The sequence below is a fragment of the Mus caroli genome, unplaced genomic scaffold (genome assembly GCF_978045245.1).
Source record: "Mus caroli unplaced genomic scaffold, Mus_caroli_1 scaffold_17, whole genome shotgun sequence".
NCBI classification, from domain to species: domain Eukaryota; kingdom Metazoa; phylum Chordata; class Mammalia; order Rodentia; family Muridae; genus Mus; species Mus caroli.
The window spans coordinates 42,586,496-42,730,674 of NW_028227272.1; the positions used below are offsets into that span (position 1 = coordinate 42,586,496).

Genomic DNA, 144,179 nt, shown 5'->3' on the forward strand with positions numbered 1-144,179 from the left:
TGTTCTACCCAGAGCCGAATGACTTCAGAAAGCAACAGGGCTTCGTCCTAAACCCTTCAATTATTTCACAGATATTTGTTGAAAGCTTAGGATGAACCGGGTGTTATTCCTGTCATCAAGATGTGTGGTGACCACAAAACTTATCTTCTAGAACAAAACAGTGTATATGTGCATAATATTGTTTCTCCAAACATCTCAGTATGCTTCATGTTAACCATAACATATTGCACCCAGAATTCATACCTTGGAAGTTCTTCTCTGTGACCCAGTGGTCAAAATCAAAACTAAGGTACTTACATGTTAGTGTTTCCCTAAAGAGAAGGGAACAAACCAAGCCCGTACCCAGATTCGAACAGACCCACCCTTCCAGCCCCACCCAAGGGCAATTTCATGGGAGATAGGTTTACTTTGATTCATGGTCTCATTCCATCATGAAACAAAAAGCACAGTGGACTTACAGCAGCGAGAACACAGCAGTAAAGTCCACATTATGGAAAGCAGAGACTGAAGCTTGGACCAACCTGACTGGGCCATAACCTTCGACTGATTTCCTCTGGCAGTCTCCTTATGCCAGCGAGCCCCACCCACTAAAGGTTATACAGCCTCCCAGGACAGTACCACTAACTGTGAAACAAATGTTTAACGCATAAGGCTATGGGGGACATTGCAGATTGAGAGTGTAACACTCTGTGCCTAAAAAGCACTGCAGAGAAAGAGGCTAGGAATAGGCTCCTCCCAGAAATGAGAGGAGGGCACAGTCAACCCCAGCTCAACCTGGTCCAACCTGGCTTCATCTTCCTCACACATGCGCACAATCGCTTCTATCCCCCAACTAACTGCACTGTCTTAATGAGGTAAGACCCAAGAGGCAGACGAGAAAACAACCCAGTTGCAAAAATAATTTATTGTAAATGTTTGTAGACCGTTATATATTAAAATTCCTTGTTACTTAAAAAAAAAATAGTAAAGGCGCACGAGAGTTCGCAGTTAACATGTAAAAATAAAATTAAATAAGGAAGAAGAAAAATCTACCTGTTTCTGGAATTTAAGGAACTAACCTGAAAGTGAAATCAATAAGTTACAATGCAGCAATTATCATTGTGCTATATTACTATAGTATATAGTAGTTAAATAAGAAAGCAAGTTCACATTGTTCAGAACCCTATTATTGACACATATTCATACACAGCTGCCTGCCATAATGACCTGTATCCATGCCTCACCTATCTGAGGTATCAGACTAGGGAATTTCTCATTATACAACCATGAGACTAACTCTCCCAGAAAATTTCCAGGAAGGCAATTTCCCCAACAAAACAAATATTCTGTTGTCTTATGACAGGCAATCTATATCCATAGGTGACTGATACAGTCACTAGCTTCCTTCTATCCCTCCAAGGGACTTGCATACTGTTTTGGACAGTTTCAAAAGGACAGAAATTCTCTGCTTAGCGATCATCTGCAGGAAGACACGCAAACATCTCAAGAAATTGAGTCCTACAGGAATCCTGGTGATACCAGGTAACACAAAGCTGGTGTGTGGTATCAGTAGCAGAAATTTAAGTAGTCTTAATGATCCTTTGATGACTTCAATAATAATAATTAATAATAATAATAACCCACATGAGTGGCAATCTTAAAAGATGGCACCCTGGCAAAACTCAGAAACATGTGTTTGTTTGTTTGTTTGTTTGTTTGTTTAAAAAAAGATAGTCATCTCAGCAACAATGCAAAGATGAGAAACAATTAAGACACATCAATCATCTTTCTATATATAATACTCCACGATATGCCTGACTGAGCTCAACTGTCAGGTATAGGTGGTAGAGTTAGGCGAAGACCTACACTCCTTAGGTCTTGGAGTCGACTTCCTTTTCCTCTTGCCCTGGCTCAGGGGTCCATCAGATGTAATTGTGACTGGGGAGAGGGCTTCAGTAAACAACTGGTCCATCTCCCTCCTCCCCTTGGCTACCCTGATGCAGCTTGGACTCACCCCATCAGCTGGAGTTAACAGAACCTGCCTAAAACAAAGCCAGATGCTTATCTCTGCAACACAGGAAAGGCACGCATGTGCTAGTAGAAGCAGCCAGTGCGTCAAAGGCAATGGGAATCTCCTGTGGGATCTTAGATTCACCCCAGACCTCTAGCTCCTGAACCCAGCGGGGACAGCTCTCAATCTGCTGTTCTGTGATGGACCCAGCCTTCACATCTGGGTAGAATCAGTGGAAGAACTGTCTCCTCCTTCCGGTCACTGCTAGATTCCCTTCTGAATTGTTTTCCGTCTGAGACTCAGCAGAGCACTGCTTTCAGACGCAGACCATCCCCCATCACTTCATTCTAAAAAGAAAACAAAGGCAAATCAAAGTCACTGTGTGCTTAGTTTGATCCAAACTAGAGTCACCTGGGCAAAGAATCTCGATGAGGGATTGCCTAGGTCAGATTGGCCTGTAGATGTGACAGTGGGGGGCTGCTGATTGCCTTAGTTGATATGAGAAGACTCAGTCTGAAAGTGGGCAGGAACATTCCCGAGCCTGGAGCTCTGGACTGTGTCAGAGTAGAAAGAATGGCTGAGCATGAAGCCCGGAAGCATTTCTTTCCCTTTGGCTCTTGACTGTGGTTATGACGTGACTAGAAACTTCAAGTTCCTGTATCCCTGGGTTCCCTGCAGGAACAAAATGGAACCTGAAATTGTGTTTTTATCACAGCAGCAGAAATGAAACTAGGCTGGTCACTAATTTTCAAAAGCCAAAGAAATTACTCTGGACATTTGTATTTACATACGGTGTCATAGAGTCTGAGTAAATAATCTTAGACCAAATTGGAAACGTCATCAATTCTGAATAGAAAATTTTCACTCTCTGTATGCATGCACAAATACACACACACACACATATTTGTGTGTGTGTGTGTGTGTGTATGCTGAATACTCTTCAAAAGTCAAATAATGTTTATTGGATGCTCACTTATTGTGGTGTGATTCATGATAAACATGTTGATGTAGCCTCTTGGATGATGAGGGCATTTTAACATTTGGCCCCTCTTTATAATCTACCTGTGACAATAACTGTCAAGTGTTAGCCCCTCAAACCACCATCAGTGCGCCAGGAGAAACTGGTGAGGGATATGGTGGGAGGTGGTTGGCTTGGGTGGAGGTGTTCATATAGATCCTGGCAGACATTCTGCTGTTCTGCAGTGAGGTTCTTTGGGACGGTGGTCTTTTTTATTTTTCCATAGTGTTTTCTCACTGCTCCGTCTGCATACAGGATGTGAACTCCAGAGCAAGAGATCGGTTTGTGCAAGAGTGAAGAGTTACTTGACTTGACACAATACAAGACACCAACACTGCCATACCAAGTTGTCCATCATTACAGGACCCGCTTCTTGGCTTTCCCTACTTACCATAGAGCAAGAGAGATTCTGGGTCAAGCCCGAGACTCTCACAGGTAGATATGTTCTTATCGTGGAAGCTCTGTCGCATGATGCCAAGCACCAACTCTTCACTCATCATATATTTCATAAAGTCATCATCTTCAGATGGAACTCCAAACTGCAAGTGATAGGTTACCGTGGCATTTTCAACACTGAAAACCAAACCATTAAGACATCAGACAGACATTATAACGAAGAAGCAGAAACATATCGAGACTCAGACACCAATCTCAGCATTAATATTTCTTTGGCTCCACATCTTCCTGGAACCAGCTTCAGAGGACACACTAGCCCGGGAGAATGCACTGCCCTCGAGCCCTCCTCCTGTGGCCATCACACAACCACTGCCATCTGCTCACACTTTAGGGGACTGCAGAGAGTGGCTTTGGAAGGGAGGGACACAATTCAACTATTATAAAGAAAGACTGAGCGTTGGCATAGCACCCATCTGATATTAGCTTTCCTGCTGTGTGGCGAGCCCAGAAGCCCCTCCTCCATCCCTGTCTTCACGCTTTCAATGCTGCCACTACATGTACACATTGGGGATACTTAATGAGTTCTTTTAAAAATGTTTATTTATTTATTATTTCATAGGTTCTCACACACACACTTTGATCCTAGCCTCCCCCAAGTTTAACCACTTAACCTATAAAATTATGATGGTCTGGCAACCTTATCAACTCCCTACCTCTTGATCTCCCAGAGAATGGCCTGTGCATTGCAATGAATCATACCGCCTGTGTTTGGGGAGATACTCCTTCATGTACACTTCCAGAGCTCCCGACGGCACAATAATCATTTTTAAAAAATCTCTTAGTAATGAGATCTCAGGAATTTTCATCCCTGAGGAGGCTCTAACCCTTTCATCTTTCAGTACACACTTTTCTAAATTTTTTACAGTGAAGATAATTATAGGTCTGTCCTAAATTAGTAGCTTAAGTGGCTTCCTCAACATTTAATCTTTCACAAGTAACATTTAATTCTTCTATTGCTTTGGTCAAGATGGCCCAGATTAGGCTCAGCAATAATAAAGAACAAATTAACAGGAGGGCACATCAGAGAGATTCTTTTAGAGAGAGATTTATAGATGCTTTGGTCTCTCCAGAGTTAATCAGGCCACTGCGATGCCAAGGATAGGCAAAGAGCTCCCTCTGGAGGTCAGATGTCACATAGGTCAATGACTGTACATTTTATAGTACAGGTTTGCAAACTCTCCCATATAGCAAAGAATTGTGCCAAGCCCTATGAACCAAATAAATTACAGTGTAAATTGAGACTCTGCCCAGACCCAGTTACCATGGTGCCATTAAAGGCAGTGTTAAAAGCCCATTTTCAAACTTCAATCCAGCTAGCCTAGTTTGCAGGTATCATTAATTAACCCTTAGCACAGTGATTTGTCACTCAGGAGGATGGACAGGCACAAGCGGGCAGGCAGCAATTCTGCATACCACTGCTAAGGATCTGGACTAACTGATGAAACAGGTCTTGAGTGGATGTTCAGAAGATCAAGCTGAAAGCTAAGTGAGAATATCAAGGTGTCTGACCCAGTCTGAGTGCACTGTCCCTGTCTCTCTTGCCTCTACCACCCCTGTCTCCCCTGGTAGATTTATAAAGGTAGCCATTTGAAGGAGGTATTTTTTCTGTGGACTTTCCCACAGCAGCGCACCCCTGGAGTAGATCTAGCCACTGACACAGCAAGAGGTACTTTCTGGTGCTAGTGAGCCCGTTATGGACCTCTCTGTAGACACAAATGCATGCGCTGAGCATAAGAATATTTTTTTTTACATGTGCAAGGACATCATTTTAGATGTGATGGTTTTGAAAATTCTAAATAAACATTAAAAACGTGGGGGCTTGGCAGTAGAGGCTCAGTTGGTAGATTATTTGCCTAGCAGGCTTGAAACCCTGGATTCAAGAAAACCTTACACAATGGCACAAGCCTTTAAGCCCAGCATGTGCAGGCAGGAGGACCAGAATTCAAGGTCAACCGTGATTACATGAGTTCGAGCTATATGAGACTGACTGCCCCCTACACACACACACACACACACACACACACACACACACACACACACACTGACAGTTCTTTATCTGAAGTACTAAAGTTCTTGGTTTTTTTTTTATTATTTAGAAAATATATTTTAAAAATCTCTCTCTATCTCATGTGTGTGAATGAGAGAGAGAGAGAGAGAGAGAGAGAGAGAGAGAGAGAGAGAGTTGGGTTGCTAGATTCCCTGGGCTGGAGTCAAATAAGAGTTTGTGAGCTGCTAAACATGGGTCCTGGGAACGGAACACAGGTCGCCTGGAAGAACAGGAAGTGTTCTCAATAGCAGAGCAGTCTTATCAGCCTCCCACCCCACAAATAACTTTTTAAAAAATTCTCTAATACTAATCCTTGGCCTAATTTCTAGACCTGTTTTACTTAGTCTTTTTGTGGGTTTTCCCTGTGTCTACTCCCACCTATTGAATGCTAAGTTCAGATCCTTTATATCCATAGCAAGGGCAGATTCTTGGAAAGACCCAGGATGCTCATAGTGGCTCCACTACAGCTCTACTATAGTCTTCAAGCAGAAAAACGTGTCACAGGGATAGACCAAAGTATGTGAGATCCAACTATCCAATGTTCCCGTTCCTACACCCATATTTGTGCCAGTGACTTATGATTAAAGACAGTAGGGTCCCCATTGGGCAGCAAGAGACATCTGAAGAAGGAAGACAACATCAAACTTCATGTCCTTTCTAGTCCTATCTCATCAAGTTACCACTGATGCTACCTGCTCCTCTCTCGGATCTACTGGTATTATGATTTAAGTGGGAGAATCCCAACATATGATGTTAACTTTGATCACTACCTCCCAGTGACACCCTTGGAACAACTGACAATAATGCTTTCTCATATAAATCTTATTTCCAGTAATCTCAGTAATAAAAAGAATCATTTATTAAATTATTCCTTATACTCCTTTACACAGACACACGCACAAATGTGTGTATCTTTTGACTGGTTCAAACTATTAAATTTCTTGAAATTAAAAAAAAAACTGTAATGTATACATGCATGGGCACTGAATATAGTAAACATATGCACAGGCAAAAAATTAAGGCAAGCAGAGTTGTTAATTTTGTAGGAGTGAGTGTCATTCATCATTGGTGGTAGCACTATAGAAAGGAGACAGAAGAGACAGGTGCGTTTTTATCTTCTTAATGTTGTATGAGGCCAGTATACCCCTGAGTCATCGCTGCAACACATAACTCATGTCCCTGCTAGTACACTACTCTCTGAGATTTGTGTTTATTTTTGCCCTGAATTGATTTCTGTGTCTATTGTTAAACAGAAATGTTTCTCTTAGATGGACATGCTTTTCCTCTCTGTGGGTGACCATAATTGAATCACATAATTAGTCCCCGATTTCCTTCTTTCTGCTTTTCCGAGCTAAGATGTTGCCCTCCACCATTGCAGTATGACACTGTGGTTTTTACTCCCAAGTCTTCTCCTGCTGCAAAGCTCAGGGAGATCATTGGGGGGTGAATGGAGAGAAGTTGGGTAGGTGAAAGATCCGAGCCCTTACCTGAAATCCAAGATATCAGCAGAAGTGAAAAAACGACTCAGAGCTGGGGACTGTTTATACATGTCCGTGAGCTAAACACACAACAAGAAAAGAACACACATGTCACTGAGGATCATCTTACATAGCACCAACAGAAACAAATGGATTCAGGACAAAGGAGAATTCACTCTGGCTAGGAATTCACTGGTTTGGGGTTCTGGACTAAGAGGGGAAAAGTGTAAGCTGACCACAAATCAAAGCTCAACTCAACACTCAAGTGAGATCTAAATGGTCTAACTAGCTGAGTCTCCCTGACAGCCAGGCAGCCACGCACGTGTCTGTAATCCCAGCATTCCCAAAGCTGAAGAAATGGGTAAGTTCAAGGTAAGACTGGCTTGGTTTTTTGTTTGTTTGTTCGTTTGTTTTTGTTTGTTTAGTTGGTTTGTTTTTTATAATGAGTTCTAGGCCAACCAATGCAACATAGTTAGACTCTGTCCAAAAAAAAAAAAAAAAAAGTTAAAATGAACTCATTGATAAGGCCCAAGTGACTTACTGGGAATTCTCAACTTGACTTATAAGTTGAGCATACACTTGGTATCCTTAGTGGTGCTATGGTCAGCGATGCTCAGCAGGAACTCATAGAAGCACCATTAACTGCTAGGGCAGGGGATGAAATGGGGAGGGATCCCTTCAGCATAAGCCACTCAGTACCAGGACATCACTGGCCCTGGGCTTCTTTCTCTCTTCTTCAGAATGTCCTTGTTAGGGGAATATCTATCCTGACTGTCAGGTCTATCACTCCCCGGGACAAAGGAACAAATGATGAAGTTGCCAAGATATGGAGATTTTTCAGCAAAATTGCATTCTAAAAACATGATGATGCCCATGGTTCTCCCACCTAGGCTTTACGCCTTCACATTTTGCTGTGCAGTAACTTCACAGTCTGCAATGCAGTTCCTAGTAAACCGATTCATAGATTGAAATGATCAAAAATATACAAATGATGAAGTAAGGGTAGGTAGAGGATACACAACCAAAGAGGCCTATGAGATTGGGCAAATGAATCTTTAAGAGGGAGGGGATGGAGAGGCTAATAGATCACTGGTCATGTGAAAATGGAGGGGGGCATTCTGGGGGCAGAAGAGTACATCAAGGATTGTGGCTAGGAGACAGGAGAGGAGCTGGCAGTGTGAATTGACAAAACTGTGTATGTGAGAATACTAAGGAAACCTGTTAACATTGTATGCTAATTTAAAACGGTAGAAATTCATTTACTACATCTAATATATTAAACATTGTCACTTGGCTCAAAACACTTTCTTTCATTAGCCTACAGTTAGGCAGATCCACCTAGCATAAAGCCCGTTTTATAACAAGGTGATAAACTCATGAAATTTGTGTATATATTGTCCTCAAAGCCAAAACATGAAAACACCACCAAAAGTGGTCTATAAGTTAAAAATTGAGAACATTATTCCTCCATTCCTCGGTACTAGCCATCACCTGACATTGCTACATATCCTTTCTTCACTTATATTTAAAAATTATTCTTTTCTTATAGAATCATAAAGACATGGTGTTTATGTTTTTATGCAAATAAAATGTGTTATATTCTATACAACCTTTTAAGAGCTGTTTTTTTTTTTTTCCTCATCAGAAATGGTCTCACTATCTTGCTCAGGTTGGTTTCAAACTCCAGTATCTTCCTGCTCCTGAGTAGCTAATATCACAGATATGTGCCATTGTCCCCAAATTGAGGAGAGATTAAAGGAAAGGCCATTGAGTGACCTGTCCAACCTGGAATGCATCCCATGGGCAGGCACCAAACCCTGACACTAAGCATGGCTGTCCTCTGAGAGGCTCTACCAGCAGCTGACTGAGATAGAAGGCAGATACTTACAGCCAACCATTGGACTGAGTTCAGGGACACCTATGGAAGAGCTAGGGTAGGGATTGAAGGATGGCAACCCCATAGAAAGAGCAATGGTGTCAAATAACCTGGAGCTCCTAGAGACTAAGCCACCAACCAAAGAGCATACATGGGCTGGTCTGTGGCTCCAGGTACATATGTAGTATAGGGCTGCCCTATCTGGTCTCAGTGGGAGAGGATATGCCTAATTCTGAAGAGACTTGATGCTCCAGGAAAGGGGGATGCCAAGGGCAGGGTTGTAGGGAAGGGGTGGATGGTGAGTGGAGGGGCACCCTCTCAAAGACAACGGAGATGGGATAAAGAACTCTGGGAGGGGGTACTGGGCGGAGGACAACATTTGGAATGTAAATGAATAAAGAAATGCTTTTAAAAGACTTGCTTTTATACTGAAAATTACTTTCAAGATTTATGCATAAGATACATCTCAGGGTCCTAAAGTCCAGGTCCTACACAGAATGCAATAAATCATTATACTAGCTCATCCATTTCCTCACTGATGGGGACTTCCTTCCATGCTGTCTTTATCATAAACTATGCTAATACAATAGCTATCCTCAACCACCTCTGTGCACCTTTTTGGTTGTTTGAAAATCTCTCTGAGATACATATTGAGAAATGGAATTGCTTGTCCAAAGGCAGGTGCATCTTTGTCTCAACTCGTTCTTGCTGAACGTTCTTCATTTTCCTCTCCTCTCTGCAATCAGACCTGTTCCATTTGCCCTAGTCCTACTAGACTTAAAAACTTTTCTCCATCTCACTGATATAATATCACATCTCATACTGCATGTATTGCCCTTTTTATTATAGGTGGAGCACCTTTCCATGTGTTAAAGATATGTGTGTGGGGCTGGTGAGATGGCTCAGTGGGTAAGAGCACCCGACTGCTCTTCCGAAGGTCCAGAGTTCAAATCCCAGCAACCACATGGTGGCTCACAACCATCCGTAATGAGATCTGACTCCCTCTTCTGGTGTGTCTGAAGACAGCTACAGTGTACTTACATATAATAAATAAATAAATCTTTAAAAAAAAAAAGATATGTGTGTGTAGTACCCATGTCCTTGGTGCCTATGGAGACAGAAGACATAGAATTCCCTGGAACTGGAATGTCAGGCATTGAGGGCTGACATGTGAACCCTGGGAGCCATAACTATAACAACAAAGCCATCTCTCAGCTTCCTTTTCCAGGATTTAATTAGTCCTCCCATCAAGTTTCAGAGATACAAATCATAACTATTTTGTACTAGGAAACATATGGCTGAACAAATTTACACTGCATTCCTTCTGTGCTTTCAATGGAAAGCTAAAAACCTTGTTCTCTAACATAATAGTTCTAGGACATATCAGGACTAGGCTGGGATCTGGTACCACTCTCAGTGTGGGCACAGCTCTGGGATTAGAATAAAGTCACAGCTATACCGAAAGCAAAATCAGACCCACTCTTGCCCAACCTGCAAATTCAACCCTGACACTGTTCTGGACCTTTCACTGTACCAGTAGTGACCTTGTAATGAGTTAGCCACTTCCAAGTATATCAAGAAAGTTTGGTGAGTCATGCTTTATTCAGTAGCAAGCACTGAAACATATAAAATCCAGCAGGGCCCTATCAGGGTGCACACCTTGTCACCTACCTAATCTCAAAGAGGCTGCACAACCAAACACACTCCTGCCTAACTCAGCAGAAAGTCAACGGCACTCAGTGTTTGTAATAACTCTGATCTTAAGAACAGAACCTTTGTAAGACACAACAGGCATTTTGTCACTCCTTTTCTACAGATGAAGGATGAGTATTTCAAGAAGTTAAAAACTTGCTGGTTTCTTGATATATAGCTGGTAAATTCTAAAGGCCAAATTCAGTTTTAGGTGCGATAGACATCAAGCCCGGATCCTTTCCATTTTACCTCACTACTCAGAGAAGTTAAAGCAATGGCAGAGCACATCTAAATTATCATGAATGAAAAAGGCACAATGTGATAGGAACTTTGGAAGAAAAGGGAGTCATCCTAGTTCTTTGAGCTCTGGTATGAAGAAAGTGGATGATGGATAGAAGTGGAGAAATTCAGGTTCTAAAATGGTACTTTTACTGCTCAGCATGAAGCGAAGGTGAGGGAGGATGCAGGATGCTACAAAGGATGTTTGTTCAAGCACTAAAATTATTGCTAATAAATAAAAAACATATGCCTCTGGTAAATCATGCCTATTGTTTTTTGTAAAAATTTATGTGTTTATTTACTTTTGTGCATGTGCATGTGTGTGCATGTACATGTATGTGCATGTACATATGTGTGTGCACCTATATGTGCATGTATGTAGAGGCCAGAAGTTGTCTTTCTCTGTTGCTGTCCACCTTACTTTTTGAGCTAGTCTTTCTTCTTGAATCCAGAGATCATGAAATAGCTAGACTAGGTGGCTAGCAAGCTCTAGGGATCTGCCAGTCCCTCTCCGCTCCCCACAACTCTCTCACCACCAATAGAATTATAGATTCAGCATGGGTGCCTTACATGGGTTCTAGGAATCCAAACCCAGTTCCTCATGTTTCCATAGCCATCTCCCCAACACCTATCACAATTTCAAACCTAGTATTTGTCCCTGTTCCTCCCTACATTCACCCTAGGGCCGACCACTCTGTTTGCACATAGCAGACTAGGGAAAATGTCAAAGTTAAAATTGGAAAAAGAAGATAGAAGGTATGACTGTGCACATTCTAAAGGTCTTCTCGGAGTTGTATTTATAGTGACATTCCCTAAAAGATCTCTGAATAACTTCAGAGTTAGGGCAGTTGTTGAAGAATAACTTCAACAACTGCCCTAGTGCAAACTTTCAAAATAGCACTAGTGATCTCTTCTATAGAGATTGCATTCTCCACTTGAATTTCAACTCATTCCTCAGATGCTAAATTGACCGAAATACTGCCTACTAAATAATCAAGGGAGAATCACTGCTCTGGCTGACACTTCTCAGTGCACACATAGATATATTGATATTACAAAGACTCAGTTCAATGAACAAAAAGACTTCTTGGGTGAGACAAGAAGACTCCTCTATCTCAGTTCTTTGATCTACTTGATTTTGCATTGGGTTCATAGGAATCCTGGTTACAGAGCATTTTCCAAGCTCGAGACACTGTCCACTTGACGGTTGTAATAGTGATCTTTGTTGTGAACAGTATCCTCTCAAAAGCATTGTTGTTGTGGCATTTTTGTGTCTTTGTTTGAGGTCTGGTTTGGTTTGGGGATGGGATGGTTTGATTTTGAAGACAGAGTTTCACTCTGTAGACTAGGCTGGCCTGCAAATTCACTCTGTAACCCAACTTGCAATCTTCATGTCTCGGCTTCATAAGTGCTGGAATTCCATACATTAGCTATTACCCCTACCTCCTCAAAAGCTAAATGCTTAACAATCTGGTGAACATCAAGTGTTCCATCCTTGGCTAGAATGACTATGTGCTTATGAGGGCACCAGGAGCAAGGAATAATGGGTTGAGAGCAGAATCACAGGGTGGCCATAATTGAGGGTAGTAGCCCTGCTGCACTGTGTTTTGGTCACACATTTACCTGTGTGGAAGTCCAAAGACAAGATGAAAGTTGCTAAATAAAAATGATTGGGGAATATCTTGAGATGTGGCTTAGTGGTTAGGAGCATGCACTGGTCCTATAGAGAAGCCAGGTTCCCAGAGCCCATACTAGGTGACTCACAACCCACCTCTCTCCAGTTCCTGTGGACCTGACACATTATGGCCTCCATGGACACTTGCATACATATGATGCATATAAATTCACACAGTCCTACATACATACTCATAAATAAAATATTTTAATCATTTAAATATTTACAGGATTTCACTGATGTTGCTACACTCCTGTACTCCAAGTTAAACATCAAAACAAGGTCAAAATAGCTCAAGCTTTCATATGTCACTGGGCTGAAATTAGGATGCGTATCCAACTGTCTGGTAAGTCACATTTGAAGTGACAGTCAGATTTCCCAATAGGCCAGTTTCAATTTGCTTGATAATGAAGTTTGCCCAAATCTTTATCTTCACTTATAAAAACCAATAACTGGAAATAATCTATGCTTAACAAATCAGCTACTTTCTGTCACCCAGTCTCCCTGTCCCGACATTACAAGGAAAGACATTTTGAAAGTCCTACCCATTCTCTTTTGAGTACTCCTTTCTTCAAACCCTTCTAGTTCTATAAAGTCAATTTACTTACTCAGACTACCAGAGATTTATTCTTTATATGGAATCCTGTACACATTTCTAGAACTGGAAATAAAGTCATCACTGCATGGTGCGTGACTGGAACCAGCACCGATGAGGTTAAAACTGGAGGATGGGGGCTTTGATGACAGCATGGGCTACATAGTGAGACCCTGTCTCAGAATATTCCTAGGTGTGACAAGAACTCTTTGATAAGCTGGTCAAGATTGACTCACAAAACCTTCAGTCTGTCTGCAGAGCTTCTACCTTGCAGAAGACTCTTCTCCATTTCTCATCCCACAAACCATGCACCGACTCTTCCAACCAGGAGGTTGGAGTTACACACTTCTTCACCACGTTCCAATCACCAAGTTCCTCCAAGTAAAGTTGCCTCTGAAGTCTCAACTCTTCCTTATGACCCCCGTGGCTGCCCCAATTTAAACTGCCTTTACTTCTCAGATGCACTGCTGCCTCGAAACTATTCTCTTCAAGTACTGTGCAGTACCACACAGAGAGAAGAAACTGAAAATCTAACCATGTAAGTCTACAAGTGAAAACCTTTACATAGTCTACTAAAAAGTGGGGGAAATTTCCATGACTTTCCTATTCTCCTAATCAATTTAACCCTAGAGAGTCCTCAACACAGCACACTCAGATTGAGTATGCCATTGCACAGACCACTGAAATATAAATATCTCCTATTGTCCCATCTCTCTGTCCCACTTTACAAGGACAGTATGTATATCCTCTGACATTACCAGCCCTTATTTTATAGCTATCCTGAGGACCAGCTCCTTCATCTACTACCACCCCCAATTCACATAATTTAGATGTACCTCCTTTGTAACTGCATGAGCTGGGAAGGCAGGGACAGCAGGATCCCGGGGACACACTGGTCAGCCAACCTAACCAAACAGGTTGTTTCCTGGGACCCAGTGAAAAATTCTGTTTCAAAAAAAATAACATGGAGAGCAATTGAAGAAAACACTTGAAATCAACCTCTGGCCTCGAGATGTGCACACATGTGCATGTGCACATACAAATGACATGTACACATATGTACACATAGAAACAATCCCAACAACCCTGTATGGAACTCAGTAATGGGGCATACTACACTGTTTATAACTATTTGGTTGCTTCCCCTGCTTGATTATGAGCCCATAAGCAAGGACTATGTGGCCCTGGCACTTGGAATCATTAAATCTTCAAGGAATACAGATTGGGTAAAATATAGGAGCAGCATATGTGAAGGAACCCTGGCTTCTGAGATACCCATAGCTGGAGGTTACAACCCACTTGCTGGCTTTGCACCACAGAAGACCCACTTCTAAGCACCTTCTGCAGCTAACATTCAGACAAACAAAGCAGCTTACTCTAGAGCTCTTTGCCAACTCTTCTAACAAAACTCATAATCCAGTGTTAAGACCTCAGCAAACAATCCGTAAGACATAATCACCCTTTCAGTGAGCAAGCGATGCAGGTCCTCTTCATTAGCACACTCCTCTGGAATCTTGAGCATGATGAAGAATGTTTTGTTTGATGATAATTCGAGTATTTCATTTTCATCTTCGTCGATATACGTCACTGAACAGATTGAGGGTGTAAAAATAATGGTGAGTGCATGCATTGAATAATGAATTTAATAAAGCCAGATGTGGCAGTACACACCTGTGATCCCAAAGCACAGAGGCAAGGGAACCACTTCAGATTCCAGGCCAGCTTGCTCTACATAGCAAGCTTCCAAACATCCATGACTTCATAGTGAGACCGGTTCTCAAAATATACAAAGCAAACAAAGGTATTCATGCCGTTGGCTTCTATAACTAAACATAACTATCAGTGCTCGTGGACGCTAAAAGCTTGGCACAGTCATTAACTACAAGCAGAAATACTTTCTTTGCTTAACCAAACAGAATGAAAGAGAGTCACTTGTTTTTACTGCGATAAAAGTTTTGTTGGTTTTAGGTTAGAAGAGTCTCAGACACCACTGGATATAGACGAGGGGATGAACCACGAGGAAAGAATGGAAAGAACATGAACTGTTCTTGCTACACTGAATCTGAAAGTTTAACTAGGTTCCCTGGTATTGGAAGAGTTGCTTGAAACCAGCATGGACTCATATGAGGAGTGATTTGTCAGCAGCTTCACTGCAGTTCAGCACTGTCAGAGACCATGAAGGGAAAGTGGTACCATGGACAAGAATGGAGGCGAGACTAGAAACTCAAGATATGAGTCCATGTCTCCAAGTGGTTCAAGAGACAGGGCATGGGCATGAAGTCATCACTCCAGCCTGTGTTCCACAGGGGAGGGATGTTGACATACTCTGAAGGGAAACCTAACCTTCACTTGGAGCCCCAGGGCCCCAAGCCTGCAGAGCAACTCATAGGACAAGGAGCTCTGTGTTGCTTGTGTTCTAATGACAGAGCTAATTGATTTTTTTTAAAGAGTTAGAGCTGGAGGAAAGAAGGAAAACCACATGAAGCCTGGAGCCAGGACGGAGAAACTGGCACTGACATGCTTCTACCAGGTCTCCTGGCTCCACTCCAACCTCACAGGCACACGGGGGGTCACCTCATCTGCCCTGTGAAAAGCGTGGGCTGGGAAACAAGGTGTTCTCAGGCTTCCCCCTCAAATTCTGTGTCTCATACGTCACCAGCTCTGCCTCTTACTGGACTTTGAAAGGTCATCTTGGTGTGAAGTCAGTGTTTGTGATAGAAATGCAGATAAAAGGCAGGGCTTCTCTGTCTCAAAAAAAATCTAGGTGGAGAACAATGGATGTCAGCCTGTGGCCTCCACATGTGCATGCACACACACATAGATACACACACACACACACACACACACACTCCACTGAACATGTTCAACAGTCTTACCCAGATGTTAACCCTGTGGACTACAATAATAATCAGTATAGTAAAATATGCCCATGGATACAATAGATGCAGGAATGCCACGGGTGTAACCAACTGCCCTCTGATTAGATTTAAGGCCCACTGAGTTTCTTCCCTGGAAAAAACTCATACCTACTGTTGTAAATTCTGGCCTAGAGTCCGTGATGGAGGGACTTATAGGCCACAGGAGTAAATACCCTACTATTATTCGATGAAATAGACATCAGAGCAAACTGCTTCTAAATCCTTATCTTTACATTTGTAGATTAGTAGTGTTCTCAAACGTCATCACCAGAGAGGTTCCCTTATGCAATGGATGGTGGTGAAGATAGACATTCAAAGGTAGCCAAAATGCAAAGAATATGTCTCAGTGGTTGCTCAGCCATGACTGGGCATCTACACATACCCCATCACCAAAGCTCAGAGACAACTGTGGAAGAAGGATTGAAAAGTTCTTAAGGCAGAGCAGTGGTGGTGCACGCCTTTAATCCCAGCACTTGGGAGGCAGAGGCAGGCAGATTTCTGAATTCGAAGCCAGCCTGGTCTCTCTCTCTCTCACTCTCTCTCTCCTTTCTCAACAGGAAAACGGATTCGTGTGGGAGAGGGCCTGGCTCGAGCAGAACTATTTTTATTCCTGACCACCATTTTACAGAACTTTAACTTGAAATCTCCAGTTGATCTGAAAGACCTTGATACTACTCCAGTTGCCGATGTATTTGCTTCTGTGCCACCCAAGTTCCAGATATGCTTCATTCCCCTCTAAATGGATTTCCCCCTAAAGCCCTTTCCTTGAGGGTATAGTTTACCTCTTCTGCCAGGCATGTCTCTTTGACCCTATCCCAGAGTTCTGGAATCCCATATATATTCCTACACAAACTGATCTATGTCCTTCTTTATTCATAAGACAAAATAGTAATAAACTAAAATAATGTCCCAAGATGTTTCTTCAACATAATACATACAAAGAAAGCATGACATCTCTGGCAGTCTATCTCTTAAAGATACAGGAAATGCCTATCTTCTATTTGAGGCAATTTTTAGGGTTACTGCAAAGCAAGTCTGCAATTCCCTATGCTGTGCAATGGTTTATGGACTTCAGCACTGTTAGTTCTTATCTGATGATGAATTACTAACATATTATTATTTTAAAACTGAGAAATGTGACAGTTTTAAAGCACTGTGTGTTTTAAATAAAAGTATTATAATTCTGAAAAAAAAAAAAAAACAGGTCAGCCAGGGCTACACAGAGAAACCCTATCTCAAAAACAAAACAAAACAAAAAACAAAAAAAAAAAAGAAAGAATGAAAGAAAGAAAGAAAGAGAAAGAAAAGAAAAAGGAAAAGGAAAAGAAAAAGAAAAAGAAAAAGAAGAAGAAAAAGAAGAAGAAAAAGAAAAAGAAAGAGAATAGTTTGTAAGATCTCGAAATCAGGAAGACAAGAATGAAGCCTGCTCAACTGGATAGGTCAGCCGCCCTCATGAACTCACAGCAGCTGTGGTTGTCTGCACAAGACCTGCACAAGGTCAAGCTGATCAACATTCTAACCTAGAGGAAGGAGGGGCTCCTGAGCCTCCACCCTCCAGGAGCTACAGGAAGTTAATGGCTTCTAGGGAAGGAAGAGACAGTTTGTAAGGTTTAGTCCTGGTAGGTCAACTATGCTTTAGATGGTCTCACACCTAGGAGTTTATGGTCAGCACAAATTAGACCTCATAGATTATTCAAACAAACAGAAAATGAAAACACAAGGACTTGACATTGGGAAGGAGTGGGGGATGGGAATGGATGGGACAGGAGTAAGGGGAAAAATGGGGGCTAATATGATCAAAATATATTGTGTGAAATTGATAGAAATATTAAAGTTAAAATTTAAAAAAAAAAATCACTAACTTCTGACAGACACTTCTGCTTACTAACCCACCCAAAAAAGAAATGTCTTTTTCTGGCTTCAGTAATCATAGTAATTAGTTGTGCTTACTTTGAACTTTAAATAATGGAACCATACTGGAAATAAACAAAACCAAAACAATACAAAAAAAAAAAAAAGCCCAGCATGATAGTATGTACTGCTAATTTCAGTTCTGGAAGGGGACAGGCATTTGTAGCTCTGTGGTGGAAGACTTACCTAGCATATATGACTCCACATTCTCTAGTGCACTTGAGTGTATACGCATGTATGTATATTAGTTATAGAGTTCTGTAGACTCAGAGTGTACAAGGTAACACACAGAGATGACAGCTATAAATAGGACCAAAGGAGGGTAAAGGTTAGACTTCACAATCAGATAACTGCTATTCACCGTGGTACAACAAAACTGGAGTCAATAGACACAGAGATTTAGAAATATTCAGAGTAAGATCCCAACGCAAAGCTACCTCTACACTCTCCAGTAAACAAGAGAAAGAAAACAATACCTCCGTGACATGGCAAATCCCATGGAGGGTTGTTTTGAAGGAGAGATGCAGGAACTACACTTAGAACTTTTGGATGCTTAGGATATTTTGTAGGAAACACAAGTAAGACTTGAGTCTTGGGAAGGTCGAAAAACTCCAAAGATCTAATAAAAAGACTGTCGGGCAAAAATATGATGTAACTTTCAGAAAGTGGGTCAAGGGACTAGCAATTAAGCTCCTACCCTGAAGGATCTTTTTCAGTTTCAGCTGTTCATGCTATCTACCAAGGACTTCCCGATGAGTCACCCTAACCAGGAAGTATCTCCCTGTGAAAGGAGTCTGCCAGGTTCATGTGACGTCAAAAGACAGAGGTTTCACCCTCTACTGAAAACGTGAGTAGTCCACTCAATATTGTATCACGTAGAAAGTCTCTGCTCAGTCATGTCACAGCATTTCTTCCTGCAGAAGACTGTAAACTAAGAAGTAGGCAGGTCTGCTGCAGTGCTGGGGAAGGCCATATGGGGGCTCCCGAGTGCTCTAACTTTACACCTGTTTTTCAAGAGGCATTTCCAGGATTCCAGAGCAAAAAGAAACAGGTGAAAGTGCTTAAAGGTCTCTCCAAATTATCTACAAAGAAAGTGACTCTGCAGGAAGGAGGAAAGCACTCTCATCCTCCCCTGTGGTGTGATGGTTTTAATGAAAATGGCCCCCCATAGGCTCATATATTTGCATGTTTAGTGCCTAGCCAATGAACTATTTGGAAAGAATAGGGGGCATAGCTTTTTGGAGTGGGAATAGCCTAGTTGGAGGGGGTATGTCAATTGGGGGTGAGATTTGAAGTTTCAAAATCATTGCCAGGCCCTCTTTGTCTGTTTCTCTCTGTATCTGTCTCTGTCTCTGTCTCTCTCCCTCTCTCTCTATGGTATGTGTGTGTATGGTATATATACCCTTATATACCATACCACACACATTCATATACATATATGATCCTCACATCAAAAATTTTACAGTTCTTCCAGGAGAAGGAAACTAAATTGTCCATTAATACAATTCTCCACAGAGCTGGAACAAATCCAGTTCTCCAAAGGAAACAAGCTTCACTGGACTCTGCCCATAAATTGACAATTAAAGAAAATATCAATGTTAGCTGAGTCTGGTGAACTGGTGACCTCTTATTCCTATTGTGTACACAGTCCATGTACCATATGTGAGGCTGAGTAGTGACTCTGAATCAGTCATCACTTCAGTGCACACCAGAGCAGAGGAGGAGATAAGTCCACCCCAAATGTTAGACAATAACAAGTGTTCAGTTGTTAGAGGACAGAGAACAACAATAAGATCAGCCACCTTGCATTAAATCACCAAATACAGGAGTGTCTTTTTTTTTCTTTTTCTTTTTTTAATTTTTAATATTTTTATTACATATTTTCCTCAATTACATTTCCAATGCTATCCCAAAAGTCCCCCATAGCGCCCCCCACTTCCCTACCCACCCTTTCCCATTCTTTTGGCCCTGGCATTCCCCTATATTGGGGCATATAAAGTTTGCAAGTCCAATGGGCCTCTCTTTCCAGTGATGGCCGACTAGGCCATCTTTCCATACATATGCAGCTAGAGACAAGAGCTCCGGGGTACTGGTTAGTTCATCATGTTGTTCCAACTATAGGGTTGCAGATCCCTTTAGCTCCTTGGGTACTTTCTCTAGCTTCTCCATTGGGAGCCCTGTGATACATCCAATAGCTGACTGTGAGCATCCACTCCTGTGTTTGCTAGGCCCCTGCATAGTCTCACAAGAAACAGCTATATTTGGGTCCTTTCAGCAAAATCTTGCTAGTGTATGCAACGATGTCAGCGTTTAGAAGCTAATTATGGGATGGATCCCTGGATACGGCAGTCTCTAGATGGTCCATCCTTTCATCACAGCTCCAAACTTTGTCTCTGTAACTCCTTCCATGGGTGTTTTGTTCCCAATTCTAAGAAGGGGCACAGTGTCCACATTTTGGTCTTCATTCTTCTTGAGTTTCATGCATTTAGCAAATTGTATCTTATATCTTGGGTATCCTAAGTTTTGGGCTAATATCCACTTATCAGTGAATACATATTGTGTGAGTTCCTTTGTAATTGTGTTACCTCACTCAAGATGATGCCTTCCAGGTCCATCCATTTGGCTAGGAATTTCATAAATTCATTCTTTTTAATAGCTGAGTAGTACTCCATTGTGTAAATGTACCATAATTTCTGTATCCATTCCTCTGTTGAGGGACATCTGGGTTCTTTCCAGCTTCTGGCTATTATAAATAGGGCTGCTATGAACATAGTGGAGCATGTGTCCTTCATACCGGTTGGGACATCTTCTGGATATATGCCCAGGAGAGGTATTGCTGGATCCTCCAGTAGTACTATGTCCAATTTTCTGAGGAACCACCAAACTGATTTCCAGAGTGGTTGTACAAGCTTGCAATCCCACCAACAATGGAGGGGTGTTCCTCTTTCTCCACATCCTCGCCAGCGTCTGCTGTCACCTGAATTTTTGATCTTAGCCATTCTGACTGGTGTGAGGTAGAATCTCAGGGTTGTTTTGATTTGCATTTCCCTGATGATTAAGGATGTTGAACATTTTTTCAGGTGCTTCTCTGCCATTCGGTATTCTTCAGGTGAGAATTCTTTGTTCAGTTCTGAGCCCCATTTTTTAATGGGGTTATTTGACTTTCTGGAGTCCACCTTCTTGATTTCTTTATATATATTGGATATTAGTCCCTTATCTGATTTAGGATAGGTAAAGATACTTTCCCAATCTGTTGGTGGTTTTTTTGTCTTATTGATGGTGTCTTTTGCCTTGCAGAAGCTTTGCAGTTTCATGAGGTCCCACTTGTCAATTCTTGATCTTACAGCACAAGCCATTGCTGTTCTATTCAAGAATTTTTCCCCTGTGCCCATATCTTCAAGGCTTTTCCCCACTTTCTCCTCTATAAGTTTCAGTGTCTCTGGTTTTATGTGAAGTTCCTTGATCCACTTAGACTTGACCTTAGTACAAGGAGATAGGAACGGACCGATTCGCATTCTTCTACATGTTAACAACCAGTTGTGCCAGCACCATTTGTTGAAAATGCTGTCTTTCTTCCACTGGATGTTTTTAGCTCCCTTGTCGAAGATCAAGTGACCGTAGGTGTGTGGGTTCATTTCTGGGTCTTCAATTCTATTCCATTGGTCTATTTGTCTGTCACTATACCAGTACCACGCAGTTTTTATCACAATTGCACTGTAGTAAAGATTTAGGTCCGGCATGGTGATTCCACCAGAGGTTCTTTTATCCTTGAGAAGAGTTTTTGCTATCCTAGGTTTTTTGTTATTCCAGATGAATTTGCAGATTGCACTTTCTAATTCGTTGAAGAATTGATTTGGAATTTTGATGGGGATTGCATTGAATCTGTAGATTGCTTTTGGCAAGATAGTCATTTTTACAATGTTGATCCTGCCAATCCATGAGCATGGGAGATCTTTCCATCTTCTGAGATCTTCTATAATTTCTTTGTTCAGAGACTTGAAGTTTTTATTATACAGATCTTTCACTTCCTTAGTTAGAGTCACACCAGGATATTTTATATTATTTGTGACTATTGAGAAGGGTGTTGTTTCCCTAATTTCTTTCTCAGCCTGTTTATTCTTTGTGTAGAGAAAGGCCATTGATTTGTTTGAGTTAATTTTATATCCAGCTACTTCACCGAAGCTGTTTATCAGGTTTAGGAGTTCTCTGGTGGAATTTTTAGGGTGACTTATATATACTATCATATCATCTGCAAAAAGTGATATTTTGACTTCATCTTTTCCAATTTGTATCCCTTTGATCTCCTTTTGTTGTCGAATTGCTCTGGCTAGAACTTCAAGTACAATGTTGAATAGGTATGGAGAAAGTGGTCAGCCTTGTCTAGTCCCTGATTTTAGAGGGATTGCTTCAAGCTTCTCACCATTTACTTTGATGTTGGCTACTGGTTTGCTGTAGATTGCTTTTATCATGTTTAGGTATGGGCCTTGAATTCCTGATCTTTCCAAGACTTTTATCATGAATGGGTGTTGGATCTTGTCAAATGCTTTTTCCGCATCTAATGAGATGACCATGTGGTTTTTGTCTTTGAGTTTGTTTATATACTGGATTACGTTGATGGATTTCCGTATATTGAACCACCCTGCATCCCTGGGATGAAACCTACTTGGTCAGGATGCATGATTGTTTTGATGTGTTCTTGGATTCGGTTAGCAAGAACTTTATTGAGGATTTTTGCATCAATATTCATAAGGGATATTCGTCTGAAGTTTTCTATCTTTGTTGGGTCTTTTTATGGTTTAGGTATCAGAGTAATTGTGGCTTCATAGAATGAGTTGGGTAGAGTACCTTCTGTTTCTATTTTGTGGAATAGTTTGTGAAGAATTGGGATTAGATCTTCTTTGAAGGTCTGATAGAACTCTGCACTAAACCCATCTGGTCCTGGGCTTTTTTTGGTTGGGAGACTATTAATGACTGCTTCGATTTCTTTGGGGGATATAGGGCTGTTTAGATCATTAACCTGATCTTGATTCAACTTTGGTACCTGGTATCTGTCTAGGAACTTCTCCATTTCATCCAGGTTCTCCAGTTTTGTTGAGTATAGCCTTTGGTAGAAGGATCTGATGGTGTTTTGGATGTCTTCAGGATCTGTTGTTATGTCTCCTTTTTCATTTCTGATTTTGTTAATTAGGATGCTTTCCCTGTGCCCTCTAGTGAGTCTGGCTAAGGGTTTATCTATCTTGTTGATTTTCTCAAAGAACCAGCTCCTTGATTGGTTGATTCTTTGAATAGTTCTTCTTGTTTCCACTTGGTTGATTTCGCCCCTGAGTTTGATTATTTCCTGCCGTCTACTCCTCTTGGGTGAATTTGCTTCCTTTTGTTCTAGTGCTTTTAGGTGTGTTGTCAAGCTGCTAATGTGTGCTCTCTCTAGTTTCTTTTTGGAGGTACTCAGAGCTATGAGTTTTCCTCTTAGAAATGCTTTCATTGTGTCCCATAAGTTTGGGTATGTTGTGGCTTCATTTTCATTGAACTCTAAAAAGTCCTTAATTTCTTTCTTTATTCCTTCCTTGACCAAGGTATCATTGAGAAGAGTGTTGTTCAGTTTCCACGTGAATGTTGGCTTTCTATTATTTATTTTGTTATTGAAGATCAGCCTTAGTCCATGGTGATCTGATAGGATGCAGGGGACAATTTCAATATTTTTGTATCTGTTGAGGCCTGTTTTGTGACCAATTATGTGGTCAATTTTGGAGAAGGTACCATGAGGTGCTGAGAAGAAGGTATATCCTTTTGTTTTAGGATAGAATGTTCTGTAGATATCTGCCAGATCCATTTGATTCATAACTTCTGTTAGTTTCACTGTGCCCCTGTTTAGTTTCTGTTTCCATGATCTGTCCATTGGTGAAAGTGGTGTGTTGAAGTCTCCCACTATTATTGTATGAGGTGCAATGTGTGCTTTGAGATTTACTAAAGTTTCTTTAATGAATGTGGCTGCCTTTGTATTTGGAGCATAGATATTCAGGATTGATAGTTCCTCTTGGAGGATTTTACCTTTGATGAGTATGAAGTGCCCCTCCCTGTCTTTTTTGATGACTTTGGGTTGGAAGTCAATCTTATCAGATATTAGAATGGCTACTCCAGCTTGTTTCTTCCTACCATTTGCTTGGAAAATTGTTTTCCAGCCTTTCATTCTGAGGTAGTGTCTATCTTTTTCTCTGAGATGAGTTTCCTGTAAGCAGCAAAATGTTGGGTCTTGTTTGTGTAGCCAGTTTGTTAGTCTATGTCTTTTTATCGGGGAGTTGAGTCCATTGATATTAAGAGATATTAAGGAAAAGTAATTGTTGTTTCCTGTTATTTTTGTTGTTAAAGTTGGCATTCTGTTCTTGTGGTTGTCTTCTTTTAGGTTTGTTGAGGGATTACCTTCTTGTTGTTTCTAGGGCGTGGTTCCTGTCCTTGTATTGGTTTTTTTCCTGTTATTATCCTTTGAAGGTCTGGATTCGTGGAGAGATAATGTGTGAATTTGGTTTCGTCGTGGAATACTTTGGTTTCTCCATCTATGGTAATTGAGAGTTTGGCTGGGTATAGTAGCCTGGGCTGGAATTTGTGTTCTTTTAGTGTCTGTATCACATCCGTCCAGGATCTTCTGGCTTTCATAGTCTCTGGTGAAAAATCTGGTGTAATTCTGATAGGCTTGCCTTTATATGTTACTTGGCCTTTTTCTCTTACTGCTTTTAGTATTCTATCTTTATTTAGTGCATTTGTTGTTCTGATTATTATGTGTCGGGAGGTATTTCTTTTCTGGTCCAGTCTATTTGGAGTTCTGTAGGCTTCTTGTATGTTCATGGGCATCTTTTTCTTTAGATTTGGGAAGTTTTCTTCTATAATTTTGTTGAAGATGTTTGCTGGTCCTTTGAGTTGAAAATCTTCATTCTCATCCACTCCTATTATCCGTAGGTTTGGTCTTCTCATTGTGTCCTGGATTTCCTGGATGTTTTTAGTTAGGATCTTTTTGCATTTTTCATTTTCCTTGATTGTTGTGCCGATGTTCTCTATGGAATCTTCTGCACCTGAGATTCTCTCTTCCATCTCTTGTATTCTGTTGCTGATGCTGGTATCTATGGTTCCAGATTTCTTTCCTAGGGTTTCTATCTCCAGTGTTGCCTCTTTTTGGGTTTTCTTTATTGTGTCTACTTCCCTTTTTAGGTCTAGTATGGTTTTGTTCATTTCCATCATCTGTTTGGATGTGTTTTCCTGTTTTTCTTTAAGGACTTCTACCTGTTTGATTGTGTTATCCTGTTTTTCTTTAAGGACTTCTACCTGTTTGATTGTGTTATCCTGTTTTTCTTTAAGGACTTGTAACTCTTTAGCCATGTTCTCCTGTAATTCTTTAAGTGAGTTATTAAAGTCCTTCTTGATGTCCTCTACCATCATCATGAGATATGCTTTTAGATCCGTGTCTAGCTTTTCCGGTGTGTTGGGGTGCCCTGGACTGGGCGAAGTGGGAGTGCTGGGTTCTGATGATGGTGAGTGGTCTTCGTTTCTGTTAGTAAGATTATTACGTTTACCTTTCGCCATCTGGTAATCTCTGGGGTTAGTTGTTATGGTTGTCACTATTTAAAGATTGGAGCAGACTCTGTGTTCCACTCACCCGAAGTCTCAAAATCCTGTGGTGGGTGTCGTGGGTAGCTGGTGGGTGTCAGCCGACCCTGCGCTCTAGCTACCCTGGTGCTGGTCAGGCCGGAAGAGGCCTTTGGCCCTCCTCAGGCCGGTTTTCTGCTTCCCTAACTAATGCAGTCTCAGGTCCCGTGCAATTGGATTGGAGCAGAAGCTGTGTTCCACTCACCAGAAGTCTTAAGATCCTGTGGTGGGTGTTGTGGGTAGCTGGCGAGTGTCAGCCGACCCTGTGCCCTAGCTACCCCGGTGCTGTTCTCCAGGAGTGTCTTAACACTGGCTGTGAGACATCTTCACTGGATGCCCTGCCGTGAGTCCCATATTGCCCAGATAGTTAGACCTTTTGTCCACTGTCCTGTTCTGCATCTATTTCAACTGCAAAGTCAGTTCCACCTCTGGGTCCAGCCTCTCTGGGAACTAAAGAATCTTGAGATTGGAGTTTCAGGGATTTGAGAGAGGACAGGAGAAGACTGGGCCATGTGGATCCTGAGGAATCCCCATCTCACTAAGTCTTAACCCTTGGCTCTCCCAACGCCACCCTTTCTCCTATTTCCCACACACTTCATTCAGTTCTGCAAATATGTGATTCATATTAATAAACTTGGTGACTGGGCAGTGGCTGGAGATTGCCAGCTGTCATCCCAGATCTACTAGCAGAGTAGCTCTGGGTGTGGCTAGCATGCTCACACTCAAGTCAGCCTGCTGTCTCACTCCTTCTTAATCTACTGTGGTCTATACTGTCCCACTCAGATTCCTCCCTGAATTTTTAAAGATCTAGCTAAATGATGTCGAAGTTATTTGTAAACCTTAAAGAAAGGTGACGATCTTAAAATTTGTTCTCAAATTATTTCAAAATGCCAAGCAGAGATAAGAAGAAATTACAGCAAACTATGAATGATATATGTTAAATGTCTTAGTTGGGGTTTCTATTGCTATGATGAAACACCGTCAACAAAAAGGAAGAAAGAGGATTTTTTGGCTTATGTGTTCATATGACTGCTCGTTGTCAAAGGGAGCCAAGACAGGAATTCAGGCAGGGCAGCAACCTGGAGGTAGACCTCCTACCTACAGGGGTGCTGCTTACTGCCTTGTTCCCCATGATTTGCTCAGTCTGCTTTCTTCTACAACTCAGGACTACCTGCCCAGGGGGAGCCCACAATGGACTGGGCCCTCTCCCATCAATTTCTAACTAAGAAAATGCCTTACAAGCTTGCCTACAGCCTGATCTTTGGAAGGCACTTTCTTAGTTGTGGCTCCCTCCTCCCTAGTGACATAAAACTAGCCAGAGCATTAACTGAACAGGTATTATTTTCAAATTTAAAGTCCTTTAAATAGTTGACATTTCTTTAATCTACTGTAATTCTCCCTGAAAGCCTTGGTGCCTGACAGGCAAGATGCCACATAAAATAAGTGCTTCCCTGGGGGGGGGGGGGATAAAGAATATTTTTGTAATTTCTTGTATAAGATTAACATATGTTAAGATGCAAATCTGCAATCAAATTAAAATTAAGTTTGTATTATAATATTAAAAAGCTATTCTGAAATTTTGGAGTTCAGTCTCACATCTCAAAAATATTAAAGAAAAATAAAAAGTTTTAAAGGAAAGTGAATCTCTCTTTGCAAATTGCTTTCTGTGGTTGAAGTCAGGTGAGTTCCAGAGAATAGATAAACATCCAGTCTTATGTTTACAAGTCCAGAATGTTAAACCATTTGCTTTAGGGTTGGCTCCTTTGGGTGCTACCGGGCATGTTAGTCAACTTTCAGGATTGCATCAGGCACCTGAGACAGGAGAAGGCTGTGACTCAGCTTTGGTTTCAGCATCTACCTGTGGCAGCTGCCCTACACCCAGTGTGGATGACTATAACAATGCCATTGTCCTCAGCAGGGTAGAGGAGGAACAGCACACCTCAGAGATGCTCCCTACTTAAAACAAATCCACAGTTTCAAGCCATCACCTGCCCCGCCTAAACAATGTTTAAGTAGACTAGGTGCTTGTCTGAGAAACTCAAAGGCTGAAAGCCGCCTGGGCTGATGCTGTGAAAATCTTCCAGACACCATCAAGCTTGGAGAAAGGAATAGGAACATTTGCTTTCTGGGAAAAAAAAAAAAAAAAAAAAAAGAATCCCCTGGAGAGACTCAGAGCTCCTCAGAGCTCCTTGTCATGATAACATTCTGTGACCTGTGAACATGAGTCAGACCTCATGGAGGTCACACCACCTTAGGGAACCCCAGCTCCAGATGAACCACCTCTGTCTGCATGAGCCAGTAAGACAATTCTTTCCCTCTACTTACTTGGATGGAAAAATTACTTGCCTACTGGGGTATACTAGCTTTGTGTATCTTGATATCTTTGAATAATACATGAAATAATTCTTAAAATGGTAATAACCTCCAAGACTTTAAAATTCTGTAGAAGACAATTGTTAGTGACCTGGTAAAATTATTATAATACAATATCAAAATCATGAAGATAGGTGAGACTATTAAAAAACTAATATCAAGTTAAAAATAAAAATAAGGAAAAGAGAAGAACATGTGATGAACTATTAATAACAAGGAAGAGGATGACTAAAACTGTATTGTGTTGCATTCAAAACACACAGTCATAGAATGAGATGAAACACACACACACAGTATATTGCTAGTGTCATATACCTGTTTCACAAGATGTATTCAACACAAATATAATAGTTATTTCTAAAATAACTTAAAATAGAAAAACAAGTATTAAAATGCAATTAAATGTGGATTGGTGTTCAAGTTCAAATATTAAGCAGCAGAAAGATGGCTCAGGGTTAAGAGTGCTTGGGGCTCTTAGGGCTATTCCCGAGGACTCATGTTCAGTTCCTAGCACCCACACAATGTCCTCTTCAGAATTTCTGCAGAACCTGCACTCATGTGCACATACTGACAACACACACACACACACACACTCCTTCACAGACAAAAGGACTTGTGTACCTCTCTGTCTTTCTGTCTCCCTGTCTCTTATACACACACCACACACACACTCCTTCACAGACAAAAAGACTTGTGTATCTCTATCTCTGTCTTTGTCTCTCTCTGTCTCTGTCTTTGTCTCTCTCTCTGTCTCTGTCTCTCTCTCTCTGTCTGTCTCTCTCTCTCTGTCTCTCTCTCTCTATCTCTGTCTCTGTCTCTCTGTCTCTCTCTCTCTCTCTCTCTCTCTCTCTCTCTCTCTCTCTCTCTCTCACACACACACACATATACACACTATCCCAAGCCAGTTTTATTTTACTTTAGTTTCTATTTTTTTTTTTTTTTTTAGAGACAAGGTCTCAGTATGTAGACCCAGGTTGGCCTCTAGCTCACAATATAGCCTAGGCAGGTCTTTAACTAGAGACACCTTGCCACCATAGCCTCCCAAGAACTGGGATTACAGGTGTAAATCATCATGCCTAGCTGCCCAAGCCTTTGTTCAATTCCTGTTATTAAAATAGCAGCAAATACATTCTTGGTCTCAGTCTAAGTCGTAAGTATTCAACAAGGTCTCTCGATGTGCTGATGCAATCCTCTTACCTCCTACAAGGCATAGGCTTATAACGATCACTATAGTGAAACACAAGAATATGGTGACAATGACCATCCACAGTTTACATTTTCCAACCACGATCTTGTTGCAGGGACTCCAGGGGCTTTCCTTGCTCACCTAAAAAGCAAAGAGAGACTGTGAGGTAGTCACTGGGTTTCAGCAAATAGTCTCAGATTCCTTCTAGAGAGTGGTGATGTAGAATTAAGGTCATCAGGTTCTTAACCTCATGAGGCTATATGACACTGAATCAAATCTAAAACAGGGAAGAATGGAACCTTAAAGGTCCCCTGGGGACTCTGAAGTGGAGATAGGAGGCTGGACTTTATTCCTAGAGGGTTTTATTTTTTATGTACTTGTTTCTTACTCACATGAAAATTGTACATATTTGTCAATTGTACTTCTAATGCTTATAATTTCTTTTGTATTAGGAACATACATATTCCTCTCTACTTGCTATTTTGAAATATACAATCCACTGTCAACCACAGTTTCTCTACTGTGAACATTGCGAGGCACTTTTTTTTTTCTGTCAGTCTGTACCTCTGTAGCTATTAACCACCAGTTCCCCACCTCTCTTTCCTTATTCCCTTCCCTGGCTCTGGTAGCAATACTTCTGCTCTCTGCTTTTATAAGATCAACATTTTAAACTTCAGCATACAAGTGAGAACATATAATATTTGTCACTGTGTGTGGAAGGAAGGGTTTTTGAAGGTATTAAAAGCATAAGAACCAACATCTGGTGATCATGAGAGAATTGGCCAAGAGACCAACCTAAGGGCTGGGCTGGGATGGGATAAAGAATTGTGAAGTTGAGATTGGAGAGTGAAGGGCTGAAGCACTTTGTGTTGGTTTTCCCTCACTATAACAAAATACCTGAAAATAATCAACTCAAACGATTTAACTGGGCTATGGTTTTATTTTTGGTTTTAGAACATGGTCAGCCAATTCTGTGGTAGACACAGCACAGCACAACACTGGGAATAGGAGGCCATTCCCCTCATAGCAATCAGAAAGCCAAGAGAGAAAGTTGGGAAGAAAACACTCCCTTCCAGGACAAAAACCAAGTGGACCCTACCTCTGAAATCATCCAGCATTTTCCAACTACGCCACCAAATTATGATTCTAGCAACAGAGAGGTCAAAGCCCCCAGGATCTGATTGCCTTCCAAAAGCCCCATCGCCGTGCTTTGAAGCATTTGGAAAGGAAGCCTTCACCACATGAGCCCCAGATGATTGCTTGGCTCCCACTGCTGTGGCTATGATCACTGTGAAGGCTGGTCGGATGGAATTTAGTGGGTACCAGTGATCTGTTGAGAGGCCTCAGGCAGGTTCTTCCATAAGGCACCTGCCATAGGTGCTTGCACAGGCCACGTTACATTCTGTGACGGCATTGGGTGGCCCTGGAATTTTCAGGATTTTTCTCTGAACACTACACGCAATCCACCAGCTCCCCAGGTAAGTGACTAAATATGTGACATTAATACAGGATGTGTATACAATGGCAGGAATACCTATTTCTGGCCCAAAAAGCCTGTCTTCTTCTTGGCTCAATTAGGAGAGCTTATAGTAGTAGTAATAATAATAATAATAATAATAATAATAAATCATCTAGGAGTAAGCAGGAAGTCTGTGCACAAGAAAACCTGCACCTTCATATCCTCACATTTGATCTACACATTTCATCTAAGCCCAGAAAAGCCAGTTGATTCTTGTACTACATCGAATAATGCATAAAAAGAGGGTCAATTCGGTAGCTCAGATAAACCTTGGTTCCCAATGAGCAGTCAATTTACTGATTTATTATTAACCAATACAATGATGATGCCATCACATAAGATATCTCTGGGATGCTGAGTAGGGGCCCTGTAATGAGCCTTTAAAGAAATTCAGTCTCACCCTATTACCTACAATTTCTTTTGCAATGTTTTGCCCAAGGGTATTAAGCTGTAGTAACAATAGACAAGGTGGTGTTCAATGGCTTACATTCCTTTCCCTCTACATTCCAATCCAGATTAGGAAAGAGAGACAAATTCTTCATATACTCTCCTTGCCCAACTTTTCCAAGCAGGAAGCTGCCTAAGTTGATGGGATGCTTATGATCTCAGTACCGTTCCCTCCCATTGTCTGTTCACTCATCCATCTGCAACTTACCCCCATACATCATTTAAATTACCTAATGGGATATATTTACTTGTAATACATAATTTGTAATTGAGGCGACTATAAATGAAATTATATAAATCGCATCAAATATATTCACCTATACAGGAGAAAATTCATCAGGTGGGGCCAGCAAGATAGCTTAGCAGATAAAGGCCTCACAGCCAAACCTGACACCCTGAGTTTGATCCCTGGGATACACACAGTAGAAAAATAAACCTAACTCCAGCAGGTCATCTCCTGATACCTCAGGATGTACATCATGGCCCATGCACACACCACACACACACACACACACACACACACACACACACACACACTGAGTGAGTGAGAGAGAGAGAGAGAGAGAGAGAGAGAGAGAGAGAGGAAATCAAAGTAATGTTTTCTTAAAACTGATGAACAATGTAACAATGTAGACCTGAGACATTGAAAGTCATTGAGTCTGAACTTTAGGAGGCCCCACTGAGTGACCCGGAGCTGCTGGGTTGTATCTCTGGAGCTTCAGCTTCTTCACTCAGCTATTTCATCTGTCAAACCAGAAAACTAGCACCCTCCTCTTCCACTTTCATCTGTGTCCCTATGACCTAACACTCTGAACAAAACTAACTTGGAGGGGTGGGGAAGGAAGGAAGGGCTTGCTTATTCTGCTTACACTTCTAGGCCACAGGCCTTCCTTGAGGGAAGTCAGGGCAGGACCTCAAGGAGGAATCTGAAGCAGAATTTATGACAGAATGCTGTTAGCTAGCTTTCACACTAGCTCATGCTGAACCAGTTTTCTTATAGCCCAGGACTACCCGTCCAGGAATGATATCCCCAATAGTAGCCTGGATCCTCCCTTATCAATAGATAATCAAGACAATCCCTTACAAACATACCCACAGATCAACCTGATACAGTTACTCAACTGAGACTCTTGTCAGGTGATTTTTTTGCTGTCTCAAGTTGACAGTTCATGCTAACTAGGGCAGCTCCTTCTACCCTTAATAATTAACTGCATTGATGTGTTACACTGTTGCACATAGCAGCAATAGGTACAAAACATATGCTTTGGAAAGTGTATGGCTTTAAATAAGAACAAAAGTCAGAACTATTATCACATGACTTAAGATGGGGACACAAAATTTTTAAGTATATAGACCATGTGCTTGTGCTAGCCAGTCCTTACTGAATGAACGTCACTAACTGACCATTCATGTTGAAACACATTTCAACCTATTCTCTAGAGTCAGAGACTGATGAACATGCTGGGGAAGGGTTTGAGGTTTTGTCCTCTCCTCAGTAAAGTGCTACCATTCCAGTATTTCTAGAAAGCTCTTCAGGTTCTCTACCCTCACCCCATTCTATCAGTTATTGAAATTTTCCTATTTAGACACCTACAACGCCAAATTACAAGGAAGTGTGGCACATCTACATACATCTGACTAACAAGGAAGTCACTAGGACACTGAAGCCTATTCTTAACAAAGCAGGTGCTAAGCAAATGTAAGATTCTGATACCTGGTATGGATTTGGCGTGTTCTCAGCTGTTGTCTAGGGCTCTCAGGGCCTAAATGGAGCATATGATATTAACATTACATAAATAGAGCATATGATATTAAGATTATTTCACAGCCTTCTCTGGGCTCAAACACTTATTTTCCCCTGGAGAATGTCTCAATCTTTGGGGATGTACTGGGCCTGACTAACTTGAGGTAAGTATTTCTAATTCCCCTGCCCAGGCTCTGCCCTGGAGAATCATACAGAAAATTCCTGATTATGGCTTCTTGCACTGGCCTGCAGGCATTACCTTCTGAATTTCACTCATCTGTGGTCTTATTTCATACAAAGAGAAGGTGCCAACTTAGACTCCAGGGTACTCATAAAATAAGACATTGCCACACAGTGTTTTCAGGAATCACTGTGGACCAAGAGTAATGTTTTCGAGCTTTGAATTCTACTAAAGTCAGAACTTGAGCCCAAGAGGAATGGGGGTGAAGTGGAGTGAGGAAAACCAGGCTAAAACAATGCGTCCAGAAAATTGAGTGTGCCCAGTAAAACTCAAGTAAACCTTTGGAGTTGATCAGAAGACAGGTGGCTCAGCATTCAAACTCTCTGATGTTTTACAAGTATTTGATCTGTGAGTAATGCTATGATATCAGAAAAGGGTTCAACCTACACACCCTTAAGGACTTCCTCAGAGATGAAAAGACAGTGAGGCTAGTTCTTAGGTAGAACTTAGATATTATTTCCCTTGTACTAAGCTGGCAAGTTCACAACAGTTCACAACCCTCAGTCTGGACGCAGCAGCTCTTTCCTCCTCGTGTTCTTTGCCTGCTTTTCTTCTGGAGGAAGCAATGGCCAAAGTGGGAGATAACAAAATGTGTTTGAAGGTGGGGGCAGGGCGCGGAGGACATAGGGCTGGTTAGAGGTAGGAGACAGTGGATTGTATGCCCCTAGAGGTGACGGTGGTGGGGTGCTGGAAGGGAGAAAAGGGAGAGAGAGAAAGCGGGGAAGCGAACGGGGAGAAAGACAATATGATTCAATCCATCACTCTATTTTTATTTGGGAAAAAAAAAAAAAACAAGTTAAAAGTTACATAATTTTCAAACAGCACCTCTACCTCTAAGGCTTTGCTCGCCATTGAAAGGAGCAGCCACGCCCCTCTACAGGATTCCTGAAGTCTCTAGGCGAGGTCCGAGTCTGATAATTGGAGGGGTCTGATCTAAGAAATTCCAAAAGTTCTTGTTTTCTTTAACCTCCCCTTCTTTGCGTGTCCCGGACGCTGGAAGGACGCTTTGGCGTCTTTAAGTGGTGCCAAGTCCCTTTCCTGCTGTCACGCCAGAACCCTAAGTCCTTACCTGGGCTGGGCTAGGGTCCTCGGCGGAGGTAGGCTGGATCCGAAGGTCGTTGAGAGGTGTCAGCTCTTCCTGAGGCCCGTCCAACATCGAGAGCTCCAGCTCTTCCCGGGGCGATTGGGGTTTGGATCCTTCCATGGCAGCGCGGAAGACGGAGGCTCCGCTGAGAGGCAAGACTCTAGCACCTAAGGGTGCAGAGTCCAGCATAGGAAGACTACTCCGCTCACACTCCACCCACCAGGCGCGGCAGGTAGACCTCGGGCGGCGCCAGATAGGCCTGGGGTGGCGGACCTGGAGGGGAGGGGCGAAGCCAGAGAGAGTGGAAGCACTCCGGCTTTGGTTAGCTGACCTTGCTCAGGAAAGGTAGATGCAAGTGGGACCGGCTGTTTTTCTGGTTTGTTCAGGGTTCTAGCTGCAATGCCTTTCCGTGTGGATGCAGACCGCAGAAGCTCACAGGGCCTGATTGCAAGCTGGACTGTGGCAAGGAAGGGATAGGCAGGGTTGGGTGGGGAGGGTGTTGGGGGATAGGGGAGGGTGCGGTTCCGGGAACTTTCCAGCCTTCTACCTGGACCAGTGTGATGCTGAAACTTATTCCAGTTCTCACTGTCTAGCGAGGGCTCATCTACCAAATCAACAAACAGCTATGAATCATCTTCCGTGTGCCACGCAGCATGCTTGATTACCAACACACGAAGATGAATAATACACAGCCCCGAAGTAATTTTCATACACCACCTCTACCTCTAAGGCTTTGCTCTCCATCGAAAGGAGCAGCCACGCCCCTCCGGATCCAGGCACAGGGGCAGTATCAGTATCCCTGAGACTAGTAAGGGCAATTGGCATTGTGTGAGTTCTTCACACACTTGTGTTTCTCAGCACAGAAGACAGTGACTGGCAGAAGCAAAAATTCAGAAACATTACTGATTTACTGATTATTGTTTATCTTTGAGAGGAGGGGTCATGAACACCCCACCTGAGGAAAAGGCCCATATGTCAGGAAGCATACAATGCCCTCCACACCCCATGCACAGCTCAGAACTGGCTTAGTGAGCTCGGAATTACGTTTACAAAGCAAAGTGTGTATTGGGTATTGGTCCAAAGATCCTGCCTCTAGCTAAACCTTCTTTTCAGAACCACTATCCTTCCCCCATTTCCTTCCTCTCACATAGCTAGTTATTAAGACCAGTTTGAGGATTCCAGAAATATTGGGGATATATTTAGAAATATCTCTTTTCTTTGCAGTGCTAGGGGCTCAGCCCAGGTATATGGCCCTACCCCTGGGTTTTATCACCAGTCACCAGAGAGATGCTGTTATTGTGATGTTTATCCTTATTCCCAAAGAAAGTGTTTTTAGAAAATTGAGGGGGCTGGTGAGATGGCTCAGTGGGTAAGAGCACCCGACTGCTCTTCCAAAGGTCCAGAGTTCAAATCCCAGCAACCACATGGTAGTTCACAACCATCCATAATGAGATCTGACTCCCTCTTCTGGAGTGTCTGAAGATAGCTACAGTGTACTTACATATAATAAATAAATCTTTAAAAAAAAAAAAGAAAAGAAAATTGAACTAAGTACTATGAACTGGAAATATTCATTATCACAGGGTAGTCATTATTTGCCAATCATTTTTACTAATTTGGAAAATAACATTTCCTGTTCTCTCTCTTTTCAATTCTACTCTCTCTACAGTTCTGTGCAGTTCTCTGAGTCCTGTTTAATAATAGTGTTACTATTTCTCCTTTGAAATTATTTTTTATTCCATTTTACTTGTTTGGTGCTATGGTTAACTCTGCCTTCTGACAAGAAAAATACGATTCTAATATGGAGTGAGACACTCTCTAAATTAAGATAAATCAAGAACTGGGATGTGCTGAGCAAGTACTATAGACTTACAGCTATTCAAAGCATGCATTACGAGGCTTTGAGAACAAATTGAAATCTTGACCCTTTAAAGTTTACAAAAACAACCAGAAGCCAGGAGATAGCATACCTGAAATGTTTGACTTTCAGAACACTCACCCAAAATGCATGTGGCCTTTCACTGTTGGCCACCTGTTTGACCAAGAGCTCAGAGGTACGCCTCAGTCCACCTCTTACCATTCTGCTTTCTATCGCTTAGTGAAGATTGGAAACCCTGAGTTTTGTATGGAGTGGGTCAGTTTCTCTGTAGGCAGCGTGATGCTGTGCATCCATGGTCCATCTTGATGCAGACAGATCAAATTGCATTGGAAACCAACACAGTTGCTACCTCCTCTGCCAATTACTGAGTTTTGCTATATTTCCATTTATGAGGTACCTTTGTTTTGTGCATTGAGTTTTGTGATAATGCTGACAGTCAGGTATGGCTTCCCAGAGATATCTTACTATGTGCCATGTTTGTCTCAATCCTTGTAAATGTCTCTTCTTGCATTGGAACACGGGAAGAACACCTATCTCTCTCAGTTCTCACTTTATTTTAGAGACTTGGTTTGTGCAATTACTTTAGTTTTCTTCCATCCATGAGTCAGTAACATTTTGATATTTTTGAATTAATATCATTATATTCTTGGGGACTTTTTATGGAATATATATTAATTTGTCTGCCTTGCAATGAATATTAGTTATGTGCTCAATCTGACACTTTCAGTTGAAAAATGATTAATTTTATTGATAATACTTACATTCTTTTCCAAGGATCTATCCTCATATAAGTCACAGTTAACAATCCATCTGTTAGAGTTACAAAAGAGAAGGGACATACTTATGAATCCAGGGGACAAAGTTTGACACCCTTGTGTAAACTCCAGGAAAATTGGGTCTTCCACATCCATGTCCCCAGCTAACAATGCCGGTCAGAATCCATTTTCCATCACTCTTTCTTCGACAAGACAAAGGTCCTCCTGAGTCTCCCTATGCAAGAAGAGGATGTAAGCATGAAGACATCTGTCTCATGAGCACCCAGGCCATCATTTATGTTTCTAGTGGATTGTGTTCAAATGTCTCCTTCTGACATGGTTTTGCTCGTATAATCACTATGTAGGAGAAAGCGATTTTCACAAATCCCCCAAGAATTTACTACTGGTTTTCATTGCATCTGTGAAAGGAGTAGTCGTAGTAGGACTGATGTCTAATGAGTGTTAACTATGTGCCCTGCACTGCCCCAGGGTCATTTTATCATCAAAACAACATCACAGTTATCTTGGGAGATTAATTTCCATCTGTGGACCATGCCTCTTTAGCAGTTGGCTCATTGGCCCAAGGACAAAGAAGAAAAGAGTCAGCCAGGTCCATGGAAGCACTCCTATGAGCCACTGGCTACCAACAGTTATCATGTGAGAATTTCCTCAGACATCTCAGCTCCAGAGAACAAAAACTGAAATAATTTAGTTGTAAACAATCCCTACAGCATGCATCTTAAAATACAATAGCTGGGGTTTGTGATCATATCTTGGAAGGTGGGTAAAGTTATAGGTCAGAGGTGAAGGTAAGAAAGTGCTACAGACAAGCCCCTGTGTCTCAGTTCAGTAATCCCACACAGCTTGTTAGATATATTCTGACAAACTAGGCCTTCTTTATCATTTCCAGACTGGCTCTACAAGTCTAATTTAATGCCCAAACCTTGGTGCTTATGTAGAACACAGCTAGGTAGGTAGGTAGTTGGCCACCTGTAGGTAGTTGGCCACCTGTAGTAAGTACCTAAACTATGCTAGCATTAGTATAAGAAAGGAAAGGGCTCCCATTTCTCCCATCATACCTAGTGACTATGTAACTTGGGAGGAGGCTCTACTATCCTCTCCTATAGAATGAGAATAAATGATGATGTGAATGAATTTATTCATTCCGTTTTGCCAGGTACTTGTTACCAATAAGGTCTCAAAAGATAGAAGAAATCATTATAATAAGATAAGGTGCCTGCATTGCAGCTAAGATTGGCAAGATGTTGGAAGAGTCCCAACTGCTCCTTATTTTCTGAATCACCTATTTGTTCTTTGTATTATATTGTGGAGGGATCTGCATGGATTGGTATGGAGGGACCAGAATAATGTCCCAAAGAACTAAGAATGCCTACTGCTCCCAGGGCAACTGTGAGGCCTACATGAGTGTGCTCTGTGTCTGCCTCCTTCCTCTTCCCCTTTTCCAACTGTGCATCCAAGTAACAAGTAAATGAACCCGGTGGTTTTGGTGCTAAGGGAACAAGGAACAACACAGAAGGACTCTGTATGTGTCTACCTATAGATGGTTGTTATTTTAAACCTGTCCATTCTCAACACTTCCCTAGTCTTAGGCAACTGAATGATAATTAGTATCTGGGCAACTCAGATAAAGGAAGGGCAAGGCCTGCCCTAGATAGCTCCAGTATTGTGTAGATGAAACGTGAGAGCATCGCAATCATGGAGCACAACATGTTAGGTGAGGGGAAGAGGAAGACTTACTTTGCAGGCGTCGCTCTTGCCAGACATAACCCCTGCACAGAGCATCCGCGAGGTGATGATCCCATAGGTGGAAACACAGACGGTTTGATCTATGAGCTCTACCTCCGCTTGCTGCAAAACCGGGGAACCCTTACTATCTGCAAGACACATTAGGGATGAATATCATGGTGATGGTAAGGACCACATTTCTTCCAAGTTTCACTTGAGCAATCACCTTGGATTGAATCACCTTTCAGCCTCAGAGCGATTCTCTGAGATAAATTCTATTAACCCCATTTTGCTTCCAAAGAAATGAAGCCTTACTTACAAGCTAGATCAAAGCCTTACCCAATGGCACACACACAGCAAGTAACAGCAGAATACAGTCAAAGGTCAGACTTTATTATCTTATTTTCTGGGTCACCCTGCCACTGTACTTTCATGCCTGTGTCCCTGGGTCCTATGAGCCTGTGAGTCAGAAACTGTTAGTGTCACTGTTTACAGATTGGGAGGGCTCCTTAAAAGGAGACACACAGTAATTTATGGAAATCTACAAGGAGCCATAAAAGCTAACCTGTTTTTCTACAGCTTCTTCACTTCCTTTCTCTCTTGCCTGGCTATAGTGAGCCAAAACCCATATATATATATATATATATATATATATATATATATATATATATATATATACAATCATGCTTATCAAGAAAGCATCTCTTCAATGAGTTGGGTAGTCTTTTTCTCTAGTGATAGATGGTGATTGTGCTGGTTAGCTGTTATCAACTTGACCAAAGCTAGAGTCATCTGAGAAGAGGAACCATGAGTTGAGAAAATGTCCCCATCAGATTGAGTTGGAGGCAAGCCTGTGGGGCAATTTCTTAATTGATGATTGATGCTTGTGGGGGTGGAGCTCAGACACTGTGGGCAGTATCATCCCTGGGCAGGTGGTCCTGGGAGGTATAATAAAGGTAGCTGAACATAAGCCTAAGCAGCCAGCCAATATGCAGCAGCCAGCCCTCCATTGTCTCTGCTTTCAGTTTCTGCCTCCAGGTTTCTGTCTTGAGCTCTTGGTCTGATTTCTCTTCGTGATGGAGTGTAAGCTGTCAGGTGAAGTAAACCCTTCACTCCTCAGTGGCTTTTGGTCATAGCATCTCTCACAGCAATAGGAAAGCAAACTAAGACAAGGTAGTGAAGTCACCAGTTGCAATAATACACAAGTGGAGGGAGTTACAGATGTGCAAACAGCTGCCATCCCTCCTCGAGACTCTTAGAACTCAGCAAACTCCATTTGGTGGTGAATGCCATTACTTCCATGTGTCCATAATGGCAGTAAGAATCCGAGAAAACACCACAGTGATCCTCAGAGAATCAAACCAAAGCTGCGGGGTAAACTGGAAAATTACACGTACTATAGCTGCTCTTTCCACCTTGGAAAGGATATCAAAGGAATCTCAGATCCCAGGGGTGATAGATGGGCACTAAATCTTGTGGGAATATTTAAGCAGCTTGGGATTCTTCGCCTCACTGTCAGCTATAAATCATGGGACAGGGAAAAAATTGGCAAGCTTGATAGAGAGGCTTCCCAAGCATACAGTGCTATCTTTCTGTACTAAAAAAAAGGTCCCTTTTCTGGGTATGTAGATAATTGCAAAAAGTAATCCCGATCTTCCCCCGGGTGAACTGATTTTAGGATGCAGTGATGCCTGGATCAGAATTTGCAGTCTGAGGAGAAGGGTCCTGGCTGGATTTCTCTGTCATTCCCATCCCTTGGCCAATAGTCCTGGTGTGAGACACACTTACATAACCTCCCAGACAGTTGTCTGAGTTGGCACAGTAGGCTGTGCATATGTGTGCTCTCTCTTTTACAAAAACGGATCGCCTCTGTAGAGGACAAGGGATTCTAAAAATAAAAATGAGTTGCCATCCTAGAATGGAATGCTCAGCACCCTCCAGAGTTTAAAAAAGCCCATATTGATCAGTCCTGCCTTGCTCATACGATTCCCCTCTCCCTGTATCCCTGGGGCTTCCCCTTCACTGAGATGTTATATGTAAATCTTCTCTGGGAATGCCAAAGCACTCTCTCAGCTCAGATGTCTTTCTTTTGTAGGGCAGAGACATGAGCATATACACCATACACACCATACATACCATATATACCATATACACCATACATACCATATACACCATATACACCATACACACCATACACACCATATACACTATACACACTGTGATGGTTTGTATATTCTTGAACCAGGGAGTGGCACCATTTGGAGGTGTGACCTGGTTGGAATAGGTGTGTCACTGTGGGTGTGGGCTTAAGACCCTCACCCTAGTTGCCTGGAAGTCAGTCTTCCACTAGCAGCTTTTGGATGAAGATGTAGAACACTCATCTCCTCCTGCACCATACCTGCCTGGATGCTGCCATGCTCCCACCTTGATGGTAACGGACTAAACCTCTGAATCTGTAAGCCAGCCCCAATTAAATGTTGTTTATTATAAGACTTGCCTTGGTCATGGTGTCTGTTCCCAGTAAAACCCTAACTAATGCACACACCATATACACCATACACACCATATATAACATACACACCATATACACCATACACACCTGTTTCATGCCTCCTCCCCCAGCCAGTCACCCAGCACTTCTCCCCACTGCGCACTTTCTGGCCTGCTGGAGGAATGCATATTGGTTGAATGAGCTGTTTCAGGGTTTCAGGCCAGGCTATGCTGAGCTGCAGCAAGGCAATGTCATAGTCAAAAGTCTGGCTGTTGTAGTATTCATGGACCACAATCCTTCTCACTGGAGAGACAAACTTGGCATTCCCTTGCACATACATCCCAAGGTGAGCAGTCCATGGCGTGGGGTCAGACAGCCTGGTAGAAAAGGAATCAAGCATGGAGTTATATATTGTTTGGAAGCAAGTACTCTACAAAGCCATGGGGATGGGGAAAGGAAGACCTTAGCCCATGGCTTGTCCAGGGACATGGCAAGGATCACACACTTCCCTTGTCTCTTTGCTAGACACAGCAATGAAGTAAGCTATTGTAGTAGTAACGCGTTATAGCTACACTCCAGAAAAATTATCTCTATACTATTTTGTAGAGATAACTCAAATGTTCCTTGCCTTCTGACATCTCATGAACTATACACAGGTCAAAAACATAGGAGACTACAATTAATTTATTATCCTCTTTTTATTTATGCTAGCACTATAATGTAGATACACCAAGTTATTATATGGAGGTGTTAGATTAAATGCAAATGATATGACTATCAGCAGGTTAGACATTAAAGTGCTTTAAGTTGGGCATTAATGAAATACTTTCTTGCAAACTATCAGAACTTTTACAGATCAGTGTAGTGTCTCTCGTGCCTCACCCAATTCATCAGAGAGGGGCTTGGCACCTTTAGAAGGTTTAATCTCCCACAGAATCAATATAGCAACCAGGGAGAATAGGGGTACAGAGAACATGGAAGCTTTAGAAGAAAACTAAACACATGGTCCCCAGAACACATTCATTAACCTGCTGAGCAGACATCACGTGAATGTACCAGAAACTCAAAGAATCTAAGGCTAACATAATGTTTGGAGCAATTATTTTACTTATCGATGACCTACTTTAGTAATTAACACAAATCCTGTAAGTTCCAAGAAAACCATCTCAAATTGTGTAACGTCACTGCAACACTCCATTTAAAATTTTAGAATAATTGATGTTTTGTTTCATCTGAGATCTAGTAGATCTCAGATTTAAAGTTTAAGTGAGGTTATTTTTTTTCTTTTAAGTTTTTCCTTTACCCTCAATTAAAAGAGAATCTGTCCCACAATAACCCCATTTTTTTTCTGGGATTCCCTGCTCTCCAGCCGTCTCCATATACTGATTTACATTTGCTCTGGTAATTTGAAAGTCAGTCTCCATTTCCTCAGCCTAATAAACACATACCCAGCCTCTGTGCTTCCTTTGTGCTCTTTTTCTTTATGCCAATGCTACCTCAAAAAAAAAATGGCATACAACTGGTTACCCCCATCCAAGATGAGCCCAACTAAATTGATCATTTCTTTCCACAACTGGAAGTCAGATGGTCTCAACGGTAAGGATTGGGATGGTCTACCTGTTTCCATGGAAACAATGGGCTGCAGAGAGAAGCCACTCCCTGGAGATGACTGAGGCACCACAGTAGGCTGATCCAACAAAGTGGAGGCTGACCTGCCATGGCCAGGTCCCCTCCTGGGAGTCAGAACCCCCAACGATTCGGTGAAGGAAGGAAGAACTCCTGCTACAGCCTTTAGGAGAGGAAGTGTCATATGACTTAAAGGCAGACAGAATAGAAACACACGCTCGGGGGGGAGGGGGGGGAAGAAGCAGAAACATAATCACATTTATGGCTGGGTTGGGATCTGACTCATCAAGCCAACAGTTGAAAACCTCCTGGTTATCTGGCAGAGAGGAAATCTATAGGTATGGAACCAGTGCCAACACAGAACCACTCCTTTGTTGCTGAGAGCATGCCCTAACTTGGAGTCTACACACCTATGCATACTGGGAAGGAAGGCCCCATACTAACAACTGGACTCACATAATCAGCAGCCATGAAGTTAGTTTGCTATGTGGAAAGGAAGCAGTAGGTTTCACCTATAAAAGAGCTGAGAATGTTTTTGTGCTGGTTTAATGGAAGGCATTTTGGAGAGACTTTGTAAGTCCAAGACATGTGGACATGTACTAGAAACCTAATCATCATAGCTGTTCCTTTTCAGTGTAAATAACATCAATAAGGTTGATTATTGCTCTTAGTGAGAGGCCACCTGACTAAGGAGAGCATATGGCATAAGTCATCTCGATGTTGCTTTTATCGAGAGTCATAACTAAAAGAAAAGCCACTGGGCTCCATTGCTTTATTCACAGGTGACTTCTTCCTTGACTGGGATTACTAGAAAACACCCTGTTACCTCCTATTATCAAGAAGGAAGTCGGAACAAACCTTTGGGGCTTTTGTCTCTTTGGAGCAACGTCAGAGCTAGTTCACTAGTACATATTATATTTTCCTAGATCCTGAGCAGCCTTTGTCTGAGGAATGATACTCAGATGCAATGAAAGTTGACAGTGGATAAAAAAAGAGGGAATACAGGAGTCAAAAGCAGCCATTTCTACGCACCGCAGCCTTCCTCGTCACTTCCATCCGGACAGTCCACTATACCATCACATTGCGCATTTTGCTTCCTGAAGCAAATGTCATTGCCACATTTAAAGGTCCTGCTGGTGCATGGGATGCCTAAACATGAGCAAATGAAGGAACAGTTTTGTTTTGTTGCCGTTGTTGTTTCTAAACAGAAACAGATTTGAAGGAATGACTTGGAACTGTGCAAAAGGTGTCCTAGTCACAGGGTCACTCTTTTCTGCTCTGGGAAAAGCTGGGAGGGGGAAGAGGAAACACCCTGCAGGGACATTTTCCTTTACTTAAGCAGATGCATTGGAAGTCAGGCAAAGTAGCAGGCATCACTCCAACTGCTTCTTCACATCCATGGTGAACACAACACAAAAGAACGCATGGTCTCTTGGCTATTGCCTTGTTGTACTGGCTATTTTTGTGTCAACTTGACACAGCTGGAGTTATCACAGAGAAAGGAGCTTCAGTTGAGGAAATGCCTCCATGAGATCCAACTGTAAGGCATTTTCTCAATTAGTGATCAAGGGGGAAAGGCCCCTTGTGGGTGGGACCATCCCTGGACTGGTAGTCTTGGGTTCTATAAGAGAGTAGGCTGAGCAAGCCAGGGGAGGCAAGCCAGTAAAGAACATCCCTCCATGGCCTCTGCATCAGCTCCTGCTTTCTGACCTGCTTGAGTTCCAGTCCTGACTTCCTTTGGTGATGAATAGCAGCATGGAAGTGTAAGCTGAATAAACCCTTCCCTCCCCAACTTGCTTCTTGGTCATGATGTTTGTGCAGGAATAGAAACCCTGACTAAGACACTTGTCTTACTCTCTAAGGAGAAAAGAGGTTAACAAAACCCATAATACATGCGATCCTTTTAGGCAGTTAGGAGGAAAATAATGAATAGATGCTCTGATTTGCAATGCATTTGCTCACCACCTACAGGGTTCACTTTCTGTTGTGGTGTCAGCAGGTATCCCCACAGTGCCTCCTAGGTTCCTCTGTGACAGACCTTCATTGTCCAACCTACAGCTAGCATGAAAACCTAGTAAAGCCACAAACATGTGCCAGTATTTGCACAGGAGCACATTCAATTCCACCCCGCCTACTGTATCTCATTGTAAACAAGTATCTCATTGTTCTCTAGAATGGGTAGGATTCTCAGATCAAGAGATATCAGGGCTAAAACTGGGAGAGATGTGTGGTAACTGGGGCAAGCTATCACTCTGAATGCAGCAGAGATGTTTGGATCGTTGGGGTTCTAACAAAACAACAGAGCTCTGTGCACCCCCCACCCCTCCTCACTTCTAGTGCAGTTTTGCTCGTCCTGGCCATCCTCGCAGTCCCGGAAGCCATCACAGACCAGAGGGCCATGCTGCCGGAAGATGCTGCTGTTGCAGGCAGGTTTTACAGTCACTGTGGTGAAAGGCAGGAAGGTCATGAACAACAGGGCATCAGCTGGGTTCTCTGATGGCCAACAATGCCCCTCTAAAGGTATGAACATTATCATGGAAAATACAGAAGAGTGATAGAATGTGTCTACCTTAAAGTAACAAATCCCTGGAAGAAAGGGGATGGCTAGTATAATTCCTTACTCTGATGAAATTCCTATCAGATCTTGGTTTTGCTATGGTGTCAATGTGTTTAAATATGGTGGCTTATGTAACTTCAACTCATTGCATCATAAATAATCATGTTTTCTTTTATTTTTTGAGACAAGCTCTTACTGTGTAATCCTAGCTGACCTCAAAGAGATCCACCTGCTTCTGCCTTCTGTGTGCTTGGATTAAAGATCTGTTCCACCATGCCTGGTGTGATGGTTTGTATATGCTTGGCCCAGGGAGTGGCACTATTAGGAGGTTGGGCCTTGTTAGAGTAGGTGTATCACTGTGGGCATGGGTTTAAGACCCTCACACTAGTTGCCTTGAAGCCAGTCTTCCACTAGAAGTCTTCAGATGAAGATGTAGACCTCTCAGCTCTGCCTGCAACATGCATGCCTGTTCCCACCTTGGTGTTAATGAACTAAACCTCTGTACCTGTAAGCCAGCCCTAATTAAATGTTGTCCTTATAAGAGTTGCCTTGGTCACGGTGTCTGTTCACAGCAGTAAAACTCTAACTAAGACACCTGGCATCACTAATTTTTTTTTAAAGAAAAATAATTCTCATCACCTGTTATCTGAGGTGAACTTGGCTTCCTTCCCAAGAAAGGTGTAGTGGACTGAAATGGGGGATTTTGTCTCACTCATCTCTCTACCTCAGGTCGCTGACCAAAAAATATTAGGTGCTCACAAAAACCTTGGTGGATTAATTAATGAAGGTGAGACCTTAAAGGATATCAGACTCGTAGCCCACATGTGAAACCACTTTAAACTTGTTTTACTCTGACGAATATATACCCTAAACGCGACTGTTTCTTTGACACACTTCTTGAATCACCTTTACATCTATGGCTTACATGGTGTACCAGCAAAGCATCGTCTGAAAGGAAGGTTTCTCTGTGATCTCTAGATTGTGAAATTTTTCAGTTTTACTGTCTCTGCTTGGTTTACCAGTGTATTTCTTGTGTTACTCAGTCCCCGTCCCCACCCCTCAAAGGGTGAGTGGAGTACACTACTGCCTTAAAGCACTTGGTTGTTGCCAAAAGGTACCTATTTGACATCCACAGAATGGCTCAGGAAAAGATGCAATGGAATACAATGATACCAGTCACTAGTCCTTATTATTAAAGAATGCCAATAGCTTTCTTCTGGGGCATCAGAGCAAAGAACAGTAATGGAAAAAAAAAAAAAACCTTCAATCACTAAAATTGTCAGCATCTATTTTCTTAAGAAATCAAAGATTTTATAGATTTAGATTGCTAATGAGTCATAAATTAAGATGATTTGATTTTTTTTTGTCAAATTGAAAGTGTACAAAGGGATTAGGGATGTAGTTCAGGGCTAGGGCATTTGCCTAGCACATGCAAGACACTAGGCTTGATCCCAGAATCACACCCACATATACACAGTTGTAGATGCAGAGGTCATTTTATGAATATAATTTTATATAGCTGTATTATATTAAATGAAATGTTTCTCCAAAGATATGGAAAGATTAAATACCATTTCTGTTACAAGAGTATTTAAAAACTATTGCCAGCCGGGCGTGGTGGCGCACGCCTTTAATCCCAGCACTCGGGAGGCAGAGGCAGGCGGATTTCTGAGTTCGAGGCCAGCCTGGTCTACAAAGTGAGTTCCAGGACAGCCAGAGCTATACAGAGAAACCCTGTCTCAAAAAACCACAAAAAAAAAAAACAAAAAAACTATTGCCAATAACTTTATATTGCCCTTAAACTATCTTCCTGTTGTCCTATAAACTAGAAATCGATACAGGAGTAGGTTGCAAATAACAATGAAAAATTATGATCTATATTATCTGTCTAGATTAGGAGTATCCTGTTTCCATCCCTTAGTTGTTACCAGCAGTCAATGTGTATGAAGAAGATGAGTCAGAAAGCCTCTAAGATCCAGAGGACTCTAAAGAAACGGTGTCTTCTAGACAGGACAGGACTGATGCACATATAAACCCACAGAGACTGTGGCAGCACGTACAGGCTCTCCATAGTGTCAAAGCAGACCAGAACCCAGCACATAGAAAGGGAAGTGGACATGAACTAAACAGGAAGCTATCTACAACTGACATCTGCTTGCAAAGGAAACATTAGACCACACTTAAGGGCAGGCCCCATGCCAAGCAGTAGTAGATAGACAACACAGAACAAGCTCAATGGTATTTTTATAAACTTTAGTCCCCTATTGCTTTGATTGGCATTTTTCTTTCCTTTTTTTACTCTGTCTCTCTCTCTCTGTCTCTCTGTCTCTCTCTCTCTGTCTCTCTCTCTCTGTCTCTCTCTCTCTGTCTCTCTCTCTCTGTCTCTCTCTCTCTCTCTCTTTGTAATCTTACTTGTCTTTTGATTGTGTATTAAGGTCTCCAGTTTTGTGTTTTTACAGATTTGGGGCTCTCTCTCTCTCTCTCTCTCTCTCTCTCTCTCTCTGTGTGTGTGTGTGTGTGTGTGTGTTTCTTGTGTTTCTTTTCATTTGTTTATTATGTTTTGCTTGATTGGTTACTTATTTTCTCAAGAGAGAAAAAGAAAAATGGTGGAGTTGGATGGGTTGAGAAAAATAATGAAGCTCTCAGAGGAGTGTGGGAAGGAGAAACCTGAACCAGAATATATTGTATGAAAAAGAAAACTTTTTCAATAAAAAGGAAGTAACTATAACAGAAAAAATAAATCAACTAAACAGTTGCCCAGTTTGTTCACGACACCTGTGTTGTATCAGCAACCACACTGAAATGAACTTCCTTCAGATTCTGAGCTCCTTAAGGTATAGGATCTGTGTGTTTACACCCAGTTGTGGTAGGTTAGGTCATGAGCCATGGTAGGTTAGCCACAAGACATTACTCCCTATGGTGAGAGTATGCCATGCCTCAAGGTATACAAAATAATTTTACCTCTCTCTTGACCATGGGCTTAGCCATTCGACTTCTTCGGAGCAACATAATATGATATAAGTTTTGCAAGGCCAGCCATTATTGGAAGCCAGGTGTTAATGTTTACTTTTCCTTGCTTTTGTTTCTATTAGCTCCTTGGCTCCATGAAAGACTGGGCCATAAAGAGTAGCCATGACGCCAACCTGGAAGGAGCTTAGCACAGGATGACCCATTGCTTGAGCCTGAGCCACTCAGCTAAGGGGAGCCTATGCAACCATGAATACATGGTCAAGAATAAATGATGGGGTTAATTAAGCCATTGAGTTTCAGGATAGCTAGGGACAGACATGCAGCATCTACAAAGACTGAGGTCAGCCAGCAGCAGCAATGATTCCAAGAAGTTATGTATTCATAATGAAATCGTATTACACCTACCACAGAAAAGTTCATCACTTTCGTCGAAACAGTCATTCACTCCATCACAGCGCTGGGCCTGAGGGACACACAAACCGGAGGAGCATCTAAAAGATCCAGCAGGACAAGCTACAGGCAAAAGAAAAACACAGAAAATCTTCACTGGTTACCTAAAAACCAAAGACTACCTTAGCAAAGAATCAAAAGTGTTAACTGGTTAGAGATTTGATAGAAAATTGGAGGCCATGAAACAAGTTCTCCATGCAGTCAAGACCATGAGTAATTTTTAATGAATAATTTCAATAAGCAAGGAATAAAAGCACCTTAGTGCTACAAATGTTAAACATAGTAAGACCAATTTCTAGTCTTGGAGCCCAGGGCTCTTGCCTCCATTTTCACTGTCCATCATTCCTTCTAACTTAACCAGATTATTGATCAAACATCAAACCATTGAGCCTGAGCTTACCAATGAATATTACAGAAACAATACTTTCCCTTCTGTGAAAAAAAGAAGATCAAAGGAGAGCACATATCAGACCAGCTACTGAATCTGTGGCAGTGAACAGAGTAGATGGCCCACTAGAACATCCTCATGATGTGGGAAACAATTAACAATTAAGATGTGTTGTTTCTCCTGTGTCCTCACTGGAAATACTCTAAATATCAGAAAGTAGCACTGTCCAGGCAGAAGCACGTGTGCTGGGGGTTGGCAGAGTAGGACAAAGTTGAGAGAAGGATTTCTCAAGTCATACTCTAGTGTATCACTTTGCTTGTCTCTGTTCAAAGGGGACAAATGTATCTCCGAGTCATTATCTACAACTTCCCTCAAACATTGTCTTTCCTAGGTCCATTTCCTGGCTATGTTTTGTGGTTTCCTGTATGAATTTCAACTTTCTGAAAGCTGACATCTGAATCCTCTTGACCAACCTGCTCTCCCTAGTCACTGGCATAGAAAGAGAACTTCAAAATGACACTCATAGACCCACTGTATTTTTGTATAAGCACCATAATCACAAGGAATTATGATTAGCCTAAAAACCAGAATGAGTGTGGCTCCGTGCATCTAGTATCCTGATACTGTGGAAGTGGAGGCAAGAAGATTGCCACAAGTTCAATCCCAGCCTCATCTACATAGACTAGCCAAGGCTACGCAGTTAGAATTTGTCCCAGAGGAAAAAAAATGGAAGAGAGAGAGAGGGGGGAGAAGAAGAAAAATGAAGAAGGAGGAGGGGGAGGAAGAAGAAGAAGAAGAAGAAGAAGAAGAAGAAGAAGAAGAAGAAGAAGAAGAAGAAGAAGAAGAAGAAGCAGCAGCAGCAACAGGAGGAGTGGGGGGAGGGAGGGAAGGATATAAAACATGAAAGGAAGACCAAAATAAGGGCTTTTCCTATCTGTTAGAAGTTACATGAAAAACTGTATTTCAATTATAAGTCAGTAATATCAAAGTTATTTTCTATAATTTAAAATATATCATTAATATATAATTTGATATATCTTATTATTCCATAGTATATATTATTTACCTATTTATAAAGATAAATATATAATGGTAAATAACAAAAATGAAGCAGTATTAATTCACTAAATTCTCAAGACCTGAAGTAGAGAAAAACTGGCCTTGCTTGATCAGTAAGGGCTCATTAGTTTTCTACGGAACTGATCCCAAACTTACGTTGACTGATGTTGTAACCACCATATTCTACCAAGAGTGGCTTGTCTGAAAGCCTGGAACTGCATTGGAGCTGGATGTGGACCAGGGGGCTGGGCACCCGGAAAATGGTCTCATGATCCATGTAGGAGCCGCAGTACCTGAGGAGACAAGAGCCGAGGAAGACATGTGGCTCGAGGTCCCATAGACTGTCCCCCTGCCAGTGGACATGACTGATGCTTGGGTCCTTCAGGTCCTGTAAGCAGAGATGCTTCTGGTAGAGCTATGAATAACAGCTACTTCGTGTTGTGGGACTTTTGTCGCAATTCTGCCTGAGTTTTCTCCTTTGCTAAACAAAACAAGCGCTGTCCTGTCGACCCGTTGCTTTCTTCACTAACAGGACAAGTCAGTAGAGCAGTGGATTGAATTCTCCTTGTTTGCATATTTTTCCTGTCAAAAGAATGTGTAAGAAGAATGGCCTGCTTTTAACCATGAGCCACTCTGTACAGTAAAGCAGAATGTGCAAGCTCAGGCTGACAATATGCAAATAATTCCACCCACAGTTGAGACAAAAAGACAACAACATTAATTCAATCTAAATTGGAATCTGATATGCACGGCAGGGCTTGCCTTTGGCAACATTGCCAAGAAGCAACACGTATCCACAGCATTCCCTGCCTTGACCTTTTGGTTACTTCCCATTGCATGGTGCCAGCTTGGTTCCCAGTGTCCACAGCATTCCCTACCTTGACCTTTTGGTTACTTCCCATTGCATGGTGCCAGCTTGGTTCCCAGTGTCCCTTTGAGTAAATGTCACTATGGTTAATAATTCTCACTATGTGAACATTGTAGTTAATGGAGCATAGGATATTATTTTACAGCGAGATAAGTTAGTTTACTGCCCTATGTAGGCGAGGCTGTTCCAGTGGGAAAGCTGTCAAGTCTTGGGAAAGCTGTCAAGTCTGTGTGGGAAACAGCTGATCTAAGAATTGAGGAGGTGACCACATCCTAACTTGGTACCTATGAATGTCAAACACCGTAGGCTCCCAAGGCATTTGGGAACTGCTTGTGTTCCGTGGACTCAAGGCTAGCATTCAGAAGCACTCACTCTCTAGGATGTTTACAGCTTGGAAAAAAAAAAAAGGACATTCCTGGGTTACTCAGAAGTCTTTGGCAGAGGACTGAAATGTGAGAGTGTCTATAGCCAGTTACTAGAACACACAGAAGACAGTCTGAGACCATGTCAAGCTTCTAGATCCATACTTTTAACTGGTCACGTTGAGCACTGTGTACTCCTGAAACATACCCACTGTGTTATCTGTATCTCCAAGTGATTATTCCTTTCTATCGCATGCCCTCCATCAGCATCTGGAATTGTTTTTGCTGAGATGAGCTCCTCTCGGTGTGTTGCTATGATTTGTATGTGAAGGGGGATCTCTCACCAGTTCATGTATCTGAAACAGTAGGTCCTTGCCTACTGGCACTGTTAGGGAATGTTGTGAATGCTTAAAAGTCAGGTCTCAGCAACAGGAAGATAGTTAGGGGTGGGGTCCTAAGGGGTACATTGTCCTTGTAGTGCCTTACCCCCACCCCCAGTCCCTCAGCTTTTGCTTCCTAGTCAGGACAGCAATGTAACCAGCTGCCCCATCCTTCTGAAGAACAGACTGAGCTGCTCCTACCAGGGTGACTCCTCTATCACAACAAACTGAAATCCCCTGAAACCTCCAGCCACACTAAATCCTTCCTTCTTTCTGTCTCAAATGTTGCCATAATAACAAGAAAATTAACTAACACACATGCTAAGGAGAGGACTGAGGAGAAAGGAACCTTTACACCCCTGCTTCGGCTCCAGTTTGAAGATGGTTGAGTGGTGTGCTGTGTGTGGAGCATGATGGGGCTTTATGCAGTGACAGTGTAAACCGAAAGAGGTTGCAGGAATCCAGCCAGAGTCCGTTGACAGTCTGCACAGGGACACAAGATAAGGAATGGGAATCATAAAGAAGCAAACACATTCATTAACCAGCGTCACACAAGTTGGCCTTGTGTGTTAGACTCTAGCACTTTCTAAGACACCAAAGGCCTGAAGTGCTGGAATCGTGCAAAGGCAATTCATTATTTACTCCTCTAAGATTCCAGTGCTGCCTGCAGCTGCCCCAATACAAATATCCCAGTTCATGTTGTCTGTTGTGTCAGGGAGAGCCTTGTATTTCTTCCCATCTCCATTAGGGGGTTTGTCTGTTTGCTTGGTGGGTTGGGTATTGGGTTTTGGTTTGGCTTGGTTTTTGGTGTTTGGTTTTGTTTTTTGCTGCATCCCCATTGCAGCCCGCTTTCCCTTGACCCATGTCTCGGCTCAGTTTGATATTGTGAAGCAGAGCCTTCCTTCTCTAGATGGAGATGACTAATATGGAAGGAACTGGGGACTTGAGTTCTGAGGGACAAGCAGAATCAGATGAATCAGATAGGAGTTTAGCTGGCATGGAGGACTACAGGAAGAACCTCTGCTTCAGGGAAAAATATTTCAGCCAGGAAGCATTCTGGTTTTGGTTGGGAGGGGACTCTTATTTTTGTTGTTGTTGTTGCTGTTCTGGTTTCTCTTTATTTACTTTTCGAATGTTATTCCCTTTCCTAGTTTCCCCTCTGAAAATCTCCTTCCCCCACTCCCCTCCCCCTGCTCCCCAACCCATCCACTCCTGCTTCCTGGCCCTGGCATTCCCCTATACTGGGGCATAGAACCTTCACAGGACCAAGCGCCTCTGGGAGGAGACTCTTCTACTTGAAGCAAAATAGCACATATCATATCTGTTAGCTATGAGGCAGGGGGGAAGTCTTCTCTCAGTTTGCTCATTCTTAGGCTCACAGCTCCACAAATAATGTGTAAGGGTATGTGGTTGGGAATCTCTACTTTGCTTGTACATCAAAGGAAGTATTCTTAAAGCTTTAGGGACACATTGGTATGTATGTATGTATGTATGTATTGATGAGGAAGTCTCACTATGTAGCCTTAGTTGGCCTAGAATTTGCTAGGTAGAACAGGAAATCCTAGATCTCAGAGTCCCTCCTGCCTTTGCCTCTGGCATGTATAGGCATGCATGACATAGTTTCCACACACAGTTTGCATAGTTTTATTGAATGCTAACAAAAACAAGTTTAAAAATAACTCTAATCAAAATGACTAATTTTTTCCTAGTTATTAAGCTACTAGATGACAGGCAATGGTTTGAATCTGAAACTATAGAGCAGACACTTGAAGCTGGGCTATGGTAGTACATACCTTTAATCCCAGCACTTCTGAGACAGATTCTGTGAGTTCAAGGCCAGCCTAATCTACATAGTGAGTTCTGGGACAGCCAGGACTAGAAAGAGAAACCCTGTCTCAAAAAACAAAACAGAACAAAATAAAAACAATAATAATAATAATAATAATAGATACTTGGTTCAAGCTGTATTTCCAAATGATTATAGACCACGTTTTAATAATGAGATTCAGAGAAGTCTCTTCCAGTGAATACAGGGCTATGACTACTTTGTAGACAGTCTCTAAACAAGTAAAAAGAAACCTGGTTCAGAAAAGCCTCTTGGAGGGCTGGGCAGATGGCTCAGTAGGTGAGTGCTTGCTGTCTGAGCATCCGCACTAGAGTTTGGATCCCAATCCCCTACATAAAAAGCCATATGTGACACACATGTGTAACTTCAGCACTGGTAATGTGGAGGCAGGAGAATCTCTGAGGCTTGCTGATCAGATGGCCAAGCTATAAACAAATGACCAAATAACAACTAACAAAGAAAAACAGAACAGTGAACTCCAGTTCAGTGAGACAGTCTCGAAAAGAAAGAGAAAGATACCTGATCAACCTCCATGATGTCAACATGTCTATACATATGCCTACTCACACGTGTGCGCGCATGAGCATGTACCGCTCATGCACACTCACACGCACATACACTCAATAGAAAAATTAAAGCAAAAAACCAAGAAAGAAAGAAGGAAGGAGAAAGAAGAGGCGCTTAGAAAGAAGGCTTCATTTAGAAAATAACAAAGAGAAAAGAATTAGCTAGCAAATCCTTTAACTCACAGGATACTTCTTTGGGAAGCTATTATCCTACCAAGACTTATCACAGCTATATTTTTAAATACTGATTATAGTTTTAGGAACAAATCAATACCAATAATATCTAAGGAACACTTTAAGAGATGTGATTATATGAACTACTTCGTAGATTCAGGAATTTCACACACTTATATGTCTGAGATTGTTTTTTCTGATCAACCATTTTCCTTTCTTAGGATATAACCGGGTCAGCTAGGCCTCTTCTACAATACAAAACTAGCTAGTAGTCTCTGAGTTTTATTGTTATTTTTACCCAGGCTCAGGATTGAACAGTTCATTTAGCAAGTCCCTTTGGAAGATGTAGACTACACTGTCGAACACTCCAGCAGCACAGAGAGGCTGAGGATATGAAGTCTGCTACAACCACAGGTACCCACTGTTTCTGAACTCCTCTACCTGTAGCTTCCCCCTCTCAGCAAACTGCAGACTCCTGGAGAACAGGACACCGTCCGGATGATCCCTCACATCCAAAAACTACTTACATGTGTTCATTAATCTCCCACCAGCCGTGCTCACAGCCTTTCGCGCTCTTCTTAGTTATGGAATAGTTGTAGAATTTCAGGGCTATACCGAGAGTTGATAGGGAAGTCTGTGAAAAAGCAAACATCAAGTCAGAAAAAATGCCTCAGTAGAAGAACACTGTTCAACTTAAAAGGTCCTGGCCTGCTCAGTATTCATCCTTTTGGCTCGTTGTTGATGCTCTACTGTTGGTGTTATCCAGCCCTTGGTGGGATAGACAGTAGTGGGAGGGAGAGAAGGAACTCCAGAGAAAATAGGAAGTAGGTGCTATGATGTGGATAATGGGAAAATGGGGGTTGGGGAATGGGAGTGCAAAGGGGGAACAAAAGGGGACATAAGGACATCCAGAAAACTTTATTTTATAAGATTATTCAAAAGTATAGGTATGGGCGCGCACACACACACATTCACACACATATCTCTTCATATAATATTTGTGTGTGTTTATGAATGTATGTTAATGGACTTACATCACATGGGGTGACAGCGCTCCTCCTAAAAGCTGTGTACTATCTAACAAAACCCACAGTGCCAGGCATGGAAAACTTCCTTTATAGCTTGATAGTCAGAGGAATAGACATCTTCCCAAAACAATGAACTATTTCCATGTCCCTCAGATCCCTTCTAGAACTTGAAGGCAAGACCCCATTATTGCTGATGACACTCACACGTCAGATACAGGACCTGGAGGAATTGAGCTGGAGTTGATTGAGAAGGTTCCTCCCTGAGGACTGTCACTCATAGGATTGGAAAGTATTGTGCATGGTGCCAAGGAAGAGAAGCAATTCATAGTGTTACCCAGGTATAAAGCGTATAAGCTACAAGAATGACTAGCTAGGCAATGTATCCCCATTGCTACAATAATGGCACCTGTATCTCCTAGGTAACCAACAGCTACCTAATTTTACAAAGGTCTGATGGCTAGGAGGGAAATCATTCCAGGTACTGTAAACCTAGAAAACTCTTCGTCGTTGGTGAGGTCATAGGCCCTAGAGGAGAAACGACTACCATGATTTTCTTAAGTCACTGAAAGTCTGTGCTCTAAATACTTATCCTTGCAGATAAGTGTGGTTCTCCTCATCAAATAAGTTTCTTTTTGTAAAGATTGGGACAATTACACAGACACAAGAGGACCAAAATGCAGACTGTGGGGTGCCCAACTCCAACTGCTACATCTGCAATGTGACCCCTATACCTAAGGCTAGGAAAAACTGCTGAAGTGGGGTGAGTCAGAGGCCCAGTAGGCTTGCTGTTGAATAGTGTCCCCTAAAAGGATACTATGCACTCACAGAATATCAATGTATGGTTGGCCTGAACAAGACCAGCATAATGCTAATATCAGTTGACAAGCTATTGTGGACAATATAGTTCCACCCCTACATGAAGAACTACAGGTGGTCAGTAGCTCCTGAGAGAGGGAGGACCAGTTTTGTCCTTGGAGGAGCTCCTGCATAGATTGTCCAATCCAAAATTATTATCCCTGGACATCTGTATATATGGGCAATACATATATATATATGTGTGTGTGTATACATAGATATACACATATACATATATATAAAACCCTGTATATATGAGCCACAAGTAAAATGGAATCAGTAGTTGTATATACATGTAACAATTATAATTTAAGAAAATATCATGAATCTGTCTGGGATCAAGGAAACACACAGGAGGTGTAGAAGTGGAGAGAGAGGCATTGTAATGATGTACACCAGGAACTCCTGTACAAGGTTCACACACAAAAAAATAGTTTTAAAAGTTGTAGGAAATATTTTATAATTCAATCCTGTTATGGTTTTCTTTAGACTGATCTTATCCATTGACATATTGTTCTGACAGATGTTTGACTTTGTTATGTGTTGTGTTTGTGTTGTGTGTCTGTGCATGTACACAGTTGCTTCTCGCTAGCGTAAATATAGTTAGCCATCCACCATTGCCCGCTTTTGAAGGAAAATAAATCTGACACTTTACAGTTCTCATTTCAACACAATAATAAACCTGTTAGGCCAGTAATATGATTCCCATTTTATAGAAGGACAAACCCATAGCTAATAGAAGGCCAGTAACTTTCTGAAGGTTAGGAAATGTAACCTAATCCTTTACCTCAGCCACGTTCTGCCCAGTGTGTCATGCTTATTGTAAACTCATATGAGGGACTCGGGAAGAATAGGGGATTATCTCAGATAACCATTGGGAACTTTCTATGTCAAAGATGCCTGCAGATTTCCTTAACAGAGGCAGGAACAAGTGAGTCCCTTCTAAACCATCTCATAACTTGCCACAGTGGGATGAAGAAGGGATTTACATGGCTCAGAGTGAGCCTACAAAACCCTAATAGATCTCATATTCCCCTATGACCCTTCCTCTACTCCCTGCTCCCTTGCTGGTGTGGTACGCCCTTTCCTTTATAAAGACTTCAGCCCCCAATCCTTAACCTCTAGCGAAATAGAAAGTAAGCCATTATTCTTATTTACACTGTGAGTAAAAATCACGCCAGCGTTTATGGGTTTTCATTTTAAGTATCTGAGTTATTATAGAATCGATATTTACTTAGCATCAAAGGAATTTCAGACATTTGACAGAGTTTTAGGAAAGGTGCATTCTTTATTCTGATTGTTGAACAAATTAAAAAAGATACAGCTGTGTTTTAGAGGGATTGAAGAAAAAGAAAAGAGTATTTCTCCCTCCTCCTTCCCCAGCACTTCCATTTATCCTCTCCTCCCTCTTATCTACCAACCTTCTGGTCATGTGAGATTTTAATTCCTGAAAGTCTGAAAAGGGTGAAGATATAGCTTCTTATTTTATAAGTGACTATATTATCGACAACAACTTTAAGTAATGTAAAGATACTCGTCACCAGGATGTTGTATCAACTGTCAGACTTAGTTAAAATAATAAAACCATTTGAAGTATTAAATTTACATAACTCTGTGCAAATGCTCACACATGTTGAACTCCCTTCCTGTGCCTGGCTCCTCACCACAGCCGTTTCCTTGGCAGCGATGCTTTTATCCAGACTTCTGTAAAGTAGATCCCTCTTGTCCCTCAGCTTCTCTGCAAATATTCACCCCTGGCTTCTCTGACCTCCTACTTAACACCCTTTGACTTCCTTCCCACCCAGTTATGCCTGCTTGACATCTTTATTTTTCCCTCTAGCACACCATGTGACACGTGATGCACTGCATGCAGCTGTCCCTCAATATCTTGGCAGAATTGCTTCAAGGACCCTCCGCATTTCCAAATTAATATATCCTCGCATAAAACTAATAGTATTTGTATAACCTACATGAATCCTCTCAATACTCTAAATACCCATATTGTTCATAGTAGCTAGTGCCATACACTAATTTTGTAAAATTCAGTTATCCTGTGTTGTTTAGAAAATAATATCAATAATACAGTTTGTATATGTTCAATACAGGTACACACTCAATGGGGCCATTGACTGAATCCGCAGATGTGAAAGCCACAAATAGGGAGGATTCCTTGTAGATGTAGCTCATCAGCTTGTCAGCCGTCTCCCCCTACTGGAAGGTACACTCCATGAAAGCTGGTATTAAATTATTTTTTAGTTTGAGATTTGGGGTCTATTTTAGTACTTGAGTTCCAAGTCCACAGTTACATATTGATGAATTCAAATGATGTATTTGCCATTTACACCCAATGATGCTACACACTAATAAGTGAACAATAGTGGCATTTTCCATTTCCATATCTTATTAAAATATGAGAAAAAGCTAGCTTTAAGACCAAGATTTAAGACGGTGAGCAATGCCTTAAAAAGCAACAGAAGAAGATGTATATATTTCATATAAATTTACATTTTGGTTTCTTACAAATTGCATAGAAATAATCCAATCAAATTTATCATTTTAGGGGCTGGTGAGATGGCTCAGTGGGTAAGAGCACCCGACTGCTCCTCCAAAGGTCCAGAGTTCAAATCCCAGCAACCACATGGTGGCTCACAACCATCTGCAACGAGACCTGGCGCCCTCTTCTGGAGTGTCTGAAGACAGCTACAGTGTACTTACATATAATAAATAAATCTTAAAAAAAAAATTATCATTTTATTACTTTCCATTATGAAGTGGTGCTCTCTGTAATAAAATGATTCTTTGATCCTGCAACAAAACCTTTACCTTTACATCTAAAAAATTTTTACATTACATGGCACGCCAAGGAGCCAGACACAGGAGGGAATATAAATAAAAACCAAAAGAAATTGGGGAAATTGTTAGCATTCTGTGTAAGCTCCGCCCCACCGTTACCTGGCAACAGCCAGGTAGGCCTGACTGGATGATAGCAATTAAGCTTTATTTAGGAACTGCTAAGGAGATGCTTGCCTCCTCCTCATTCTCTTGCTCCTCTCTTGCTCTCTTGCTCTTTCTCTGTTTCCCTTTCCCTCTCTCCCCATTCCCCTCCCCCCTCTCTCTCCATGTGCTCATGACCAGCCTCTACTCCCTCCCTTCCCTTTCTCTGCCTGTACTACCCTCTTAACTCTCCTCCCCATGTCCTGAATAAACTGGATTCTATACTATGCTATAGTGTAGTTGGTCTCTCAGGGGGAACGGATGCCTTAACATGGACCCACTAGTCACCCCTTTCCCCCATACCTGACTACAGCTCCACAGAACATATCCCCACTCTCTATCTTTTGACAAACACATTAGAAATACTATCAAGTCAGCTGAGAGTAGTAGGCAACTTGACACCAGAGGATGTAGACTATGGGAATATTTCACTCTATAGATACTATATTTCAAGAAGGTTTATGTCTCCCAACATTAAATGATGATAGTCTTTGAATTTTTTTAAAAGTGGATTAAGCTTAAAAATTAAATTTTCCTAAAATAGAGCAATTTTCCCTTAAGATACTGAGAAGATCTAGGTTACCTGAAATGTCCAGGTGCACTTGCATTTCGGAGGATAGTAACTTGGGTAATACGGACTTGAGATTTTCCCCTCAAAGCTGTTGATTTCCTTGACCAGTATTGTGCTTTCACATTCTGAAAGAAGAAGGTATCCACACACAAGGATGGGTATGGTTAGATCATGGCTGCATGTATTTCTTTACGTGTGTACATCTGCATAGTTTTCAATCTTTATCTCTTCAAAGAAATTGCACCCAAAGGATACTTAGTTAATGTTAGGTCCAAAGGAAACTCTAGTTCTCAAAACTCCAAAAGACAGTCCAGATATCAAGAAAGCAGTCTGTCCTTTAGGATGATTTCTGGAGGTTAGATAAAAGCCAGCATTCCTCGGGAACTTGTGATGCCAGGTCCCCTCTATCAAAAGAAGTTATTGCTTTTATCCCTGGCAGAAGGGATCAATGGCTGTCTGTGGTTCCTATTAGCATACCAAAGTGGGTGCTGGCCTCCAGGCTTCCTCAGTATCACAGGTACCCGTTATACTTCTCAAAATCCATGCTACCCAACTAACCCTCTCATCTCCTCCTCCTTCCAACTCACTGGCTTTCCTTCCCCTAGCTACTCATTCTCCTCATAACTCTGTCTGTCTATCTATCTATCTATCTATCTATCTATCTATCTATCTATCTATCTTCCTCCCTCTCTGCTTCTCTCTTCCTCTCCCTCTCTTTGCCTCTCCCACCTCTCCCTCTCCCTTTCTCTATCTCTCTGCTGGGCTCCTGTTTTTCTCATGGCAAGGTCCAGTCTATTGGCCATGTTCCATTTACGACTTACACTTTCTGCTCCATGTTCTCTCTCTCTCTCTCTCTCTCTCTCTCTCTCTCTCTCTCTCTCTCTCTCTCTCTCTCTCTCTCCTCTCTCCTCTCTCCTCTCTCCTTTCTCCCTCCCCCCTCTCTGTCACGTGCGCATGCGCACACACACACACACCCTAAAAACCTTCCATTTAACCATACCATGGGGCAGTCAGGTCATCAGTTTATACAGTTAACATGTTTTCTAATGCTCATTTTAGCTGTGAACCTGTCGGATGTGACTACTTTCTTTAAAGCATGGTTCTGGATTCAGAGACCCCAGGAGCAGGTAAGCCGCGGTAACTGCTGAGAGGCCAGAGCTTCAGCCACAGACCCCTTCTTCCAACCTCTTAATCACATTAGTTCCAATCTTCTTTTTGCTCTTCCAAATGCACTTTCAATTCTTCTTTGCTCAAAAGAGTTACCTAATGAACATCTTTATCCTAGCAGTTCTTTACTGGATCCATGTGCTGCTTCTGACTGCCACAACTACTATTACAGTGCAGTCCCAGGACAGAAAGATCACAGCATCTCAATGAGGATTACAAGTAAGCTGTTTAAATTGGAAAAGACTTACTTTGTTCTGGAATGACTTCAAAATATGCTCGGATCCCTGCCAGCCTTCGCACATAAGGAGACTTCAGTGTCACCAACATGAGATTATTTGTAGAAACGAAGGACATTAGTGTTCTTGTGGGTTCACAGATTCTGAAACCAGATAACAATACATGGATAACCACTTATTTCATGAATGGGTCTCCATACTACAACATCCCACAGATTTCTAGAGCCAGCACTCAGTTCTTCTGTGTCAGTCTCTGCTAGTCAGACCTTCGTTAGTGAGTAACTGTAGGACACTACAGATGGAATAGAACTTACAGAGATGTAGATGCATCTGTCTAGTAATGCTACCAAAAGATTTTCTCAGATGTCCATCCTTGGACTCCCCTTGAGATATACTAATGATGTATAATAGCTTAGCTGGATGGATCAGAGCTCAAAAGATCAAGAGGAGATAACAGTTCCAAGTGTCTGGAAGGATGAGAAGCAGCTAACTATTACTGAGGGGGGACGTGAGTGAACTTACTCTTCATTGCATATTATAAGTCATGTTTGGACTATTAGCATGTATGTTACTCACCAAAATATAAATATGCATATATATAAAGCACTGTGATATGTATAAATATTGTTTAAAAATAAGATAATTCACATATCCTTTTAACACAGTACCTAAATAAAGCTTAATTGCCATCATTAGTCTATGAGACATTAAGCACCCATAAATAGAAATTTACTATTAAATTTTAAAATTAAGATACAGATGAGTATTTACATATTTAATAAATATATGAATAAATAGAGTTTTGTAAAAATTATAACAGAAATATGCTGGAGAATAAACTTGTAAAGTAATTGCGATTAATTTTTCTGACCTTGTTTTGCTCTATAATGAGCACATGCTATCTTTGTAATTAAAGAAATTTTTAATTGTTTAATGTGACTTAATCTTCATTGGATATTTATTCTCATGTTTTACTAGTATAATGGGTGTTACTTAATTTAATGAAAGTCAAATTACACAAAACATATGATATATATTGTATATATTGTCCAAAGTCTTTACTATGTGGACTTTGAGAGCCTTGTTACTACAAGTGTACAACAAACGTAAAACCTTACAGATACTTAAAAGGTATTAAAGTATCAGGGGTATCAGGATCAGTCATTGTCACAGTAAATGTACTTAGTTATTGTAGGCAAAGAAATTGCATATAGAGAGTATGAAAACCCTTTTCACCAGCAACTAGAGAGCCTTCATCTTGCCTGTATAGAATGGCACTCCGGATTGGCAAGAGGGAGTCATAAACAGTCAGGGAGTCGGTGATACAGTTGTCAGCTTCCAATTGGATGGACTCAATAGAGAGACGAATCAGATAACCCACGATGGCCACCAACTTGAAGTGACACATTAGTTGTCCCGAGGTTGCGGAAATCTCCAGAGGGTAGCGGAGGGTCAGATGATCTGCATACAAGTACCGGGAGCAGCCGTTGTCTGTGGACAGAACCTTCCTTAGTCTCTCCTCTTTCTCTCCCTTTCCTCCCTGCCCTCCTCTCCCCCAACCCTTCTTCTCAAGGTATGCATGACCTTTCTAGAAACCTCTATAGAAGAGTAGTGAGCAAAAGCCGTCAGACAGAGGTCACCTGTTTTCCTTGCCGGTCTAAACTCTATGCTTCTCTCGTTTGGTGACAGAACCTATTACTTTGAGAAACTGCCTCTACTTAGCCCATAGTTTAGTTGAGGTTTACCTCTGATTTGATAATCGGACACATGGCCAGACTCAAAGAAGTTGGCTTAGGATTGGGTACATTACCCAGTCTGCATAACGGGATTCGGTTCAGAAGGTCTACAAAAACTTACATAAAGTCTGGTTCCAGGAGTTTTCCACTATGACTGAGGAACTGATCAAGCTGAACCTTTGATTTGCTACCACAATGGAAGCTGAGCTTGAGAGCAAAGCCTCAGAATAAAAAAGGCAGAGATATGGGGTCCCTTAAGCATTTCCTTTTAGAACTTGATTTCAAATGTAGCCCATATCTGTCTCTAGTATTTAATACATAAGCCAATCAAGTTTCTTTTGTGCTCAAGCCAATTACATTGCTGTCACTCACAACTAAAAGAAAAATAACAGATCACATCATTAGAAAAGTGAAGTATAGCACACACACAATACACATGCATATGTATGTATATATTGCATATACATATATATGCATATACACATATCTATACACATATACATACACATACATATATGCATATATATGCACTAATGTGGGGTAAGGAAGAAAGTCATGAATTTACCAGATCCTACAGCTGAAGAGTAATCTGACCGGAGCCCAGCTGCAGTGAAAGAGTATAGAAAAAAGACTGTAAGTTCCAAAAGTTCATTGTTTTACAAAAATTGTTCTCATTTCTTCTTTAAGATCATCAAACACATCTGATATGGGTTGTACTTCACATATCAGATATGTGATGGGTCCAGGGATGAGCAGAGTTATTTAGGTGTTTAGAGCTAAAATAGGGCATCCAGGAGATGAGAGCCATTGCATCTATGAGAAATCAGCATACTATTTTATTTGCTTCCTTGAATTCATAGTTACAAATTTTAAACAATTCAAGGGTGAGAAAGTAACTATATAAATAATAGTAATTAGTCCTATGACTGGAATAGCAAATATAGTGTGAAATTTTCTACTTGAGATTTTTTTCATTTGTTCAAACCAAATACCATCATCTACTGTATATCTAGTATATGTGTGATATCTAGTATATCTCTGTGTGCATAATTGGTACTTATACATGTAAAATTTATATCAACAGAGATAGCTGCAGAATAATTTGAGTAATACAATGTTGTGCTGGCAAGACAAATGGTGACAGCATATTTCCATGGGGCTGTTTGGGAGCACTGGTGTAGGCAAGGCATTAGAGAATAGGGCTGGGGAGGCAGATTTCAAATGGTGGACTTTGTGCAATAGTAGGAAACCTCGGACCAGCTTCTAACTCACCACAAAGTTATAAATAAATAAATAAATAAATAAATAAATGAGTGACCGCAAATGCAGTGCGTTCACATATTTTTCTCCTTAGTTCAATGAGGCAAAAAAGATAAATGTTTGGTTATCTATTTTCTCCCTGTCCAAATACACATCTTAATTCTTAGGCCATATGTGTGTCCTGCTACAAGCTACTGCAACATGATCTTCCAGAAACAACACTAGACCTTTCAGGGCAAAAGGCAGGCACCTGGCCCATCACTTGCACCTGGAGAGGTGTATAACACACCTTTATGGCAGTATATTCCACACTAAACACAAATGTGTAAAAACTTTAAAAGATGGGATTTTATTCTCACATGTGTGGGCTCATTTTCACACACAAAAGTCTGTGTCACCTTGACCCCACCTTAACCTCCAAAGGCTCAATATACAAAGACCCAGGAGCCACCAAAGTGGCTCAGCAGATGAAGGCTCTTGATGGCAATCCTGATGACCTGACCTTAATGCTTACAGAATAGGAGAGAATCAGTTCTCACAAGTTGACTTACACACATGTGCCATAGTATGTACACACACACACACAAATAAAAATATAATTGTCATAAAACCTTCATGGCTGCCACTTCTCCTCCCCCACCCTTGTGTGCTCACCTTGTCTTTTCATGCTATGCAGTCCCTCCCCATCATTGAATACTCATGTGACCTTTCTCTTATTCTCCTCCTTTGCTTTGCCTAGGAAAGCCTCTTAATACTTGTCACTTTGTCCAGAGACCAAACTCAACGTTCTGTCACCAACAATAAGAGGACAACAAGGAAAATAAGCTAACACTCAGTAAAATGCTTCTATTCTAGAATTTTCTTCCTTAGGGACATACTCTGAAGGTGCCTCAGCTTAATAACTACATGAAAGGGCACACTTTACTAAATATAATTTTGCATCTATTTGTGCACAATTCTACTTTTCAATCCTACTGGGTATAGCATTAAAGATTTCTCTTCAGCAGCAATAGCTCCAAAATCCAGCTAATCTTCTACTCCTGGGATCGTGAGAGAGTCTCTACTACAATGTTAACAGTGATAATGTGAGTATCAGACGTGATGTTGAAGAATGCTTAAAGGAGAATTACCCAACAATCACCATTTAATACCACAGAGTCCATATCCACAGCTAGACCCTGCAAGCTTCCCACAGAGGTGCGGTTTATGATACTGGTTTGGATGGAGTCCTTCAAGATGGCCGCCACACACTCCTCACAGAAGATGTGGCCCTTGGCATGTGGCATAACAAACACAATCCAAAAGTGGACCAGGAGACCGCCTTTGTTGTTACTGCTATAGTAAAAAGAGAGAAAGAGAGAAAGAAATATTCAAGGCTACATTATAGAATGCAGACATGCCTGGGACCATAGAAACTGACAGATTCAAGGTCACTGACCACACTTTTCAAATGAACCTACTGCCCTTCCATAGGTTGTCTTTCAACCTGCTGTAAGGATTTGAAAGAGAAAACCCCATGCTATGTGTGACCTAATCATTGTGTGGGATTCAAATCTGGAAACATTACTGCACAGCTGCATCTCCACAGAGATTCCCCTAAGGGTATCCAACCAGAAGTCACTACCCAATTCAGTTCTGCATCTCGACGACGTGTCTCCACCCAGTGTTAAATCTGCTTCGTGCAATTGACCTATTAACATTCCACTTCTGCAGATGAGAAAAAATTGTGGACAAGTATAGTACAAATATCACACAGCCAATGTGAAGTGGATCTAAAAACAGAGTCCAATTTTCTTTTCAGTATGACAGCGCTCTGCAGTAAATAACTTCGGGAATGCAAGTTAAGGAAAACCAGTAGTTTGATTCCCTCCAAGGCGTCTCAATACCTTTACTGTACTCCTGGAGGTTATGAGTCTCTGCAGCTATACTGGGGGTGGAGACATGTGGCTGTAGTAGGCAGAGCACAATTTTTCCTAAATAAATATTATTTTACCATGAGATTCTTTTTTTCTTCTCAGACAATACCTAGTGGCCAGTTTTTCACTGAACGTATTTTGGAAAGTAGTGGCCTGTGCCTTATTCCTGTATCTATCATCCACCCACCATGGTGCCCATGTTTGTGACCATTTTCCCTAGCATGGCTGGAATTGGGATTACATCTAGGTGGAGAAAGGCAGACTTGATAAATTTAAAACAGACTTGGTGTGACAGCCCAGCTGAGAGTTGGGCCATTAGTTTTACTAAAGGGGGTATTCACCACCAACAAATTATCTCTCAGTTGGGGGTTTTATTGCAAGAATGGGAAGAATTCCTGAAGCAGAGGCATACGTTACCTGACATCTGCAACCACAGACTGCTTATAAAATTTGGAGAAAGCAGATGTTGTATAAACAAGGTTTACCTGAAAATAAAGAGATTAACTTAATTCTTTCAAGCTTGTTTTTCTTAGGGCCACACTCCAACAGCTAGTAGAGGGGAAAGCAGGCCTCAAACAGAAGGCTTCTAACTCCAAACCCAGACAGTATCTCTTGATTTTAATTCAGTCCTTACTTCTGAAGCAGTTCTTAGAATTGTCAGTTATTCTTACCCATTTTTTTCTGTTTAAAGTCTGTCATCGAGTTTAACTTCTGGGTTCTTTCAATTCCTTTTATTAGTTTTCTCCGTGGTTTTAAAAAAAAATCAAACTCATTTTATCTATAGCTTCAGATCTGCTTATTCTCAAGGATAAGTTCCAATATTAGCCACAAGGCGGCGCGTGGTGCCCACAGTCGGGCCAACTGTCCCCAGACCAGCTGACCCAAAACTCAAAGGAAACCTTTTTCAGTCAACTTAACCTTCTTTGTCTTCAACTTACCTTCTTTGTCTTCACTTAGCTTTCCTAAAGCTAAACTGATTCTCTTCTCAAAATACCCACCCAGATGCCCAAATCCTAAAAATTCTATAATATTGTCGAAAATAATATAAGGATTATAAAGTTTAAAGTAACTACACTACACACACACACACACACACACGCACACGCACACGCACACGCACACGCACACGCACACGCACACGCACACACACACACACACACACACACACACACTGCCTAAACCTGTTGGGCCTCCATTGGTTTAGTTTATATTCTTCCTGCCTGCATCATATCCATAATTTGAGGCATAATCGGTGCAGCTATATGTGAGGTGAAGGATTTCCAGCTGTAGCTATTGGCAGTCAGTAAGAAGCAACCTGACCATGGCTGTCACTTTCAAACCCCTCCTCATTTCTTGCTGCAGTGAGGTCATTGGCAACCCTCTGCATTGCTGCAGAGGTCCAAGTTAGCAGAAGCTTTCCCAGTGTCCCTCTGTGCCAGGAGCCCTGAATAGACTTTTCTCCTAGACGCTTTTAGAGACTCATCTGTGGGAGTGAGCAGAGTTGTGCATAATTCATGACAGCGTTGATTCTGTATTATGTATAATGTAAAAAAATAACTAGAGAACAGCTTAAATGTCCAATAAAAAGGGATTTGTTAACTTTGGGACTATTAACACTTGCTTTTAAAAGAACATTGGCTTGCATAGGAAGTCTAAAAGTCAATGCTAAGAGAAACACATCACTCTTTAACAACAACTGGGAATACTCCAATATCACAGGGCCCTCATGCCGTTGTAGGGCACAATAAGAGCTTTGTCTCTGGAAATAACATTGAAAACTGATGATTTCCTTTTAATACTTTTCCAAAATTTAGTAATTTTACAGTATTCATTATTTGAATAAAAAGCACTTTTTTTTTAAACATAAAGAGATGGCCATGGTGATGCTGAAATAAATATGTAGAAATTGATGGGTATGTTTGAACTTCAGAACTGGAAGCTGTTTTAAAGATCACATGATATTCTTTATTTCACACAGGAGAAAAATAGAAGTTGAAAGAGCTATCTGAATATGGTTGTGTCTTACAGTAAAGATGGACAGAACAGAGAGAAAAAAGGCGGGTGTATCTTAAAGCACAGATAAACTAAAATTTATGTTTCCTTCCAGCAGCTTTCTTTCCGCATCCTGTCTTCTATTTCCTAAACCCAGTGAGTCAGGACATTGAAGAAACCCATCCCTCCCAACCCCCACTCCTGTGGTCTCCACCCTCTTGCTCCTGCACCCATGTCCTTACCACTTGCTGTACTGTTTTTGCCATGGAGAGAAATTCCCTAGACTCCTTCTGCCGGTACTCAGGAAGGAACTCAATGTTGGTGATGCGGAACATTCCAACAAAATAAAAAGCATCTTTGCTCTCAGTCTTACCTGTAAAACAAGAGAGAAGGCAGTGAGGTTGGACAGCTAAGCGATGTCTGATGCATGTTGGCAGGAGTCTCCTAAAACAATTTCATCTTAGGCAAAATACGTACTTTAGTGCATATCATAATCTGTAAAACTCAAGAACAGACTTAGTGGCATCTTTTTCCTTCAGCAGCCAATCATCATAGCTCTTATTTACCCATCTTATCTGCTACTGGTAAATACTTAAAGGCAAGATTCAAAGGTAAAAGCTGCATGTCTTGGAGTTTATTCTGGTGTCTCTAGCGGGTTAATAACACACACAGTTCTCATGGGTTCCAGGTCTGCAAGCTGTAAAGTGGTAAGGGACATGCATCCTCAGTCTGGACTACAACCAGCATAGTGAGGAAAGAGGAGAAACCTCCTGACTGTTTGGAGCTTTCACTGAGCTACTGGCTGACTTGTGTGCCTAATATGCAGCAATAAGTCCACGCTTCTTACTCTACCCAACATATGGAGCAGTGATCCTTACCAATATGGCCTTCGGCTCAGCGTGGGGTCACTCCTACTCAGATCTGCTCTGGGAACTGTAAGACTAGGTTTCTTGGCATGAACTTTACTGACAGATGGACAGAGACAAGGCTGGCTGCATCTACATGGGCTCAGGGTCCAGAAGAAAAAAGAGGGTGTCTGGGAAAATTGGAGTCTAGCCCTCTTGCTCTACCTCCTCCCTCACAGTGCTGGGTGTTGAACAGGTGATAGGCAAGCACTATAGCAATGGATCACAGTCTCCTCTTTGTTTCTAAGGTCTCTCTCCTGTCTCTACAGCATCTTATGGACATGGTTTTATTTTATTAATATACATTTATTGATTCCTGCATTCACTGCCATGCAGGGAACCATGGCCCTGCAGGTAGGAGTCAAGCACTCTTCACTGGGATATGCTCCTCCCATCCATTGGTCTTTTAAGACTAGTCTCTCAAGGATAACGCAAGCTGTCCATGAAATTCCAATATTCCCACCTTCATCTCCTAAGTGCTAGAACTGTAGTCCTGTGCTGCCATAATAGTCTTCTCACAGTGCTTTGTAACTCCCTTCCCTGTGACTGTCACCCCTGGGCAGCAATCTTAAGTTCTCTGAGGGAATGCAAGGCAAACCACTGCTTTATCTCAACCTCCAAAATGGTTAGTCCCTGATTTACCTTTGACCTCAAGACATTTGGTGGAGAAGAAAAAGAGAGAGGGGTAGCAGAAATAGAGAAAGAAAATCTTCTGGCCAACATAAGGTCTCCCATCCGGTGAAGCTAAACAAAAGATGGTTGACTTTAAAAGATGGAATCCACAGGAGTGGCAAAAGTCAACCCTCTTATGGGGTCGTGTCTGGGGTCACTTAGACCAAAGCAAAGAAGTGAGGCTATGGAAGGATGAGGAAAAGGGGTAAAGGCAGAAAGCCTGGGGTTTGGGAAAGTAGGGGGTTGTCTTCTCTTTGTTATTCTTTGACCATTGGGTGTGGTAGATTGTCTTATCTCACTCTTAGAGTGCCCCAGTAAGTCTCACACTTAAAATAAGTAATTGCTTTTGGTTTTGTTTTTCCAGAGAGACACTTCTTAAGTATATTTTTTATTTATCAACATCATCACCACCATCATCATCACATTACCATCATTATTATCATTATATCTCACACATCTTTTTCTGATCAGTATGTATTCAAGGGGCAGAACAGCAGCAATGTGGGGCGATGATGAATTTAACATTGAATTCAGTTATATTTACTTAATACTTTTAGCTTATCACAGTGCACAAATCCCTGTTGGTCTCCCTGATTAACCATCTGCCTCACTACTTATGGTCACACTCTATGACTGAACTGTAAATGTCAAAACTAACCTGTTTTCTATTAAACAATTCTTGCTTATCAAACAAGTTCTCTTGGGTTCTCTATTGCTGTTTCCATTAAATGACCACCTCTGGCTTTTATACAAATAAGCTACTTCTGTATAATATTTTCCCAAAGCTTTAATTACAGGGTATTGCAAACATGTCAGTTGGGGTGCCAGGAAACTATGGTATATAAGTGCTCTGTGCTCATATAAAGTATGTTGTCTTCATAGCCCATCGTCTTAACTAACCCCACCAGCCTGTAATCTCCTTGGACTCAGAAACGGTATCTAGTTTACCTGTCCCATGCCTATTACAGAAGTCAACATTGGCACTCCCACAATGCATCCAGTGAACTTTCAGGAGCCCATTCTGGAGGCATTGTAATTCCATCTCTGGGTCCATTGTGTGCTCCTTTCCAATAACTACAAAATAACCCCCATCCTTCTTAGGTAACCGACTTGTGGGCTTTTCAAAAGTAGAAAATGTATCTGTAACTTTTAAAGAGTGCCTTGGTGCTTAGATTTATCCAAACAAATTATTGAGAATCAACTTGTAAGGATAGGTGAGTGACTTAAACCACTCAAGAACATGCATGAATTCTTTCCCTAGAAACCTCTTGCCTTACAATCATATTTTAATATCCTTGAGAGCAGATCGAGGCAAGCTGCTTCTCTATGCATAGCATTTCTGACACTGAATGTGTGGGTTTTGTCTCCTCACCAAGCAACTCTCCAATTCTCTGCAGACAGCAACGAGTATCCAATGGCTTCATGTAACTATGCAGAGTTAATGCCTCACTCCCATAATGATGCTCTGTCCTCAGATAAACTACAGGTAGTATACCCCTAAGCAGTCCTTGCTGCTTCTACAAATCAGGAGTTCCCATAATACCCTCTGTTGTAATAATTTGATATACTAGTTCATTTCATTATTATTACTCATTACTGATGAATTATGATAAATGATATTATAAAGAGCACAGATGAACCATTAGGTGAACTGGTTCATCAGGGTAAAGCCTGAGTGTGCCTAAACTTAACTTCTCTGTCCCTGTGGGGCTAGAACACAGCTCCTTTCAGCAAATACACCAACTCAGAAGTATTCTGAACCCTGATTTGTAAGAGTTTTTACAGATGTCCTATTACGAAGGCATGATTGATTAAGTCATTAACCACTGATGATTGAACTTAATTTCCAGCCTCTCTCTTCTTTCCCATATGGTCTAGAACAGGAAGATACAGCCTGGAGGGGTTCCTCTGCCTTTCTAGGCACTGCCATATATCAATTGTCTTATAAATATTAGAAAACCAAGACAAAAAACAAAACAAAACAAAACAAAAAAAGCAACATTCTTAGAAGCTCTGTGTTAGCAACTAAGAAATAGACCTTGACAAAATATTGTAACAAAAGATGTTTCCACCTACAATTATTTAGGATGTTATAAGAATGTCAGAAGCCCCATATTAAAAGCCGGGCTGCTGAGACTACATGTATGTATTCACTTATGTGCTATTAAGTGCATCTTGTATTAAATGTATTTTGAACATGAGAATGTCAAACAGGTCAACCAAGTTATTAGGTTGAATTAGTAAGTGTTTTGAAAGAAAAAAAAAAGAGTTTAGTTGCCACGTGTGCCCAAAGGATCAATCAGATTGACAAAAACATAGTCACAGGGGCAAAAGCATAACTGGAAGACAAAGATGTGTATACGAAAGGGGACTCAGGGAGGTGGAAATTTCTGGTTGCCTAGTAACAGGCTGTGGGCGGAAGGCAGAAATGAAGCAGCTTAGTGTTCCATTCATTTCTTAAAAGCTCCAAATGCATGGCATTTATGGGCGAGTCAACCCCTCCTGGGCATCCTCTTCAGCTCCTCCCTTCCCATCTCTTCTCCCTCCTCCTCTTCCCACCCATGGGAAGAAAGCAATGGTGATAAAGAAGAAATGGTGGACAATTCTGATGCCTTTCCCCTTAAAATCTCAACTCCATCTTTCCAAACAGTGTGTCTGTCTGGGAAAGAGGGAAAAGTCTACCAGAAGAAGCCAGAGACTAGTTATGCCTGCTGATTTAGGCAGGACTTGTTTTACACACACACACACACACACACACACAAAGGAACTTAAACATTAACTTACTGATGTAGAGCCATAGAAGTGTCCAGGCTGTGACTGCCAGAATGAATAAAAACGCTGTGAAGAGAATAATCTTATTTTGAACATTCCAAAAGGGAGCTCTCTTCTTGGGCTGCTTGCGGGGCCTGGGTTTGCCAATGGGTTTTCGAGGTGGTCTTCTCCCTGGTAGCTTCCCTGGGACACTGACCACCTGGATGGAGATGTTGGATATCTTGTCCAAAAAAAAAAAAAAAAGAAAAAAAGACAAATCATTGATTAGAGATGATCCCAAGCATAAGTGAAGTGACTCATGCAGGAGACACCAGTGCTAACTGGCTTAACAGTCAAGCTATCCATGTGAGTGCAACAAGTGGCTTTTAGTTAGGTACAGTATGCAGCTCAGAAAACCTGGACATTAGGGCTGGCAAGCAAAATAAAAATAAAAGATGCTCCCTACCAAACCTGACGACCTGAGTTCAATTCTTCTAAACCAGTCGTTCTCAACCTTCCTAATGCGGCAATCCTTTCATACATTTCCTCATGTTGTGGGGAAGATCTGTATTAAACTTTGAAATTGTTTTCATTGCTACTTCCTAACTGTAATTTTACTGCTGTTATGATCATAATGTAAATAAATATATTTGTTTCCTGATGGTCTTAGGCCATCCCTGTGAATGGGTCATTGGATGCCAATCGGGTAGAGACTCTCAGGTGGAGAACCACTGCCAGGGGAGAAGGAATGAACAATTCCTGACAGTTATTCTCTGACCACACACACACACACACACACACATGCACACACACACACACACGCGCGCACATGCATGCACACATGTATGCGCACTCTTTTTTTTTCCAATTTTTTTAAATTAGGTATTTTCTTCATTTACATTTCAAATGCTATCCCAAAAGTCCCCCATACTCTCCCCCACCACCACTTCCCTACCCACCCACTTCCACTTCTTGGCCCTGGCGTTCCCCAGTACTGAGGCATATAAAGTTTGCAAGACCAAGGGGTCTCTCTTCCCAATGATGGTTGACTAGGCCATCTTCTGCTACATATGCAGCTAGAGACAAGAGCTCTGGGGGTACTGGTTAGTTCATATTGTTGTTCCACCTATGTGAACTCTTATAATGTAAAAAGAAAAGAAAACTAGATGGTGTGCCAAGCACAGAGCACACCTCCTCGCACTCCAGCCCCATTGAAGGACACTATGGAGCAGAGGCCCGACAGCATGGAGCCAAGCAGACAAAGAGATCTGAGGGTTGAAAAGTAAGAAAAGGATTATGATGCGCAGATGCCTGGGTTGACATCGTCATCTTTGTATATATTTCTTTTGGTGCGTTGATTTGTTCTAATTTGAATGTCAGAAAGAATTGGGTTTGGGAACATTTGTTTCATGAGACAAGATCTTCCTATGTAGCTCAAGCTGCCCTTGAACTCACAATTCTCCTGTCTCAGTGTCCTAGGTGTTGAGATTACAAGAACATACTGCCATGCCCAGATGTTGATGGCCTTTAAAGGCTTATATTATTCTGATTTTCTCTTGTATTCTTGTTTTTCTGTCTCGTGACAAGATTAAAAATAAGCATACATGTGAGTTTCTCACATGAATATGCTGATTTCCTCATTGTAACTTCCTAACAAGGCTAGGGAGACAAACTAAAGAGGTGTGATTATTTTTGCTGGCCTGGAGGGTTGGATGCCGACACTGTTGTTTTTGTCATTTACAGCCACTAAACTGGTTGGTGACTCAGTTTCTCAATCATAAATAAAAGAATCTTTCTAAACAAAAGCGAAAAATGAAGTAGATGACTCATTAGCTGGTAAAATTGCTGGTTTATGGGCATTGGATTGCTTGAAAAGGGGGAAATGCATTATTTAGCTGTTTCCTCTCCTCCTCTCTTATTTTCTCCTCTACCTTCTGTCATTTGATTCTGTGAATTCTTTAATAATGCATGTGAGAGTTTAGCTTCTTAGACAAAGAGATTTATACATGTCAGGGTAACTAAACTCCAGTGATGAAATAACTTTTAAACACACATCCTTTTAACAGCAGCATTACAGAAAAAAACAAAGACAAAACAAAACAAGAGAAACCAAACCAAACCAAACCAAATTAACAAATAAAAAATCCCAACAACAATGGTGAAGAAGTAAATTGTCTGGACGTCTCTGTTACCCTTGCCTCATCCTCTCACCCTCTTCCTCCTTCTTCCCATCCAACTGCTACATTTTCCAGTCTTTAATCCTGCCAACTAATGGGATAATATGGGGCCAAGTACACTTTGCATTATTCATGATGCCCCCGTTCTCTTTGCCAAACATCCTTGTCAACCCTTGGAATGAAAAGCTGTCTCTCTCTCTCATGGTGAAAGTGAACTAGACAGACTTCATTTGCTGTGGGCTCTTGAAGGGGTGAGTTTGTTCTTTTGGAAAGAAAATGAGCCACTGTAGGAAGAGTTAAGTGAGGTGTCAAAGCTACTTTTAAGCATAATTCCAAAGGAGTAAAAGAAGTGTATGGAAATGCCAACACATATAGAATGCCAGGGTCTAAGCTGGATCTTTAGGTACCAGAACATATTATGGGCAGTCTCAATTAGCACTAGTGATTAAATTTTAAAGTGGAATTTACGTAGCAATCGGTACAATTTCCCTGGACTTTTCTAAAAACAGTATTAACCAATTACCATCTACAGTCCTTTAAAACAAACTCACATTCACAAAACCTATTAAATACTGTAAAAATTAAGCATTTATTTTTGTCTTCTTTGTTTTTACAGCCACGTATCTTCATTTCACTAGCAGTACACAGTGTTCAAGCAGAGAGTGAGGGCTTCCCATGGCTGCACTTACTTTGAGGTCTGAGGACTTGCAGGAAGGATCATTTTTTTCATTATCCATTTTCTGTCTCATGTGTGTGACCACGTAGGGAAGTCTGCAGGCCTGTGTTCACTCGCTTTCTCCCATGCTAGCTTGAAAAGAATGGAGAGGCAGTTGCCGTTTGTTCAGCTAGCTTACAGGGGAACGGAATCAGCTTACCACCCGGGTCCAGTTCAGAAACTGAAGCTGTCTTCCTGCTTCACTGTAAAGTTAAAGGGACCTAGCATGCAGCAGCTCACTGACAAGGATAGGTTTCTGAATGTAGCTCTATGATAAACCTAGGACTCAGTTCCCTATCGGAAAGGCAATCCATCAGTCCAAACATATTGACAAGTCTTATTAAGATTGAGTTAACCAAGCACACATCTTCCTACTGACCTCTCTGTGTCCTCATCTTAAGTGTAACTTCAGAATGGTCACCTTGCATTTGCTCTTCACATCTGCCTTCTTCAATCCTTTCTGAGTCTATAACACCCAGTTCGTTTGCTCAGACTACCAGCAGGATTATTCTTCTTATGCCAAGAAGTCTTTACTGGTTATACAATAGAAAAAGCAAGCCATTAAACAGGGCATGGTTCTTAATCCTAGAACTTTGGAGACAGAAACTGAAGGACAGGAACATTATGTGGACTCAATGGGTTATATTTAGCAATGTACAAATACATATATGTATGTAATGACAATTGATTAATAAAAAGGAAGAACATTAATTTGAAGGAACTCAAGGATGGGGTGTATGGGAGGCTTTGAGGGGAGGAAAGGGAAGAGAGAAAAGTCATTAAAATACAGTCTCAAAAACAAACAAACAAAAAAAAAACCAAAATACAGTCCAGTTTGAGTGAAGAGATATATGCCAAGACAAGAATCTGACTGTTAAGGGTAGACTCTAGATGTGGGCAGATTTACTGATGACATTAAGTCCGTTCAATGCAAAGTTCTAAATGTTTCTTGCTAAGATGCTATGATGTCCTTACAGGCAGGAGCCTAGCATGGCTGCCCTCTGAGAGGCCCAACAAGCAGCTGTCAGAGACAGATGCAAATACTCACACCCAACCAGTGTTCAGAAGTCTGGGACCCCTGTGGTTGAATTAGGGAAAGGCTGGAAGAAGTCGTGGAGGAGGGCAGCCCCATAGGAAGGCCAGCATTCTCAACCAATCTGGACCCCTGAGATCCCTCAGACACTGAGCCACCAACCAGGCAGCATACCCTAGCTGGTCAAAGGCTCCCAACACATATATAGCAGAGGACTGCCTGGTCTGACCTCAGTGAGAAAAGAAGCATCAAACTGTCGGAGAGACTGAGGCCCCAGGGAATGGGGAGGCCTGGAGTAGGGCAGGGTGGGAGTGGGGAGGAAGAATGGGATGAGAAACTTTCAGATCTGGTGAATCTTGAACAGTATAATGACTGGACTGTAAAAAAAAAGGATATATATATATATATATATATATATATATATATATATATATATATGATGCTGGTCAGGAAAGGATCATTTCTGGGAGTGAAATACGTCAGACAGCCATAGATCTGAATAGATGTGAGGAAAGCTGGAGTACGGGGCAGATAAGCTGGTAAGCAGTTTGGAGAACAAGCATTCTTCAACCTCCTTATTGTTTTAACTGTTACTGATGTTCTGGGAAAGAGTTCCTTAAATTCCAGAATATATCACAAAAGACAACATAAAGATCAAATGCAGGCTAATGTTCCCATCACGAACAGCTTGAAAGGCAGTCCCTATCATCAGTAGAGGTCCCGTGCAGAGGGAAGCAAGGCAAGCAGAGAGCTCGAAGTGACCTAGCTCCAGGGAGAAATAATCTCTCCATTAGGGTCAGCAGTTGCCATGGAGAAAACAACCTTAACCTCAGGGTAAATTCAACCCATAAAAACCTTGCAAGTGTTTCAACTCTCTGCACCAAAGCTACCACACACTGAAGGCTTGACTTAGCCCTGAGTCATGCATCCAGCATAGGCAAGGTTCTGAGACCTTGGCACAGAGGCACCCTGCAGTGGGAGGTGACTCGTCCATCTTTGCCTTAACTGCAGGTGAGGCCAGCTTTGCAGCAGCTAAGAAGTGCATTTCCATCACTTAGGCTCCTCTTCCCCCTGCTATGATAAATGCACACACAGAGAGAGCTGCCATCTGACTGTCGCTCACTGCCAAGCCCTCTGGATGGGGTGGGAATGTCAAGGTTGTTCTGGTCATTGCTAGTGCTTGATAATAAACTGATGGCTTTCCTTTCCTTCTTGACCCACAAGAAGGACTGTGATCGTAATGCTTCCAGTCATATCCCATGGATCTTTAAAAAAGGAAAAATCATCTTTGATCTGGAGTACTCTGTGTCTTTAACGGGGTTCCCTCCTTTAGACCCCACCCATGCTGAAGCTGATGTGTGTGTTCAATACTGAAAAACAAAGCTTCCTAAAATGACTCTAGCATCACTTTATTCCTTTACGAACAGAAGCTCTTTTCATCTGCCCCTGCATTCTGCTATTGAAGATCTTTCTTAGTGTGACACCAAAACACCTGACTGTGTCCTTCTGTCGCAGAAACACATCCATCAAATCATGCATTTCAGACTTTATTTCTCAATGTCCCCCTCCATCCATCTGCTTATACACTTCTTGCTTGGCATTTGGAGACACATAGCAAGTATTTTTAAATGATAAAATATTTTACTGTTTTGTTACTGCTTTTGGTTGATTTGGTTTGGTTTTCCAAGACAGGGTTTCTCTGTGTAGCCCTGGCTGTCCTAGAACTTACTTTATAGGCCAGGATGCCCTCAAACTCAGAGATCCACCTGCCTCTGCCTCCTGAGTACTGGGATTCAAGGTGTGCATGGCTTATATCTTTTTAAAAATATTTTTTATTAGGTATTTTCCTCATTTACATTTCCAATGCTATCCCAAAAGTCCCCCATACCCCCCCCACTCCCCTACCCACTCACTCCCACTTTTTGGCCCTGGTGTTCCCCTGTACTGGGGCATATAAAGTTTGCAAGTCCAATGGGCCTCTCTTTCCAGTGATGGCCGATTAGGCCATCTTTTGATACATATGCAGCTAGAGTCAAGAGCTCCGGGGTACTGGTTAGTTCATAATGTTGTTCCACCTATAGGGTTGCAGATCCCTTTAGCTCCTTGGGTACTTTCTCTAGCTCCTCCATTGGGAGCCTTGTGATCCATCCAATAGCTGACTGTGAGCATCCACTTCTGTGTTTGCTAGGCCCTGGCATAGTCTCATAAGAGACAGCTATATCTGGGTCCTTTCAGCAAAATCTTGCTAGTGTATGCAATGGTGTCAGTGTTTGGAAGCTGATTATGGGATGGATCCCTGGATATGGTAGTCTCTAGATGGTCCATCCTTTTGTCACAGCTCCAAACTTTGTCTCTGTAACTCCTTCCATGGGTGTTTTGTTCCCAATTCTAAGAAGGGGCAAAGTGTCCACACTTTGGTCTTCGTTCTTCTTGAGTTTCAGTGCATGGCTTATATCATTGTTTAATGGAGGCATGCAAGCTGCCTATTACACCATACGGTAAGATGTATGATCCCATAGATGTGAAGATTAGCCTGAACCACAGAGAAGGATGACATCAGCAGCACTCCATCTAGCACTTCTGCAAGGTATGCATTCCAACCCAAAGCAATCTCTTGCTATTTTGCTTTTCTTCTTTCTTTCTTTCTTTCTTTCTTTCTTTCTTTCTTTCTTTCTTTCTTTCTTTCTTTCTTTCTTTCTTTCTTTCTTTTTTTTGGCTTTAAAAGCTCTACAATGCATGCTACTATTTGAGACCTCAATTAGAATAATTCATCAAGCTGTGCTTTATGGCACCTCTCACATTGCCTTGTTCATGAATTATCATGTCTATTTCAATCTCCAACCTTACATCAGGCAAAGCTATCATCTTCCACACAATAGCCTTGATAGAAAGGAAGGAGAGAGAGCCTTGACAGAATTTTATTAGGTTTTGGGTTTGGTTCCACCCTATTTACAAGCTAGTCAGTTAGCCTCTTACAGTCTCACGGGTTCTGGCAGAACACATAAAAGTTGGGCTTCAAAAGCAGGACGAGCATCGGCTCATTTAAGTTATTTCTCTTTTCCCCTTAAGTGTCATGAGTGTCGCAACATGGTCCAGGTAGATGATGTTCTCACACTGTGTCCACATCACAACTGAGGGAATCAGCGCATGAGGACTGTATGACTTTTACATGAAGCAATAGACACACAGTTGTAGATAAAGGGATTCCCCCACCATCCACTCCAAACACACCCTGAGAAGTGAACAAGGTACAAGTCAAGACACTGCATTCTTGACAATCACAGGTACAAAAGACTCTCTAAACTTGCATAACGTAGCACCATAGACTGGGAAATCTAAACAGCCACAGCAGAACCTTACTGTCCCACAGTCCTTGAGGCCAGAAATGTGACATTAAGGTGATGGTAGAGCTGTGCTTCCTTTGAGACCTCCTTTTTCTTGCTTCTGATCATTTGCCAGCAGTCATTGATATTTATTGGATTGCCACTATCCCCATGTGGATTTTGCTTGACTCAGGTGGAATCGTCCATGGTCAACCATATTAATCCTTGGGAAAGGGCAAAATAAAAGTACAGAGAGCTAGTAGCCCTTTTGTTCTGGTTTAATTGTCCTACTACAAAGCTCTGCTTTTCTTTTTAAAATGTTTTATATGAGAAGAGCTCAATTCCGTCTATACATGTGGTTGGATTAAGGAGCACTGGGGTTTTGCTTATTGACTTTTTGGTTAAGATCAAGTGACAAACAGTGGTGTGGACTTACCACAGCCACGTTGACTCACAAGCTTAACCAGACAGACAATGCGAGGCCCAGACTGGTCTACAGAAAGCAGTAATCTCACAGAAATCTATCACTTTCATGAGCTACATTTGACCCCTGTCTCACAGGAGAAGCTGAACTGGCTAATTTCTTGATAACAGAACATATCTGTTGCACTGAGAGTACTGATTTTGAAAATCATAAAAGGCTCATAATATTAAAAAGGAATGACAGTAAATTACTAGGAAAATACAAAAACAATGGAAGATAAGAATAATTATGAATAAAGAATGAAATGAAGCATGAATACAAAATAGGCTGGGGATGGAGAAATGTTGATAAAACAAATGAAAATGTTCCTCCAAGGCATTGTAGATATGTGTTCTGTGGCCTACACTGGCCTGGAGATTAACAACCCTGAGCCAGGAGTCAAGTCCTGCTCGGCCTTGCAGTTGGCATTGCCAGCAAGTTCGTGTCTTTTCTGCTACTCCATTCTCACAGTTTCTGTGTGGTTGTCAGGACAACCACTCCACACACTGTGCGCAGAAGCTGGAATCTGAACAACATCCTATTCAACTGCTTGCTCCTCATTGCTTTCAATCAATGGTCTCAACATCTTTGATATAATTTACAAACACCAAGTAAGAAATGCACCCTGGTATATGTTCTACTCGTTACTTCCAGAGTAGAGATATTGGGATTGACATCCACAACACCATTGTCAGAAATCAGACCTATCCTGCTTTCTCCCCCCAAAAAGATGAACCATTTCAGAATTAAGTTGGATCTTTTCTACCATAAGCAGATAGATAGATAGATAGATAGATAGATAGATAGATAGATAGATAGATAGATAGATAGATAGATAGATATGGATACAGATATATAGATACAGATATATAGATGCTACAGCTAGATACAGATACAGATACAGATACAGATACAGATACAGATACAGATACAGATACAGATACAGATACAGATACAGATACAGATACAGATACAGATACAGATACAGATACAGATACAGATACAGATAGATACAGATACAGATACAGATACAGATACAGATACAGATACAGATACAGATACAGATACAGATACAGATACAGATACAGATAGAGCCTGGCTCAACTAAGGGATTACATAGAGCTTGTTGGGTTTTGTTTGTTTGTTTTATCTTTGGTGTCTAAGGTTCAGCTTTGTTTCAGCCAACACAAACAATGTCTCTGTGTGCTTTGTGTTATAACAACTAAATTACTTTTTGTTGATCCCATTGGCATCTTTCTAGTCTTGCCCAAAATTGAAAATATTCAGGTAAGTATTGATTTACAGAGGGTCTCCTGGTTGTCTCATGCTTGCTGTTCTCATGAGGATGGTAGACTACAGTTGATTAAGTTCATAGACCTACCAACATGAAGAAGGCCCTAATGGAGTCTTGCGGCTTCTGCAACAAGCTTCGTGCTTTGAGGTACTTTGTGGCATCCTATTCGTTTCTCTTTAGGCATAAAGGGTATATGAGTGGATGTGCCAACTGATCCCTCACAGGATCAACAAGACCAGAAAGAATTCTGATTTAAAAGATAGTTTTCCACTTTTATAAGTTGAATTTTCATCACTAGAAGTCTCTGTTAGCATCCACCCACGGTCACCCACAGCTGCCAAATCCCTTTACTCTGAGCTAAGGCTCTTCAGATCCATTCCTCTGCCGTTGGTGTGTTAGCAAAACAGCGGAGGAGGGAACCTGTTTACAGGGCTGGTGTCAAACCTTGAGAGACATTTTCCACACTCGTCTACTCAGGAGAAGTAATTGTACAGCAGATTTTCTGCCTGACTCTTCTCATGATGAACCTACACCACCTACTAGCTACTAGCTAAGGGACTCCTTGTTCCTTATGCTAGCTGAAGCAGAGCATAGAAGCTGATATATCTGGGTGCTCAGAAAATTTTAGTTGTTGTATTAGTTATTAGTTATTAATCACTTAGGTTATTTCATACAATATTGACAAATAGGTAATTTCATGAACTTTGCTTCTTTTGCTATATAGAGGAAATGTTTCAGACATTTCCTTCTCAAAATTAAATTGTACCCAACATGAATACTTCAGTTACCTTACCTCACTCTTCCCCTCTGAAAAATATGCCAGATTTGCATAATATCTACGTAGGTTTGCAGGAAAAATTCCGATCTAATTTCATGTGAAAGTTTCCAGTGTATTATAAGCTACATTAAATATGAGTTATTTATATACACACAGGAAAGTATTAAATTCACCCCTTGAGCTGGGTCCAGAGAAATCGACATATCTGTGATTTCCTGAGCTACAGCTGGAAAAGGTCTTCATTGTGCATTTGTTCTGGGGGGAAGATCAAGTGCTATTTGAGTGCAAAGACCACAGTTTTACTCATTTATTCCCTGGAGCTCAGCCCTGCGTCTTGGATGCAGAAGGTAGTATTATGCTGTGATACTTATAAGGCTTGGAAATCACAGTATTCACAATTCAGAAATTTGGGTATGTTTGTTTGTTTAAGAAAGGGTCTCACTCTGTAGCCCTGGCTGGCCTAAAACTCTATGTAGATCAGAATAATCTCAAACTCACAGAGATCTGTCTACCTCTGCTCCCCTAGTACTAGGATTAAAGATATGGGACACTATATCTGGCCCACAAACCCAGATTTATTCTCCTGTTTTAAAAAGAAAAATTATGGAAATATGTTTTGAGACTGTTATAACCATTAAAGGATATGGACTGTATAGACAGAGTCTGACATTTAGCACATGAAAAATAAACATGTGCTAGGATTTGAATGTATGGATCACTTTAAGATTCATGTTAATAATTATGAGCCTAGCACCTCCCCCAGTCTCCAAATATTAGCCTGAAGAATGGGGCCTTTCACTGATGGAGAGGTGCTTGCCAAACCCTATCCCTTATGGATGAGCCATTGGCAATTGATAGATCTTGGGGAGGAAGAATTATTCCTTCTTGAGGGTGTTCCCACTGGTAGGTTTTTCTGTGTCTCAGTGGATGGCCTCCCTCCGATGCACTTATGGGTAATACTAATTCAAATGAATGAGCTATCATAAAAATGAAGAGATGTTTTTGGAGAGCAACGTGTAGTGGAGGAATATGGGGAAAGTTAGAGGGAGAAAATGGGGGGTTTAACATGGTCATATTTCATAGTATACATGTATGAAACTCTCAAGGAAAAAGAAACTAATAGTACAAGTAAAGGTTATTCATTGATACTTATTATTTCTACTGCAATAAGGTGATATAAAAACAGAAAAGTTTAAAAATAAAAAAGATTAAAGAGTGGGGCCCCTGAGGTCAAGGAGAATGGTGCAATTCGCTAAGTATGTATCTTGAAAAAAAAGGGAAGACTTGAGTTGAATTCCCAGCACCTTCACAAAAATAACTATGGTGGTACATATTTGTAGTCCTAGCATTGAGAGAGACACAAAGATCCCTGTGGCTTGCTGGCCACCAACCTAGCCTAACTGGAGAGATCCCAGCCGGTGAGAGATCCTATCTCAAAGGAGGTGGACAGTATTTCTGAGGATGATATATTTAGGTATCTTTTGGCCTCCAGAGACATGTTACACAAACACAAACACACACACACACACACACACACACACACACACACACACACACAGAGACCGAGAAGGAGGGAGGGAGGGAGAGAGAAAGAGAAGAGAAGAGAAGAGAAGAGAAGAGAAGAGAAGAGAAGAGAAGAGAAGAGAAGAGAAGAGAAGAGAAGAGAAGAGAAGAGAAGAGAAGAGAAGAGAAGAGAAGAGAAGAGAAGAGAAGAGAAAGTAGACTGGGGTCTCTTGAGGTCGTTTTCCTCATGATGGCATTAATATCTATATGAAAGAGACTTCAGACACCTCCCCAGTCCCCTTCACCTCTTCCACTAGGTGAAGAGAAAGGTTTGGTTCCTTCTTGGGAAAACAGCAATATAGCTCCATCTTTAAAGCTGAGAGAAAAGCATGAGAACTTCTGGTACCTTGTTCTTGGAGGCCCAACCTCTACACCTCTAAGAAATAGGCTCCCATCATCCCATGTCCAGTATATGGTATTTTGTGAAAATAGCTCCATCAGATCTATGGTATCTCTCAAGTGAAAGTCCCACAGCTTATATCTTTCTAGTTTGTTCTGAGACAGGATTTCTTCACAGACCATCTGTCATGTTTGAACCTGTGTGAGCCAAGATCATCCCATTACAAGATTGATGTAATGTTCTCTCAAAGGAGTATTGATCCAGAAATATGGAACAGAATGGATCTTTAACTTTATCCTACAGAAGGCCATTCAATCTGTGTTTCATTAAAATAAAGGTCAGTAGGACAATATTTGTTCTAGACAAATGTGCACTCTATGAGATTTATCTTTGCCCTTCAAACTGGCTTTACCTTCATACCTCAAGGCTATAAAAGTTGTCATATTTATCTTGAGAATATATTACAGGATGGGAGCCACACCAGAGATTTGGATGGTGCTGAGAAATAAATCAATTGACCACATTTCACTTAAGCTCTCTGGCCTAAAGCATTCAAGTGGAATTCCAGAAACAATAATTTCTCTTCTGGCGCCATGCTTGGTGGTCATACTTACCAGTCAATCTTCTTGTTTCATCCAATCCTATCTTCTACATAGGGTCCATGTGAGCATGACCTGCTCATGGGTTTAATGGACTACGAGGCCAACATAAAAACCATTGGGATTTGGGGCAGGGTTCTGAGCTTTCCAAGGAGAACTAACTTTGCAGTTGCCTGTGGACTTTGGATTCCATCAATGCCCTAACATGATGTCTTTTCAAATATTCACAAACTTTTAAAGAAGGGCAGTTCTAACAAGAGTTAGGGATTGATTTGTGAGTGATACTGTAAACTGGCAGTGTAGGTGGTAATTTGGTAATATTATCCAAAATGGATAAACATAGGTCTCTATGAGGACATTTCTTATGGTTTTATTTTCAATAGTGTGACTAGAAATCATTTTAAAATCCAACAATTTACAGATTAAATAAGAGATGGCATATAATGTCCCTGGATTTTCTCTTTTGTTGTTTTATTATTTTGTTTAAATTTACATTTTGAGACAGAGTCTCACTATTGGCCCAGGCTAGCAGGATTATAGATGTATACCACTATGCCCAGCATACCCAGTAGGTTTTCTTTTTTTTTTATTAGATATTTTCTTCATTTACATTTCAAATGCTATACCGAAAGCCCCGTATACCTTGCCCCCACCCTGTTCCCCTACCCACCTACTCCTGCTTCCTGGCCCTGGCATTCCCCTGTACTGGGACATATGATCTTTGCAAGACCAAGGCCCTCTGCTCCCATTGATGGCCAACTAGGCCATCCTCTGCTACATATGCAACCAGAGACACAGCTCTGGGGGGGGGGGGTACTGGTTAGTTCATATCATTGTTCCTCCTAAAGGGTTGCAGACCCCTTTAGCTCCTTGGGTACTTTCTCTAGCTCCTTCATTGGGGGCCCTGTGATCCATCCAATAGATGACTGTGAGCATCCACTTCTGTATTTGCCAGGCATTGGCATAGACTCACATGAGAGAGCTGTGTCAGGGTCCTGTCAGCCAAATTTTTCTGGCATATGCAATAGTGTCTGGGTTTGGTGGTTGTATATTGGATGGATCCCTGGGTGGGGTAGTCTCTGGATGGTCTTTCCTTCCGTCTTAGCTCTGAACTTTGTCTCTGTAACTCCTTCCATGGGAACTTTGCTCCCCAATCTAAGAAGAAACAAAGTATCCACACTTTGGTCTTCCTTCTTCTTGAGTTTCATGTGTTTTGCAAATTATATCTTGGATATTCTAAGTTTCTTGGCTAATATCCACTTATCAGTGAGTGTATCAAGTGACTTCTTTTGTGATTGGGTTACCTCACTCAGGATGATATCCTCCAGATGCATCCATTTGCCTAAGAATTTCATGAATTCATTGTTTTTAATTGCTGAGTAGTACTCCATTGTGTAAATGTACCACATTTTCTGTGTCCATTCCTCTGTTGAGGGACATCTGGTACAACCACTCTGGAAATCAGTCTGGTGGTTCCTTAGAAAATTGGACATAGTACTACCGGAAGATCCAGCAATTCCTCTCCTGGGCATATACCCAGAAGATGTTCCAACTGGTAAGAAGGACACATGCTCCACTATGTTCATCGCAGCCTTATTTATAATAGCCAGAAGCTGGAAAGAACCCAGTAGGTTTTCAATGATAATGTGTTCAGTAGGTTCCATGTGGAAGATCTCTTCATGATGAAAGGATTAGCTTCTTCATCTGATCTTGCTGGGACATGCCACAGGTCACATGCATGCTAACTACATATCTGTGCTCTCTAACACTAAGGAAGCTTAGTTATGGGCAGGATGTCACTAAAGGGAACATACTACCAAGAGATCATGAGGATGGAGAAATTCAAGAGACACTGCATTTTTGCTCAAGACTGCAAAAGTTTTGATACTTTGAGACTATGTTATATAGGCTCAGAACCAAAGAGCGCTTTGATTTTACTAAGTTATAAATCAGTTAACCATATTTCACATAAGCTCTCTCACTTAAAATATTCACTAGGAACCATAATCTAAACACAATCATGCTAACACAAGTAAATTGTGTGTGTAGCTTATCCCGGAGGGTAGAATGAGTCATCCATCAACCTCAAATGACTAAACCATTTTACAAAACTGTAAGGCAATAGGTACAAAGTGGATAGTAGAATCAGGTGTGCCTTCCAAGGAGAATTAACTCAGATATTCATCTGTCGCAGGATATACTACAGGTCATTTTTAGCTGATCTTGTGCCAAAGAAAAGACTAATGTTAAAAATATCCAATTCTCGTTCTTTTGTTTGTTGCACATGCTAGGGCAGTCCTGTATTGATGTGAAAAATTCTTATTTGTACAATTAACAGCCTGTTGGCATCACAGAGAAAGCCTGAGCACTATAGATTTAAAAATCCCACTCACCGATCTTTTCACTTGTGGTTTTAGTGGCCACAGGAGAGGTATTACTGAGGACACTTGAGGTTTGCAGAATGACTTTTTGAGTTTACTCTCCTATAATCACTACCACTTACAAGTATAAAGGATGCATACCATGCTAAGTGTAAGTTTACAATTTAAGAGGGGAGAAAGATTGCTCTTTTAAAACAAAAGCCTTGAAGCTCATTCTAGTGGTACCAGCCTGTATCACAGCTACTCAGAAACCTGAAGGACAGGGCCTCCAAGCTTAAGGCCTTACTGGACTTCAGAGGAAGTCCAAGGTTATTGTGGGCAACTGAGTGTAACTCTTGTCTCAAAATAAAAATTAAAACGACGGCTTTGGATATAGTTCACAGTAGAGCACTTGCTTTGCATGCGAGAGACCTCGGCACCGCAAGCCAAGAGTTTATCAGGCAGAGTGCCTATCATAGTGGATGTCCTAGTGCCGGGATGAGACACAGGAGAGCATTTAATTGGGTTTGGCTTACAGTTTAAAAGGTTTAGTCCATCATCATCATGGTGGGAAGCATGGTAGCACAGAGGCAGAAATGGTGTGGAGAAGTAGCTGAGAGCTACATCCTGATCCAAGAGAGCAAGCTTGCCAAGGCCTTGTGAAACCTCAAAGCCCATCCATCCCCACTGACATCCTTCTCCCAACAAGCCCACTCTTCCTAATCCTTTCCAATACTGGCACTCCTTAGTGACCAAGCATTCATACCTATGAGCCTGTGGGAGCTGTTCTTATTCAAACCACCATGGTGGTGCCATAGGCCTGTAATTTCAGGACTTGGTAGATGGATGAAAGCAAAAAGATCTACAGTTCAAGTTTGACCTAGGCAAACTGAGAACTTGTTTCAAAAAAGCAAAACCAAGGATAAAATAAATAATAAAAGGCTTTGAATACACATTTTGAAGTCTAGTCAAACAGTTGTTCTTTCAAACCGAAATGAATACGTGGTCTTCTAAGAACTGAAGTCTATCATTTCAACTGTCTCCTAATGCGTGGGAGCAAAGAATCTTGGGTAAGGGATAAAGTGACCTTTGCTCTGTTGATCGTTTGCACAGTATGAAGGCTCTGTGAAAGAGGACCCAGAATCTACAGCATTTCAGAAGTTGAACTTGGTTCATATAATAGGAAAATCAGCCTCAAAATATCCAAGGGAAGCAAATATACAACCCATACAAGTGATGCTATCGTTTCTTGAAAACAACAACAACAAAAAAATATGGCCATACTATATACCTTAGTCTTTATGCTTTACAGTAACCATGACAACAAAAGAGCTGAAGTCAGCAGAAGGATTTCAGTCTCGAGGACTAAATTAACAGTTTCACTGATTTGAGACCATGACAATTAAATGTATGAACAATAGCACTGATTATTTGATGTCACCAAAGCTTTCTATGGATGGTAACTGAAGTGGTAGAATGTAGCAGGCAAATAGGATGAGAAACCTTGTGCACAATGAACGAACTCTTTATTTCCATTGACATTAGCCAGCTTCAGGCACCTCTTGTTGGTAGATGGGGTGACTTGAGAGAGAACCCCAGCCTGGTTTGTCATCCTGACACTCCATTTTTGTTTTCATTCATCTTTCTCCCTGACTTACCAACACAACAAGAAACCTTCCCACTACAGACTCATTCAGCCTATAGATGACACCAGCTGTTAGCAAATCATTCTGTTTCTGCAATCTAGAAGAGCTTTGACTATGGCCCTCAGTTGAGAAGTTGACTTATAAAGCTCAGAGTCATGGCATGATTCTATGATAGACATAATGAAAAATCACAATGAAAAATGTTGTGTTGCATATGTATGTATATGTTATACATTATGTGTATGATGTATATATGTATATATGTATATATATATATATATATATATATATATATATATATATATATATCATGCTGTGCGTCAACCAGGCTTATGGAGCAAATGCCAGTAGAATTTGAATTTTAAAAACCAACTAATGTGGACTGGAATGGTAGAGTATTTGCCTAGCACAGAGAAAATTCCAGATTAGACTTTTCAGCTAATACAGATACAGGGAGTAACACAAAACTTTAATCCCAGCATTGTACAGGTGTAGGCCTGAGGAAGGAAGATCAGAAGTTCCAGGTCAACCTCACCTACATAGTGAGTTCCAGGCCAGGCTGGTCTACATAAGACCCTGCCTCAAAAAACCAAATCCTAAATAATTGAAAGCAAGTTACTTTTCTACTTTGCTTTAAGATCCTGACTTTTAATCCTCCCTTGTCAAAATCCAAAATGAAATGAAACCTAAGCATAGGAATCACAAGTATTTGACAAATTTTAGCTCTATGCTTAAGTCCACCCAGAAAGGATTGTCTTTGGGGCCACAGCACTTTTCCCATTCTGTCAGACCTACTCTGCCCAGGCAGATGGGGGAGAATAGTAATGACGGCCTAACCATTGTGGGGATGAGAATCCAATAGGGGGGCTTTCTCTGTGCCAGGCAAACACTCTACCAGATACACTCATCTCCAGCCCAAGTTAATTTCTCTCTCTCTCTCTTTGTAAGTCCTAATTCTACCAGCGTTTATGCCAGAAGCCTAGTTAGAATGCAGCATGACGCAGTATACACTTCATTGACATGTGTGTAGGTCTCCCATAGAATCATGCAGAGGACTCTCAGCCTTGACGCATCTTAAAAATACATTGTTAGGCTAGTTCCCTACTATGTAATATAATCTCTGTCTCTTTTCCATGTCTTTATTTACTCATTTACTGATACTAGTACAGATTAATGTATATTTACTTTATAGCTTAGGTTTTAATCCAATTTCTTTTGTAGCTCAAACAGTATCAGTGTGAGCCCACCCCCCTCTCATATCCTTGCTGTGCTTTGGAATATTAAATTACCCTCACAAAGTGAGTTTGACTTACTGAATTTATACTTTCCAAACAATTTCTTAAAATGTAGTCTAAATTTATTACATGTATGTGCTGTGGTGAGGCACACCTGTCACAGTGTGGTATGGTGTGGTATGGTGTGGAGTGTGTGTGTGTGTCTTGAGGCAAGCCTGGGGAATTGGTTCTCTCAAATGCTTTCACCTGATGGGCCATCTAACTGGTACTCCCCAAAGTTTTTTTAAACTTTTCTTCCAAATAAGACCTTTCTTTGCATTTCTCCCCCTATGCCACACCTGCATTGTAGTAGTTCTAGAATTTTGTTTACTTTGTCACCTTGTTAGTACTTTCATATTTTAACAAGAATCGATTTTTTTTTTTTGTCTAGGTCAATGGTTCTGAACCAGCAAATCAAACAACCTTTTCCACAGGGGTCACATTTCAGATATCCTGCATATCAGATATTTACATTATAATTCATAACATCTGGAAAATTACACTAACCAAGTAGCAATGAAAATAAATTTATGGTTGGGGTTGCCACACCATAAGGGAATACATTAACAGTTCACAGTATTAGAAAGGGTGAGAACCATTGATCTAGATAGAGAATTCTGTGTCGCACATATTACTTTATGTTCCTAAGGTTATGCTGAGAACTCGAAAGATGAACATGATTCTTTTTTTTTTTTCTGATATGCAATAGCTTTTACTCTTTAAAAGCTCTGCGCTGGAGAGATAGTTGTTTCCCAGAGCCTATGTTTGTAGAGGTGGGTGTGGGAGTACAGATGTGATCCTAGGACTGGGAAGGCAAGAACCTCATGATTCCTGATGCTCGCTGGCTAGCCAGCCCAGCCTACTTGATGACTTCAAGACTGGTTAAAAATCTTCTTTTATACCTGAGGGATCCCTCTGGCCTACACATGCATGCACATGCTTTAAGACTTTTCTCCTTTCAGTGGTCAAACATTCTACTGCAATGCTACCCATGAAGGGCTCTATGTGTCTCCATCTCCCAACCCCTGCCTGGCATTTATAATTCTTTTAAAACAGATCTTATCTAGGGCAAAAAAAAAAAATCCTGTGGTAAAGCCTTAACATTATTTCTTCAAAAATTTCTCTCCAACATGCCCACGGTGCACAGACATTCCAGTAGGCAAAACATCTGTACACAAAATAAATGAATTGATTACATTTGCTTCCCTAATTGACTTTTCTCCCTTCTGAGATTCTAAGTCCATGACTATTATGTGTTATTTTTTAATATTTATTTCATATTACCATCTCTTCATAAATCTTTATGAGGTGCATTTTCTTGGTATTCTAATTGACTAGGTTGTTTTTGGCATCCAGCCTAGCACGCCTTATTTCATTCATTTTATTTTTCTTCATTTCTGTGATGGAGGGTTTCTTTCCTTCTTCATGATGGATGACTGCTTTTTGTTTCCAGTGTTTTCTCCTTGCCACTCTTGGCATGCTTACTTCTCTTATCCTAAATGATTCTCCATACAAAGTAGTGCTGCTTATATTCCCTAGAGGGTCTCTGCTTCCTTCTGTTCACTGCTCCCTGAGGTCAGATAGCACCTTGACTGTGAGAACAAATTCAAAGGAGCAGAGCATTTTCTCTCCACGGGTTCCAGGATGCCAGGCTTTCTTCCAACCGCCCCGCCCTAATGGAGGGTCTTTCCCATGCCTTCTACATCCACGGGCACACAGGGACCAAACTACCCTCCTCTCTAGGAATTCTCTCCTAGGTGTCTTTCACTTTGGAGGACCCTGCAGCTTCCCTCCTTTCTCATCTGGCAACTCCAAGGTAGGGTTTGTCACATTCAGATGAAACAATAAATAATTCTGCAGCAGCCATGAAAGGATCACCTGTGTACCAAGAGGCTCCCTAGGTAGATAAGAAGGATCACATAGAAGTCTCTGGCATACCCCAAAACTATAAAGAACTGTTTGAAAAACTATCACCTAAATACTTAGCATGGTAATATTATATAGTCTCATTTATTGTTTTCCTTTTCAAATTAGTTCATGATTCATTATACAAATGAAGATCCTTCATGTCTCTCTCTCTCTTTTGCTTTTTTTTTTTTTTTTTGGTTTTTCCAGACAGGGTTTCTCTGTGTAGCCCTGGCTGTCCTGGAACTCAGAAATCCGCCTGCCCCTGCCTCCCGAGTGCTGGGATTAAAGGTGTGCATCACCACGCCCGGCTCATGTCTCTTACTAACTATATTTTTAAAGAGTAAGATGAATTGATAGGGTCTGAATTCACTTTCCGTGTTAATTTTTCATTCCATTAAAAAATATCTTGGGAAGTCATTCATGTTGGGCAGATCTCAATCTTGAGCAATCTTCGAGAATATTAGGGTGTTGGTTCCTCTAAGCAACGTGTAGAGAGCAATGCCACATTCTGTCTCATTCCTAGCTAATGAGGGGGGATTGTATAAATATCAGAATAGATCTGAGATCCATCCTAGATGAGGAAAACTCATGCAAGAAAAGCAAAAACCTGCGTGTTTTTAAACCATTTGAGAAAACCATCCTTCCACCCATCCATCCATCTAACCGTTATTTCCTGGGTATTTTGCATGGCTATACAAACGTTCATGATATTTTGTCTTGCTTCCAAGGTCTAACATTATAAGTATAAAGTAGGTACTCTAAGAAATAGGTATAGGACAAGGCAGTGTTTGTAAATTTCTAACTTTAAGATCTCTAGTGGGAAAAACTATATCTAGATTTCCTGTTGAAATTACTAAACTCAACCTGATTAACTTTGCAATTGTTTCCTCATAGTTGATCCACTGACTACTGTTTGTGTTAATCTCACCTTGTCTATGCACTCTTGAGTGAAAAAGGAAAAAAAAAAAAACCATTTCAATCTGCTAAGTCTCTGACAGAGAATGAAGTTACACTCTGGAACACAGACTAATTTGTTTATTAGGATAGGTTCTGTGAGTCAAGGAGAGAAACTTTTTGTCAAATAAATAAATAAATAAATAAATAATCAAACAAACCAAGACCTTAGGGCACAGGAGGTCAGAGAGGAAAGGGAGTCTTTGCATAGTTCTAAAGGAACAGAAGGTGGCAGCAGTAGGCAGCAGTAGGCAGCGTGGAGTCTGAGCAGAAATGCAGCACTTGCAAGGACAGGGGACAGAAGGCTTCAAGAAAGAGGAGAAGGTAAGCAGGTGACTACTTATTTCTTTGTCACGGGCTGTGGTGCGGAACATCCGTCCTCTCTACCAGGGGGCACTCACTATACAGCATCTTACATGATCTGCCTGGGCATCCCGTACCCTGTCATGCCCGCCTGGGAGGCACCCTTGTTGCTGCCCATCTGCAGGCCTATGACATTCTGTCCCTGGCGAAGTTGCTCCTCTGAAAATCCTCTCCGATTCTGCTGGGCTTTCCTGGACGGAAAGAGGGAGATGGGATTAGGTCATGTGACCATTTCAAATCCTTCTCAAGACGGTTACCCAGGCTCTATCTGAGACAATCAAACACTCGAGTCCTGACCTACAACGCTACCTTAAGCCATGGGCCACCATGAGCTATGGCTGATAAGTACATATAACTTTCCTATCCCTTAGGAACCAAGATGAGTCTGAGAATTTCTTACAAAAAGAAAGAAAGAGAGGGGGAGGGGGAAGGGGAGGAGAATCCATGAATCCATGGCTGGCTGCCCTTCTGGAAAACTTTCCCTCAGCTTCACTCTTTCCCTTCAGCTTCCCCTTTAGGCTACTTCAGCCTTCATTCTCAGGAACCTCTTCTCACAAAGCTAACTCCTCTTGCACAACATGTCATAGGTCCCATTCCACCCTTCCCATACAAGACCAAGGATTAATCTCTAGTGTGCTGTCCAATCAATTTAGGAATTTTCAAGGGACAATTTATATTTCCTCATCAGAGAATGCCAAACTTTGGTAAAGAGCTGAATTGTAAATAACTTTGGAACATGGTGGATCGTTTAAATAATTCTGAGACTAAGACCAGGAATTTGATGAGCTTCCCAGAAGATTTTAGGTCAAGGTAATACAAAGGACATAGGCTAGATCCTTCTATACTTCTGCTGGATGAGAAAAAAGAAACATTAGAAAGACGACTAAAGTGAATTATCCAGTAGCTGCTAATAGCACCCCTTTCATCTGCCACCAAAGTCTTCAGTTTGCACATCTCTGTCTCTGTTCTCACAGCCAAAAAAGATCACTTAAGAAAAAGGTTCTAAAAGGCCCTTTCAGGACTGAAATAATCACATAATTCATCACTCAGACCAGGACTCTTTTGAGAGGCAAAGAGGAAGCCATTAGTCAACTTGCTGGGTAATAGTTATAAACTGAGATGGTACTTGGCAGAGGGACATACTTAATCTTCATTAGGTGCATCAAAGAAAATTAAAAAGATAAAAGAAGGAAAGGAACAAGGGAGAGGGGATGCAGGGAACTACAGGAAAACTCAAGAACCTCTGCTTCAGTAGGGTGTTGTCTGGAACGGCAGCATCAGCCTTCCTTGCTCAGTGGGCCTTGTGGTGGTACTTCTTTGTTTACTTCTGTGTAGACAGCATCTGGTAGCTAAGGGGTCAGGCCCTCTCACTGCCCTTCTATGAGAGGCAGGGAATGACTTACCTGTGAAACCAGGATGGCTCTCCCCGGTAGCAGCCATCATCCTTGGTAACTGCAACACTGCCCAAGGCCATCAGAGTCCTCTGCACAGCTGCCATGTCCTTCCCTGGAATTCAGTTAAGAGATGAAAGCCAAGTCTGTCAGGGACAGGAATTTTGGAAGGAGGAGCTGTAACAGAGGCTATGGATGAGTACAATCAAGAGAGAATCACTAACTCTCCCAGAGTGGCCCCGGTGTAAAGCCCTTCCCCAACCTTGTTAATTATTGTATTTACACCATAGGGCCCTTCTCATTCGAGTGTATGTGTAATAAACACTCCAAAGGTTTACAGCTCACATACAGCTCCATCTCTGGCCTTGGCCTGGCTCTCATGGCTTCAGCAAGCTATGTGATGTGATCTGATCAGGAGGTCCTGCGCGATGGACCCTGCAGAAGAGCGCTTTCCTCATGAGTGGCCAGCGAATGGGAAACTGCACAGATTGGTTGTTTATAGTCATTTGGCTTCAGACCCCAGGGGGCTTTACTCTTTTATTCTATCTGGGTTAACAGGGTTTAAAAATCACCCATGTTCATCAACTTGAGTATGCACGTGGCACTCTGGTCCACAGGCAAACGGAGAAAGCAAATCACCACAGAGAGCACTCAAGACACAAGTGACAGCCCTCTATTACGTGATGCATGAAAGGAACTAATGGAGACGATAAATCACTGGCCCGTGTGAGAGAGCGAACAGAACGGGTGGTGGTGGTAGTGGTGATGGGGTAGGCATGCATAAAGAGTGGGGACATGGTCATAAGATTGCCCACAGTGAAGGCAGTTGAGCCTTCAAATCAGCCATCTCCTTCTATCTTCTCTCCTGTCTTTTTCAGATAACTGGTAGTCTCAAACTTAGAGAAGGTGCTACCTGCGTGAGTAGGCTACAACTTAGAAGCAGATCAAAGTCTGAGATGTGTACAAAGCAGGAATGGAGGGCTGCAAATACTGAAAGGCATTGTGGGGGATGGGGGGAGAGAAAGAGAGAGACAGAGACAGAGAAATAGAGAGAGGCTAGTGGGAGCCTGAGAAAGGTTAAGAGCCAAATTCAAAGGCTCTCATCAGACCCAGTGAGCCATCTGTGGTCTCAGCATGCTTCCTCCAGCTCAGCCACTGGGGAATACAGATTTACAGCAGAAAGGCAGACAGAGTGAGAGAATGTAGCATAAACTGTAATGAAATCAACAATTACAGCCTTCAAGGAAGTTCTGTTCAGGATGTTCATGAATTCTGAGAAGACAGGGAAGGCTGTCCTTCCCCCATGAGCCCCACCCCAACCCCCAGCCCCATAGTTCAGCACTCACTACCGGGTGATAGCCTGCAGTTTGTGCAGGTGAGGATGGCTAATAGGACTGGGAAAGGTGCTGTCAGTGGAGATTTTCTCAGACTCAGAGAACTGCTGGGGTGCTGGAGTTTCCATAGGAGCTGGAAAGGGACTGATACGAGAAACACTAAGAACTTGGAGAAGAAATGCAGACATAACTATTAGAACAAGTTTTCTCTTCCAGAGATGAAACACCTTTCTGCAACTTGTCAACATATAACAGGCTGCTTTTTAAAATGAACTTGTAGTAATGGCATTCAAAAAGACATCGTGGGTGTGCTCTTACACGGTGAGCTATTAAAGAGAACCTAGAAGAAAATGAATAAGTACAGGAAGTCTTAGCTAGAATCTGCCAATCAGCTCAGCTTTCACACAGAGCAGGAGGAATACAATTTTGATAGCAGAAAGGAGTGGGTCTGACGTGTACAGGATCTGGGGCAATGTGGAAGGACACTTAGCAAGCCACCCATAAACATTGCCTTGAAGAAAGAGATGAAACATAAGTTTTGTTCTACCATAGTGCAGGCCTCCTTCACAAATAGCTGGCTATTATGAGCACATATAAACTCAGAAAGAACTGAGCTTCAGGCAAGGGTTGGAGATCCAGGAACCTAGAAACACAAGTTCAACACCACCCACGCTCCTGTCAGCACAGCAGACCTGGAAGTGTCTGTACAACTGAGTTAGACACATTGGAGGGAAGGAGGTGTTATCTGACAAGAACAAACTAGAAAGTTTGTTTTCTAAAGAAAGGTTTCAAAGCAAGAGATTTAATGTAAATTATGGGCTAGATGCCTTAATCACATGTGATCTTAACATTATAGAGTGGAGATCAACCCTCTCCAACTGTAGACAATGGGACTAATTCAAGGAGATTTGCTAGCACCCTCAAAAGCACACAGCAAATAAACCAGAGCCCAGCTCAGGCTTCTGTTGGACAGTCACTCCACTTCACTGCCACCCCCATAGCCCTGCCCCTTGCAAAATGGGTATGGAACCACGTTCCTTGGCAGGAACCAGTGATCAGAGATAACCAAAGGAGTAAGGCCATTAGGAACACAGGGAATCTAAGTCTGGGCACTGATCTTGGGTACCATTCAATTAAGGACACTAACCTTACAACCAAATGGTTCTAAGTCATTGGATATTTTTGTCTGAAGTAATTTTGCTATGTCTTCAATTAAAGAACTTAAATGAAAATATTTGGAGTCTACATGCTAATCAAGTTAATCAGGAAGATTATATATGATTCAGTAAGTAGAAATTGTCTGTTGTAGACAGCTCACAGCTGGTTCATTTTCTCATCATGTCTGGTGTGTCTTCTGATAGAGACTTTTGTGAAGAATTCCAGAATTCTTGGACTGATTAGATGAGAAAGAGAGTCCTTGTCCAAACTGGCCTCTTTCCAGATTAGAAATGGAGATCAAATGAGTCATGTTAGATAGAAGGGCAAGTGGCAGGAATCAGGGCCACTTATAGAACCTGATTCCTGTAAGACGGCATCAAGTATGTAAATATGGTTAGAAATAGTGAGATCAAGAATGATCTGTATAGTGTGCTGGGTATAAAATAACAAGAGCTAAACTGCTGTATCATGACCAATCATCTGCCTTCTTATGCAAGTGTAAAAAATGGCCATTACAGCTTGATTCAAAGCACATTTCTGAGCTTTGTTGTCTATTTATGGTAGTGGGCAGAGTGGGGGCACCTCTCCAAATTTAGTATACAAATATTGATGTTTTTTCCTATGAAAAATTGATTTGGAAAGTCTTAAGAGTCTACACTGCAATAAGCTAAGCTGGTAAATAATCTATAGGTGATTCAAACCATCAGTCTGAGAAACACACTTTAACTGGTGACTCCCAGCTAGCCTGACTATCAGAATGACCTAAGCATTCTAAATATCCAGATTCTGGGGTAATCTCCCATGACAACCCTTACATACAGATGGACATGGAAGCCTCACTCTGAACTTTTTAGTCCTATTTTTTTTTAAAAATAAAAACATAATAATGTCTGACATGTGCTAAGAATTATACAAAATTTGTTAAGTACTAACTCCTTCCTTTGGAGACATCTTCCACAAAATCAAGTGAATAAAGCTGATCACTAGAAGCACTTTGATTCAAGCTGGAAGTCTGCCTGCATAGAAGCACTTTGCTTCCTTAGAGCCATGCTGGACACTTTGGCAAATGCTTGTGACTCTTCAAGTACTTCTGCTCAATACTGTTCTCCCAAGAAAATAAAGACATATAATCCAATGCTGATCATTTTCCAAATGCAAGCATAGAATGAAGGGGACAGTCCTGGTGATGACCTAAGAGTATGCCATTGGCTGTGAAAAGGAAACTGATGCAGGAGGAAGAAGCCAAGCTTGTACAAACACGCCGTCTGGATTCTTCTATTTCTTTATCACAATAAGTTAATATCAGACTTGAGGGTTTAAAAAACTAAAGAGCTAATAGAATCTGAACAGGCCACCCACTAGGTCATGCCAACTATGTGACATCTTAGAAAGGGAAAAACCAGGGAGACAGTAGGAAGAGCAATGATCACTGGGGAAGATGATGGAAAAGGATGAAGGGATGGTCCACAGAAGATTATTAAGGTAGGGATCATAGGCAGCATGATGCTATACACATTTGTCCAAACTCATAGACTGTACATCAGCATGGATGAGCCCTATTGTAGAGTGTGGGCCTTCAGTTATGAGCAATCCATCAGTCAAGACTTAGGAATCATAATGCCTGTACCACCCACATGGCCAGGATGATATGGGGAGGTTATGTGAGCATCAGGGCATGTAGGTGGTATCTGTAACTTCCTCTTAATTGTATCGCCAACCCAAATTGAACAACGATCTCTTAAGAAAAAGGAGTTGACTGGATGATTGACAGCTTGGGTTGTGTCATCCAGCAAGCCTTTTCAGTGTCAGGCAGTGGTGGGCACGTAAATGCAACAATGAGGAGTCATTGTTGCCCTGTTCTCTCTCCTTAGCTACCCCCTTCTTTGTTTCTACTTAAAGCAGGACTCACACTGTAGCCCAAACAGACCTTGAACTTATGAAGATCCACCTGCTTCAGCCTCCTAAGTGCATACCCACTATGTACTGTAATGCTGTATTATCACAAAAAGGAATAGCATCTCCAAAATAGCCATAAACCCCAAACTACTAAGTCTTAAAGAATAGAGCTGAGAGCTCTGCCTTGTAATGTCCCAACTCTGAAAAAGCATTAGTACTTATAAAATTTGAGTTTTACATAAAGACACTCTAGTGAGGAGTTTATTCTCTTAAATTTACACTCAAGATTCCTATGCACACCTTACATAGGTCTGCATGGGCTCCTTTGTGTATATACCATAGCTGTCAATTTAGTATCTTTATGGGACTCCTGACTGGAAGAATGAGTGGGTCTCTGACTCTTGTGCCTGCTTTTTGAGACCCTTTTCTTCCTGTTGGGTTTTCATGTCGAACTTCAGTATGAAAGTTTTTCCTTCATCTTAGTATAGTTTATTTTGCCATGTTCAGTTGTTAGGTCTTAGAAGCCTATGGTTTCCTAGTGAGAGACCAGAAAGGGAGTAGATCTGGAGGGGAAGAAAGGTGGGAAGAAACTAGGAGTGGAGGGAAAGGAAACTACAATTGGAATATATTGTATGAGAGAAGACTCTATTGTCAATAAAAAGGAAGGAAGAAATAAGAGGATAGAGGGATGAACAGGGGTAATGGAGAAGTCACTTTAGTTGAAAAAGTAATGGAACACTAAAAGTCAGTCTAAAATTATTTGTTTCATGATTACTATTTTTCATTGGTTTCAACCCAGTCTGGAACTCTTACAAGGTGTTTTTTTTTTTTTAAATATATACGCCACGGAGAAAGCAAACTGTAAAAGAAAAATAATTTCCCATCTCCTTGAGAAAATATTGCTACAGTCCAGGGAGAAATGTCAGAAGGTAGACTGAGTGTTCTCTCTGGGTTTTATGGGTTTTTGTTGCTTGCCTTCTGGCCCGAGGGAAGAGAAATTGTAAGGTAGTGGCTCTCAAGGTGGGGCTCCCAGGCCCGCCGAAGCAGTGTCACCTACAGATCGGTAAGATATACAAACTCTTGGGCCTTGTTGTAGACTTAACATGTCAGACATGTGCCTGTCAGTCATACCACATGCCTGTGATGCATGCTGGAGTTTGACAGTCACTGCAAAAGGAGAAGCTCACAAAATACAGTTGCCAGCTGCCCTTCAGAGTAAAGGCAGCTGAGGATGCTGCATTGGGAGAGGCACGTGTGGAGGAGCAGGCACTTGTGATAGCCCTGCCGGTACCTTGCAGCATCCCCCAAATCATCTCAGGCTAGGTGAAATGTGCCTTCGGTGCCTGCCGTTGAGGCAAAGCACACATAGTGACACCTCTTGAGTGGCTCTACACTTCCCTGTAAACAACACCTTCTAGATTCCCAGGATCAGCAGACAAGAGCAGACATCAGCAAACCATGCATCCATTAGCCTCCATCACTGCAACTGTTGAGAAGAAGAATTGGGTTGATTGCTCTTTGAGTCCTGTCTGCTCTGGCATTGAAGAATTCGGAACATTTGACACTGAGTGGTTCTGCAAAGAGGCCCAAAAGGTCACTGCTGATGAGCTTATGGTGGCAGGAGAAAAGTCAGAATTGATTAGGCAACTAGGAGTCATATATTGGGCAGCAGACTGAATGTGGTGGCTCCATATAATCCTTCTAGGGGTTGGGCGTGTCAGATCAACGCACAGAGGAGAACCCAGGCAGCTGAACGCCGTAAACAGAGTCACACAACTAGGATGCACTGGAAAGAGTTTCAATACATCTACTCTAAAACCCATGCTATTATCATTCTACCAAGGTCTCCTGGGTCTGAAATTGGCAATGCAATGTATCAGAGGGAAAGATGACAAAGTCAATGAGTGGAAACGTCAATAAAGTCTCCTGTATGAATGGCTGAGAAAGTGAAGATCATCCAGGCAACCCTATCAGCTCCTAAGTATGGCTATTAATCAAGTCCATTGTTTTACGAGGAATCTGTGCCTTTCCAGTCCCTGCCCCTTCTATTAGTTTTAGAAAGGGCAGGCCAGGGACAATACTTACAGTACAACTTAGCAGACGCCATCTGAGCATCTCTGATACATCACCTCCTTTGTTCTCCCAATCAATTCTTTGAAATGGATTTTATTATCCCCATTTGATGCAGGGGAAATTCAAGGCTTAGACATTTTAACTGATAAGTGATAGTTAGCACACAGGTTTGATCCAGGCTCCCTATTTTCTGCCTTGGGAGCCTGCTCTCCACTGCACCACCCAAGATACTTGCTGCAGGTTTTCTGACCAAACCTCAGACCAGAATACTCACTTTCTCTCATGTGGTTTCTTCCTCTTACACACATGCACATGTAAATCATTGTTGCTCCCTTTCTCCAGTCTCTCCTTTAGTATTCATAGCCAAGATGCTGCAGGCTTGCCTGGAGTGTTCTGTCCTCTGAGTCAGCTGATTCAGCCCCACCCCTGCCCTTTATAGGCATCTGTGACAAATGTAAAAGGAACCTGCCGGATCACTTACTTTTTTCTCCTCAGAGGAACACTTTTCCACTTCCCTTCCCTCTTTTTCAATGGTCCTTGCCTTTCCCTAACACCCCTAATGACGGTCACTCTGGCCCTTCCCCAAAAGCCTTTTGTCTGAGTTGATCGTCTGTGTCTATGATCAAGCTGTCACATGGGTTTCTTTTAGAAGAATCTTGTATCCTTATTCCCTCCAGGTCTCTTCCAAACAATGTATTGGGTGATGGGTGCTTCTGGGGCCCTGCCTACATGAGTAATTGAAGCTCAAACGAGAAGGCATTTGGCAAACCTGGGTCTCTGCCGCTTTACTGGTCAGCAATACAGAAGCAGCTTGGAAAGGCACTGGACAACAGTGGGCAAACAGAGCCATACTTAGGAAGCGCATGCCAAGCAAAGGAAATGGGGTACTGAGAGCAGCCAAGCATAAAGTACCTGCAGAGGAGAAAGAGCAATGTCTAGGAAAGGGGGTGGGGACTTACAGCAACCACAGTCACCTGCCCGCAAATGTGGTGCAGGGAATCCTGAATTAGCAGGAGTAACTGAAATGGGAGGGCAGGATTGCATCCCCAGTCGGGGAGTAGAGTTGTAGAGAGAATGTGATGAGCTATGTAAATGGCTAGTCTGATGACTGATATCTACGGGACGGGACGTAGAGTGTATGCATCCTTACACAGACCTGTCACCTAAACACATGCCAGCCCTGCTCTGTGATTACAGTTTAGTCATCCTCTAATACAAACAGCTGCTGCAGGAGGGACCAGAGCCACACATGCTCAGTCCACAATCTATGCCACCAATGCCATCTCCACCCACTTCTCTGTGCAAAGCAACCTGCTTTCTGCTCCTACACTCTGCAGCACAGTAAACAGTTCTAGCCTGGGCTTCAGACAAAGGTCCTGGGAAACATCAAGTCTAAGCCAGCTTCTTCAATCTCAGCTCCCCACCCCCACTCCAGAGGCTTCCAGGAAGTCATTTTGGACACTCATGTCTGCTTCCCTGTTCTTAGGTCTCTGGCCCATCCCTACATTTTGTTCACCTAGTGTTTTTGTGACCTGCCAATCCCAGCACCTTTAGAAAAAGTCTCCTTATTTCCTTGAAAGCCCTGTCCTTCTGCACTGGGGACGGGGCAGGGTACAGAGAAGGATGACTTTTATCGTCTGTCTTGCTCTTTTGATCTAGAAGCATTATCATATTCAGAGAGATATCTCAGGCTGCTCCAGTCATATTTATGTACCATAGCTTTCTTCTTCCTCCAGGAGGACCTAACACACAGGCTCTGGCAGGTGTGTAGAGCTCCATAGAGTTTGTTCCCCCCCCCCCATAGCTTAAAGCTCCACTCCATGGTGTTTGGGTAACCAGGAAAGGGAGCAAAGCTGGCCCTTCAGTGATGTAGATGGGAAGGCAACCTCTAGACCCCATCCCCACACACCTCCAGCATCCTGCCTCTTACATACTCCCTGCATTAGACTGCTCACCCTCTCATTTGCTCTAACACCCTATTGGTTTCCCATAGCTTTGATTCCTCCTCCTCCTCCATCCTCCTCTGCCTCCCTGGCATCAACAGTTAGTCACTGCTGTGACTCAACAGCTCATCCATGGTATAGATGAAGAAAGCTAAGGCCCCTGGCCAAAGAACGCTGTGGCCTGTCGAGCACCCTCTTGTGCTTTGGCACTAGGGCCTAGGGTGGAGTCTCAGGTCTGAGAGGTTATGAGCTTTCTGGCAGACACGCATAACCACGGGCAGGCAGGTGTCACTATCTGTGGAATGGGGAGGTTGAAAATATTTCCTTCATAGGTCAGTGAGAAGAACTGTGTGACCCTGTCCAGAAAAGCTCTTACCTCTGGGCTGCTCGTGATGGAGAAGATCAGGGAAGAGAAACTGTTACTATCTGTGGAGAACCACCATAATTTTGACCTGGAAACCAAGCCTCAATCAGGACATCTCATGAAGAATTAGAGGAAGGTATCTATGAGGACTTAATGCCGTGGCTAGCATTTCAGATACTGGAGTTTCTGAGTAATAAATACAAGATCAATTCCCTGGCCTCTTCAGGTCAGAACTACTTACCCATCGAAGATGCATAAAACTCTCTGTGAATAGAGTCTTGAGGTAATGACCCTTAGAATACCCACACCTTGATCAAAGTTGCATTTCTCCACTGTCACTGTCAGCAGAGCCATTTGGGTCACCATCCAGGAGATCCTGTTGGTTGCACTGCGATGACAGCCAGTGACAATGAGCATGTCAGTCAATCTGTCAGTTAGACAGTTAGTCTCTTTGTGCCTCAGGCAGGCCTACTCGTGGCTATATGAATTAATATGCACATTATCACTAAAAGGGACTTGAAGTCTTATGACTATTGGTCACTCAAATCCTTCAGCAATATCTTCATTCCACGGCGTTTTCCCCAACAGTGGTGGATTGCTATCTATATATGTCCAGAGATGAGATCCAATCTAAGTAGCTTTGTGAGAGTCTTCTCACTGAGTCAATTCACAAATGCGAGTGAAAAGTCATTTAGTAGTCTCCCTGAGCAGACTACTCATCTAGAAGATACAGTCACCATGCTCTAGATAATTGTTTAACAGAAAGATGGAGTGCTGCTTTTTTCCCTCAGATTGAATGACAGAGGAGCACCAGATGGCTTTGTCTGTAAGCCCCAGTGATGGTGAGTCAGGAGAGCACTCGCTCACTCCTGCCTCCTTCCTCTTCCACTAAGTGTGATTTGTGATGGAAGGCCGACTAGAGGAAAAGACATGTGTGTAGCCAGTTCCCTTCTTCTCTGTGGACACTTCCACTACACAGTTAGCCACTACTTGGCTGAGGTTCTTGCCCTAGCCTCAATATGTGTCCTTCTGTACAACAGGACCCCTACCCAGAAAGCATCACAAACAGGAAGGCCAGCACTGTTCCTGGGATGACAGCTGAGAACACACTTCCCCTCCCCCAAGCAGCACAGGGAAGCCCTGTGTAAGTGGCTTTTGCAAATAGAGGACAGAGAGAAGAAGAGGTAATGGGACAAGAGTCCAGGGGAGACAGACCTAAAGACAGGAGGGCAGTTTACCTTCCCAGAGATCCACTGTTTGAAAAATGTCAGTGGTCCTGACACCATAGACCTCGGCAGCTTTCAGAAACTGAGAGATTTGTTCCATCTGCTTAAATGCCATCTTTGACTCTGAGATCTTGGGGATGGGTTCTTGTCCTGGTGGATATAAACTGTTTATCAGCTTGCACAGGACCTAAAAAGGGAGTGTGGGGGACAGAGGGTTAGTGTGTTTCCCTTTGCAATAAATCAATAAATGTCACAGGTCAGAAGTGAGTGGTGCATCTACACACACGCGCACACACACACACACACACACACACACCACAGAAGACCCCCAGGGAGCCCATTCACAGACAGTAGCTGATCACAATCTTGCAGCCGGAACCTAGTTCCCTCCTTGAAAATCCTCTATGATGAGGACATGATCTCCCATTCTTAATGGAGGATGCGTTGGAGGCTCACGGGGAAACGGGAGGATTATAATCTGCTCTCTGGGATCTGCTGTCTTCACTAACTCATCCTATCTAAGTTTGTGATGCCTCAAAGAACTGAATTGGGTCTTCTCACAGACTCTTAGAAGCCAAGCCCTACGATGCCCAACAAATAGGTGGGATAGCAGTTATGTAACAGTAAATCACAGCTTGCCAGAAAAGATGGGCTTCTTTGACTTAGCTCAGCTGTCCTCCTGGAACCCAAACACACAGTATCTGGGCAGAACGGCACTTATCACATAAGGATTCCCTTCCTGTTCAGGGGAACTCATCTGCTCAAGAGATCCTGAGCACCTCCAAGGGATACAGCTTCCCTGGAGGATGACAAGTTGGCTAGCCTGACCCCCTTCCTTTGTTTCACCGTGTAACCAGCTGGTTCCCTTGGGGGTAAGAACAGCCCAAGAAGGCTGAGGAGATCACACAGCAGCAGCGCTTAGCCCTACTCTGAATGGAAACATCAAAAGGGCTCCAGTTTTGCTTACAGCTCAGAAGGAAGCTTGAGTCTCAGATAGGTGGAGAATACTCTAAACTAGCTAGGGAATTGTGCAGAGAGCCCTCAGAATTACAGCCAGCCCTGGAGAAATAAAGGCATGCTCATCTCTCCCGGTGAGACCCAGACCTTGGCAACAGGGGATCTCCCGGGGCCTCACATGGAAAGAAAAGGCCCTAGCAGGGTTTCCCTGCCCAGCGCCCCAACAACCAATATCCTTGCCCGCCTTACCGTCCCGTCCATCAACCATTTCTGAAAATGGGCCCTGCCCGGGGGCGGGTGCTCTATATCCTCAGCACACTGCAGGATGATCCAGTCCACCAGCTTGTTCTCCAGGTCCGCGTCATACTTCTGCTCAATCTTCTCCTGCACCTCTCGGCTTAAGCCATAGCTCGGACCCCTGTTAGCCATCTCTGGAAGAGAAGAGAGGACACGCGCGGCATCCACACAATAGCAGCCACAGGAGCCCCCGGGTTTCCTGAGAACCCGGCTGGGATGTGGCAGGGAGGCCGAACCCAGCAGCAGCAAAGCGGGCAGAAAGCCGGGCGTGGTTTAAAATCAAGGAGCCAATGAAGCCAATGGGGTTTCACCTACAAACGGGAAAGAAAAGCGCAGCCACGCGCCGTGGACTCTAGAATAAAGCCCTGGCCGGCCCACGGGGGGCTGGAACCCCCCTTTCTCAGTCCTGCCTGTCAGGCAGACCGGATGATGTACATGGACTCACTCGTGAGGCTTAGCCCCCAGACAGACGGTGGGGGGTGGGCGATGATTGCTTGCTTCCGCTCTCAGCAGCACTTTGCTAGAGATGCCCAGAGCAGGTAATTAACAGGCGGGAGAAAGGATGTCTCAACATTCGGCCGCGAATGGTGCAGGAGATTGGAAGCAAGGCGCCCTGGATTTGATTTTCTCACGGCTAAGGAGGGTCAAACCAGGGCTGTTGCTAAGAGCCCTCCAAAACCAGCCCTCTCCTAGACAGGCCAGACCGCCTGCCTCCCACTGGGAGCTTCTTTCTCTGCCTCACAATCCTTTCTTCTCCTCTGGGAAACCCAGCATTGTATCTGAGGCCCCACACAGCTGCCTGAGGGGACTTGGGCCTCTGGGAGGGTCCATTCTGCTAAGTGCCCATCTGCCAGGAATAGCCAAACCACTTTAACCTTGCACTGAAGGGACAGTTGTTACAGGACAGGATGGGGTCGGGGTGGGGGTGACACTGGAAGCTGCAACCATTTACTTAAGCTGTCAAGGCAGTTCCATCCAGAAACTTCCAACCCATAGAAAACCTCTGGGCTTGGTTTGGCTCTATTCAAGGGATACGTCTTATAAATGTTACTTTAAAATAAAATATATAAGACAAATTTTCTAATTACACAGAAGACTGTCCGTACCCTAAAAGTTTTGGTAGGTTGTATTCAGTGCACAGATATTCATGCAAGCAAAACGTTCATGAATATAAAATAAATATTTAAAATTAGTATTTTTTTAAAAGGTGAAAAAGTCTTAGAATCAGCAAGTAAACTGAGGCTGGAACGTCAGACTGGCTCCAGGTAATAAAACACTGCTTTGCAAGGGTTTGAGGTTAGTTTTCAGTAATTTTAAGGGTCAGTTTGTAAATTCTGTCATCTTTAGTTATTGGGTTACATAAGTAAATTATGTGACAAAGATGAAGTATCCAAAATGAATTGTTCTTTATTTTTGTTACACTTCCGAATAATTTATATTCTTGAAGATATTTGTATTCAAGTCTCTACAGAAGATAAACACTGTATAATTATATGGTCCTGGACTTTCTTCGCCACATTGCTTTCAGAGATGCCACAGCGAAAGTTTGAAACTGGTCCTGATGAGAATCCATATCCCAAGGATGGTGACAAGTGCCAGCAGGAAAAAGCCAGTTGTTAAGCACTTACCAGCCTCACACTAATTTGCCATGCAAGAGAATTCGAATATTTTTCAGGAGAAAGAAAACCACCAGATCATCACTGGATAAAAGGCAAGAGACTTACTCATCTGACTGATGTAGCTGAATTAATAGTGGTGCTACTTATTGCAGAAGAACTCACAGGTAGGGTGGTATACAAAGGACAGAGATAATAAAAGTTGGTCCTGCTACTGTCTGAGATCATTGGGCAACCGTTTTAGAAGTCTGGCGCTCAGGAGAATCATCTAATGGGTAGAAACTTGAGTCATCTGCTTGGTAGGTAGGAGTTAAAACCATAAACCTGGCTGATGTTACTCATGGAAGTAACATGAAAAGACCATCAAGGCCAGAACTAAAGGAAAATTAACATTACAAGTTGGGAGGGGGTGGGGGTGGGGCAGGGCGGAGACCCTGAGGAATTCAGGCACCAAGTCCGAGCTGTTTGGGGATAAATAAATGATGCCATAAAAACAAGTTCAAACTCAAAAGTGCTTTAAAGAAAGAGATTGGAGTATCAGCAGAGGATTTCAAGGCAGTAAATTCTATCAATAATGCACAGGCAAAGCACGGGTCATGGCAGGGAACATAGGAACCAACCTCCTGGAGTAAGAGGGATGGGGCCGAGTCAAGGACTGCAAAGAGATGTTGAAGGCTATGAATGAAGACCCAGTGAGTTTCATTAATTGATTGAAGAAAGCAAACCTCTCAGTAAACCCCTGAATATACCAGTATAAACAAGGTAAAATGTGAAATAACATGTTCCCTAATATATATATTTACTTTAGAAACTTGCCTGCATTTTTCTAGATGTAGTCTCTATATTCTATTTTTGTCATAACTCAAGAAACTCTAGTTCCTGGGATTGAACACCATTTTTTGGTCTCCTCTGGCACTTAAAAGCATGTGGGCACATGAATTCATGAAGATGCACACACATAAACATAAAACATATTTCTTCTGTTTTAAAAAAAGAGATCTTCAAAAGAGTCAGTTGGCCCTCCATATATGAAGATTCCACATTGAGGATCCAAATTACATATATATGTGTGTGTGTGTGTGTGTGTGTAAAATAAAAAAAAAAAAAAAAAGCAAGACAAAAAATCCAAACCCAACCAAATACAACCCAAAAACATAAACAAAAAGCAAAACAAAATACCCTTGTCTGGACCTGGCATAGCAGTGCAGTTCATGCCTGTAATTTCAAAATTAGAAGGTTGAAGCAGGCCAGGCAGTGGTGGTGCATCCCTTAAATCCCAGCACTTGGGAGGCAGGGGCAGGCGGATTTCTGAGTTTGAGGCCAGCCTGGTCTACAGAGTGAGTTCCAGGACAGCCAGGACTACACAGAGAAACCCTGTCTCAGAAAACAAACAAACAAGAAGATTGAAGCAGGACCATGAGTTCAAGACCATCCTGGAAAAAAAAAAAATAAAGGTGAGAGAGGTATTATGCTTTGAAAATGTAATTTTTCCTTATTGTCCCCTAAGAAATACAGCATATGACATATTTATTATTGTCTTTGCATTGTATTAGTCTAAGTACTCTGGAAATGATGGCGTGTTCTAGGTGCTGGGCTTGGGCTTTAAGCAAATACTACTCTGCTTTACATGAGGAACTACAGCCTTCCGTAATTTTGATAGTCTCAGTGGTTGATGGAGCGAGCTCTGAAATAACAAGCAATGGCTATATTTAATATTCACTCGCTCTTTTTTCTTCTAGATAATGAGTATTTGCTCTCTCTTTTTTTTTCTTTTGTTTTGCTTTAAGACAGGGTTTCTCTGTGTAGCCTTGATTATCCTAGAACTCACTCTGTCAACCAGGCTGGCCTTGACCTCAGAGATCCACCTGCCTCTGCCTCCCAAGTGCTGGGATTACAGGCGAGCACCACACACTTTTCCAGCTGTTCCAAATCCAGTGACCATTAGGCATACTCACTTTAGGGAATGGTTACACTCTTTTAGCTCTATCATCATGCTTTATAAAACTCAGCCATGCTCAGAGCTCTTTCTGCTTTAGATTTTTTTTTTTTTAAATTGGCTGCTTAGAGACTTGCATACCCTAAAAATACAAAACTGGAAACCATAATATGGTCAAATGACCAGTCTGACTAGAAAAAAAGCCCAAGTAATAGGAAACAACAACAACCAAAAAATCTACAAAAATATCACTGAGTCATTGAGTTTTGTGTTGGCCATCTACACTGGGCACGGGGCCTATATCTAAGCGTGGCTTATTCACCCAGAGTGATTTCATTGGAGAACACTAAATTTCCCTTTCCATCAGTTGTCAGTTGGAGCCAGCTTCTTGGTTAGGGATGCGAACTCCTGTCCACTCCCACTCCAACCCTGTCAGCGCTGAGACTGTGTGTGGCTTGAACCTGTGTAGGCCCCGTGCATGCTACCACTGTCTCTGTGAGTTCTTACATAAGTCAATCCTATTTTGTCTAAAGACACTGTTTCCTTGGTGTTATTTATCACTTCTTGCTGTTACAGTCTTTCTACCTCCTCTCCAAATAGTACCCAGAAGGGAAGGTGAAGACGCCCATTTAGGACTAGCTGTCCCAAAATCTCTGTGCATTGCCCAGTTGTGGGTCTCTGAGTTAGTTCCTATCTGCTCTAATGATGGCTGAGCACTTACCAATGGGAATAGTGGAATGTCACTTTATTGCTGTTCCTTTAGCAGAACAGTAGTTTGATTTTCCCATAGGCCTATGGCCATTCTAGTCTCAGGCCCTTGGCCTTTCACTACTTCAGTAGCACAGACCCTAGTCATTTGGGGCGAAAGCTTTGGACACCAGCTCAGTCTCTCTGTGTTCAATGCATTGTTGTGAGCAGTAGGATCCTACCATGGATTTGTGGTATAGCCTTGGCAATCAATAGACTGAGTTGTTTAAGGGCTTCCATGAGGCCCCTTTGGCCAAAAGTTCAATTAGATGTAACTGGAAGTTTCACTTGATGGTGAAAATATCAATTTGATTTCATTTGAATTCTGTGATGTTAACTCCTGCCAAAGTAAATAAGGTTTTCCTTTTGTTAACACAAACAAAAAACTGGGGGGGGGGGGCAGGGAAAGTGGAGGCACTGAACATCTGCATAAACATGAGAAACACCAGCCCAACTTGGGATCTTCCTGTTTGGAAGTGAAATGTCCTTTGGCTTTAAAAGCCTGACCACTTCCTTGCTACCCTTTTCCTTCCTATAGCATTGTGGGTTGGCGACCATCAGTTCCGCACTGGACTATGTCCCATGCATTAGTCAAGAATCAGAAAGCCAACACCTCCGGCACATCACTGCTCTGCATGTCTTGTGCTTCTTTAGTAGTTCTATCTATTATGTAGGTTTACTAGTTCTATGTAGGTTTACTAGTTCTATCTATTATGTAGGTTTGTGCCATTTCGAGACTTGGAAGTAAGGCACAAAGCGCAAGACTGCTGTTACAGATTTAGTACATGTGCTGGGATGTAGCTAAGCCCCACTTTGTACTTTAAAGTTGTAAACTGCACCAACACATGCTGTGGCTCTCTCACCTTATGGGATGCAGCCCCGAGCTCCAATTCCTGCCAAGTTAGAGTTTTCTGGGGTTAAAGTGCATTGAGGTGGGAGAGTCAGCATTGTCAATGCAACATAGCAGGACACTTTAACCCCCAAAACTCTAATGGGCAGGAATTTCATCACCTTCACTTTCCAATACTTTTCATGTTTAGTAATATCTAGCCAAAGGGGTCCCCAAATAGTTCCATTCTAGCTCAAAGTAACAAAGCCAACAGGATTCACTCCCTCGCACCCCTGCTTTTCTCTGGGATAAGGGATAGTCATGGTTAGTTTAATTTTAAGTCTATCAGAGGCCCTGGAGATCACCTCAGACATGCAGGCTTGTGAGAATGCACAGGACTCACCATACAGTTCTTTCACTACTGATTTATTAGAGTGAACGGATCCAAAGCAGAGTGAGCAAAGGAAAAAGGCACATGGGGTGAAGCCCAGGGAAACTGGGGTAAGCTTCCAAGAATCCACACTGGAGTCACACAGGCCAATTAAACTGGGTCTCCAGTAAAGAGCTCTAACAGCTCATGTGATACCATCCACAAGAAAGCTTGCTAAGAGTCGGTGCCAAGGGGTTTACTGGACTACTCAGAGGTAGTCTCTGCTCCACACTATATCAACACTCTGGGCACCTGGGAAGAAAGTGGGGTTCAGCATAAGTCAGTGTTTGCAGAGAGTTGATGCAAGCACAGTGAGCTTCTATGCTCAGTTCTGGCCATAGTGGGAGTCCCTGAGACCCACGTTCCCAGACAAAAGCCAACTCATAAGGTACGTTTCTCAGGATAATCTGCCAACCAGCTGCAACACTTTCCTACACAAAAATTTTATTGCCCTTTTCTTCATTGGCTGTAAATACTGTTTTTTAAACTGTCCTTTCAACCAGGTTTATTGTCTGCTGACTCTCATTTATGCGATAAAAATTAAGTCTTCGACACATACTCATTTTATGAGTTATGTTGGCATGTTAACATAGATATAATCAATGAGGGCTAAAGTCTAGCCAAAATTAATAAGTAAAAAGCAAACCACAATTTAATATAAAGGCTAATATATATTAATACCTCAGTAGTTATTAAAAACCATGCCTTATACTAGTATTTCATGTTTCCTTACTGACTCTACCCTTCTGCCACTTAAACTAAAATGGTACCTACCCATCTATTTGCACTTAAGCCAGTCTAATCATATTCCCCAAAGCAGGGTTAATGCAGAAAGATCATCTTCCTCTTTAGTCTGACCAACCACTATATAAAAACACTACATCGTTAGATGGATACCATTTAACTATAGAGCATGTTTGCAGGAAAATGGTGGAACTGAGATTATGTAAAGAGAAACAGATTAGACATGCAAAGTGTTTTCTCTCATATGTAGAATATAGATTTAACTACACATATATTGCATGGCTGGTGAAAGACTGCAGAGAAGGCTCTGAAGGACATTAGGGGAGCAGGGGAGGGGAGGGGAGGGAGCGGTATCTGTTTTCTCTTATGTAGAGACATGGCTTGGAAGCAGAAGGGGACTGAGGGGAGAATGGGTGTAGGGGGAAGCAGAGAGTGAGACACAGCAGAGCGACAAGATCTGTGAGGTACAACGATATAATGAAGTTAAGTGTTGGACATGATATCACCCATTATTTTACATATAAACTTAAAAACATAAAAAGTCTGGAAGACTCCCATAAGACTGACAGACAACTCAAAATTTTCAAGTATCTTTTACATCACAATAAAACGTAACCTTTAAAAAAACAGTAAGTTTTAGTTTTAAATATAGCATAGCACCCTCATTTTTCCAACTTTATTATGCTTCAGACATTTTTAGAATCTTCATATTTACTTGAATAAACATCTTCCTTTATTTTGTGAACTACATTTTAAAATCAGAATTTTACAAACTTCCATATATAATGGTACCAGACAAAACCCAAAATATTCAAGCTTTATTGTAGAAAGGAACACAACTATAGCTGGCACAGCTAAAGTGTACGTAAGAAAGGCAAACATCTCTTTAATAAAAAATAGGTGCTACTTTAATGGGAAAATATCAAAGGAGGACAAAAATTTCCAAACAGCAGCTAATACTTTGGTCACAATTTGTGTATTTGTGCAAAGACATCATTAAATAAATACGTTATCCGATATTTACAAACTACAAGAGGGAAAACCCTGAAGTATCCGGGTCTTTGATTTACTACCACACTTTCAATCTTCTGGATGCATTGGAGGGTATTCCAACCACAAATGTGATTCTACGGAACTACAGTTGAAAGCTTGTCAATCAAGTCATCAATAGTACAAATAAGCAGATGAATATCTGCTTTCTCCTTCATCCTGTGATCACCTTGTTTCCGGAGGATGACATCTACATCTGGGCTGACTATTCGGTCTGCGACCTGCAGGGATCTCTGCCAAGGAACTATTTCATCCTTCATGCCGTGGAGCAAGCGTACAGGGCAGGTCACAGGGATGGGGCTATGCAACAAGCAGTGATGCTCCGCTTCTTTAATGAAACTGTACGGGATTCTGAAATAGCCTTCCTTGTTGTATCTAGATGGCAAGGTCCACTCACCTTTCATTTCTATTTCCTTTTTAGTCTAGTGGGAAAAATACAAACATGAATATCAAAAACCTTTTAGCAGCCTTGAAGAGTCTGAGGAAGACAGTCCTCAAGAAGACAGGCAACACAAGTGTAGCCACAATGATCCTCACACATTGGACCAGACGGGGTGCATGCCTTTAATGCCAGTGCTCCTGAGGCAGAGGCAGGCCCACCTATCAGTTTGATGTTAGTCTGGTCTACAGAGTCAGTTCAAGTTCCAGGCCAGACAGCTACATAGGGAGACCCCATAAAAAGAAAACAAAATTAATTACTTAGATGTAAGGTATATATATATATATATATATATATATATATATATATATATATATATATCTTCACACAATTCTGGTAATAATTCTATAATTATTCTACTTTTACAAAGGAGAGTATTAAGGCTTGCAGTTAAATATCACAGTCAAAGGCCAAGCACAGAAAATGTTTTAGCTATCAAGCAAACTCAGATCTCCCTATCATACAAGCTCTTATGTCAAATTCTGCTTAACCCCAACAGAAAGGGAAGACAGAAAGGAAGAAAAGTACAGCAATTTCTGGAAATTGGTCCCAAGACACTGATGTGTATAAAGCCATATCTTAGAATAATTTATTTTTGAAATTTCAAAACAATTACCCATACACTTAGGTAATTTTTGGTTGAAGGTATATTATTGTTTATTATCATTATCACTATTATTACTGGTGGCAGAGATAGTGGTGGTTTTTCAAGGCAGGGTCTCTCTGTGTAGCCCTAGCTATCCTGGAACTCATCTGTAGATCAGGCTGGCTTCAAATTCAGAGAGATCCACCTACCTCTGTCTCCCAAGTACTGGGATTAAAGGAGTAGGGCCACCACCTAGAGAAAGAAAGTTTTAAATGCCTCCTGGAAACTAAACAGTAATATCAATTCTAGATTCTGGTGAAAAGAAACATTAACACATCCTTTGAGGATTATTTTTCAGATTGTAACATATACCTTCAACAATTTTTCTTATTAAAATTTGGAATTTTCTGTCTGGAGGGATGGCTATCAGTTAAAAGTGGTTCCACTTCTTGCACAGGGCCTAGCTAGGTTCCCAAAGCCCACATGGGACATCTCATGGTCTCCTATAACTCGAGCTTCAGGGGATGTGACACAATCTCTGACACATGCTATTGACACCTTAGGGCCAGTGGTTAATGGGGAGGTAATGCCTAGTGTCCCCGTGCTTTCCTCTGGTACGGTTCAGTTTTATGTCAACTTGACCCAAGCTAGAATCACTTAGAAAGAAGGACACTCAGCTGAGAAAATGCCTCCCTAATACTGGCCAACAGGCAGGTTAGTGGAGCTTTTTCTTGATGACTGACTATAGTGGGAGGGCCCAGCACACTGTGGGTGGTGCCACACCTAGGTAGGTGGTACTGAATTGTGGAAGAAAGTAGGAGGAACAAACCAAGAACAAGTCAGTAAGCAGCATTTCTCCGTGACTTTTGTTTCAGTTCCTGCTGCAGAGTCTTGCCTGGAGATCCTATTCTGACTTCCCCTCAGTAAGAGTGTGACCTGAAAGTTGTAAGATGAAATAAACTCTTTCCTCCCTAAATTGCTTTTGGTCATAGAGTTTCATCACAGCAAGAAAAACCCTACCTAAAAAACTTTGTATCTGATTTTCAATGCCCACCTTATCCACATGCTGAACAATCCACTTACACATGCAAAGTGAAATGTGCACAGATCTTGGCATTTGCTACAACAACAACAACAACAACAACAAAAACAACAACAGCAAAACGTAAGGAACTCCTTTTCAAGCTGCAATATTCCTGAGAAATTTTCCTATCATGAAAGCCATTGTATTGGTGAGTCAAGGGGATTAAGCAAAGGGTCAAAGTTTCAAATGCACAAAGAAGTAGCAGAAAAAACACAAACATCAAAGAACTATATTTGAGAAAAAAACTAGACATCAGAGATGAGTACAGGGAAGACCAACTTTGTAATTTTAGGTCTGATAGGAAAAAAATGTCAAGACTCTCATGAGCACAACAACCTCAGGTGTCATTCCTCAGGAACATGGTCCACTGTTGATTTGTTTTTCCAAAAAAGAAAAAGTTGTGTGTTTCTTATGTGTCTATATGACTGTATGCACACTTGTCTGGGGGTGGGGTGGGATGGGTGCAGCAGTACGCACAGAGGTCAGAGGAGTGGGCAGTGGTCTTCCTCTATCATTCTCCAGTTAGTTTCACCTCTGAACTTGATGTGGTTCCCTCAGCTAGACTAGAAGCCACTGAGCCTTTGTGACATCCCTCCTTAGAGCTGGGCCTGCAGATGTCTGAGGGAACACCTGGCTTGTTACATGGGAGCTGGCATCTTAACTCTACTCCTCAGCGACAGACAGCACAGCAAATGGTCTCAACTGCTGAGCCATTTTTCCAGCCCTCCCATCTCTCTTGGGTTTTGTAAGTATTTTAAGCATTATTTGTGTGGGCATGACACGGTATATGTTCAGCGATCAGGAGTTGGTTCTCTCATTCCACCATATGGGTTCTGGGGATCAAATTCAGGCTATCAGGCTTGTCAGCAAGAACTTTTCTATCTCAGCCATTTTACCTGCCTACACTCTGTTATTCTGACGCTGGGTCTCACATTAACCTGGGATTTACTAGTACACTATGGTGGCTGGACATGACGCTCCAAGGATCTACTTGTCTGCCTTATCAGTATTGGCATTATAAGGGCACACCACTATACCTAGCATTAAATGCTTTATTATAATTATTATTATTGTTATTATTATTATTACTATCGTCGTCATCATCATCTCTTCCATTATTACACTTGTTTGTGGGGAAAAGGTGAGGATGCATGTGTGTGCCACAGTGCTTGTGTGGAAACCAGAGGATTATCCATATGAGTTGGTTTTCTATGTCAGTCCCAAGAACAGAACTCAGGTTGTCAGGCAAGGGGCAAGTGTTTTTTATCTCTTCTGCCATTTCCCCAGCCTATCAGCTTTAAACAACAAAATAAAACAAACAAAACAAAACAAAACAGCATGGGTCTGGGTTAGCTCAGTTTATTATGCTTGTATGTCACGCATTTTAACAACTGAGCTATCCCCTCATCTCCAGCAATGCCACTGAGAACAACATGAACTAAGAACAAACTCAGATGCTCCACAGCACAAATCTTAAAGAACCTGAAGCAGAAGCCAGTAATGTCCTATTATCCAAAGTTATACACGTTTATTGTGTCCCCTTGACTCCCCTGCCTACTGCTCCTTTCTTCCTGGGTCCTGCAAACCTGATTCTCAAACTCTACTGTGGGGGAGGAACTTGTTGGGCATATCTCCCATGTCTGATTCAGAATGAAATCCAAGATTGATAGCGGGTCTGGAACCCATTTTGAAATAATGTTTTTCCCTTTTAATTTTTATTGTCTCTGGCTTACCAGGAACTTAGTTCCACAGGTGAGGAAAACTCGAATGCAGTAAAAAAAAAAAATGCACAAAAGTGTAGATGTTGCTTATTCCATTGTCCTTGCACATAACTGTCTGTGTTTGATAGTTTCATGTCAATTTGACACAATCTAAAGTCATGTGAGAAAAGAAAACTTCAATTAAGAAAATGTTTCCAGAGATGGCTCAGCAGGTAAGAACATTGACTGCTCTTCCAGAGGTCCTGAGTTCAATTCCCAGCAACCACATGGTGACTCACAACCACCTGTAACAGGATCTGAGGCCCTTTTCTGGTGTGTCTGAAGACAGTGTACAGAGTACTCATATACATACAATAAATAAAATATCTTTAAAAAAAAGAAAAGAAAAATAAAGAAAATTGAAAAAAAGAAAATGTTTCTAGAAGACGGGGCTGTAGAAAGTCTGGACATCATTTTCAGGAGGGCCCAGAGTCTTGTGGCTGGTGTCAGCCCTGGGCTGGTGGTCCTGGGTTCTCTAGGAAAGCAGATTGAAAGAGCCATGAAGAGCAAGTCAGTAAGCAGTACCCTTCCATGGCCTCTGCAGGCTCCTGCCCAGCGTGAGGTCCTGCCTAGACTTTCTTCGGTGATTGACTGTGATGTGGAAGTGCAAGCCAGATAAACCGTTTCCCTCACCAACTTTGGTGATAATGTTCCATCACAGCAACAGAAACCCTAACTAGAACACTGCCTAAATATATATCCAATTGAAGCTAAAGAAAACAGCTACCTTCCCAGTTATTTCAGACCCTTCATTTTTACCATGAATTGCTGAAGAACGTTAGTGAAAAGCCCTGCTTTTCTTTTGATGCAGCACAAAAATTATTCGAAAAGAATGCTAACAAAGCAACAAAGCCAGAAAAACAAAACAAAAGAAAAACAAAACAAAACAAAAAAAACCCTCTACCCCTGGTGTGCTACCTCTAATTAGCTGATATCTGCTGCCCAGAGAACATAAGTCTGTTTTTGGGCTAAAGAAGGTAGTTTTACATCTGTTTAGTCCAGTCTCACATGATGTAAGAACAGGCACTATTCACACACCACGAACTGAGAGTAAGAGGGTAAAAAAGTAGACTGTGACATGGAATTCCATTCGGTAAAGGAAATAAAGAAAACTGAGCAAAAGAGGACACTGTGAAGCAGGACTTCAGTGCCACGTCTCATGCATTTGGCAGGATGTTTTAGAAAGAGGAATGAGAAAAGGAAACCTTAAAACAAGAGACCAAGCAATAGGGCAGCAAAGACAAAAGCCAAGTCACTCTAGTAAGGTAGAGGAAGATGGTGAATAAGTACAGAGAGAGAAAAGGCAGAAGATAGGAAGTACTCCCCGGGATGGCCAAATGGCTCATGACTTACCTCAACAGGAAGTGCATGATATTGTGTCACCAATCCATCTGCAGCAGTAGCTATACCAATAAGAGCTATGACTTTTTCCGGCCGTGCAATTGCAGCATGCAACATGAGCCATCCACCAAGACTGGATCCAACCAGTATCTAAAAACAAGTATGCATGACTTCAAAGAGGACTCTCATACTCAATAAAGAGAATGATTTAATAGAAATATATGGACTTTGTATCTTTTATATCCTTGCAGAACCCAGACTTTTAATATGTAACACAAAGTAAAAGTCAATTTAACTAACTTGTTTGTTTGTTTGTTTGAGTCAGGTTTCTACTGTGTTGTCCTGGAACTCTTTTTGTAGACTAGGTTCATCTTGAACTCAGCATCTGTCCCTGTATCCCAATATAATTAACTTCTGTAAAGTCATTATGTCTATAATATAGAACTATAAAAGCAAACTTATTTTTCAATGAGAACTAAAGTGCTTATTGCTTATTAGAAAGTAAAAATACAATAATTTTAAATCAAAATTGTATTGAAATTGACAAAATATTATCCATTGTTATATCTAAAGAGACAAAATAAATATCACTTGAGTCAAAGATCAGTCTACTTAACAAAAATGGTCACCTGCGGTCCTTCAGCTATGTCATCAAGTATGGAAAGGACATCCTTTCTCCATTTCCCCACTGTGCATTCTGCTAAGTTACCTTCTGAACTTCCAATCCCTGAGTAGTCAAACCTGGAAGAAGAAGAAAAAATATGTTTATACCTCAGTGTATGAAATGTGTCTAGGCTTGCTTTTTTTGACTTTAAAGCAAAGTAGAGCATTTTCCATTACTGCCATGACCTAACTACAGTAAACATCAGTCAACATGCATTTTGTAAATCCTCCTGGCTTAACTTCCAAGAACCTCTCACGTCAATCACTTTCTTCCATCATCACTGCTGCTTAGCTTAGTCCAAGTTATTATCTCAACTCGACCATTGCAGTAGTATTCTCAGTTTCTCTAGTAGTCAGAATGATCCTTCCAAATGAAATACTACAGTGAATGCTCTGTGTAGTTACTAAAACTCAAAGTCCTTACCATGCTTCCCCGACCTCATCTCTTAGTGAGTTCCTTCCCTCGTCAGTGTATTGTTATATTCTCTCTTGAAGTTAAACAGTATGCACCACCCCCTTCCTGTACCATGACCTTTCACCTCTACTTAGCACACTTCTCTTATCCATTAGAGATGCCTCAGCTCATGCCAAGCTGGCTCTGAGCATCCCGTGCTACCACTGCGCTTCTTCCATAGCTCTGCACTCCTTCCTGCTGTATTTTCTTCATAGCACTTACTGCTCCTCAGGATTCAAATCAGATTCACCATGAACCCCACCTTCTAAATTTTCCTAGGGATTCAAGCTCAACATCTGTCTAATCTCTGAGTTTTACCTTTACTTCAAGGTCCCAACTCAATAAATTATGAGGTATCCTATCATGGCCACAGATTATCAAAATCACAAGTCATTCTGAACTGTTTCCTAATTCCTGGCCAGATCCTTTATAACCATGAGCTTTGCATGCCATTCCACTGCCAATAAAGTCTTCCTTCCCCACCAAACCAGTCACTAGTCATTCTTGAAGTCACATCTCTTCATTTTGTGAACTTTCCTCAGGCAGTCTGTGCTGGACAGGCAGAGACAGGTTAGATCAGGGGCTCCTTGGCCAGCCAGTCTAACCTACTTGAGAAGCTTCAAACCAGTGAAAGAAACCCTGTCTCTGTAAATAAGGTGAATGACTCCTGAAAAATAACAACTAGGGTTGTCTCCTGGCTTCCACACACATGCACACATGCATGCATGGTCATGCTCACATAGCACATAATCATGCACACACACAATGAATTTGGAAGGTTCCTACACTCACCACAATTACAATGCTACACAAAAGAACTTAATTAAAGAATCTGTAGTACATTGTTTATAAGTGTGTATTTATATAGCATCCAATATGCAGAAAACTACAGTATGCCTGGAACTGGCTATAGCTCTCAGTCTCAAATCAAATTCAAAAATCAGTAAAATGTTGAGTTCTATTTTATGTGGGTTGTGGCATATGTGAGGATGTATTTCCATGTGTGAGGGGTGCATGTATGTATGTATGTGGTATAGGTACATGTACACATGGTTGTAGGGGCCAGAGGCTGTCATCAAGTATCGTCCTTGATCACTCTCTAGCTTAGACACTGAGGTAGAGTCTTTCACTGAGCCTGAGGCTTACTGCTGCAGCTAATGGGCTAAACAGCTTGGTAAGAGATCCCTCTCTCTGCCTTCCAAATGCTGGGGTTTCAGGTGGGCAGCTTCAGCCACTGGGCTTTTACAGGGCTGGGTGCAGAAAGCTGAACTCTGATCCTCACTCACGCTTGCACAGAAAGTGCCTCACCCACTACTGTCTCCCCAGCCCTAAGATGCTCATTTTTTATTAAGATTACTTTTCAGACAAAGAAAAGCAATGCCAGCAGTATTTCTGATTATGAATGTTCTCCTCAGATATGAATCAGATTATGAATGGTCTCTCTCCACAGATAGCACTGCCCTTTATTTTTCCCAGAGTTCATTTGTAAAGTCTTGTCCACCCACTTCCCTCCTGACATATCTGTGTCTACTGAGTATTACTGATGTCTTCATAAGTTACTTAAAGAAGTTTTCTTTCAGTCCTATTTCTTCAGTTTTACACCAATGCTTTCCCCATTAAACTATCTTAAAATTAAAATATCAAAAAATGTATTGATAAATCTAACCTTACTGCTGCAGCTAATGGGCTAAACAGCTTGGTAAGAGATTCCAATTTTTTACATCAATACATTTTTATTAAAATGAGTGAAAAGGTACAAATACAATATCCTTGTTTATAGCCACACACAGTCATATAATAAAAAAAAGAACAAAGAAAACAGAAATGTAAATTATACAATATCAATCTTACAATATTATATTACACTGAAAAACCTTTTCTTTTGTGGGTTGTGCTAGGGATTGAATTGGGATTTTGTGCTAAACAAATGCTCTACCCCTGAGGTATGCTATATTATACTCTCAGCTTCAAACACCCGTGGTAGAGGGTAATAAACAGCGGTCAAATAAGTTCTTTATGTCTTCAGTGGAAAACCCATAATCACAAGATATTACAGGAAACCCACCAAGCATATTGTCTTTGCCACACAGATTATTGTATCTAAACAACTAAGTTACTAGCCCCGGATGACACCCTCTGCTGCCAATCTAGCCAGCTCAGCACAAATACCCTATAGATCCTAAATCATAAGACCGAAGTTTGCACACTATTGAAATAACTCCATCTACTAAAATGCTGGCATTGACTTCAGTTGGCTCTATTACAATACTAAATGGTAATATAATTATCTGAAATATATTGTTCCTACCTTATAAAGGCGTGACCTAGAGATTTGCAAAACTCCTCAACTGCTACTGCCTTTATACCATTCATGTTAGAAAGATAGCCAGGGATGAAGATAATTCCTGGGGTTTTGCCTTTTAACCTCTTATAAGCCAGGTTTGGAAGTTCTGATCGGTTAAGGAAAGAAAGTGATGCCTTTTGTCTGCAAGCTAAAACAAAGTACACAAGGTGTGAATTACACTTTAAAAAATATTTTTGGAAAATCACACATATTTTCACATTTTAACTTTAACCCACTGCATTTGATAGGAAAATTAAAATAAGCTTCAAGTAGGAGATTTTTAGTTTTAAAGTTGCATCAAAATTTTTACCTTCTTACCCAATCATACTTTCCAAAATACAGAATGAAATAACAATTTCAGTGAAACAAAAGACAGAGACTCATCAAAAAATATCTTCATGTTGGCACCATGGGATTACCCTAAACAGTAGCAATTAACATTTAGACTTAAATACATCACTTTCAGCTTCCCCTCTGAGATTTCTTTCTGTTTTAACAATGTTTCAGGAATTTCATGTCTTTTACTTTGACCAGATGAGTAGGGGAAAAGAAATGTATGTGTGTTTTTGTTCCTTTCTTTCCTCTTTACAAAATTATTTCTAAGGGAAACTGGCAAGGTCTTAGGCACCTGCAACCCCAGGCTTTGGGAAGCAGAGGTAAAGCCCTCATCAGTCGTCAGCGTAGTTAGCCAGGAGGGAAGGATGTCCACAGTGCTGCCATGTTTTTATGACCAGATTACCATTGAGCAATCGTCCCCAGGAAGGGCAAGAGACTGGTAACAAAGCACCATCATTTCCAACAGGTGGACTTTCTGAAGGCCGAGTTCCTTTAAAAATAAGTTTGGATCAAGTATCATTCTTGGAAATACACTTCTCAAACAGCTCTCTAATTGATGCTCTTACTTCTGTTGGCTGGCTTTTGGTAAATGGAATACCTTAGAATTATTTACATATGGCAGGACAGATGGTGATCCTTACAGGGCTTTCATTGCTGATCCACCTTTGCTAGTCCTTATTTAAAAAAGAAAAAGATTAAGCAGTCTTACTATCAATATTAATGTTCATTTTCCATTTCTTTAATTATAAACTCAAAGTATCCTTTTACCCCCTTTCAGACATTACCTCCCAACAAATAAATTTCATTTCAGGCAGTTACTCTGAATTGATGTTTGTTAGCTATAAAACAACAGATCCAACCTTCAATCTATAAATCATCTTTATATGATATAGATTAGCTGAAAGCCTGATGCATATATTGTCAATGAATACTGTTAAAGAGATTTAAAAATATATTTTACTCTTGTTATCGAACTGACATACTATATACTTTCTGGCATTACATAAAACTCATTTTGTGTGTGTGTATGTACAGTGTTAAGTTAAACCAATTACATACTTTAAAAAATTAAACTTGTTATATAATGGCATTAGTATTCCAAGCACAAAGTGGCTATCTAATAGCTGTGTGGCAAGATGTGAAGAGCACACCAAGGATGTTATTCAAGGATAACTATACATGTACACAAATCATGTATTCTATGCACATAATCCTACTGATCCACATTTTAGTTTCCATTGTAGAGTAACTCCAATTCTTTCAACAAGAACAATCAGATATTAGGTCTAAAGACGGCGTTTACATGTATATACATACATACTTTGTTTCCTCAAGTCCATGACAAGCAAGGCTAAACACTTGACATATATCCATATGTAAAGCCCTAGGAGCAGCTAATAACCAAACACATTAAATGCACATCTTATTTTTTTTTTCTTTCTGCTCTTGATGTTTGATTCAGAGGACGCAGGAGCTCCTTAAATCGCAGTGTAACCGCTAACAAGGACTTCCAAGACCGCCCCAGGGCCTCAGCAGAAAAGCAGACTCCCGCAGCCTTGCCCAGCAGCGTTCAGTGCCGAGACAGCCAGAGCAGTTTTAAAAGGCGCGCCAAGCCGGCTCCAGCGGGGCACTGGACGGTCGCCGGGCCTTCCAAAGAGCCCCAGTGCCCCACCTTCCGTACACTAACCTGAGAGCCACCATGCCCGTGGGGGCTTCCGAGCTAGTGACGCGCTCAGGCCTGGTTGCCGGCCGAAAGACACAGCCGCCCAGCCCCACCTCCGACAAGGGGCCCAGGCCGCCATCTTCCCAGCTGCCCCTGCGCCCGCTACAGACGCTTGCGGGTCCTGCAGTCCCGAGGTCACGCACGCGCAGTCCTCGGGGAGCGGGATGGGGTGGGGGGGGGGGATTTGCTTACAAGCATCACGTGGGATTTGTTCACCTCCCCCCCCCGCCCCCGGGCGCGGAGACGCATGCGCAAGGGTGCTGTCTGGGGTGCTGCTGTCTCTACTGGGTTGTTCTGTCTCCCCCAAAGGGCATTTGGCTTGTGACATTGGGCGGCCTTGGCCGGTTTTCTTTTTTCGCAGTGAGCTGCGGAAATGTCGGGAGAGGAGCCAGGGTCAAATTGAGCGTGCATAGATGGGAAACCGTGTTATCATCCAGAGAACCCAAAGACCTGGGACAAAAATTGCTAGGCTTTCTTGCCTTACCCATTCATTCCCTATGACTCCATTTCAGCTATGGGGGAAAGGTTTCCAAGAGGCGACCTTAATCTTAAAATCACATCATTGGAGTCGCATCAACATTCTTTGCTCTCTCCCAAACATTTTCCCACTCACCAGATTGCTGAAAATTCAAAGGAGCAGCCACAGGCAAAAATACTGAAAACACTCATTCACATATGCTTGCTTGATGGGTAACTAAAGTCTTTTGCCAGGCAATCTGGCCATGTTATAATACACACAATTTTCAGTACTCTTTGAACTATCATTCCGTTTATGACTATTCTAAATTTAAAAAGCACTGAAGGGACCTGTATTGGCGCAAGACATCCCAAGACCAAATCCCAGCACAAAAAGGAGACTTGCCCCAGAGACACAAAGGGTAGAGAGCAAAAGACAAAGACTAGAAATGGGGAGGAGGGAGAAGAAGGAGGAAAGAAGAGAGGAGGAAGAACGGTTTTTTTGTTCCAGAGGGGCACATAGGACTGCCCCTGAATAGACAGGAGACAGACATGGCCCATAGGAAAATGGCTGTTTATAAAGGTTAAAGGGTGAACCCCATGTACGGATAAGGTGTTTAATTGGACAGGTTAGTTAAGACAGCCACAAGAGGGCTTTTGATTGCTGGACTTAAATACTTTGATTTCTGGACTAGGTTTAGCAGGAAGTGACCAAATAAGGGAATAGACCTTGGGGGCTACAGTTTCTAGCAAGGCAGAGGAAATGAGAGAGAAGGACCAGGCCTTCCAGAGACATGTTTGCTATGCTCAAGGTGGCTAGAGTCCCTTCAAACAGGAGTTCATAAGGCTGTGTGTTACCTTCAATAGCACCGTTTTTTTTTTTTGTTTTTGTTTTTGTTTTTTACAAGGGGGTGGGGGAGTGGCAGAGAAGGGGCGAATCAATGGCAATAGAAAATAATTCAATTAATTGTGATACCAGGGTCTCTGGATTCTGACCTCTTTCAAAGTAATTTTGGCGGCTTCAAGTCTCACTAAGTATAGGACCTTATCTTGTCTATTCTGCTTGAAATTACTGTACTTTGTGAAAAAAAATATGTTTTTATGTAAAACCACTAATTTGTCTCGGTTTGTTTTGTCAGATTGAGCACCTAGGAAGGAAGGATTTTTAATTGGACAATTGTCTACACCCATAGGATTGGCCTGGAGGCACATCTGTGGGGGGCGTTTTCTTAATTGTTGATTGATGTAGGTGGTCCTAGCCTTCTGCGGGCAGCACTGATGGGCCTGGATTGTATAAAATGTCAGTGACTGTGAGCCTGGAAACAAGTGAGTGAGCAATATTCCTTGGTGGTTTCTGCTTCAAGCTTCTGTGGTGAATTTCTGCCTTGTCTCTCCTCAGTGATGAATATTTACCAGTAAGCCAAATAAACTCTTTCCCCCGTTCAGTTGCCTTTGGTCATGCCATTTATTACAACAACAGAAGGAAACGTGGGTACTGTCCTTTTAGAGATTCGGGAACAGTTGTTGGTGCCAAAGACAAGAGCCAAGGGCAGGCACCGTGAGACAGACGCATCTTTGGAGTTTTGAGAACATGAAATGTTAGACTCTGCTGGAGCAGCTTGATAGAGAGACACAGAACAAACCTTTTCCTCAAGAGCTGCTGTGTCTCTCACATAGCTCACAGGCTCACAGGAAGCCTGTGACCGAAGATGATTGCCTAGGTCAGCTTGCTTCTAGCACTAGCAAGTCTTTGGTTTGTTTGTTTGTTTGTTTGAAATCAGTTTGATTTAGTGTCACTTCTCTATGCTTTGTTCCTAAGGTAACTAATTAAAGTCCTCTTTGTCTGGAAATAATAGAAAACATTAAGGAACACATCATAGCTGTATGAACTCCTTTTAGTTACAAGAACTCCCAGAGACTGTGGACAGTGTTGAAACCTCATTAGGAGAGTTCATTAATGCGTGAGGTAGCCAGGTGCCCACCTGGATATGCTTAAATGAGATGCGTCACAAATCCCATGGAATCCGAAGAAAAGCTTTCTCTTTTGGTGTCAATAAAATACTCTCTCTCTCTCTCTCTCTCTCTCTCTCTCTCTCTCTCTCTGTGTGTGTGTGTGTGTGTGGAAAAGCTTTCTCTTTTGGTGTCAATAATATACTCTCTCTCTCTCTCTCTCTCTCTCTCTCTCTCTCTCTCTCTGTGTGTGTTTCTCCCTTCCTCCTCTCCACCCGCACTCTCTTTCTGTCACTCAAGTCATTGTATGATCCATGGCCATTGGCAAAACTGGGGTTTTCACAGTTCCACAGAGACAGCCACTTTCAGGATGCACTACTGTAAATATGACAACATTTAGCCTGTTCTCTGCCAGGGTGGATAGAGACGCCAAAGGACTGACTCACAAAGGTGAGGACATCTGGTGGTGAATGCTACCTCACTCTTTTTAACATCGGACACCTGTACTTGTAGCTCTTTGGTAATTGCAGATATTGTTACCCTCCATCCTTTTCTTGCTCTTATTTCTGAGGGTCTCCTTGTACTTTAAATGTAGCAGCATTTTAAAAATCATGTAACTTACCACAATGAAGAAAGTATTTTATATTCACACAGAAAGGGGGAGACTCATGGATTACTTTCTCAATTCACCGTTACCAGAAGAACAAATCAGGAACCTAGTTGGCTTTGAGGCACTGTCAAAATACTTTCTGTGAAAATAATGGGCACAAAGTAGTACAGTTTGTTTCCTGTAAGGGCATTTGGGGGTACTGTTCCCTGCATCAGCATTCAAAAGTGAAAGAAGTTTTGCTTTTGTTTTTTGATGGTAGCTTCTCTCTCTGACATCCAGAAGAGAAAGGAGCCCACCAAATGAGACGTCAGAGCTTAATTTTGCACTCCAGCTTCTTCTCTTCCTTCCAACTATTTTAGTTTATACATTTCCAATTATAATGTCAGCACATACCAATCTTTATGTAGATTCTACTGTTAACTGATGCTGATTAATCCACTGTCTGTTAGGTTACAGATAGGTGATTGCCGAGAGAGAGAGAGAGAGAGAGAGAGAGAGAGAGAGAGAGAGAGAGAGAGAGAGGAGAAAGTGTTTCCACTGTGAATTAGGTCAACGCTTTAATCCAAACTCCATACATTTAACCCACATACATATCTAAAAGATTTATAACATGCAAATTGATTAGAACACCCTTACAATCCTATGAAGAAAGTACAGTACAGACAAGTTGTATCTTTACATCAAGCAACCAAATCTTAACAATTGCATTTTAATGTTTAAGATCACTAACATTGAAGGGGAACCTCTGCAAAAAATCACAGACAAGAAATAATACCTCCTACTGTCATGATCTCGGTCCTTCATTGTTCAAGTAAACCCTTGCATCATCCAGTTGCAAAAATCTTATTTTTGGAAACATGAATAAAGATATAAGAGTACACTGTAAGTTTCTTTTAAGTTGTGCCCAGTTGGCCTGACAGTTTTATGGACACATTTCTAAACATTGTTTTCTACTTCTATCCATTTGGCATGTTTTAGGAAATAATTTGTTCATACTTACAAACACAGAACACACACGCACACACACATGGCACTTGAAAAATGATTATAAAAAAGACTTGCCTGAAGTCATTTCATTCAACAAACATTAGCTCTAAAAACAAAGGCCATTTGTAAAGATACATGGAAAAAGATATAGCATAGAGAATGGTAATTTGAGTTTTGGTTGTCTTTTGAAAAAAAAAAGATATTTTAATTGCTCAGATTTTCAGTGAAACAGATTTCATAGTTATGCCACGTGAGGGTGCCAATAACATGCTTACTTCATAAGAGGAATCCAGCAGTCTGGAGGAAAGTGGCTACTACTTGCTTTCAGTCTCAGCACTGGGAATGGACAAATCTTCCACAGAACAGGATCCCCACACTAAATATTCTCCTTAATTCAAACTGCCTGATGTTGCAGGGGTCTGTTGTCTGAGATGGCCTTTGCTTAAAACAAGGAGGGTTTTTTGTTTTGTTTTGTTTTTTATTCTTTTAAGAAAGTGGTTTATTATATAGGCACAGTAGCTTGTTGGGAAGGTGGATACTACAGAATTAACATCAAAATCCCATTTTAAAGACTATCTAGAGAGCAACTCTGATGTTAAACAAGAGTCAAGCCAGGTCTTTGGTTTGGGTGCAGTATTTAAAAACTAAGGCAAGATGTCTAAAACCTGTTGCCTTCTAAGTCATTATTTGTCTACTTTTATAAAATTCTACTTCCTACAAAGGCGTCAGGTGCTCATCAAGGGCAATGAGCTGCGTTCTAAAACAATCTTGTATTTCTAAGTACATATTTACAGATATTGTGTAAACTGTTCAGTTCATTTAACCACACCAGCTGATAAAAAAGAGTGTGTATCTAAATGATGCTTTTATCAAAATAGTGTTTTGTTTTTGTTTTTGTCATAGGAGCTCCAGTCCTATCATTGTGGGCCCTGCTTCCTTTTGGTGAAAGGCTCTCCATTATAAAAAGAGTTCTGAGTGAGTGCACACAGCTAAAGGGATGGGTCTGTTAGGCCTTTCCATCTGAGACTGGATATGGCTTCACTCTTGTAAGAGACTATTTATTGCAGTCTTCCCTGAAGTGGACCATGGCCAAAGTTCACTACAACAGGAAGTGGGTATATCCTTCTGCTCCGGTCACTATAACGTCCATCCAGATCCGCATGGCCTCTGGTGAAGGAGCCACCATGTAATAGATTCTGTCATGCGTCTTGACGCTAAAGGTGAGTAATGGATTAGGGCTCTGGAATTCAAAACAAGAAGAGAATGTCAAAGAAACACATTGAAAGTTAAACATTAGCACATACATGTGAAGGTTCTTTTGCTTTAAAAATTGCCTGTGACAGAAATTTATAAAGGTCTTTCCTATGCTACCCTACAATGTTCCACCCCACCCTGTACACTCTCCCCAGGATGGGCCATCTTTTGGGCCTTTAGACACACAACTCACTGATTCACTGACTAGTTGGTAAGGCCTAAGATCTGATTGATGGGAGACACTGGATGAGTATCAGTGGTTGTTATTGGCCTTTTGAAGGCCCAGATACGTTATGACTTGCTTTGCTAATTATATAACAAGTAGCTCCGTCCAATAGGCTTGTAGAGTGGCTTTTCAGCATCTCCAAAATAGTTAGATCCAGAGCTTTTCTTACTTCACCATGATTTTACCATGAAAACCAACCATTCACTTAAGACATTTTCAGTTTTAACTTGCAGCGTGGCTCTGAACACATTTGTCCATCTTATGAGAACACAAGCTCTAAGTCACTTACAAACCCCAAATAACTTCTTTCTGAACTTAATTACGTATTCAAATTACAGCATTTAACCAGGCATAGCTGCATATGCTCATAACAACTACCCAGGAGGCAGGAGCATTGCAAGTTCAAAGCCAGTCCAGACAACATAGAGAGACCTTTTTTCCAAAAAATAGAACATGAAAGGGGGCTGAGGATAAAATAGTTGCCTAGACTGCAAAGGGCCCTAGGTGCTAAAAAAAAAAAAAAAAGTTTCAGAAACTTAAGAAATTGATACTTACCTTATTAGCATTCTTGAGGTGGTCATAATACACTTCTTCAATGGCTTGAAAGTATATCACGCCTTTCAATTTAGCCTCATGCTTGTCTGCAAAGACAGGGGAGTGTTAACAACTTTATCACCACTGATGAACAGGAAAAAAACCATAAGTTCAAGAAGCAAAAGTTATGGTCCTTATTAAAATATTTACTTAGCGTTTAAATGACCTCAGATGACCTAGGGTTAGTGCAATAACCCAGACTCCAATGGATATGACAAACCTATGGTCACACAGAGGGCTCTGGTTAAACTCAATGGGTCATAAGACAAATAGACATGAATGTGGGAAAAAGCTTGGTAGAGGACAAAGAGGTTAACAGGGGTTGGGAGGAGATAAGAAAGGGTGAGTGAGAGAGTGATCAGAATACCTCTTATACACGTATGACACTGTCAAAGAACATGGCTAATGCTTTATTTATTTTTAATTAACTAAATAACTCACTAATTAATTTTGAGACAGAGTCTCAACATAGCCATGGAAGTTCTAGACAGAGTCTCCACATAGCCATGGAAGTTCTAGAACTCACTATGTATATCAGGCTAGCCTCAAGCACAAAGATCTGATGACAGACAGCGGTGAACAGGGCCAGACTGCAACATCTACCCAAGGCCATTCTGCTGCTCAGTCACGTCTGATGTGGATGCAAAAGAGCTGGAGGAATCTCCTTCTTATCAGTTTTGTTATCAGGGTCCTGAATATGGCAAAACGTTGTATTTAAAATGAAATTGAAAATCAGCCACTGAAAGTTTCAGTTCAGCAACAGCCTTTGCTTGGGTTAGAGGGAAGGAGGTTTTGGAATTAATTTGCTTGTAGGGTCCCTGACCTGCACACCTGACTACAAGTGAAATCAGGTTTGCAGATGAGAGCAACATGGAGTAGTGGAGAGGCTTTCTCTTCCACGTCTTTTAATCGTTGCTATTGGAACATTCTGAGTGAGGCTGCCTATAAAGGCTAGCATGCTACACAAGTGTGTTTATGTGTTGGTTGATACGTGTTTATGTCCATGGATGATAGACTGGACTTCTTATGAAGCAGGTAGCTTTCCTATTGCACTGAAGGTTGCTACTGTGGACCTTCAGGAGATACTCTGGATAAGAAAGCAGACCCTGGGGCTAGAGAGATATAGCTCAATGGTTAAGAGCACTGACTGTTCTTGCAGAGGACCTTGGTTCAATTCCCAGAACCCATACTGGTGTGATATCACCCTTCCTTAGCATAAGAAGAGACTTGGACTATTCTAACGCTTGTAACGGGCATGTTTCACATTTGATGCATGTGTGAAAAGATGCTAACTCGATTCTTTATTTCATTGTTTGGAGACAGGATCTCTCACTGTGAAGCATAGACTAGTCTGGCCCCAGACTCACTGTTCTTCTGTTTTCACTCCTTGAGAGATGAGATTGCAGCTCTCCTGGTGTACCACTGTGCCTCACCCAAGAGGCATTTAAGTAAGTGTTCCAGTTACATTGTGTATTCATAAGGTTCAGTAGTGTGTGTTTCCCACAGTCAAGCATTTAAGAATCCAAAAGTGCGTTCAATACTTAATGAATGCTTGCTTATTCCCTAGTTGGCTGATGAGCTATGCTCTCTACTCTTGAAAGATCAAGACTATCTTACAAACCACAGCTCAACAACCGGCAACGATGGCTACCTGGTTACGCGTAATTTAAATAGGTCATATGTCATTGTGGTATAAAGGGCAATGATTTAATACAAAACTATGTTCCATTTAATACATATTTGAACTCTAGTTTATTTCAGAAATAGAATGGATTAATTCACACTTTTAAGAGTCACATGTTTGCTATTTGCAAATAGTGAAATTCATATCATATTCAACTATGTAAATGTGAATATAAAATAATGTATGCCTACCAAGTTATCATTGCCACTACTTATTTTATACATGAACCCCTTTCTTTATTTTTTTCTGTTTCTATTTCTTTTCTTTTTCTTTTCTTTTCTCTTCTTTTCTTTATTTCTTTCTGAGATAGGGTCTCATCACCATGTTGTCTAGGTTAATTGTATACTGGTAGGTTCAAATGATCTTCCTGCCTCAGCCTCCCAAATTTTCTAGGTTCAGATAATAAATTTCAATTCCCTTTTATTTTTAACAGATTTGAATATATCACTTTGATTCATTTGTTTTTTTGTTTTTGTTTGTTTGTTTGTTTTTATATTTACCTGCATAGTAAGAAAATGTTCGCTTATTCCGGTCAAAAACAAACCAGCGTTTTTTCCACGTTTTAATTTTCCCACCCATTTTGATGAGGTATCCTCGGCAGGTCTTCTCTGTGATTGACACATGAAAACAGGTGTCAATATTGTGGCCCGCAGTTTCCACGTGACTCCGCAAGTCAAAGTCTTCCTTCCGCACTGGCAGATAGCGAGTCAGGGGACGAGCCTGGAAAAGCACACAACAAAAAAACACATTTCGTCTATAGTGCATAGATGATGGCTGTTTCTTTTTTCTTCTTCTTCTTTTTTAATTCTCCAGATTGCATTATGTTAGATATAAGAAGGAAGTGCAGAACTGAAGCTTTAAAATGCCATGTAATTTACAAGATAATAAAATGCTTATCCTCTGGAGACTAAAGAGCAGGTAGTTCTTAAGTAGAGGGTGACATTAAAGAAGGCTCAGCTAAAGGTGGGCCTGTTGATTCTACTCCTGGAGAAGGGTAGAAGTGGGAATGAAAGCCCTTCCAAATGTAACATCAGCCAGTAAATCACACGGGGAATGAGGCATGCTGCCACCCAGCTGTTCCTTGCAGACCAGAATTCTCCCCAGGAAACACAACGACAGTTCTCCTAAGGTAAGCCGGACACAGACTGATCAGACAGACACTGGTGGGTACGAGCCCCAAAAGATCCTCCAGAGTTAAAAGTGTCAGCGTATCTATTTAAGGTAGAGATGCACACTTTGAAAAGAGAATGCAAAGTAAACCGAGGGGCAGAATCGATGCTGGACCTAAGGTGGGGAGCTGTACAGGAGCAGAGGCCCAAGGAATGTTTGTACATGTCTTGTTTTACTAATGATGAGGACCAAGGTTAACAGCATCCGGGAAGCACAGACCACCATGGATGCTGCTTCCAAATCCCACTCCCCCATCTTTCTCTCTGTCTCTCTCTCTCTGTCTCTCTCTCTCTCTAGTTCTGTTAAATAATTCCATGCTTTTGCCCTTGGGAAATGAGCTAATCACATTGTTGGAGGAAAAGCTTACAATCAAGATTAAAATAGAATTCTGCCCTTTGCTTTGGCTTCAGATATTAAGCATGCATGGGTGACCTTCACCGCCAGTCAGAGTTTAGCAGAGGTCAGAGCATAACCCAATAAAATGATCCATTTCAGCTTCCAGTTTTCCTCCGTATTTTGCCTTCACTGCAAGGCAGCTGCCGTAAGCTTACCAATGCCCCTCCACACAGACAGCTTTAAAGACAGTGGCCAGTCGCTGTTCGACTGTGGTCAGCAACTGGAGAGGGTGGGGGAAATGATACTCTCTGCCTTAGGGTCTACCAACTTCTATAAATCTGGTGTGAGCTTTTCGTGATGTAGTATTTGAATATCTTCATTCTCAGTAAACATGCATAATCTAAACAGCCATAATGGATCTCTGATGACCAAGAAAGAAAGTTAAACCAGATATATGGTTTTCCTTAATTAGTTAAGTTTGGTTATTGAAGGATCATGTATTATAGATTGGTGTAGGAAAGGGGACATACGTGGTTAGAAAAAGGAAAAATAATACCATTATGCTAAGGAACTGGGCTGGTATGATTTAAATTTATCCTGTTTTGGAAAGTTCCCTTTTAGAGATTGTCTCCTTCCTCCCCTCATCAAAGTTTTTATTTTTTTATTTTTAAAATTTTTAAAAAAGATTTATTTATTTATTTTAGGTATATAAGTACACTGTAGCTGTCTTCAGACACACCAGAAGAGGGCATCAGATCCCATTACTGATGGTTGTGAGCCACCATGTGGTTGCTGAGATTTGAACTCAGGACCTGAGGGAGAGCAGTCAGTGCTCTTAACCACTGAGCCATCTCTCTAGCCCCCCCCCACCTTTTTTTTAAAAAAAAAAAAAGATTTATTGATTTTATCTTATGTATGTCAGTGCTTTATCTGCATGTGGACCTGTGTGCCAGAAGAGGGCACCAGATCCCATTATAGATGGTTATGAGCTACCAAGTGATTACTGGGAATTGAACTCAAAAAAGACCTCTGGAAGAGTAGACAGTGATCTTAACCACCAAGCCATTTTTCCAGCTCCCTCATCAAAGTTTTTAGTTTGAAATATGTGTACACACACATATGTATACATATACATCACATTGTGTGTATACATATACATCTATACAGAGTATAGATGATAGTTTGAAATACATATATGTATATATACATATATAATGATGTATATATAGTATACATACAATAATGTATAATATATTACAAACTATCTATACATATATATGTTCATATATGTGTGTATATATTCTAAACTATCATCTTTATATATACATATATATACTTTTAAAAAACATTTTAATTAGAATTTTTACCTTTAATTTTGTGTGTGTGTGTGTGTGTGTGTGTGTGTGTGTGTGTAAATGTGCAGTTGAGGGCAGTACCAGAAGAGTCCAGAAAAAGGTATTGGGCCATGTGGAGCTGGCCATGTAGAGACAGGCAGTTGAGAGTTTCCACCTTTGAGTGCTGGCTGGGAACAGAATTCCAGAACTCTAGAAGAGCAACAAGTGCTCTTAACTGCTGGTCTATCTCCATGGGCCCCTGTGTGTGTTTTTAATGATCACTGCAATGGCCCTTTTCAAAGCTAGATAAAACATATTCATTCTCCCTTAAACGTCCAGAGAATGGGTAGAAGTCTCTCTTCCTCTCTAGCATTTAAGTAGAACATATGAATCACATGTGAGTAGAGCAAATTTCTGCTCTGCTAGGGTAGTTCCATGGCAGTTTCTCAGAAGTTCTAAAATGATCACTGCCCGCACACTAACCCACATCTTTCTCTTAACTGTTCTGTCAAACACTAGATATTCCTAGACAGAATTAAAGTCTTCTACAAATTGACCACCAGGGGGCAACCTACACTTATGCATCCACACTGATAGACCAACCTGTGCCCTTTGTTTCTCTCTTATTTTGACTTCTTTTTCTATTAACTTCTGCCTCTGGCTGGTTTCTTCTTGCAGTCGTTTTTCCAGGATTTCCCGGCGTCGTTTTTCTTCTTCCAGAGCTCGTTTTTTGGCTTCCATTTCCCGTTCCTAATTATCATTATACAGAACCATAATTATTTTCAATTGTGGCAATTATACTTTAAGGGACCAAGAAGTAAATACCCAAATTCTCTTTAGACAATTTTCATCTTCTGTTCTGGTTTCTTAAAATATATAACCTCTGCATAGCTCCCAAAGTCACCTTATGCTATTAATTAATCAACCAACCATTTTAGTCTTCAGTGAAAATTTGGCTAATGAGTACATCCAGCCATTTTGTTCTTCCTTTTTCAAATGTCATGCAGCCCTAGCCATGAAGCTGTTCTCTGGGAGACTCTCCTGGGTGAAGGCTACCGGTCCCTTTAACTCCTATTATTGCTATGCAGCTTCTGGCTGAAGGCCATAGAGGAAGTTTTGTAGGAAGTTGGAAAAGGAAAGGAGGTGCCCTCATGGCAGGATGCAAAGGCGTTGGGGGTGGGGTGGGGGGAGTCCCAAGGAAGTTCTTCTGATTCTGACCTGAAATAGTCACAATACCTTGGGGGTTTTGGCTATCACAATGGCACGGTCTGTGTGAGTTGGGAAGGACAGGAGAATTCATAAAGAAATATCGTTCTTCCCTAATCCTTCAAAAAACTGTCCAACTGGTTATCACAGAGGGAGGGAAGGCAGTAGAGAGCAACCGTTTCAGTCTGTGTGAAACCCGGGCCCACGCTTCAAGTTCCAAGGCACAGAAGTGCAGTAAAGGGCTTTGGGCGTCAATTCTTTAGCACCTTTGCTTTTGGGAAAGGAAAGGAGGCTGAGCAGCTCCCAAGGTCACAGCACTCAGCAAGGCACCCCGAAAGAAGACTGCTGGCAAGGGTAGGGCCCCTTGCTGCCACCGTCCATCCCAGACTCCTGGAAGGAGTGGACCGACTTACCCTGGACTCCAGCAGCCGCGTCTTCTCCGCGTGTGCCTGTTTCAAGAGTCTCTCCATTTCTTCTATTCTGGCAATATTGGATGTGCTGGCACTGAAGCAAATAAAAAGCCTGTTAAGAATATTTGCTGAGGGAGAGGAGTCAGGGAGGATGAGTGGGATCAAAGATACATTGTGTGCATGGGTGAGATTCTCAAAGAATTAATAAAAAATATATCTAAAAAACATCTCGTAACCTGATCAGACTCACACACCAAAGTTACAAGTTACAATCAAGTCACACACACACACACACACACACATACACACACACACGCACATGCGCACACACACAGGTCAAGTTAAATGTCACAATCAAAGTATATACAATTTGAAAGATACTCTTCATGAGTTATTTGGTCTTTTGGGGGCTAATCAACTCATCTCTAAAAACCATAGCTGACTCAATATTTATCTCAGTGTAGAAACCAAAAAAGAGGCACACAAAGACCAGGGCAGTGTAAACTGGCTAGAAACCTGTAAGATAAAGGTAAGTCTTACAAAGCAGGTGTCCAAAATGCAGCCTGCAGGTCTAACACTGACAGCCATGCGAGCCTTCTCTTCAGTCACCGCCTCTCAATTAGCCGTCACACTGTGACACTCTAGGTAAATGATACATCTGAAGTCTGTCTGCAGTTGGGCAATTTGTCCCTTTACATGTGTGGGCATCTGAATTTTTAAATGACACTAATGTTGAAGTGACTTGCGTAATAGGTGCACTGAGTAAGTGGTGGTCAGTTTTATTCAAAGCCCTCGCCTGCCATATTAGTGCTAAAACTACACAAAAGAGTTCAAGAGCTTCAGAAACAAAAGTTCATCTTGGAAAAGACATCACACCCACCAGTGAAGGGAAATGAAAACCAAAAGCAAAATGAGTGGGAGCTGAAAGAACTCTCAGAGTCTAGGCCAGAGGTCATGTATCCTGATGTCTCAGTCTCTAGAGCCCTGCTGTGTCCTGTCCAGTGTGCTTGCTCCCTCAAGCATCTGCCTTATTTTTAGGTCGACTTGAGAATGGAAAGGTTCATGTCCCCATAGCACAGAGCCCAGCCGAGGGGGCGCATTCATAGAACATGCATAAAAATATGTGCAAAAGGGAATATTCAGAGTCCTTTGGGTTATTAGAACATATCATGTAAAACATTGACTAAGTAATATATGTATATGGACACCTGAGTATGTGTATGTATGTTCATGTGGGGTAGAGGTATGTGTGCGCACGTTCACATGTGTAGAAGCTACAGGTCAACTTTGGGTGGTGTTCTTCAGAGTCCTCTACTTTGATTGGTTAAATCCCAGGCATATATATCTTTGCCTCTCCTGTACATGGACTGCAAGCCTATGTTACCATGCCTGGCATTGTATGTATGTATGTATGTATGTATGTATGTATGTATGTATGTATGTATGTATTTAAACTGGTTCTAGGAATAGAACTCAGATCCTAATGGCCTGTGCCATCATTCCTGGCATGCACCTTCCTTCCTTCCTTCCTTCCTTCCTTCCTTCCTTCCTTCCTTCCTTCCTTCCTTCCTTCCTCCCTCCCTCCCTCCCTCCCTCTCTCTCTCTCTCTCTCTCTCTCTTTCTTTCTTTCCTCTCTTTCTCTTTCTCTTTCTTTCTTTTTTCTTTCTTTCTTTCTTTCTTTCTTTCTTTCTTTCTTTCTTTCTTTCTTTCCTCTCTTTCTCTTTCTCTCTCTCTTTCTCTCTCTCCTTCTCTCTCTCTTTCCTTCTTTCTTTCTTTCTTTCTTTCTTTTCTCTCTCTCTCTCTTTCTTTCTTTCTTTCTTTCTTTCTTTCTTTCTTTCTTCCTTCCTTCCTTCCTTCCTTCCTTCTTTTCTTTCCTTCCTTCCTTCCTTCCTTCCTTCCTTCCTTCCTTCCTTCCTTCCTTCCTTCCTTCTTTCCTTCCTTCCTTCTACTTATTATTTATTTAAACTGGCTCTAGGGTTTAAATTTAGATCTCAACGCTAGTGTGGCAAGTACATTATGAACTGAGTTATGTCCGCAGCCCTATATGAACGCTTTTGAGACAGAGTTGTCCCGCTGGCCTAGAACTCACTGTCCTCCTACCTCCGCCTTTAAAGGCTAGAATTTATAGGTGTGAGACACCACACTTAGCCTTCTCAACTGTTTTTTGGCAAAATCAAACCTAAGATGGCTCACGTCTAGGAGTAAGAGTGCTTCTGAAGAGATGAAGGACTCCAGTAACACAGCACACATGGCTCATCTGAAACCTGCCAGTCCCACAAGGAGCAGGTGTGAGAAAGGGAACTGCCTAAGGGATAAGAGGATCTTAAAGCTTAACAACTGGTTGCAGTGTGTGGGGGCCAATTGCTAGTCAGGAGGTTTCCCGGAGAAACAGAGAACAATCAAGGATCTTTTTCTTTTTCTTTCTTTCTTCTTTTTTTTTTTTTTCTATTCTTTCCATTAGATTTTGGGCAAAATACAAAAGCATAAGTTGTATTCTTTTCATAGTAAGAATTCAGGGGGAGAAAAACCTTTAACTGTATGCACAAAGTCTTTATTGCTTTTATTGACAATATTCAACTTCATAGATGGAAAGGGAACAAATGCCACTGACCCACTGAGAAAGCTGAGGACATTACATAGCTGTCAGCCATACAACAGCATGCAACTATATGCATATTCCACGCTATTGTCCATGATCACATGTGTATAGCTTATGTCTCAACTAAATCACAGGTCGTAAAAACCCCTGAATTAAAATAATAGGATTTTGGGGTACAGCACTTGCCTGGGGTACATGAAGCTGTGGGTTCTGTTCTCTCTGTGTCTCTCTCTGTCTCTCTGTCTCTCTCTCTGTCTCTCTCTCTCTCTCTCTGTCTCTCTGTCTCTCTCTCTCTCTCTCTCTCACACACACACACACACACACACACACACACACATACCCCAGGTGTGCACATGCACACAGACACCTATGCACAGAAGAAACAAACTCACCATCGTCCAACCAACTTGTCACATTTTACATTTATTTAGATTTTTATTATTTAGTGTTTTTCTTTGTTAACTTGTTTTTCATTCTCAACTTTAACAAGTATGTATCTGTGCATATTTGTGGTGTACATTGTGATACTGTGTGATATGTACGCACACTGTAAAATGATTACCAAACCCAAGCTCATTAACACGTCCATCACTGCACATAGTTTTCCATTGTGTGTGTGTCTGGTGAGCCACATCTGTCCCTTAGGTCTCTATATGACAATATTACGGTAGACTTGTCATTCCAGGTAAGTCATTATGCACAGCCACCATAGTTGTGTGGCCCAGGACTGATCCTACAGTGCTGACCATTGGGGGTAACGACTGCTCATGGTCAGATATCACTAAGCATTTATTCCCAATGTCAAAATTTGAACAAGAGCCGGGCGTGGTGGTGCATGCCTTTAATCCCAGCACTTGGGAGGCAGAGGCAGGTGGATTTCTGAGTTCCAGGCCAGCCTGGTCTACAAAGTGAGTTCCAGGACAGCCAGGGGCTATACAGAGAAACCGAAAAAAAAAATTTTTTTTTTGAACAAAAGGCAGAGTGTGAAGTGAGAAAAAGACAATTAAGAGTTCTACTTCTGTGCCACTAACCACCTTAGAAAGTGTATTTTATGGCCTAGAGGGATGGCTCAGTGGTTCAGTGCATCTTTGTCTCTCCAGAGGACCTGGGTTCAGTTTCCAGCAGCCACGAGACACCTGCCTATAACTGTAATTAACTGTGTGTACACTGTCAGTGAATCTAGGATACCTCATGCTCTCTTTGGGCCCCCCCCAAGGTGTCAGGCACCCACACAGTGCAGATATACAAGCAGGCAAAACACTCATACTCATAAAATAAAGTATACAATTCTAGAGAGAACACTTTTTTTTAAAGATTTATTTATTTATTTATTATATGTAAGTACACTATAGCTGTCTTCAGACACACCAGAAGAGGGCATCAGATCTCATTATGGGTGGTTGTGAGCCACCATGTGGTTGCTGGGATTTGAACTTCGGACCTTCGGAAGAGCAGTCGGGTGCTCTTACCCACTGAGCCATCTCACCAGCCCGAGAGAACACTTTTTAAATGCATATTAATACTAACGTAAACTTGTGTGCCTTCTTATGTTGCAAAATACCATGATGAAGCCCAGGCACACAGGAAACACAGAATGTGTGGAACATGTGCCATGAAGAAATGCCTTCCTCAGGATTGTCTTGAAACTAGTACAGAGAACAAGCAAGAACTAAAGCAATATTTTTGTCGTTGTTGTTTTGCTGTGCTGAAGTCTTTTTAAACTATGGATTAAAATATCCCCAAATTATAAGTCTATTAAATAAGCAATTCCATCCTGAAATTCTAGTGACACAAACTTGGCTTTGTGGTTTATTATGTCACAGAAAGCCACTTGTAGAGTGATAGAATTACTGAGTTGTGGGCATATTCGCCTTCGCTTTTTTGTTGAAACATCATTTTTAGGACAACCAGAAAATAACTGGAGCTCTCAGTGGCTTTGCTATTTCAGCATCATTATTTACACTGTTGCTAAACACAAGGGTCAAAAAAAAAAAAAAAAGGTCTTAGATGCACAGAAATGAAAGGGGTTCAGAGATAGTTGGCTGGATAAAAGATTAATGGAGAGCTGGAGGGATGGCTCAGTGGTTAAGAGCATTTACTGCTCTTCCAGAGGTCCTGAGTTCAATCCCCAGTGACCACATGGTGGGTCACAGCCATCTGCGATCTGGGATCTGATGCCCTCTTCTGGTATGCATGAAGAGAGCAACAGTGCATACATAACATAAATAAATAAATCTTACAAAAAGAAACCCGAAAAGATTAGTGGAGTAAATGTGATCAAAACACAATACATATACATGCATAACAACATACACACACCTATAGAAACACACACATATATACAATATATATAAATGTATATGTATATGTATCTCTATATAGTCAGAGTATACATTTTTAAACATTAGGCCCAAAATTTAAAAAAAAAAATATGTCTTAAGCCTTAGAAAACAAGGGAGAAATCTACAAAATTCTCACTCTGGTTAAATTCTACAACTCCCTTGTATGGGAATATTCTGGAAGCCACTTACAATGGCTTCTGTTTTCACTCTTGCCTTTTCACTGAATTCCAAATCTCTGACTCTGTTCTCCTTCTGTGAGAAGATGTTGAACACCAACTTTATCAGTAAGCTTGGGGTTCTCATCCTGGGATGCTGATAGAAGCGGGGTAGATGTGGCTGGGGCCGCAAGGCTGGATCTGGGTCTCACTTTACCCAGTGGGTGGTTGGGCGTTTGTGGTCAAGGCTTCAGCAAGGGGTAACTACCACCGCTAATTTATAGTGTAGATGTGTTTGCTCCTGAGTTCCTAGTGGTGCTTTTGCTAGTCTCAAAAGATAAAGACAATTGTGAGTGGCTAAGTCCGTCTACAAATTTTAATATACAGAATAACTAATGCTTTCTTCCTACCAAAGTTAAAGGGTCAAAAAAACTTTTGAAATTCTGACTGTGTTTGAAGACCATTGTCATTATAATAATAATAGTAATAATAATAATAATCAGAAATGGAAATTGGGCTTTACCATTAGAGGTAACTTGAGTTTTGAAGCACAGTATAAATCAGAAACCAAGCATAAAGAACTTGTAGTAGGAAAGTGGACCTTATCATGTATGGCCAGCATGAAACATATGATATGTTGAAAGGATATGATTTCCTAGGGTCCCCATGATTCCCAGTCCCCTTCTGCCTTATAGATTTTATATTGGAGATTTGGGGTTATAATATACCTTATGTCTTAAACTAATGAGTTTACATTTGAAACCAGAAGGTAGCTTTCACCAAGTCTTACCTTGATATATTGTCCGGTGAACAGGCAGATATGCTGGTCTCCATGCTGTCAGAGCTGTCCAGGCTCAATGTGTCATAGGCCTGATCCTTGTAGCTGCGATCTGGGTAATGGAAACTATTCAAGTAGACGTTTGACTCAGATGCTGTGCGGCTGTAAAATTCAGGTTTCTGTCTTTGTCCTTCACTCATCTGTTGGTGATTATAACCTAAGGAGAAAGTCATAAATATGTAAATATATCTCATTTATCAAGCTCAGAATCTCACAAATCTACTGACTCAAGACAGCAATGAGAAACATCTGCACACGAAACATATTCTGAGGTCGGGAAGATCAAAGAAACAATGTCGTGCCCAGTGTGAGCAAGACTTTGAAAGAAGTGGTCATGTGAGGGATTTTGTTTGTTAGTGGGATCACTTGGCACCTCTTAAATCTCATCCTTACAGCTCAGCATAGCTGAGAGTATTACATCAGCACACTTAAGACACGCATACACACTCACGCACATTCCCCAGGAGCCATAAGCACAATTAAAGGCTCTGAATCTTCTAGAAATAGGTTTAAATGAAGGCAGTATGAGCAGTATGATGCCCAGTGCCTTGCCAGTGTTACAGGGCAGTCACCACTCTGACAGCATTCCGATATCAGGAGCATCCACAAAGCAGCCAGTGGATTTGGCAGGGGTAAGGGTTGAGAAATGTGTATTTCATAGTGTCTGTGATGGTTTCATCTGGTTCAGATGCAAGCTGCATTTGTCTTTTTTTTTTTAAATAGTCTTTGTCTCTGTCTTTCTCCTCCTCCAATGTCTCCTCTGCCAGTTTCTTATTAAAATATTCAGGGTCAACCATCCTTCCCATCGCTAGGCCTTCTCCTTGCCATGGTGCAAATTGCCCTTTTTCCCCTTCAACAGTCAGCCCTTTACTGCTGCCACTAACTATTTGAAAGCGTGGGTATCAATAGCATCAAAAGCACCATAAATGAAGAATGCTTTCTCCTCCTTGTACCCTGATGGTTGGTGTATGATGTCACCACTTTGCCCTGTTTATTGCTCTAGCTACCTTTGAGCATTCAAAGCCATACTGTCTTCTTTTAGTTCTCTGTTCTATGTGCACAGGAAGCAGGGGTGGAAGTGGGAAACCCCAAGTTCATCAAAACAATTTTCATAGTTTACAATCTTTCTTTATTTTTCCTGAAAAGAGAAAAATCTACTTTCCATGAACCCAGGGAGTTAATCGAAGACCTATCAAAAGTTTACCAGTAGGCCAGTTAAATACGTCATCTTTTCTACAGAGCTACCTTTCAATGAGGATTTTAATTAAGGAAAACAAATGGTCTAAAGGAGACAAAGTCAAAGACAAAACAAAACAACAACAAAACCTTCAAACAAACAGCTTCCATAGCTGCTGACTTAACATTTATTTAGAAGCAGTTGTCTCATCCGTGATACCTCAGCAAAGTAGTCTACCCTAAGGCTCCAGGAAATTATGAGCAACGGGCATATTTTCAGGCCCTTTGAATTTTGTGTGGTTTTGGAATTGTGACAATGTGCAATTCAGACTAATGGATGTCTAGGAAAACGAGCTTCCCCCACATGACTGCCATTATAGATGGCAGATATGCATGCAGTAAAGCCACACATCACAGAACTAGGGGAGGACACAAAACACAGAGGCACACTGTGAGACCAGACAGAACATCCTTTCCAGCACTGACCCATGTACACAGTGTCACACAAAGCCAGGCCTTCCAAATGTACAGCTCATGTCACTTTGAAATGAAAGGCAAGAAAGCCATCACTCGGGTATTTACCTTTTACACTTGGGCTTTTTGAATTACTAATTGTCCCTTTTACATCATTTCCATATATTCATTAGGAAAAGAGGGGGAAAATGACAAAAGAAATTATTTGAAAAGACTACACATGAGTAATTCTTTATGACTTTTAGATAATGCTGAAGCAGGAAACGCCTTCACATTGGCTATCAGCTATACTTAGGACATGTCCTTATCCCATTGTGAAACAAAACAAAAAACCTTGAAAGATATCTGTGTCATTGAGACTATGTAGGAATTACAGCCTAGGCTGGGATTTCTGTCCCAGCCTCTCTCCTCCCTTCCTAGAGGGAGCTCTCTTCAGTGAAGAAAGGCAGTCCCAAGGAGGAGGAAGTAACAACTGGGGACAGCAAGATGAGAAGCTCACACTG

At 41.6% G+C, this 144,179-nt stretch overlaps 5 protein-coding genes across 10 annotated transcripts in view; all 5 read right to left on the bottom strand.

Moving 5' to 3' along the window:
- Positions 1-959: 959 nt before the first annotated feature.
- On the bottom strand, positions 960-34,568 carry CUNH3orf52 (chromosome unknown C3orf52 homolog). The gene is made up of 6 exons (XM_021185631.2): positions 34,150-34,568; positions 29,141-29,270; positions 14,566-14,693; positions 6,999-7,069; positions 3,400-3,581; positions 960-2,337 (listed from the first exon to the last, which is right to left on the bottom strand). Exons 1-6 carry the CDS (start codon positions 34,351-34,353, stop codon positions 2,333-2,335), a joined length of 720 nt encoding a protein of 239 aa, XP_021041290.1. The 5' UTR covers positions 34,354-34,568; the 3' UTR covers positions 960-2,332.
- Positions 34,569-36,567: 1,999 nt separating this feature from the next.
- Positions 36,568-75,406, bottom strand: Tmprss7 (transmembrane serine protease 7). Its single transcript, XM_021185418.3, has 18 exons — positions 75,231-75,406; positions 72,398-72,605; positions 68,279-68,409; positions 66,462-66,529; positions 65,270-65,463; positions 63,434-63,472; positions 62,395-62,623; positions 61,145-61,275; positions 59,742-59,854; positions 54,809-54,915; positions 50,242-50,378; positions 48,594-48,701; positions 44,993-45,103; positions 43,694-43,810; positions 42,653-42,824; positions 41,144-41,412; positions 38,557-38,693; positions 36,568-37,033 (listed from the first exon to the last, which is right to left on the bottom strand). The coding sequence occupies exons 1-18, from the start codon at positions 75,288-75,290 to the stop codon at positions 36,863-36,865; spliced, it is 2,502 nt and encodes an 833-aa protein (XP_021041077.2). The 5' UTR covers positions 75,291-75,406; the 3' UTR covers positions 36,568-36,862.
- Positions 75,407-92,857: 17,451 nt separating this feature from the next.
- On the bottom strand, positions 92,858-106,460 carry Tagln3 (transgelin 3). The gene is made up of 4 exons (XM_021185196.3): positions 105,746-106,460; positions 104,552-104,726; positions 94,558-94,660; positions 92,858-93,345 (listed from the first exon to the last, which is right to left on the bottom strand). The coding sequence occupies exons 1-4, from the start codon at positions 105,923-105,925 to the stop codon at positions 93,204-93,206; spliced, it is 600 nt and encodes a 199-aa protein (XP_021040855.1). The 5' UTR covers positions 105,926-106,460; the 3' UTR covers positions 92,858-93,203.
- A 6,520-nt stretch (positions 106,461-112,980) lies between these two features.
- Abhd10 (abhydrolase domain containing 10, depalmitoylase) lies at positions 112,981-124,004 on the bottom strand. Its single transcript, XM_021185125.2, has 5 exons — positions 123,840-124,004; positions 121,781-121,964; positions 118,985-119,096; positions 118,368-118,505; positions 112,981-113,567 (listed from the first exon to the last, which is right to left on the bottom strand). The coding sequence occupies exons 1-5, from the start codon at positions 123,952-123,954 to the stop codon at positions 113,223-113,225; spliced, it is 894 nt and encodes a 297-aa protein (XP_021040784.1). The 5' UTR covers positions 123,955-124,004; the 3' UTR covers positions 112,981-113,222.
- A 3,431-nt stretch (positions 124,005-127,435) lies between these two features.
- Phldb2 (pleckstrin homology like domain family B member 2) overlaps positions 127,436-144,179 on the bottom strand; it is a 212,616-nt gene continuing 195,872 nt past the window's right edge. For all 6 annotated transcript variants that reach the window (XM_085832517.1, XM_085832521.1, XM_085832518.1 and 3 more), the window contains 6 exons: positions 141,979-142,183; positions 136,096-136,186; positions 135,080-135,226; positions 132,137-132,356; positions 129,914-129,999; positions 127,436-129,118 (listed from right to left, as the gene is read on the bottom strand). In XM_085832517.1, coding sequence (XP_085688643.1) covers positions 128,978-129,118; positions 129,914-129,999; positions 132,137-132,356; positions 135,080-135,226; positions 136,096-136,186; positions 141,979-142,183 — 890 coding nt within the window. In that variant the 3' untranslated portion in view covers positions 127,436-128,977. The remainder of the gene's footprint in view (positions 129,119-129,913; positions 130,000-132,136; positions 132,357-135,079; positions 135,227-136,095; positions 136,187-141,978; positions 142,184-144,179) is intronic.

Excerpts from the sequence above, each read along its gene's own strand:
- Abhd10 (XM_021185125.2), bottom strand. The coding sequence starts at position 123,954 with ATGGCGGCCTGGGCCCCTTGTCGGAGGTGGGGCTGGGCGGCTGTGTCT. Across the intron at positions 119,097-121,780 it reads CTAGGTCACGCCTTTATAAG|GTTTGACTACTCAGGGATTG; the intron begins GTAGGAACAATA and ends TTCTTCTTCCAG. Across the intron at positions 113,568-118,367 it reads ATCATGCACTTCCTGTTGAG|ACTAAAAAGGAAATAGAAAT; the intron begins GTAAGTCATGAG and ends TTTTCCCACTAG.
- Tagln3 (XM_021185196.3), bottom strand. The coding sequence starts at position 105,925 with ATGGCTAACAGGGGTCCGAGCTATGGCTTAAGCCGAGAGGTGCAGGAG. Across the intron at positions 94,661-104,551 it reads AACAGTGGATCTCTGGGAAG|GGAAGGACATGGCAGCTGTG; the intron begins GTAAACTGCCCT and ends ACTGAATTCCAG. Across the intron at positions 93,346-94,557 it reads GAGCCATCCTGGTTTCACAG|GAAAGCCCAGCAGAATCGGA; the intron begins GTAAGTCATTCC and ends CTTTCCGTCCAG.
- CUNH3orf52 (XM_021185631.2), bottom strand. The coding sequence starts at position 34,353 with ATGCTGGACTCTGCACCCTTAGGTGCTAGAGTCTTGCCTCTCAGCGGA. Across the intron at positions 29,271-34,149 it reads AGGACCCTAGCCCAGCCCAG|GTGAGCAAGGAAAGCCCCTG; the intron begins GTAAGGACTTAG and ends TTTGCTTTTTAG. Across the intron at positions 14,694-29,140 it reads AAGCCTATGCCTTGTAGGAG|TGACGTATATCGACGAAGAT; the intron begins GTAAGAGGATTG and ends CAATCTGTTCAG.
- Tmprss7 (XM_021185418.3), bottom strand. The coding sequence starts at position 75,290 with ATGAGACAGAAAATGGATAATGAAAAAAATGATCCTTCCTGCAAGTCC. Across the intron at positions 59,855-61,144 it reads TGAAGTCATTCCAGAACAAA|AATGTGAAAGCACAATACTG; the intron begins GTAAGTCTTTTC and ends TTCTTCTTTCAG. Across the intron at positions 50,379-54,808 it reads TGGGAGATTAATGAACACAT|GTACTGCGGCTCCTACATGG; the intron begins GTAAGTAGTTTT and ends TTGTCTCCTCAG.